The 137,493-nt window shown below is 46.4% G+C and overlaps 2 protein-coding genes and 1 long non-coding RNA gene across 9 annotated transcripts; all 3 read right to left on the bottom strand.

The window, feature by feature from the left end:
* Nucleotides 1-17,565: 17,565 nt before the first annotated feature.
* Nucleotides 17,566-35,117, bottom strand: ACVR1C (activin A receptor type 1C). 3 transcript variants are annotated; one of them, XM_075152615.1, is made up of 9 exons: nucleotides 34,895-35,117; nucleotides 24,010-24,016; nucleotides 23,074-23,319; nucleotides 20,578-20,808; nucleotides 20,181-20,348; nucleotides 19,223-19,379; nucleotides 18,652-18,776; nucleotides 18,261-18,391; nucleotides 17,566-17,938 (listed from the first exon to the last, which is right to left on the bottom strand). In XM_075152615.1, the coding sequence occupies exons 1-9, from the start codon at nucleotides 35,042-35,044 to the stop codon at nucleotides 17,813-17,815; spliced, it is 1,341 nt and encodes a 446-aa protein (XP_075008716.1). In that variant the 5' UTR covers nucleotides 35,045-35,117; the 3' UTR covers nucleotides 17,566-17,812. The 3 variants fall into 3 exon arrangements, with proteins under 3 accessions (XP_075008716.1, XP_075008715.1, XP_075008717.1); XM_075152614.1 differs by lacking the exons at nucleotides 23,074-23,319; nucleotides 24,010-24,016 and having other exon boundaries at nucleotides 34,891-35,117; XM_075152616.1 differs by lacking the exons at nucleotides 20,578-20,808; nucleotides 23,074-23,319; nucleotides 24,010-24,016 and having other exon boundaries at nucleotides 34,891-35,117.
* A 14,737-nt stretch (nucleotides 35,118-49,854) lies between these two features.
* LOC142083871 (uncharacterized) lies at nucleotides 49,855-56,571 on the bottom strand. The gene is made up of 3 exons (XR_012674180.1): nucleotides 56,522-56,571; nucleotides 53,704-53,794; nucleotides 49,855-49,915 (listed from the first exon to the last, which is right to left on the bottom strand). It is a non-coding gene; the product is annotated as an uncharacterized LOC142083871 (long non-coding RNA).
* Nucleotides 56,572-67,729: 11,158 nt separating this feature from the next.
* Nucleotides 67,730-135,708, bottom strand: ACVR1 (activin A receptor type 1). Of its 5 annotated transcripts, XR_012674021.1 has the most exons (12): nucleotides 135,607-135,704; nucleotides 101,862-101,935; nucleotides 91,860-92,126; nucleotides 91,154-91,371; nucleotides 85,273-85,372; nucleotides 82,921-83,067; nucleotides 80,182-80,457; nucleotides 76,552-76,749; nucleotides 75,840-75,922; nucleotides 73,391-73,464; nucleotides 69,968-70,098; nucleotides 67,730-68,997 (listed from the first exon to the last, which is right to left on the bottom strand). XR_012674021.1 is itself a non-coding variant. In XM_075152611.1 (10 exons), the coding sequence occupies exons 1-10, from the start codon at nucleotides 135,612-135,614 to the stop codon at nucleotides 68,863-68,865; spliced, it is 1,554 nt and encodes a 517-aa protein (XP_075008712.1). In that variant the 5' UTR covers nucleotides 135,615-135,708; the 3' UTR covers nucleotides 67,730-68,862. The 5 variants fall into 5 exon arrangements, 3 of the variants coding, with proteins under 3 accessions (XP_075008712.1, XP_075008713.1, XP_075008714.1); XR_012674022.1 differs by lacking the exon at nucleotides 73,391-73,464 and having other exon boundaries at nucleotides 75,844-75,922; XM_075152611.1 differs by lacking the exons at nucleotides 73,391-73,464; nucleotides 75,840-75,922 and having other exon boundaries at nucleotides 135,607-135,708.
* Nucleotides 135,709-137,493: the final 1,785 nt, after the last annotated feature.

Genomic DNA, 137,493 nt, shown 5'->3' with positions numbered 1-137,493 from the left:
TCGGCCGCAGGTAAGCGGTGCAAAAGGAGGACCGGTGAGCCACGGGCGAGCCCTCGGGCAGTGCTGCTTGCCAGCCCTGGCAGCCTCAGCCCCCCGCCCTGGCAAGTCGCAAACGCGTGGGGGCCAGGAGCCACCCCCACCGCCGCGCAGCTCTGCAGCCGATGGCCGGAGCCCCGTGTCCCCGGCAGCCGGCACTGCCAGCCGCCGGTGGCCAGGGGCAGCTGCTGGCAAGGCTGGACATCCCGAGGGGACTTGTCGAGATAGCTGGACAAATACTGGGGACTTTATAACTTTATGTGTGTATATATATATGTATGTATATATATATAAAAAACAAATAACTTTTTATATATATATAACTTTATATATATATATACAACAAATAACTTTTTATATATATATAAAAACTTTTTATATATATATTTATATATATATAAATTTACAAGTTACATTCATTTTTCTCAGTAGAGACGACTTTTGCACCTTCACAAAGTATTGCTACACGTGCCTTGGACACCCAGCTGCCAGCGAGAAGTCTGGCAGAGGTGCAGGCAGCACCGGGCACAGGCGCGCAGGCGGGGGGCAGCCAGCAGGGCAGGGCGCAGCACCTCGCCGTGGGGTGAGGGCTGTTCGGTTTTGTCTCTAACCTTGCGGGCGCTCAGTGCAGCCTGGTGTGTGCTGTCACAGAGTTTAACCAGAGCTGATCCGCCTTTTATAATGGCTCTGCCGCTATAAATGGTGGTGGAGGCGGCGCAGGGATGGGTCTCCGGCTGTGGCCGAGAGCACCCACCCCCAGAAAACGTAACAGCTTTTACGTGAGGGATTGCAAAAGAAGCAGAATGAGTTTTTTAAACTAGTATCATTTAAAAAAAGAAACCTGTGTCTCCTCTTACGCTGGAAACAAGCCCGGTTTTGGACTGCAGAGCACTATAGATCACATCACAATCTCAGCAGAAATTCAGGGTAAGTAAAACTGAGCATGGTGGGACGGGCCATTCAACTAAAAGGTAAGTGAAATTTAACTCCTAGCACAGGGTTTTCTTCTGTTTGCTTTTTTTGCATGGCTGATTTTAATCATGTTTCTGACACAGTTTATTTCCCTCCTCCTACTTGCCCAGCCCCTCTCCGCACCAACTCACCGGGCAGGAGCTGCCTGCCCTCTCGCTCCCTGCACTGCCAGCCAGCACGAGTCCGGTGACGGCACCGGCACAGGAGACCCACCGGCTGCTCCTCCCGCAGCGCCAGGAGCCACGTCCGTCCGTCCGTCCATCCCCCGTCCTTCCAGGTGCTCTGCCATGCCCCAAAGGACAACTGGCAGAACACGTTTTCACACATATTTCAACGTACCTGGACTGGTTGTTTTGTAAAGATATCACTCACATTTTATAATCTTGTGATGCCTTGTCTTGCCATCAAGCAAAATTACCAATAATTTTAGGAGCAAAGTGAAATATTCCATAAGAACGATAGCAAAGAGGATACTATGTGCTACTGAAAAATACCATATCCCTTCAGAAACAGTGGGTGCTGGAGAGGAAATCTGAAATGACTTGGAGAAGGCGCAGAGTCGCCCACATTTGCATGCCCCAGCAGAGATGCCTCATCTGGCCGCTGGCTGGAGTACTCCACCTTCCTTCACCAGTCCGCCCTGGCCGCTGGCTGGAGTACTCCACCTTCCTTCACCAGTCCGCCCTGGCCGCTGGCTGCAGTACTGCACCTTCCTTCACCAGTCCGCCCTGGCCGCTGGCTGCAGTACTGCCTTCACCCTCACCAGTCCGCCCTGGCAGGGCTTGCAAGTCCTGGGGGTTAGAAAACGTAGCGTGACCCCTCCCTGCGCCGGGCAGGGGCGAAGGGTCTCACAGGCAGGCCGAGATCTGAGCCGAAACCCGCCCCTCGAGAGCATCCCACCGCCGTGCCCAGCACGGAGCCACCTCATGGCGCGCGGCCGGGCTCTTCCCTGTGCAGGGGACGGTGCCCACCCGGACTGGGGCTTCCGACAGCGCCCGGGGTGCGCCCGGCCGCCCGCAGGGCTGGGAGCGCTGCTGGAGCCAGGGCAGCCGGCTCCTCGCCGGCGGCGACCAGGCAGGGCAGGCTGTCCAGCGGGGGGAGGCGAAAGGGAGGGAAAAGCAAGAGCCAGACTGGAAACAAGATGGGAACAATCAAGCCTGGAAAATGCCTTCCCTTGCAAAGCAGGCAGATAGTTATGCCCTGTGCAGGATGATTTTCCATCCGATGAGAATTAAAGAATTTTTCCACGCTGTTGTCATCTCACAAACAATTTTCAAAAAAAAAAGTAAATCACAAATTTTCACCAAAAATGAATTTTCACAGAATTGGGCTGGCAGCAATCGCCACTGGCACGCTGTCGGGGACCCCGCCTGGGTGCAGTTTCACCACTGCCGGGGAGACTGCCCACTCGCCGTCCAAAGCAGCCAAAGTACGGACCCAGAGGCTCCTGCAGCCTGACAGACCTGCAGCTGCATGAAGCACTGCATGAAAAAAATACTTAATTCAGATTTTTGGCACATGAGGAGGTTTCTAGCAGAGTCTCAGTCAAGCCATCCTAGTCCTAAGCCGTAACACAATGTGTGATTATAAAACCCCAAAACAATGACCCCGTGTGGTATAAGCAGAAACAGGAACCACCTCAGTGCCTGTACAGATCACAGTCCATTCTACCTCACTCATGACTTCAGCAAAGCTCATTGTAAGTAATATTTAAGTAGTGTTAGTTTATTTCAGATCTGCAAACTCTGCTGGTAGGCGGCATTCACCAGTCAGCCCGACCTGCAGCATGAAGCCTCTCCCCTCTGTGCTCAGATGACACGAAAAGAGGCAAGCGGGGTGCCAGCGTGTGCTGGCCCCGGAGCTGCGGCCGCCGGCCCCGGCCCAGCCCTCGCCTTCCCGGTCGCCTGCGTGGCTTCTGCAGCTGCATGGGCGCACGTCTCCTGGCTTTAGAAGTGGGGGTTTGTGTCGGCCCGGGAAGAGGCGGGGGCTGGCGCACCCACACTTCTGCTCCCTGACGCCAGCGTCTGCTCTGACAAATGCCAGAGAAATCCCAGGCTTTGCAGGAGATACCGGTGATACAGCAGGCAGGAAAACGGTGTTTTCCACTTTTGAAGAAGTACTGGCAATGCTTTGGGATATAACAGTGGAAGGGGTTTTGGTTTTATTCTTACTTCATAGCAGTCCCGATGCCTTGCCATGAACGGCCGTAACTCTGCCAGGGCGTGAGCCTTCAGACCTTGTGGAGTCTTTGAAGGACGCTGCCTGCCGGGGATGTTGGGGAACATCGTTTCTTTCTTCAGCCAAAGGCTGGGTTAGCATTGGCATATATTATTTAGTATAACCAATTTAAAATATGGCCACTGGAACATTTTTATATTTGGCAGATATGTGCAATGAAAAAAAAAATATATACCCTGGCCCAAGCTCATACTTATAGAATCATAGAATCATAGAATCATAGAATCATACAGGTTGGAAAAGACCTCTAAGATCATCGTGTCCAACCGTCAACCCAACACCACCATGCCCACTACACCATGTCCCTAAGGGCCTCATCTACACGTCTTTTAAATACCTCCAGGGATGGTGACTCCACCACTTCCCTGGGCAGCCTGTTCCAAGGCCTGACCACTCTTTCAGTAAAGAAATTTTTCCTAATGTTCAATCTAAACCTCCCTTGGCACAACTTGAGGCCATTTCCTCTTGTCCTATCGCTTGTTACTTGGGAGAAGAGACCAACACCCACCTCGCTACACCCTCCTTTCAGGTAGTTGTAGAGTGCGATGAGGTCTCCCCTCAGCCTCCTCTTCTCCAGGCTGAACAACCCCAGTTCCCTCAGCCGCTCCTCATAAGACTTGTGCTCCAGGCCCTTCACCAGCTTCGTTGCCCTCCTCTGGACGCGCTCCAGCACCTCCATGTCCTTCTTGTAGTGAGGGGCCCAAAACTGAACACAGGATTCGAGGTGCGGCCTCACCAGTGCCGAGTACAGGGGCACGATCACCTCCCTGCTCCTGCTGGCCACACCAGTTCTGAAACAGGCCAGGATGCCGTTGGCCTTCTTGGCCACCTGAGCACACTGCCGGCTCGTGTTCAGCCGGCTGTCAACCAGTACCCCCAGGTCCTTTTCCTCCGGGCAGCTTTCCAGCCACTCTTCCCCAAGCCTGTAGCGTTGCCTGGGGTTGTTGTGGCCGAAGTGCAGGACCCGGCACTTGGCTTTGTTGAATCTCATACAGTTGGCCTCGGCCCATCGATCCAGCCTGTCCAGGTCCCTCTGCAGAGCCTTCCTACCCTCCAGCAGATCAACACTCCCGCCCAACTTGGTGTCGTCTGCAAACTGACTGAGGGAGCACTCGATCCCCTCGTCCAGATCATTGATGAAGATATTGAACAGGACCGGCCCCAAAACTGAGCCCTGGGGAACACCGCTTGTGACCGGCCCCCAACTGGATTTAACTCCGTTCACCACAACTCTCTGGGCCCGGCCGTCCAGCCAGTTTTTTACCCAGCGAAGAGTGAACCTGTCTGAGCTGTGAGCCACCAGCTTCTCTAGGAGAATGCTGTGGGAGACAGTGTCAAAGGCTTCACTGAAGTCCAGGTAGACCACATCCACTGCCTTTCCCTCATCCACTAGGCGGGTCACCTGGTCATAGAAGGATACTTGAGCATATTTGAGTCTGTAAGTGCCACAGAAGTTCACGTTTCCAGTTAATATTCCCTCTTTACACTAAATTGCTGTTACTGTTACACCACACGCGAGCTGCCCCATGCTCTGCCCTCCTGGCCGGCTCGGCAAGGCGTTTGCCGGGGCGAAGGAGCTCCCGATGCCAGGAAAAGGGCAGCATGGGGCTCCCCCACTCCAGGGGATCCGCTCGTTCCCCTGGATTGCTGAAGTGTTGGTACATTCCCATCTTCAATGTTCATCCCTCAAGAAACCGGCATCTTGCAACAGAGAAACGCTCTGTCAGAAAACGTCTGGTCCACACACCTGGAGGAAGGTTCGTGGCTGACGTGTGGCAGGGCCCTCAGTCCCCGCGCCTCTCCGGGCAGACAGACGGGGACAGATACGTGTTGCATGTCACGGCAGCACGACGGGGATGATTTTAGATGTCCATCCTTTGCCTTTGAGAAGGGGACTGATCCAGGGGGAACCCCTCTGGGTTCAGGGGCAGCACTGACCCTGCTCACGGTTTATGTCTCTCTCACCTCCTCCGTGGTGCTCGTTCAGAAAAAAAAGGCTTAAAAAGTGATGTACGGCAGGGGAAAGCTCTCACCTTTTTCCCGAGAAAAGTAAGCTGTATCTCAGGGATCCATCTGCTTACTTGCTAAAGCACGCTGAGTAATGCGGGGACCGCGGTGACTCAAAGCCTCTTCCCCTTTTCCTGCTCACGATCACCCTGCTAAGTGCCTTTGAAAACAAAGTGCATTTCAGTTCCTCAGGCAACCCTCTTTTACGTTTCTGAAACCCAGTGACTCATCTCCAAACAAGCCGAGAAGAGAAACAAATAAAATCTCCCATCAGAACAAACAGCGGGACTTTGGTCCCAGCTGCCCAGCAGCCCCGTGCCACCCTCCGCACCGGCACCACGGGCCAGGCGCTGCCCCGGCCCCTGGGCGATGCCATGCGCCCTGCGCCCCCCCCAGCCGTGCGCCCCTCGCGTGCGCCCCGTCCATCGCAGACCGACTGCTGTCTTGCTGGCCAGACCCAAATCCGCACGAAGCCCAGCCGAAGGCAGAAGAGGAGCCTGAGTCAGACCCTGCTGCCCACGGCGGCCGCTCAGGCGTGTCTGGGGAGATCACAAAGGACGCTCGCTCCAGCCTCCTCCCCGGCTTGGCGCTGGCTCTGCCATCGGGGCCAGAGTGATGGGAACCTCCTGTCCTCTCCGGGAGCAGGCGGGAGTCCCGGGACGGTGCGGTGGAGAAGTTGTTCGCCACCCCTGGGAGCGGCAGAGCAGGAGCGTGCATCAGCACTGCTCTTAGGGCTGCCCACCACCCACGCAGAGCCTCTGCGGCTCTCCAGCCGAGTCCAGCTCAGCGCTAAACTCCCAAGCAAAGGACACGCAGCGACATACAGGTGCCAAGCAGCACTGGCAGATAATGTTTATCTTGCACTTTAAACCTCTCCAGCACACTTTACTGTTGGAGGACTAGCGATATGGCACTATGAACACACTGTCCTTTCATCCCTCCGGTCCTCTCCAACGTGTCCACAGTGCTGACGCATTCTGGGCAGACACCTGCCGCTGGTTCCTCCACGCTGATGGCTGCTGGCCCAGGGAGCACTGACGGGAAAGGGAAGAGCCGAGGAAACGCACTGACAGGGCCCTCCTTTTCTCCTACCAGTTTCTGTGGAGGGAAAGCAGAAAATCCTCGTCTTCCATCCTCAGACCCCAGAGAGCTGCTCCTTTGCTCCTCCATGGGGATCTAGCCCTTGGTCAATCCCCATCTCTTTACGGGCACCCCAGTCCCAAAAGTATCTCCAGCGCTGGTGTCCGCAGAGGGACTCCCTGCCACACATCAGAGCGGGTCCCGGCCTCTCCGGCACTTCCCAGGAGCAGCGCTGGTCCGAAACGGAGCTCGGGCACTGCTGGCTCTGCTCGTCCCCACCACCCTGCAACAGCTCCGACTCGTGCCCTCGGCCCTGCATTCAGGGCACAGCACCATCCTGAAGGACCACACCACTGAGACCTGGGACACCTTTGGGACAGCTTCATGATGAGCAGCTGCTGCTTGACTGCCACGTTATCTTGCTGCTTTCTTGGTGTCGTTGCCTCCACAGGTTGGGCGTGACCTTCCCATGCACATTCAGGCTCCGCTCTAACCATTTCTCCATTCTTTACACAGCTGCTTCGAACCACACATTTCTAGCTGTTTTGAAAGGAAACCAAAACTGTTGTGACATTAAGGGACTGGTTTTGCATTAAAATAATCGGATGGACAATCACAGACTTAGGAAGGATTTGTACGCATTTAATAGAAAGAGAACTGGGTTCTTAGGTGATCTGGCTGAGAAGGCAACATGAGGATGTTCCCGTGAGTTGGTCTAACCTGAATAACTTCGTATGTTGTGATACAGTCTCGTTTTATGAGAGTGCTCAAACCCTCCTCGAGGCTGTAATGAAATCTGCGTGATTTCAAACAAACAGTCTCTCTCCGTATTTTTCAAATAAGGTTTTGTATTGTCACACTTCAACATGTAGACAAACCACAGGAGCTATTTTAAGTAGCTAGTCCTTTGCGCTACCAACTGTTCCATTTGACAAGTAGCTGGTAAGCCATGCAATGACTCAGAATAACGGTTTGAGTACCCAAATGAGTAGCTGCGGATTTATCCCCTGTGCTCTTCTCTACTTTCCTAATCAAAACATAAATTTTTCAGAATACCAAGATATGAAGCATAGGGCTGATTTTGAAGAAGTCTTGAACAACAAGCCTCTTGCCGAGGGTTGGAATTGTACTGGAAGTTTAGATTCCTAACTTCTACATAACCTTAGTTTCTGTGATTTTATATGAGATTTTCAAACACTTGCAGAAGTGTGAGATAATGATCCCGAGCAATAATCTTGGTGACTCTTTTATAGCCAGTAAATTTGCAGCACGACTCATTTAACACCAATGAAAACAGAAAGGTGTTTTACAATGAATCAGACATGGGCAGCAATCCAGAAATACGCCAAGTATCTGTACAGTTTGTTTTTAAACTAATACATACCAAGGACTCAGTAGTACATTTAAGGAAAACAAATGTTGGAGGGGAAAAAAAAATCCGACAAATCCCTCAATTTTATCAATGCAGTATAGAGATGTGCATGTTTCCGTAGAATATAGCTGAACAGGTGTGTATGTGTATAAACACTTCTGGGGAGATTTATATACATAAAAGAATCATAGAATCATTAAGGTTGGAAAAGACCTCTAAGATCGAGTCCAACCGTCAGCCCAACCCCCCCATGCCCACTACACCATGTCCCTAAGGGCCTCATCTACACGTCTTTTAAATACCTCCAGGGACGGTGACTCCACCACTTCCCTGGGCAGCCTGTTCCAAGGCCTGACCACTCTTTCAGTAAAGAAATTTCTCCTCATGTCCAATCTAAACCTCCCCTGGCCCAACTTGAGGCCATTTCCTCTCGTCCTATCGCTGTCACTTGGGAGAAGAGACCAACCCCCACCTCGCTACAACCTCCTTTCAGGCAGTTGTAGAGCGCGATGAGGTCTCCCCTCAGCCTCCTCTTCTCCAGGCTGAACACCCCCGGTTCCCTCAGCCGCCCCTCCCAAGACCTGTGCTCCAGACCCCCCACCAAGAAGACACAAAGATAAGGGGTTTGCGTGCAGTTTCACACGGAGCTCGGTGTCCTCCCGGCGCGGGCAGAAGCGCTATGCCGATCGTGGGAGGGAGGGACGCTGACAGACACGCGGCCGACTGCTGGCGCGGCGGGGTGTGCGCCGGGGTGGTGGTGACCCTCCGCCACGCCAGCGTTTCACCACAGCCGAGTCCTGTGCCCCGCTGGGGCCGGTGCTTCAGAAAGAACCCCCGGGTTGTGATAGCGGGGACAAAACGTAGGCCGATACGTTTCACAGCAGAACGGTCACGTTAAAGGGGATTTCTGCTACCTGTTGCTGGAGTGGGTCTGGGGCGCACAGCTCGGCAGCTCTACCCCTCTCGGGAGCAGGCAGAGGGCAGTCCGCTGCAGGTACACACAGCAAATAACTGCTGAAGATCCTCGGACAACTGCAATACCGCCGTGTTGTAGCATCCCATTTATGTTGCTGTCTCATTAAAAGAGAATTTTCATCCGTGTCCACCTTATTTGTTCTTCATAATAATCTCAAAAGGTTTAAAAGAAAGTAGATTTTAGTATTACATTCCCCCCCTGAAAACTCAGCTGAGTATCAATTTCGTATTAAACTTTGCCATAATTTTGCCAGTGCTGAGCGAATCCCTCCAGCAGCACAGTTCTGTAAGTTATGGCTTCTCAGCTATCGCAGTCCACCCAGAGGAGAACCAGACAAATCACGGAGATCTCGCCGAACCCGAAGCCTGTTGCTGGTCTGTGCCCTCCCCACCACAAACCAGCACCGAGCGGCTTTACGGGGCCGTTTCCCCGCGCTCTGCTCCCACTGCAGTGGTCCCTTCATCCACGAGAGGGCCTGAAATGTCAGCACACCGACTTTCACCCCACTCCGGTTCGTTCCCCGTTTCACTGGAAATAAACTTCCAACAGCAAAGGCAGGTGCCACCGTTAGGGCAGCGCCGGGAAACAAGAGTGCTTCCCAGGAGGGGACTCCCCGGCTCCTGGAGGCATCTGGAGTTCTAGCAAACATCCCCAGCAGTGAGCAAGTTGAAGCAAATCTTTCAGCGAACCGATAACCATCACCTTTGGAGCGCAGAAAGCGCTCCTCCCTTCCCCTCAGATGCTTTTGAAAGGCTTAGCGTGAAATAGGAGAATAATGCATTTGTAGGACATATACAGGAACATGGGCTTATTAAAGTATTATAAACATGCTTAAACACAAATTCCATTGCCATGCCTTGGAAAGTCATTCGCAAAGAAAAAACTTTATAAAGATATTGCAAGGAAAAAAACTTTATAAAGATATTGCAAGGAAAAAAACTTTATAAAGATATTGCAAGGAACATATAGCCCAGGAACATGGGCTTATTGAAGTATTATAAACATACTTAAACACAAAGTCCATTGCAATGCTTTGGAAAGCCATTTGCAAAGAAAAAGCTTTATAAAGATATTGCAAGGAAAAATCCCAGCTTCTTTCGGTTTCCTTTAATTTACTTTGAGCCCAGACTCTAGTCTTGTGGCAGATCCTATGCTCATGCTGGTATTACGGAGAGCAATATCTAAAGTAAATTCTTTAATATTAAAGTGACAGAACCTTAAAATATAGTCCCTTGCTTCCAGCCTCCAAAGAAAGGCCAGTCCTCAAACTGTCAGGAACTGAACTACGAATTCAGCTCACAGCATGACAGAGACAGGAAACACCAGCTACAGAGCTCGGAGAGAGTCGCGTTCTTACGAATAAAAGCGCAGCGGTTCGTGTCCCAGCAAGGCTTTACACTTGAGTTCGCTGCTAACCATCTCTAAAATGCACAGAAAATGGTGGGAAGCTTTCCTAGGAGCAGAGCTCACGCAAAGCTGCCCGCTTCCGAAGCATCCGTCCTTCTAAGGCTGAGATGCCTGCAGGGTTTCTGCCCACGCTCACGTTACCTGGGCAGAAGGAATGAGCGAGGAGCCGCCCTCTGCGGGACACGAACCTTCAGGGACGCGTCAGCTGGCCCTTCTCCTTTGCTACCAGGTTTGTACCGGTGACTCCTGCGGACTCCTGTGGAGTTGCTCTACCTAGTAACAAGAAAATGAAGAATTAGCCCTTTCTCTTTTACACCCAAACCCTCCCCTGAGCAGTTTCTCATGAACACCTCTCCCCACGTGAAAGCCCTTGGCACTGTGCTGGTGTGCCAAGCGCCAAGCCTGCCGCCGAGCCGGGACGCAGCGGACAGGGCCAGCGCCCACGCAGGAAAGCGCCCACCTGGCTCACAGGGGCGAGCTGCTCCTCCTTCCACGCGTGCTGGAAACGGGGATCTCCGCGGAGGCAGGAATTTTGCTCTCCCAGGCGATGGACACCCGCCCGGCGCGGCGCCGGCCAGGGGATGGCAGCCGATGCTCGCGGACGAGCCACAGGCTGCTGCTGTTCGACTGGGGGCCCGCTCCAGAGCCACCGCTTGCCTTACAGCGGCCAGAACCTGCACTTCATAGCCAGCACCAGACCTGGCAATTAAAACTTTCTTGAAATGTCCAGTTAGCAAAAAGTGAGAGCGCACTTATGATCCCACTGTCTGTTGCAGAAGGACCAAACTTACACGTAATTGCCTGTAATACAGTGGTCATTTTAAGAAAAAAACAAAAGCCCACAGTATCCTTGAAAAGCCATGGAAGTCCCGATACTGTTGGGTGGATTTCATTCTGAAATGCCTTAAATTTGAATAAAGCCTGACTTAAATCCCTAGGTTCTGGTTATGTTAGGGGGATTTCCAAGCAAGCAAAGTCCTATATGTGAGCGGGTCTCACTTAGATTTACACCGCTGGAAACCTAAATAGCTGGAAGAGTGGGGACTTTTATGAAAGGGAGCTCAGCCAGAGCTCACATCAGCACGGGTGCAAGAACAACGTGCTAAGGCTGAGAGCAGGCTCTCCTCCCTACAGGCACGAGACGTCAACCCCTTATCTCAGGAAGGTTGCGCTCCAGCGTGGGAGAGAAGCTGCCGCTTCCCAGACAGGGAGGCACAAGGGTACAAGGAATGCTCCGGTTCTGGTGCTTGCTAGCTGTTTGTCTCTACCAGAATACGGGTTCGACATAGCTATAAGCAGAAGCTGGGTGTTTCATGCATCACCGTGTCCGCTATACACCAGGAAGAGCGCATGCAAGGAGGATCGGCGAGGCAGAGCCCGTGCGCCATGGCTGCAGGCCCCTCCAGACATGACTCACTCCCACTTGGCAGCACATCGGCCCGGAGCAGCAATGGGAAGCTGAGGAAGCGGTGGCCGGCAGGAGCTTGTCCTTAGCCCCGAGCTGAGCGGCGGCATCTCCTGCAGCACGCCGGCAGCCACAGCCGGGCCAGGGGCTGGGCGGCAGGCGCTGGCGGAAGAGCTTTGGTTCACGCTTGAAACCTCCAGTGCCTACAAGTTACCTGAAACAGCCCTTGACCCTTTTCCCCTCACAAAATGAATATTAAGAAAAATAGTTTTACACTTCACAGGAACACAATGGCAGTGTGTGCTTAATTTATTAAAATCGCCACGTCCTTCCGAAAGTATACCGGTATGTAAAATATGCATACAAAATACAACATTTAAACAAATTATTTACATCCAGGGCAGCTGCAATATCAAGCAATAACTTTAGCAATAGTTTTAAAAATAACTTGCTGCAGTGTACACTAGATTAGGTATTTCACAATATGAAGGTTGAATTTTAGCATTGTACTGCTATACTAAGTTCTAAAATATTACAGTACTTCCAGATAAAATATTAATGCTTCTTTAAAAAACAGACAACTCAGAAACTGGTTTGTAGATTGACAAAACACTACACATTTCTCTTTGGGGACTGAAAACCACAGCAGATTTAGACACAAATGTAATAGCTACATTCAAAATACATTCAGTCTATTTATGCCAAAAATACATTCAGAGCCTTTGGTTACAACTTATTGCACATTTCTTACATTCTGCAGAAATATATTGTACCTCTTAATGCTTATTTCCCGTGCATTCATAAATTGTGCTGCCTGTTAAAACAGCACACGGATGTCTTTCCCTCAGAGCTTCACATGGATTGGGGTACCACAGCACGGGGATGGTGCCTGCCACACCGCTCCGAACCACGGACACGCAGCTTGCCCAGCGGTCCGACTGACAGGAGGAGACCAACTCCCCTGCTGCTGCTGCAGCACCCACGCGCGGTGGCACGGGGCTCTGCACGGCGCCAAGGACAGCTTTACAAAACCGGTACTAAACCACAGCAGGAATTTTTGAGCCATAACCTTTATCAAGACGCAGCACTACGCAGAAATGCGCGCGTGCATCTGTATCTGCAGACCACAGGCAGCGCGACAGACGCTTCCCACCCGCCCTCACAATGAAACCTACCCCTCGGGTGGGAGCCCGGCAGAAGCACGACTGCCACAGACAGGAGCCCCGGTGCTAAACGTGCCCGTGCAGCGGTGAGGCAGCTCCTAAGATGCCGTTCTCAACAGCAACGAGGAACACAAAAACTTCCTCCCCATCAGCAAGGATGCGCTGGGGACATCCTTGAGCCCGTCAACGGCCACGGGAGATGCAGGCAGATAGCGACCGCGAGAAGATCTCGCTCTGTTCAATGTTAAGAGCTGTTGTAGGGACTAGACATGTTTCTAATCAAATTTATTTATAATTCCTGAATGTATTCCCGAAAAACCAGTGACATAACAATGACTAAAATATTATAGGATTCATTACAGGATTACTTGAGGGAATGATCGTGGTTAAGTGCAAATTACTATAAAAACAGCAAAGTGCAAAAGAGATTACAGTTTGAATTTCTCATGGGGTATTTGGGGGGAGCAGTTCAGGAAACAAAAAAAAATTAGGTGCTAGAGAAAATGTTAATTAACTTTCCCTTTCAGGTTGTTATTAGAAGTAAATTAAAAAAATTAGTAACCCCGCCTAAACTAGAAGCATCAATCAGGAGAGGTGACTGGTCTTGAGCATCCTTGAGCCTGAAAATTCCTATGAGCTTCAGAACTTGTGCTTTAAGTGAAGATTAGCAGGAATATTAGTAACCTCTCAAGAAACTTAAGCCTCCCTAAAACCGCAAAGAAGTGCCTCAGTATAACCTCTGTTCTTAAATTTGAACAGGACAAATCTGCATTGAGGGAAAAGGTCACTAAAACAAGGCAGTTTTTGGTTTGGGGGGGTTTTGTTTGTTTGTTTGTTGTTTTTTGTTGTGTTTTTTTTTTTTTAAAGCAGCGTACAGTTTACAAATATCTTAAAGCCCAACAACATCAGCCCCTCGGCTCAGCTATGTTTAACTCTAGTTTGCTAAAACATACATTTACCTCTCAACAACAAAAGAAAGAAGAAAACCAGTGCAAAAATATTGAACTAAGTGAAAAGCTAGGGCAAACAGACCATAACGTCTCATGCCATGAGACATGCACAGGAAAAGATTTAAAGTATTCCCGGGGCTGGAGCTGTGACCCCAGAGGTGCAGCCGAGTCAGCGCAGCGCCCGGCTGCGAGAGCACCCTCCCCTCGCACACCCCCAGCCGGGCGCCAGAAGGGTCTTTTTCAAATGCCAGGGATGTTCAACGATTTTCAGAGACTCCAGGAGGGAAACTGAAAAAACACAGCCTGAAAATCCACCACCACCACCACCGACCAAACGATAGGAAAAAGCAAGTGGCATTTACAACTAAGAAGTTACCGATGGTGGTTACACTGGCGTCCGCGGCAAGATTAAACCAAAAAGAGCAAGGGGAGCAGGCTGTACCCCAGGGCAGACCGCGGAGGAACGCAGGCTTGTGCCGGTGAGCTCGCCCTGCGCATCCTGCCCAATTCCTTACACCACGGTGTAAATAAAAACCGGGCGTGCCGGCATAAGGCCACTGTAACAGCCGCACCAGCCTCGCGAAGGCAGGGACCACATCTATTCCGGCGGACACAGCACACACGGACCGCAGCTCGGTCCCCGGAGCAGGGGAGGGCTTCAAGAAACAGGCGAGCAGCCGGCAGCAGCGCAGCGGCAGCAGTGCTGGATCCGCAGCCAGGAGCAGGCGGCACCGTCCCTGACGGCCGGTGCACTCCCTGTAACCCAGCCAACCCTCCTCTCAACGTCTCCCAGCTCTGCTCCGAGAGCGCGTCACCAACGTGCCTTACGCCAAAAAGCACATTTTTTTAATTTCACAGCGCGACGTTAGCCTGGCACGGTTCCTGACCCAGAGGAGCTTCTGCACAGACACCAAATTCCTCCACCAGGCAATCCAGTCACAGGGAAAGAATCCCCAGGAACACTTATCAGATAGACTTCAAGGGCATAGATACTTTCAAAGGACAATACAGATTAAAAGTGCACAGGAGTGAATTTAAAACAGAAGAAAAATCCCTAGAGACCATCCTGATCACTCTCCCCGTGAAGTTCAAAGAATGCCTCCATTTTAGGCAAAAAAATTAACATGTTTTAAAAGTAGTATAAGAGAAACTAATGGTGTCCTTTGGTCATCTTGCATTTTGTACGGCAACCGATCAAGTCTTCATTAATGAGTCTTAATGCATCAAGACTGCTGCAAACATCACACGCTGTTATCGAGATGGGTTCTTTGCACCGCTCAGCAAACACCGCTCTTGCCTCTGCTCCCCTCTGAACAACAGGGACCTGCTCAACCACGAACCGTCCTGCTAACAACAGAGACCGAACCTGCTGTCAGCGTAGGGGCCGGCGTGCTTGGGATGAAATGCATTCCGTTGCATTCTCCTTTCGAAACTACAGTAATTTTTGTTTTAAAATTATTTCCTTCAGTTATTTCAGTGTTATTTTAAACAACTATTTGTGTTCCGTGATTTACGACGCCAGCACGGGTAAGCAGTGCCGTGATTGTGCAACGGCATCACGCTGCGAGGAGCAGACGTTCAGAAATATGCTGAGCCATCTTCGGCGCTCCTCAGGCCAGTTGTTCACGGGTGCCCCGTACCAGCAGGTCCCCCTGTAAGACGGCTCTGTCACTTCAGTAGACTTCGCCCTTTCATACGTTCTCCTTGTCGTTAATTGTTCTGAAGCACGGGTTTAATGCATATTTTGACACACTACTCTGGTTGTTCACAAACATTTGATTCTTTTTTCTCGGAACAAGAGCTAACTGGGTCTGCAAGCGCCAGGAGCTCTGGGAAGACAGACCGTTTCCCTTTGGGCACCTTCCCCAGTGCTAAAGCAATTCTGAAAAGCTCATCTCACCTGCACAGTTTAAATACTTTTGAAGAAACAGGCCTAAAACAGCATACTATTTAAAATCACTTTTACTCCACTCCCACTGATTTCAGACACCTTATTCTGCAAATTCAGTAAGAGTTGATTTCAATGGATAAAACATTTCCTTTTCCCACTTGAAAAAAAAAAATCCTTCATTGCTCCTTTTTAACATAAGGATTTTTTTCAAGTTACGTTCTACACGGACAAATGCTGGATCTTCTGTTTGCAAATCTTTTGATACTCAAGACAGCATCACGCTTTGGATCATACAGTTGCAACAATTGCCCCTCAAACAGCTTAGAAAATACACACCTGCTGAGCTCCCTGGTGCAGTTCATGCAGCTGAAGCACACAAGAATTAAATCTATAAGACGACTTTGATTATACCTCAGAAACATACTGGGAAAAAACCTCCTAGCAATCTAGTAGAAATATTCTCCACCACTCAGCTACCAGACCATAAAATGAGGCAAAGACTTGCATTATTTAACACAAGCAGGAATGACTAAAAGTTATGCAAACAGGTAAACTGCATCAGAGCCTATTTATGGGGCAATTAACATCCATAAAGAGTCCATAATGTCCTTGACTGTGTGTGGCAGGATGAAACAGGGAGTACTGATACTACTGACTGTCCCACTCAGTAAAAGTTTAACCCATTCTTCCACGTAAGAGCCCCAATTCAAGAGGTTTCATCTGCAAGACGGATCTTAAATACCATAGTTAGCTAACAGTTTACTTGCACAGAGCTGCGTGTGCTACACTGCATTTTTGCAAAGCTTTGCTATTCTGGAAACATCTATGGGCTTAATTTCCATGGACCACCTGGATTTAGAAACATTTAAAGAACCATATTATTATGGTTTTGGCTATTAAAAATGTTAGAATACTATATTCAAGTATGTGGACCACAGAGTGGGGCAGAATTCACAAAACGTCAGAACATCAGTGAATTTTGAAAGAACACCCTGCTTTTTATAGCTTGCAGTATGATGGAAGTATGGTTAGAAATGTTAATACTTTTCACCAACCTGGTGCTATTACAGAAATCCACATGAAACCTCTGAACAGGCTGTATTGGCTTCGTGCAAGGACATCAGCGCTTTAAATTTACATTTTAGCAGTTCCCTAGTCCGTGACAGACAACAGCAAACAGCGATCCAGTCCAGAGTGCAGGTACATTTGAGACATTAATTTTAAGTGCCAAAACCTAGGGTGGTAGAAAGCACATTAATCTCCCGAAGCCACGGGCACTGCTCCGGCATACAGCCTGGAGCAGGAGCCCTGCCATTCCTGAACGCCACAGCGGCGTTCCCGGTCACGCGGGCGTCCCCAAATCCTCCGACACAGCGAGGTGGGCTGCGCGGTACGTCACTGCAACGAGAAACGAACCTTTCTGCCAGGTTTCAACTGTTTCCCAAGAATTAATTTTGTTAAAGCTTCCCCCTAAAACATCAAAAGGCACTAAAAAAATGTTACCAGAGACAGATTGGCAAGATGATGTTTAAAAATAAATAAATCTCAGTTTAGGTAGAATTTCTCCCATTCCACCCCTATGTATTTATCGGAAAAGGACTGCCTCTATTATTTTTCCTACTAACTTTTAAAAAGAAGAATTGTCCCTTGATCAATATGTTCAATGAACAAATGAATAGAGTAAAATAACTCCAAATCCTAACTATAATATTGTATAGGAAATCAAGACAATAAAAATAAAAGTTAATAAAAAACTAACTAGATGCTTTTGTTCACAATATACATGCTTAGTGGAATTTTCATCTTTTTTATTTGCTTAGGTAATGATAAATATAATATTTAAAAATGCATTTTACTGACAGCCCCTTTTCAGATTCCTGCGTAAAAATATATAAAAAGCTGGATTAAATTTGGTCTTTTACTTGGTTTGAGGATAAAACGTGTGGTTTCTCTTGCAAACAGGCATTAACCGATACCAGCTATTTCCAATACGTTTGGGGTTTGACTAGGATAAAAAGCGCAATAGTGAAAGGCAGTGTTACACTGTCGTGGTGTTTTAAGCTCCTTTTGCAATTAGCCTATGCCTAATTCACTTTAGAAAACCAAAGCAAGTCATTGACTTGCTGTATAAAACATGAACTACGAGTCAAAGCTGCCCCTTCCAGTGGCCAAATATGAAGCTAGATGTCAGTGCTCTGGTTTGGGCACTTAAATACTGAACCACGTTACGTGAGGTAGACCAAAAATAAAAATAGTATCACATGTTAAAAGATGAACAGAAGAATTCATTCCCCTCTCTTCTCCAGGGAGCTCCGTCAGGCTTTGGAGTCCTCCTGCACACAGAGCTGTGAAATCGTCTTCTTAATACGCAGCGCGGTCAGCCGCGCGGCGCCGTTGGCGTACCAGCATTCGCGCATTATCCTGCCCATCACTCGCAGCGCCTGCAAATCAGAAATTAAAAGAACAGGTCAAGAATAAAACCGTCACCTCCTGCTTTTAATTTTTTAAGTGCAATACTGGAAGAGAAAATATAGCGCTCTCAAGTGGTAATACAACAGCAATATCATAAATTAAGACTTATATTCCAGAGAGTTCAGCATTTAGTGCAAAGACAGTTTTCTCTGTATTGATCTGGGAGTTGAAGAAGAGCCAGACATCTGAAACACATTTAAATTCAGGAGAGGCTGGACATCATTTTGTCACACTGAAAAATTCTGTCTTAATTTAAATATGCTTTGTAATAAACTGGGAAACTGCTTTTACCTCACAGCTTTGCCACTGGTTTGGAATATTTGGTCTGAGCTTCTGCTCACAGACTACCCTTCTCATATCTTCTATCGAAGGATCAGAAGGCACAACGTCATAGTAAGGCAACTGGTATTCCTCAGTGATTCCTAGGAAAGATTTATTGTGTAGGTCACACAAAATCCAAAGTAGCTGCTCCAGAACAAACTCTAATGGTTTGCTTTTACAGGCAACGAGAGGGCACAGAGGAACGTCTGGGGGCACCTTGAACAACTGCTCCACAACAGACTTCTACCACCACGTACGGCCAAGATAACAGAGTGCAGGGGCAGGGACAGAGGTAACTGCTTCTGTTTTATTTAAAATAAAAGCGGCCTGGATTGCAAAATGCAAAGGCCAGAAACCTCACCTCCAACGGAGCACCTTCGGGCTATCTCCCAGTATACCAGCCCAAGAGAGTATATGTCTGCACGCTTGAAGGACTCGAAGATGTTCATGTTCATCACATCATCGAGTATCTCAGGAGCCATATACCTTTAAAGTACACAAAGGTCAGTTTGCTAGAGGGAGTCCGTAGAAAAGACTGCAGCTGCGCTGCTGCATGCCGGGGCCAGGGAGCAGCTGGTCCTGCTGGGAAAAAGGGAAACGGGAAACTCCTTTTGACAGCGATTCCGAGTGAAAGCAGGAGAGTTGGCCTGGTGATGAATTTAATGCTGCGGCTGCCTACACCCGCACACATCGCCGCGACTCCTCACGGCGCTGGGAGCGACGCCCTGACTACGCCCAGACACACGGGGTGACCGACACGCGACGTCCGCGCCGCAGAGCCACGCTCCAGCGGGGACAGAGGGCTGGGGCCTGTGGCCACCACTCGACGGACGCCAGAAGCAGAGGGGGAGGCCACCGACGGAGGAAAGGGGCGAGAGAAGCCATCCCCGCGGGGCGAGCCGGGCCGGCGTGGGCAGCCCGCCCTCACCCACCTCCTGGTCCCCACCCTGGGGTTCTGGGGAATGTCGATGGTGTTCAGCACCGAGTCGTGCTTCACCGCCAGGCCCAGGTCCGCGATGGCGCAGCTTTCGTTCCTCTTCACCAGGATGTTTTTAGATTTCAGATCCCGGTGTGCAATCGCTGGCTTGCCTGTTCACAGAAAGAGAAAGCGCTGTCAATTTTGGTAACAACAGTATGAATTTTAATATAACAAGCAAGGAAGCAAAACCAGTTTTATTCAACTTTGTTACCGTACCCTGTAAAAAAACATTGAGGCCTGTTTTGTATCAAGTAAAGCCCTGCTGAATGCCATCACATTAAAAAAAAACCTTGAGGGTGTTTTTGTTCCAATATCTGTATTTCAGGAATAAAACACAAAACCAGAAACTGTAAGTTCACCCTTCGAATTCATTCAGAAAATCCTTCGTTAGCGCGCCCCTTTAGCACAGCTGCTCCCAGACATCCACTTAAAGACGTGGAAGGAGGCACAGACAGCGAAAGGGGGGAGACTGTATTCCTATTCTCTGTTTATAGAATCATAGAATCACAGAATCATCAAGGTTGGAAAAGACCTCGAAGATCATCGAGTCCAACCGTCAACCCAACCCCCCCATGCCCACTACACCATGTCCCTAAGGGCCTCATCTGCACGTCTTTTAAATACCTCCAGGGATGGGGACTCCACCACTTCCCTGGGCAGCCTGTTCCAAGGCCTGACCGCTCTTTCAGTACAGAAATTTCTCCTCATGTCCAATCTAAACCTCCCTTGGCGTAACTTGAGGCCATTTCCTCTCCTCCTATATACTGTATCACATAGTGTTATGCCAATGCCGTTTGTTGCGGTATAAGAGTTTGTAAAATGCTTTACTACACCACGTCACCCACAAACATTTTTGCAAACACTGAAGTTCCTCAAAGTCCTGGAGAGCCGAGTGGAAGGGAAGCACTTGCCTTGCGTGCCGACGATCTCCATGTGGAGGTGCGCCAGGCCGCTGGCCACCGACAGCGCCAGCCTGGCCATGCCCTCCGCCGTCACCGTGCCTCTGTTCAGGTAGTCAAACAGGGACCCCTGCTCGTGGTACTCTGAGACAAGCCAGAGCTGAGTCCACGTCCCGTTATCTACCCGGAGGAAGCAAGATTATTCACATTTATGAAAAAGGTTAGCCAGGAAAAGCCTTCCCCGTTCCGTGGCCGGCTCAGGCATGCAAACGAAGGAGTTTGCCGGCCGCCGCGGCGGGAAGGCGCTCAGGACAGCTGCGAGGTTCAAAGGTACTGCAGATGGGAGCGGGGGCAGCGCAAGCAACTCGGAGACAGACACCCGGGGTTTCACACGCGACTCGCAGCGTACCCTTGTTATCGGCAGCAATAAAGCCCAGGATGTTTTCGTGTCTCAGCATAACCGTCTGATAAATTTCTGCCTCCCGAAACCAGGACCGTTCGTCTCTGGAGGAGAAGATTTTCACAGCTACATCTTCCCCGCACCATTTTCCACGCCAGACTTCGCCAAAGCGGCCTTTTCCTACAATTTCCTGCAGGACAATAGTCCTCGCGATTGTTCTTTGTACGAGCAGAGGTAAACCTAGTTTTAAAAGAAGAGACGGGTATTTGTGAAATAGTTCACCAGTCATTTTTAAATCACAAAGTCAGAGATTCTCCAGTGAGTTGTACTCGTGACTTTGCCCTCAAAGACTACCGAGGGAAAATCCCCTCCCAACCAAAATCTCCCACAACCATATATTTTAGTGTTCCTTGCCAGGTGAGCGCACGCCGCGTCTGTCGCTGGTACCACGGAGGACCTCAGTGCTGAAGCGCGTCGGGCGCCAGCTCTCCCTGCCACCAGCTCTGCGCAGACTGAGGACCGGCGCGCCGGGCTTTGGTGCGCGCCGGCGACAGCCTAGCATCTGTCAGTCTGCCGAGGGGCACCGGGACTCCCCCTCGCACCGGGACAAGCTCCACGGACTCCTTCGAGAGCCACAACAGGAATTACCTACCCTTCAGATAAGGGGGCGGGCAAAAGAAACAGAAAAGGTCTGAAAAACCGGCGCGTACGGCATGGCCTGCCTGGAACATAAGCCCAGCGTTGCTATTCTGTGGGCAAAGGAAGGAAGACTGGCTGCGGCCAACGCGTAAGAAGCCAGGACAGCCCGCAGTAGCCGTGCACTGGCAAATGCCGGGGCTGGACCTCAGCCCCGCCGGCCCCCACGCCGGGCGTCGCCTGCCGCGTCCCGGGCAGCCTTGAGGGGCTGCAGCCCCCAGCTCTGCCACGCCGCCCCGCCAGCCCTGCCCGAGGCCAGCGCGCTCCTCCCCTCCCGCCGTCCTCGGCAAACCACGGCACCGCTGTGCTTTCCAGCAAAGCCAGGAGACCCAGACGACACAGCTACCTTTCCTTCCCCAAACTCTACCTCCCTAATCCCAAACAAATTTAAAAACCATAAAAAAACCAATAAAAATTAAAAAGCAGGCCTGAACTACTTAATTTGGTTTGATATGGACTACAGTTTGCTTCGCAGTCAATTAGTTGATCTGTTCTGGCTGAAATTTTAAAAAGAAAAATAAATTATCATAGCAGTTTCATTTTGTTTTGCTAGCCATAATCCCCTGCCTCATTTGATTTGATACTGTATTTGTCTGGGACTTAAAACAAAGACCTTTTTTCTTTTTTTTATATCAAGACAACCTTGCTTTTAACAGAGCAAAATAATCGGCAGGAAAAATTATAGTTTGAAGGTCAGCTTATTCAAATTTATTCAAATTTTCCCTCCGGTTTCCGCCACAGAGCCCTCACACCCTGCAGCCGCCTCTGCCTCTACAGGGGCTCGTCCTGGCTGCCTGTGGCCAACCCCCGGGCCGCCTCCAGGCGGAGGGGAGCAAACTCGCCATTTGGCTGAAATCAGAACAAGCCCCACCGGTGCACAGGAGGCTCTGTGCCTCCACTGTGGGTCAGCCCAAATAAAGCCCTGTTACTAGCTCAGGGACGTCTATGAGCAGTTAAAACTTCAGGGTAAATAAAGCCAAAGTCCAGTCATTATAGCTGTGAAAAAACATTAGGGAAGTACAATAAATCAATCCTGAAGGGTAGGTAGTTCATGGAAAATAAAGTAAATTAAATTAAGCACCATTTATAAATTTTTCACTTATAAATAAAAGTAAGCACGAGTTACATATTTTTCAAGCGTATAAAAATTCTAGTTACAGAAAGCTGGGCTGTACACACCAGACACGCCACCAGCCTGATAAGCTGGAATTTTTGAATTCCCGCCTCATTTTTGCATTTCTTTGATTTAACAAGTTCTCAATAGCGATGGAGGCATCATAGTAAAAAGGATGTCAGAAATGGGAAAATATTAAAAAGGTTGGCGTTCTGCTCAAAACAAGAATTTGGAGTAACGTTATTTTGGCACCGCTATAAAGATTTTAGGAGCGGCATCCTGACTCATTCGGTTAAATTCAGTACCTTTTATTATCAGCTATGCCTCATCAGCCAGCAATGTTCTGTCTCACACCTGAAGCTGACTCCTGAATTAACTCTTTTAACTCTTCCATTCAAACAAAGAATCCAACTTTTGTAATTCCACAGAAAAAGAGCAAACAAAGCCCTATTGCTGCTGTAAGGTGTGGCCAAGCCTATCGCACAAAACCGCCCTTGACATAAAACATAGAGCCTCTGAGATAAGACCCCCACCTGCACCCTCTGCCCAGCAGGCGACGTTCTTCATTGCCCTACAAGCAAGGCGGCACGTTTGCCTTTGGTTTAAGCATCAAGAAAATTTGCTCCGAAAGTTGACAGCGAAGCAACGGCAGCCGCGCCGAGGCGAGGGCGGCGCGCAGGGCAGCCCCCACGTACCAGAGCCAGAGCCGGAGGTCGTCATGTCGTAGATGAGATCCTTCAGCGTCTTCCCGGAGTTCACCAGGTTGCACTCGGAGAGGGGCTCCTCCACGTTGGGCTGCTTCGCCCTGCCGCGGGTGCAGCGCCGGCCCTGGCAGGTGCATGCCACCAGCACCGCCGTGAGGGAGAGGACGCAGACCGGCACCGCCACCGTCACTGCCAGCACCACGGGTCCCACGCCGGCTCTGCCGGGAGACTCGGACGCTGTCGGAAGACACAAGGGAGAGCAGGGTGGAAGGAAAAAGACAGTAAGAGAAGGGCTGCGGGGCAACGACGTATTAACATTTACTGATTTCCCACAGTCATCCTGACCGGGACTGGCAGCAGCGAGACAGACCACATTTCTGTAAGCGACGGAGTCTTTTCCCCCACACCTTTTTTGCAGGCAGCTTGGGCTCAGGTTAGCCCTGTGACCACCACTGAACCCCACCATCTCGGACAGGTCGCTCCACCAGCAGTCCCTCAGGGAAACACCAGAGCAGAGGTTCAGCCACGCATGGCAGCGGCAGCACAGCGGGAGGTAAGGTGCCGTGCCGGGCACCGCCGCGCCTGCCCCCGCAACAGCCCCAGGAACGCGCTCAGACACGCCGACCCCTCCCCGCAGGGTACTGCCCCGCGGTGCCTCCACTTATCCGGTACCCAACCCACAGGGACTTCTCACAGCACAACGCGTCCTGGCCACCAGCTTCTCCAGCGAGCCCCACCCCGCCTCTCAGTACCATTCAAGACAGCAAACACCTGAAGAACATTTCCTTGCAAAACATTTCCTTCCAAAAATGCAGCAGGGACCCTACAGAGTACGCATTTTTAATCTGTTCGCATTGTCAAAATGCCATTTGTCTGCAGTTAGCTGGTCCCCCACCTCCCCCCCTGCAGAAGATCAAGGGGTAGGACCAGCAAGCTCCCTGCGGGAGCCTGACCGAGACGTCGGCGGGTGCACAGGGCTGCGCCAGCACGACCACCACCCCGACAGCCAGCAACTCGCGCTGCGCACACAGCAGCGCAGACGGCAGCTCCACACGCAGGTAATCTGCATTCAGCGAGAGACGCCTTACCGGCCTGACAACCAGCGGGCGCAGTGCCCTCCCCACACTTGAAAGTTTGTCTATAAATTTCTAAGCACACTGTCCCTGCTGAAAACAAATCCTTGGAAAAAACGACTTCCTAACACTTAATGCACACGGGAATACAAAGTTCTAGTAAATGAGGCACCAAAAGGATTTCTAAGACAGAACGCTTCCGGAACTTCTGTTCATGAAGCTGTATTTCACAAGGGTCAAGGAATGGGACTGTCCTAGATCATTTTCCATTTTAAAACTATAGGGGTAAAAAACGCATCAAGAATCTGTAAGAATACATTATTAAGATATTTACTTGCACGTGCACACACACACAAATCTCTTCATGCCCCCAAAATTGTAAATAAACTTAAAAAAAAAAACCAAAACAAAACAATCAACCAACACCCACCCACCCCACCCCCAAAAAAAACCAAACCCAAAACCAAAACAGAAACATGACGCAAAAAAAACCCTCAACACTCAGAATCACGAGTACCAAACAGTGGATCTCAAGCCTACAGAAGATTTAAGAATCATGAACTCCACACCATGCAAAGACACCCCTTAGCCATTCTAGAAAAGAAAAAGCCCCTCTCTCCATTTAGGCAAATGCTAAACAACGTGTATACTGTAATCTGAATTTTGAGAGGAATTGAGAAAGCAGCCTGATGGCCCTCAGCATTGACTGTTACTTTCCTCCAGTTAATATTACAAGAGAAGTACTTCTTCTTCAAAGGACTTGTCAAACCACGCACTCCATCATTCAGAAGTGCCAGGAGCAAAGCTGTGCAAAGTTAACTTGTTCCTTTTTCTTCTCTTCCTTACATTTTAGCACTATGCCCTTTAACTAAGTGAGAAAAGAAAATAAACTGTTAACAACAGAAGGCCCCATGTCTATTCACAGCGCACAATTCAAACCATTCTGAAAAGAAAGTTATTATGTCTTGCCCACGGGCTTTTCCTTTAACAGACTCAACAGTACCCTCAAGGGGTTATCCCGCAGGTTTGTAAGAGGATTGGCAAGCAGGATTCCTCCTTGCAACTGCTGCTTGCTAACCGATACACCGTGATTCCTAAGCTGGTTTTAATTATGTTTCCACATGGCAGAGATTTCCCCTGAAGCAGGTATGAAGCGCAGCAGGTACATATCCTCTATCGCATGAACTTTGGCACTGTTGCTGGGCACTGCGCCTTGCAGAGCTGCTCCTGCCGCGCAGGACGGCACGGCTGAGAGGCTGTCTACAGCTGCGAGGCGCCGGCTTTGTGCATGCCGAAGGCTGCAGAGGAGGACTGCCGCGCTACGCAGCGGGGTATGTAGCTGGTACGATGCGTCGCGGTGAGGAGTCGGTGTTTGGCATGCAAACCACAGCACTTCTAGCGCATCACCCAAATCAACGTCCTCACCCGCAGATCTAAGCGGATTCATTATCTATCGGCAGTTGCTGTTAAAGACAAACATGCACAAGATACTTACTATAAAATGTCAGTTCTTTCCACCAACGGCTGAAAAACAACATAACATGAAATAAACAAGATATAAAACTTTATTGTTTTTAGGCCAGTCCAAACAGTATCAAAGGAAAACGATCAGGAAGCTTTGAACAGCAACAAGCGAACCAGTGGGAAGACAGAGACTCAGAAGGGCGTCTTCGCAGACTGGCACACGAACTCCGTGCCCTGAACCGGAGCAGCAATTCTCCCTGCTGCAAGCAGCAGTGACAGGCACTCCTGCGGGGGAGCACTTGCTCCTAGCAGCGAGTGATCCTGAGCACCCGCAGAGCCCGTGGGTGCTGCACGGGTCGAACGCCAACAGGCAGCAGAGAGCAAGCAGTGGTCCCGTGGGACATCCTTCACCTGCGCCTCCTGCTCGTGCCCGAGCCCCACCGTACGCCCACATCGTCTTCTGTGGAGAGTCGTTTCACTTCACCATCACGCGGGCCACTTGCGGTCGCAGCAGTCCCTTCTCGCGGCGTACGCTCGCTGCCCTCCTGTATCCCCCTCCCAGTCCTTCCAGCTCCTTCCTTCTCTTCCTTCCTTTTTCGCAGCTTCCTCCATTCCAGAGCACCACTCCTTCCAGAAGCAACTTCCTAAAAATCTCCAGGTTTGTTCTCTTTTTCTTCACTTTCAAGCTGTTTCCTTGCAGTCTGGATGTTACAGGTGGCACACCTTTACAGGCAAAAAAAGAGTAACAGTTACTGTTGGCTTTCTTTTTATCTTAAAATTATATACATACCTACGTATATCATAAAACTTTCCAGGATCTCCTGAAACTGGGAAGCGTCTCTAGAGATACTTTGAATAGGAGAAAAGCCAAGTTCGCCAGGGGCACAATAAATTACTCCGCTAAAGCTTAGCTGTTCCTGAACCAGTTGCACATCACATTGCAACATCTCACCCTGCATTTAGGGAGACCGCACAGGCCATGATTTCAGACTGGCAGCTAATGGAGTAACTGGGTGATGACAAGCACGAAGCATTGAGGCATGGAGCAAAGCGAGGGGAGAAGTGTGCATTTCCACAAGCGCTCTTTTCATTGCAGGACATGCTCCCGACTCGCGATGAACCTAAAAGCAAGCACCCATTTTTGAAGGGTTGTTAATACTAAAGCCGTATTACTGTACTGGCTATGTCTACGCCACTTTGTCATACATTCTGCAAATCTAGGTTCGGCTCATAGATTTGCCAACAGAATTAAGTGAGACAACAAGGTGGTTTAGGCCTCTGGGACATGACAATTTGTAACTTGCAGTGCACTGTTTGTACACTGTAAACCGCCGAAACAGGTTTTACAGCAGAATTTTAAGGGGCTTATAAAAAATGCTCAGTACATCTTTAAAAAAAGCAACAAAACCATTTTTATCAGATAAAATGTCTTGAATTTTAACAGAAAAGTGATCTGACACATTTTTACTGAAAACATATATGAGCACAGTTTGTATCACTAAAGAACTGCAGTGCAGGCTTTGTGAGAGAACTGCATCAGAACTTAATCTTTAAGGATATTTCCCTCCCACATGGCATTCTGGGAGCCAGGCAAGCAGGGGGCAGGCAGGAGAAAGCGGCAGGTCTAGCAGGGACACGGTGAGCACAGCAGGCCAGCAAGCTCATTCTGACGCTCTGGGAAAAGGAGCAGGAGAAACCAGAGAAACCTTGGCTGACGCAGGAGGACGGAGGAGGGAGCACAGAGACAAAGACGCTCATGGACGTTCCAGGGCTGCAGAGCGAGATGCCAGAGCGAAGCAGAAGCAAAATTCAAAGACTGGCTCACATGCACTCAGGAGGGTCACATCCAGCATCAGGAATACAAACAGACGCCAGCTTTATGACTTATGCAGTGACAGTTGTTCAGAATAAAATCAAGTTCAGTGATGCTTACAGGTCTCCTCCAAGATGCTGCTAAGTTGAGAGCGCTCAAGTGCAGAAGGCAAGTTAGCAGTGAGACTGGAAGCTGAGGTGTTCGGGCCAGTTTGCAGGGGATTTCCACCGAGTTCCTGGGAAATGAAGAGATCCTGACTGTCTAGAGAAGTTTCTTGGAAGGAGTCAGACGGAAACCTTCTTTGTCATCCTTTAGTCTACTGGCTGTACCAAAGAAAGTGCGGATCAAGGCTGGTGGCAACTACTCCAACCCTTTCCAGTTCTTCACAGAGCACATGCGGGAGACTTGAGCAGTAACAGCACTGTGATTTCTGCTTTACACTTGGTTGTAGGCCATCTTCAATCCGACCCCTTGCAGCACGGTGTCCTGCAGCCAGCACCGCAGCCATGCCCATTTCTGGGCTTGCAGGCCATGACCCCTTGGCATCCCCGGGGCTTCCCACAGCACAAACACCACACAGAAGGAGTGACAAACAGCACAAGTGCAAAATACATGAGACGCAAGGTACAAACAGTAATTAAAGGCAACATCACCAAATAAGCCTGGTAATGTTTACAGCAGTTGTGCAATGTTAAGCTCTCTGGGAAATAAGAAAATCCCTCACGACTACCTAAAACCGTCAGACCAACACCATTAATCATAACATTTTGCAATCTGATTTCGAATGTACTATTCAATGACTTACTAATCGAGAATAGAAGCTGAAGACATGTTGCCATGTATGAAACAAAAATAGCACATCTGGCAATATTTAGCAATTTCACAATATGGTATAGTTATATTCCAAGTTCTGTAAACAAGAGAGTACTTTTAAGCAACAAAAAAAAGGAAGGATTTTTTTCCCTCCAATGGAAAAGACATTCGCACACACGTTTGCCTTGCTTTTGACATATAATGGACACCTTACAACTTCTAAGAGTCCTAAACTATGCATGTTTAAGTTCCTAAGCTGCTCAGAGAAAAAAATAATGTATTCGTTCCAACGTAGTAAGAAAATATATTGCATCTAATGGGGGGCTGTAGTCAGATATACAGAATACTTTTAAGCAATTTTAGAAGTACACAATTTGGACTAGAGTCTAAAATTAAGTTTCTCCAGCTTTCATCATGACTACAGACCCCATCACTCCTTTCAGGACATTCAGAAATCAGCTGCAAAAGGTCTGCAAGCACGCCCATCGGGGATACAGCTAGGAGATAAACGGATGCATTATCGGAATTGCTACTTCCCCCCTCCCCTGTCCCCAGCCCTGCCTTCTCTTCGCATGGCAGTATTCTTACCAATCCCTCCAGAGAACACGAATCTGGGATGGCCAAGATGGACAAAAGTATGTGAAATATTTGCAGAACGAGACATCCACAGAGCAGCTATGACAGGCTGGAGCTCTGCCCACAGGGTTTTTGTTGCAGAGAACCTCAGGAGATCGGTCCAGCTGGGGATCATCCCAGGAACTGCACCAGCGGTGCAGCACTGAACGGCACCGACGTGAAGAGGAAACTGGTTTAGTGCATCTCATGCAGCTCTTCCGGTCTCTGAGCAGCTCTGCACCACTACAACCCAAGCTGACAGCCCACGTTTTGGGTCACAGACAGCCAACCTCCTAACAGCCAGGAAGAGAACATCCGTAATTTAGAAGCTGATGTGTTCCGGCCAGCTGTTACTGGACCGAAGCACTGCTCACACTGCCCTACACAGGTCCGGCGATCACATCTTCTCCAGGGCCCCCTGGGCAGGCTCAGCCCACCCCAGGAAGGCTGGAAGGCACTAGATCCAGAGGGAAGTTGGTCACAAGCAGCTCTTCCTCCCCACTTTTTTTTTTTTTTTTTTTTTTGAGTCCTGACCATGCCACAGCAGGCAAGCTCATCATTTTCATTAAAAAACCAAAACAGAAAACAGTCAGCTAAATGAAGTTTCTGTTATTGTTTTGCAGCAGAGTAGTAACACGAACTGTTAATGTTGGCTGCTGGACTCTAGCAGTGGCTTTCAGAAACCATCAGTTAAGAGGAAACAAAGCAGCCACACAGAAGAGAAAAAAAAATCAAAATATTTCCCCTCCTCTTCTTTTTTTGCTCCATTCCCCATCCTCCCTGTTTTTATCTATCACAGACATTTTAGGAGAGTTACTGACAAGAACTGTGTTTTGTCCCTTCACTCATTGACCGGACCTTCCTTCTAACTCTATTCTCAGACAGAGTCCGTGCTGGGAACACAAAGTCAGACTTTTCACCCTGTTCAATAACAGACGAAGAACACCGAAAGCAAAGGAGAGGGAAAGCCAGAGCCTTGCCCTGAACCGCACCCTGCGGCACAGCCTGCGCACCTCTCTGCCCTCTGGGACCTGGGGAAGCTCTCAAGGTCCATAAACAATTAAAAGAGTTTCCTTACAATTTGTATTCAAACACTGGCTGTTATTCAGAAAGTTATTGGTTGAAGGCTGATTTTTCTCATTTTCTGGATTAATATGTACCTTACAAAACTTATGGTACAATAGTGTCTGACTTCTTTAATACTAACACATCTATGTATGCCATTCTCCTAACAGGACTTTAATGTCTTTAGGCATTTTCAGACAGGTAAAAGAACAGTAATTACTTGTTCGTGCAAAACCTATAGACAGTATTAAAAAAAAAAAACCCACAACCCACAAAATACGAGAATCTTGCCCAACAATTGGTCTAATCGGTACCACTCGTCTCTCTTGGCAATACGTATATACTCAAGGGATTTTTCTCTTAGGAATTCTATTGTATTTCCCTTTCTTTCATCCCAGTGTGTGTCACTGCAGGTGATATAAGGGCCATTTGTGTCTTTGCACAGTTTGGGCAATAGGAATAAAGAGAGCTGGAAGTTACTTATTATACAGTTTTTTAATCCCACTATTAGCTTAATCTGGTTCCATAAAGCCTCCTTTCTCCTCTGACTCATTTTCCATTATGCAAATACAGAACAGAAATTGTATGCTTTTTATCTCATGTTCTAGAGATGCTGCTGTGCCAGGTCACCCAAAACAGAGCAGAGAGGAGACCATTCTTGCTGTGTGATGCCTTTTGCTGGAATGACAGAGGTACTTTTGAAGGAAAAACCCTAAAACCAGAGAATTCTTTGTTGTGCGGAAGTTTCCCACCAACTCACGGACATGCGGCTGTACACACGGAACACACCCCCATGTTCTTCCTCAGAGAGGCTGACATTTTCTTTAGCCTGCCTCTGAAAGCAGCCCGGTCAGAAAGCCCAGAATCCTGCGACAAATTTGCAAACCCACCTGCACCCATCCAGCCCCAATTTTCAGCATCTGTAAAGATGGAGACTTAATACCCAGCATCAGTAGGTGCTTTGAGATCAAGATGTTAGCACGAGTAGCAACATGAACTTTTCTCCACACATCTATAGATACGCAGACAAAGCCACCAGAGCTCACGAAAGTCCTGTTAACTATATCTGGTAACATGTAAAGCGTCTGAGCCTTCACGCTCCGGTTCAACAGCTGCTGAGCCGCTGCCTCCACCTAAGGAGGTAACTGAAGCCAACATCAACATTGCTGCTTTGGAGAAGGGATGGGAAGCCAGTTCCCCAGCCTGTACTTACTCTTCCTGGGGCCAAACACCACTCTCCACCGTAACCAAATATAAGCATCGGTTATACGAAGCTCCAGTATTCTGCTCCAGGGCTGCAGTAAAGGTCTGTCATCTATGAACAGGCTTGCGAGTGGGGTAAATCCCGCTCACAAGTGGGGTGGGGGCAGAGATCACAAGCACTGTCTCCCGGGTCTGAAATATGGCCTGAAAATCCTGAGAGACACAAGTCTACAACTGGAAGAAGTCTTCTAGATCTTATTAGCAACTCCTCAAAATAGTCTGTTACATGCTGAGGTGCGCAGAGGCAATTTCTCAGAGAGAGAGATTCACAGAAAGGTCCGTCGAGGAAGCGGCATGCGGGTCGTTTTCCGCAGCCCTCTCAGGGCGCCCGCTGACAGGGGCAGGTCACCTCAAGTCACCCGCTGGAGCAGAAAGTATCCCAGTTAAAATAGTTGAAACCTGGAAATAAAGTCAGGGTAACACAGGTAATTACTGCGAACTAAACCCGCGCTTTGAAACTTAGCACCTGTTAATGCAAAATACTGTAATGAAATCCCTGCCAGCAACAATCAGTATATAAAAAGCAGATATCCAGGTTGAATCTGTCCTTAAAAATGTGTATTTTCACACATTGTAAAAAAAAAACAAAACAAACAAAAAAACCAAGCACAAAAAACCACCAACTCAAACCAAGAGCAACCTCCCCTCGTAACAAGAGCTCTGCTGCTGACTGAGGCCACCCACAGATTTACTACCGAAAGTCATGCACGGGCGATCAAACAAACAAACTGCTTCCCCTTCTCCAGTCCCTCTTCACACGTTTACACCGTAGGCCCGCGGTAACGAACAGACAGCCGCGCCGAAGCAGGCCGGCACGAAGAAGAGCCGAGGGACAGCGGGTGCTCCCGGCGGGCGGCCGCGGCAGGGAGAGGGGCGGCCGCGGCGGGGAGAGGGGCGGCTGCGGCGGGGAGAGGGGCGGCCGCGGCGGGGAGAGGCCTCGCCCGGCCTGGCCCGCACTCAGCGGTGGAAACCAAAACCTTCACACCGTCAGTGAGATAACAGGCTAATTACTGAACCTGGAACTGCTGCCGGGTTTTGTCAGACCAGCTGACAGTTCCATGCTGGTTACTTGCTGTGGTGCCTCCACTTTAAGCTTCTTGCCCTCAGCCAGAGAGGAACCCAAGATCCGGATCTGGATTTCTGAGTGCCATGTAAGACCAGAAGTGAAAGAAATAAAAACGCAAGCTGAGCAAGGAGTTGCCTAAACACTCGCTTTGGAAACAGCCGTGTCCCAAGCACAGGAACGCACCTAAAAGGCAGCCTAGGCAGTGGCATTCGAACCGCCTTTCCCCGCGGCAGAGCCCGCCGCCGGCACGGCAGGTACACCTCGGCCCGAAACCTGCCGACGCCAAGAGACGGGTGCTGCCGAGGGCCGGGACAGCCCAGGCTGGTGCAGCCCGGCTCCCTCACCTACGTGCTCAGCTGTACCCCTTGGGAAGTTTATTTTTACCGGGGCTGTCCTGGTTTCAGCTGGCATAGAGTTAATTTTCTTCCTAGCAACAGCTACTATAGGTGAGCGAGCGGTTGTGCAGTGCTTAGTTGCCGACTGGGGTTAAACCACGACAGGGGCCCAAATGAAGCTTTCTTATAATATGAATTATGTGAAGAAAGGCTGTCAGAAAAGACCAGCAAACAAATAACATTGGCACTGTTCAATTTTCGACCAACATGAATTCCCCCAAATGTTTAGAGCAAAGGGCTCAGGCTAAAAATTAAGTAATTAATTTTCTCTGGTATTGAAATATGAAACCAGAGGTTTTGCAACAACCAGTTCAAGCACTAGGACAACAGACATGCCTCCACCGCTCCTCTATAAATAGCAGTTTTCTCCCAAGATTCCAGCATCCCAACTTGAAAAAAAAAAGCATGGTATTTTATTTCTACATTTCTAGAGCATGACTACTGTTAGTATCTCCCTTCTGTTGTCAACTGAAAGAAAAATACTTAAATATCTTTATTCCTGCCCCAAGCAACAGGTGAGATTAGATAGCGGGGCACAGACCTCCCAGGGTACAGCCGCCTCAGACGTCCACCTAGGCTGGCTCCTCCAGAGAGGCTGGTGGGAACTCACCTTCCTCTGGCAGCATCCAGCATCTGCCTGTCCGCACCGGGAGACGACGGTCCCCAAGCTACCGCAGCAACTCACTCCCCCATGCTCTGCCCTCCTGTGTCTTATATGATATAGCAAGTGCGCTTCCATTAACAGCCTTTTAAATTCTGTTAAGTACTATACGATAGCAGCTTAAATGCAAGTTATAATCGTAAATTATGTATTAATTTGCATCTTTCTTACCTGTAACACCTCTCACTGGTATAAGTACATAAAAAGGTATCATCTGATAAAGTAGTATATTTTACAGCTTTTTCAAAAAAGCCTGGATTAAATACAAATCTTGGAAAGAGTCAAACAATAAAGCCTAAAAATAGTATAAATATTTATTTTTAAAAAGCACTGAATCAACTTCATTACACAATTTTGAGCCTGGCAGATTCAAGTATTGCACCAGCTGTGTAATACACAGAGCTCCTGGAAGTGCAAATCTTTTTCCTCCCTCTAATTGGGACCAGGAATCTTACACTTTCGCGTCCCTGCTGGGCAAGAATCAATGATACCGATCTAACACCGAAGAAAAGCTGCCTTACGAGCTGCTAAAATGAACTGCAGAACCCCAAAGTTCAGGTCAGACTAACAAGATTGCTGAAACGGCATCAGCCAAAGACGTCCCCCACCAATGACCTGGTGTCCTTTGCCCCTCTCGCCCCCCCGCAGAAGACCCTATGTGCCGTATGACCCGTACCAACAGAGAGGACACATCTGCCTCCCTGACCACAACAGAGCCACTGCAAACCCCTTGCTTCTAATGCACAGGCGCGCCAACATACGCTGCAGTAATTGCTCATCAATGCATATCACAAAGACATGGCGCTCGGTGACACAGACTGGCCAAGGACAACGAGGAGAGTGGCTCCTCAGGCGCTGGGGGACTGCCCCATCACGGGTCAAACCTCACCGCCAACCCAGACACTTGTCTGTCCGAAAACACGGGGGTGCATTTCCCATATATAATTCACAGTCAGCACCTACAACTAACCACCTTCTTTCCAAACCTCTCTAGTCTGAATTCTTACCCGAGCCATCTGAAGCAGGTCTTTCAAATTGTGTGCAGAGATGTCTGAGACTGTAAAACTTCAGGCAGTTCAAGGTCTTCATTACTTCCTTGTGATGCACCAGTTAACAGCTCTCAGCTCCTCACAATTGCTAATTCACAGCTGCTATACATTGCTGATCCATGCCCCATGGAAAGTCCCCAGTACATCAGATACCATCTTCCTAACATCTAGACTAACGCCAATTCAAATCACAAACTCCCTTAAGACATTCCAGCCCATAAAATCTGTGAGGTTACAAGTCTGTTTCCTGCAGACACTTCCTTTCATCTTCACAGCTAATGGCTCGTGGGATACCAAAGACAGTATTCGGAATATCTTTAGGAGATGCAAGAAATTCACTTTTCCCCAGAGTTGCAGTTTAGATTTTTCCTGTCTGCAACAAGTGGGGAAAAAAATAGCTACTGTTTTACAGACAGCCTTTAAAATCCCCATTAGCTGGCCCTCACGGTCACGTCCTCTGCACAGTACTTCTGCACTCTCAAGCTGTCACACAAGCGCTTGAACAGCGTTTTGCACTCGGACGGCACTTACCGACGGGCAGGCGGAGGGTGATGTTGTTGCAGAAGTCGGTGTAGCAGCACTCGGTCTTTGTGATGTTCTTGGAACTGTGGCAGAAGACCTGCGCGTTCAGCTCCGGCAGGGAGACGCAGGACTTGATCACCTCCTCCCGCCCGTTGGTCAGCATGACCGAAGCCCAGCAGGCACCCTCCGTCTGGCAGGTGAAGTTGGTGTGCTCGCACAGCTGGCACACGCACTTCAGACCTGAAAAAGAAGTTTCCAGCTTTCGTGAGAAGACCCCGGGAAGACAGACCCCCACGGCAACCGTGCCAGCTTGTCTTGCCAGTCGGCCAAGGCTAGCCGTTTCACCACGAGCGCGCCGCGGGAGCGCCAGCGCAGGTCCCATGCCAGGGCTGTCGGCTGTGCCGGTGATGGGGCTCCCGGGCTGCAGGAGGAAGCCAGTCCCGGGAGACCCCCGACAGCACAGGTCCCCCACACCCACAGATGACAAGTTTTTAAACCAGGTGGTCCTTGGTCACAGGAAAGTGTATAGCATCTGCCTCGCGTGGTGGAGAAGACTGACCACCCCAAGAAGTTGCTTCTGTGAAAGCTGCCTTTTGCCTAGGCGGGGAGACGGAGGTTCAAGTCTTCAGGTTTATGTTCTCCTACGGACTCAAGACACCACCTCAGACAAGGCTCAGGACACACACGTGGGCACGTGCTCCATTTCGAGATGTATATTTAGACAGAGCTACGTTCATTATGTGCTGCATTTTAAATAATGCCAACCAGCCGCTGTTTAGGTAGCTGTGCTGACTTCCCAAAACACGGCCACCCCTCACCTGTGCCAGCCCCCCCCCGCACTAGCAATACGCACGCCTTGCCAGAGCCGACTGGGTTAGAGCAACGAGTCTGAGGAACGGCCAAGATGGAAAGTCCCGGCACACGCCACCCAACGCCCTACAGACAGACACGGCCAGTAATGACGGACTCTTCCTCCCCGTGTCTTCTGAGACGATGCACCTTCTTCAGGCACACAAACCGCTGTCCAATTTCTTTTGGTGCAGAAGTCTGATGACTTCCAAGCTTTGCACGTTTTTAACATTATCTTCATGTTTTACCAAATCAAACAGAAACACATTTAATAACCACTACACTTTTCAGGCTTTATTGACTCTTCCTTGGAAGAAGAGGAGGAAGCCAAAGCCACGTCATCTCAGTGAAACACCAGATGCCAAGAATAAATTTTTTTGCCTTCCTTCTTTTCTTCACCTGCTTCATGGCAATTTTTGCTTGCTTCATGCCAAGTTTAGGAGCCCATGTTAGCAGTGATACAAGAACCAAGACATCTTAACCTTGGGCTGAACGCAATTTCCACAGGAAACACTTCCTTAACTGCACTTTATGATTGTTTCTCTAAAGAACACTTCATTTTAGAGTACAGAGACTTGATCTCTTCAACTTTTGACTTAAACAGGTCTTATCCCACCACAGGCTTTCCAAAAGGTGTGCATTCTGTACACCTTCCCAGGTCAGTTATAACTGCAAGATTGAACACTGCTCTACTTATGGGAGCTAGGGTATACAAAAAAAGAAGTAGTTTTGTCCATAAATCCATTTCTTTGCAATGGGGGGGTGTCCCACACCCACGGCTGAGGAGGAAGGTGCGATGACCGACGGCTGCGGCAGCGCTCGCCACGTGGCAGGAGTGGCAGGGACTCGTCTCAGTCTCCGGAGGAGACAGCCATCAGCGCGAGTCTGATTTCTGTTTCTGTGACACTATTTGTTTTCTTTACAACCGTCTTCATCCTGTGCTACCCGTCTGAAATAACAGCTTGTAGTGTTTATCTTCAGCTCAGGCCCGCAACAAACTTCCTCGGCACCATATGTTCGTGTTTATCTTGGATGCAGGGTACCCTAGGAACCATATCACTGTCTGTCTGCTTCGGCTTTCTCTCAGTATGGGGAGCGAGCACAATCAATCACCCAGCGACAGAACAGGTGAATCTCTTCCTTAAAGACATTACCGTAGTCCTAGAAGAGATGCCAGGAGCAAGACTCATCAGATCCAAATAAATAAGAGATCTAGCAGAAGAAAAACAGACACATCATCACCAATACTGCAAAATAAAAGCATTACTTGAGGAAATGAGTATGAGACTGTCGCAAGCGTCTTCAGTGTTTCAGACACGTCATCATGCTGTTTTTTCTCCCCCTTCTCATGGTCTAAAAATAAAATGGGACACGGTCTTTACGTCGTCATCCACAGTAGATAACTGACAGTTTTATCCGTATTCCGGTATTTTGCAGATTGCTCGAGAGAGGAGCTGATCAAAACTGTCACTGCAAGCCCTGAACAGCCCCAAGGGTATTCCTCTGAGCACCGTGAACGCAGGGTGAGAAAAGGATGACAGAGGAGCCTTAGGCTCTGTAACCGCACTTTGACCAAGCTAAGACAGTCACTTATTTCCAGAATGAAAGGGGTCTTGCACCACCTCGAGCCTACCTGTAACCAGAGCTGCTGGAAGCCACGCGGGCAGACAAGCCTGACGGGTGGCTCGCTTGGCAGGGAAGGCAAGGGGTGCCACCACTTGAAGAGCAGTATTTTCTACTGTTGTATTCAGAGACCATTCTACTTTGCTGGATGTCCTTTTTTCTTTCTACATCACCTATAGAAAGATTCTAACCCCATTTTTCCTCTTCTTTCTGAATATGTTGCTCGAAACGGACTTGTCTGATCTACTGCCCTCAACTGCAAGTTCACAGACCTATGGAAATCAGCCCTGTTCCCCGCAGAGCTGTTTCTGCGAGAAGCCGTTATGGAAACAAGAACAAAAAAAAATTTTGGGTCAAAATTCTCAATACAACCCAACCACATTATTATTGCTTCTGAAAGCAAAAGCATTTGGCCACCAGATGACAAGCTGGGAGGAGCAGGGAAAGCAGCATGTTGCACTCAATACTTCCAGAGAACTTTCATGCCCACTGGAGACTAGAAATTCCTGGAGACCAAGATGGCTCAACAAGCATTCCATCTTCTCCTTCGGAAATACCGAGCTCACAGAAGTCATGTGAGTCAGGCACACAAACTTCTGCCGGGAACACTACGTTCCGTTCGGAAGAGGTGGAAGAGCAGATGAAGAAAAACTTGTCCACACCCAAAAACATTACATCCTAAAAAACTTTCTAATGTATGTTTGCCATACCACGCTTGAACTGTTGCCTTTTTTAACCATTCCTTTAAAAAAAAAGCTGAGACCCACTGCCCCAGCGGGTACAAATCCTTCTCAACCCAGCTCCTGCCAACTGTCCTATTCCAGTCCCGACTCTCACCCTGTCCCAGCTCCCGTCCCCTCGTCGTCAGGCAGCTCCAGGCTCCCACTGCCACCTCATCCCAGGGGCTGTCCCCAGGAGTGCCCACAGCTCCCCTCCGCCGCACCCCCTGCCCACCTCTGCCCCTCCCCAGGGGCTCATGCTCACTGTTCACACCGTGCCAGTTCCCAAAGCCTCACTGACGCATCCTCCCCGTCCACACGTCTGCTCCTTCACCCCCTCCCAGTTCCTGCTTTACTGCCCTGCTCCCGGTCCCGCTTTCCTTCCTACGGGCTTGCCAGCTGCAGCATTGGCCCCCACAGCCTCTCAGTCCCGGCTCCATCAGACTCGTCCCCCACCTCTCGGCCAAGGCTTCGTCCTCCCCCTGCTCGGGGGCAGCGGTGCGAGCCGGGGCGGGGGAAGCACCGTGCTGGCAGCACCGCGCAGAGGTTTTTCTGCTCTCCGTTACTTCTGACAGCCCTGCGCTAGCCTGCATCCGAGATCAGCTGCTCCAGCCAAGTCTTCCGAAACCGAGACTCCCTGGGCTGGAACAAATTTGGGCTGTCGGGTGATGCGTGGCAGAAGTCAAACGGACAACACCGTGAGAGCTGGGAGTAACACACAGGTGGGCAAGAATGAAGACTTCACACGTCTCTGCTGCTGACAAGACTCAAAAGGGTCCTACCAAGAGGTGGAAACTGCACTCCCTCCCCCTTCAGCCTCATATTTCAGATCTTCCTGGCATTATCTGCTGCCATTGCTCACCCAAGGTTAAATGCTGCCAAATTTCAAGCCCTTACACAGGGAAAAAAAAAAAACAACCAGAAAAACAGTGCAGCTAAATCTGTTCAAAGACAAGATCAACGTTTGAGTTGTGGGCAAGACGAGTCTCTCTCTTCCCAGAAAATTTACATAGACCACTTTTAAATATAATTCTACAAAAATAGAAGCCTAAGGTTCCCCAGCTATCTGCCTGTGCCACTGGCTAATTTCTCACATATAAAAAAGGATAGAAACCTCAAAACAGATACAAATACTTGACCTTGTTTCCAAGAGCATTTATGTACATCAAGAATCCTTTGCAGAAAGATGATCTTAAAATACAACCATAAAAGTACAACTTTTCTGCACCCGTGCTATTTCAGCTGCCTCACCTCGGTGGAATCAGGAGAAAGGAGCCTGGGCCCTTCTGAACATGCCCTCGGGAAGTTCCTTGCTTTTCCTGCTCCCAGTCCCGCTGGACAGGGGTAGGTGACAAACCCCATCAGCTCTCGCATCACATCGCATCGCACGTAGCTCCTCTCAGACACTTGTACAACCACTCGAACTCTGTCGAGCCTCGATCACCATCCCCACTGACATCCTCCGGGACACGGGACTCACCAGAATTTGCGACTTATCCGTGTTGATCCACTAGACACATCCCAGTGCTGCTCCAGTTTATTAATGAGAACTTCCTCTGTTACCCTTTCCTTTTTATGGAAAAATTGTCCATACCCAGTTCTACAACCTAGCAATGTATTTCAAGCTTTCACGTTACACATCTGCACAATTTCTGCTCTAATTTGACTCCATTGCTGTCCCAGAGAAGCTGGCAAGATGCTCCCCCCAGTTTACAGACCAAAGGGATAACAGCACGATGACGAATGTCTCACAATGCTCAAGCCAACACCACCTTTAAACCATGCTTCCCCTCCCAAGTAGCCATTCTACAGCACGAAGGAAGAGGAAGAATTTGCAAATATTGACTGAAATTCTGCAAATTCCTACATGCAGCAAGAAATGCTCATTCTCTCCCTGGGGAAGGCGCCCCGCGCTGCTCCAGCTCTGTTCCCAGGGACGGTCCTGGCAACATTACCAGCGACGCACTGTCACGGGGGAAAGCCGGGACTTCCACCGCCGTGGAAACCAGAGAAGTGGAATAAGGTGATTGTGAAGGAGTTAAAGGGAAAAGGATCAAAGAGGCAGGAGGAAATGTGCTCCCAAAGTTTCAAAATAAGGCACTCTCTAATCCAGTAATGAACATGACTCCTTTATTTACTCAAGCACAACAATATTTCCCTTAAAACATTGCATTCTCTGGTTGAGAAATTAGGAGAAAGTGAACAACTGAAATATGCCATGGCCTCAGAGAGCTATGTGAGGCATCCAAACTTGGTTACCAATGGTTACAGATCTCCGAGCCTGCAATCCTCCAGCAGTCATTAACAAATTTGTCCTGAGTCTCCCCAAAGCACCGCACCCCCCGCAGAGGCTGCACCCCTGTAAGGACCACGAGCACGTTGTCCTGCCGTGAGGGCTGCACAGCCCAAGGCAGGGCCGGGGGCAGGAGAGGACACGCCGTGGGTTCCCTTCAGCGGGGACAGCGGTTACAAAGCCAGGCTGCACGACAGAGGTGTGCAGTCCCTCCTGTCTTCCAAGGAGAAGGGGAGCACGTGGCAAGACCCAAGTGAAGAACAGGCGGCACTAACAGCCAACCGAGGCGACTGGGAAGTTGGTTTGCAAATTGTCAGATACACGAGGAAAGCAACTTTTAGATATAGAGACCACAAGGAACAGGTGTTCCCGGGTTTTAGCATTTTTAAGTAGTTTTCAAGGATTTTTTTTCTGCTGTTATTGCAACAGGAGTTGAGACTATATAGCAATTTCTTGGATGAGACCCACTATGAATCAAGGACAGAATGGCCTGCTGTTCAGAGCAGAAAATAACTGACATGACTTACATAAAAAGCAACCTTTTTTTCTTTTTAGTTTTCAATGCAACTGTAAGAAAACGCACAGTACAAGCAAACATGCTGTGCAATTAACTCACATAGTAGGAGAACTGGGCCAGCATCTGATTCACAACAAATCAACACAAAGATGCACAACAGAAGTTTGGGTTTTTTTTAATACTTCCATCAGTTTTTCCTCAAGTGTCAGCTTCAAATACGTGAATCACTAGATTCACTAGGTAGCAATTTCTTCTTGTGACTACAGGGCAGTAGAGCATTTCAAAATTAAATTGGAAAGCAAATATCTAAGCAGCCTTATAGCAATTAATTGTCTTTAATCACGATGGGAAGGAAGGCTGACTATCCAGAATGTTTCCATCCTCGATCCGTAGTGTCATTCTGTCTTGTGCACTTCTAGATATTCTATTCATTCTATTCCCAAATTAAGAGACCTGGGGCTCACGCGCACGTGGGCTCTCCACGCTGCCTGGGTCCCCTGCCGCGGGCACAGCGCCCAGCGCGAGGACACGGCTGCCTCCACGCAGGAGACGTTACAGCACCGCAGGACGCACGCCCGGACCCGACCCACCGGCCGCCCTGTCCGCCTTGCTCCGGGAGGGTGCTGGGCGGCAAAAACGTCACTTGTAAAAAGGGGCTCAGAGGAGACCCTAAAAACTACAGACTTCAGTCCGTTGCTCCTGATGGAGCTAGAACAAAGACCGGCGCAGGTAAGGGTGCCGCAGGCTCAGTGCGGCTCTGGCACAGTCCCTCGGCAGGTGTTCTCTGACCGAGCCCGCACGACCGCTGGTAACGGACCACGGGCAAGGAAACTTCGTTGCCACGAGGCAGAGCTGTTTCAATCTCAACCAGAGGTCAGCCCGTTTGTCTGGCAGCAGCTGAGATAAAAGGTAGGGGGAAACCGTCAGCTGTCAGTGAGAGGCTGTTCTCTGCAGAGTCGCTCAGAAACGTGTGGTGTGTGCTCCAGTGATCTGGAAAGGGGAATCGATAATAAAGCAATAAGGTTTGCTGGGGATAGAAAAAGTAGAACTGACTTCAGAGCATCACAAAGGTATCTCACCGTGCTGCGGGATCAAAAGCTAGAGGAGAGTAAAATCATACAGGAGAAAACACAAGTTCAGCTGTGCAGTGCAGTAACCAGCCCAATGTTAGCTATCACCACGCGGAACAGAGACGGCCGTGCCTTTCTGGGGAGCTCTGGAGAACATCAGCTCAGCTCCCGGAGCGGGGCACAATCAGGAGAAACCAGGGGGAGATCCAGCCCCCCGTTCTGCCAGTTGGGATTGGTTCCCGCCACCCACTTCAGAAGGGCACAGGAGAGGCAGAAAAAGTTAGGGGACAGATAGCAAGGGGGACTGGACATAGATTAAGAAACTGGGCTCTTTCATGTCCAAGGCAATTTCGGGGAGATACAAAAGTTTTCTAAAGAAATCACAGATCATATTGAGGAGACGAATGGGATCAGCTACTCACCGTTTCCCATTAACTGGAAAGCTCTCGGGCAGCACAGATGTTATTGACAGCAAATTCACAATAAGCAAGAGGAAGCACTCTTTCTCACGCTGCCTTGCCACCTTCCCCAGCGTCACCTGTCGATATTGTTGCCACCGCTTCGGACAGAGCATTAGCGTATTCAAAAAGTCATTGGACAAATCCACCTTTATGTACTAGAGATTTATAGAAACAGCTATGCGTAACGACACAAATACATCTTCTGACTGAGAGCCCTTAACCTGCAAGGTGCCGAGAGCTGGGAGAGTTCGGAAAGGAGTTCAGAAAGCGCCTTCTGAACTCGCACTGTCTCCCACCCTCCTTCCTCGAGCATCTGCTGGAGAAGCAGCAGTGGCCAGGGCTGCTGAGACCCCGCTTCTGCCTCCCGCACACAGCCATGAGCGCGGCCAAGCCAGGAGGGGAGAAGAATTAACTTGCAAATGTCGACTGAAACTCTGCAAGTCTTTATGTAGGGCAGGAAACGCAGAGCACTGCGCCCATTCGCACGGGCAAAGAGGGATCCGTCTCCTACAGTCAGCCACATTTATGGAAGGGATAGCGCGTCGCTGTCAAACTTATTCTCTTGTAACACTTTTCTTGAGAAGAGGAAACCAGAATCTTGAGCAATGACAGGTCTTAAAAAAAATTATTTTTGGACTACTATGAAAACTACGGAGAAGTTCCCTCTCTGGAGAGGGCTCTGGAAAAAAAATAGTAGGAGTAATAGTAGATTAAAAGCTCGCTATATAGACATACTGCAAAAAGGACTGATACCAAACCAGGCAAAAAACTAGAAAGCTGTAGAGAAGAGAGGAAAAGTAATTTTTCCAGAACTGAAGAAAATGTCTTAGAGTGAGAGACATTAAAAAGTTCCAATCTTTAATTTCTTAAAAATACCTATGGAAGTGATTTTATTAACATGTATGACAAGTATCTTAATTTTGGAGGCAGGATACTCGGCACTCAAAATCCCTGTTCTAGAAAGCTCAGCAACCATGACAAAAAAACAGTAGACAAACTGAGGCCAGACATTTAACTTAACTGAGCAAGGAAAGGGCAACAAAAGCCGGTGAAATGATTTTTGTTGGAATAAGCTGTCAAAGGACATTTGCTAATTTCTCATTAGCTTCAAATAGGCAAGTCATCCTTTGAAAAGTTATGCTTTATGAAAGGTAAGCTATGCGGCAAAACACTATGTGTGCGAGAATTTTGTGAAACACAAACAAAGCTGAGGAAGAATCGGCTGGTCTCGGTCCATAAGGCGCCGACAGAGGATCCAGTGTAGGGATGAGGGTACAAATTCCACGGGGAGGCGGCTGCGGTAAGACGGTGCTGACAGCATTTACTGACTCCAAGTCTGAAATGGCTTGCATAAAAAAGAATCCCTAGCACTGAAAGCTGAATATAGTCAACACCTGCAAACAGTTTGACAAGGTATTTTACATCCAGGAAATCACACTGACTGTCTCTTCTATTGCCACGCAGTTCCCCTCCAGTTAAACATAGCCTTTTTCACAAGAAGTAGGTACTTCTGAGGGATGAAATTTGACTTTGAAGATGAAAATTTGAATGGTTTAGAATTACTGTATTAAAAAGAGCAAAGCATTTCAAAAAAACACTTGACAACCAAATGTCCCCTTTTACTTAACCATCGCTGGTTTTGCCCCATCATATGTCAGACTGAAAACATGAACTGCTGGAGAAGTGAGGGGGACGCGAGTTCTGCAAACACTGCTCTGATTACCTAGAATCAGCTTCCTAGTAAACATGGAATCAAGAAAACATTGACTTTTTAATGTACTTTATTTATTCTTGCCAGCACCAAACTTAAGATGGGCCAAGAACAGAAAGACAAAATGCCAACCGCACACTGGCAGTTGGACTAGGTGATCATTGTAGGTCCCGTCCAACGGAACTATTCTCTTCTGTAAAAAAAATTTAACTTGCAAAGACCATTTATTCTGGAAAAAAGCATTCCTGAGGCTACCCCAGCAGTGAAATGTAGCCGCCTCTGAACGAAGGCTGGCACAGGCAGCAGCACAGCCAGGGTTACATCCACCGCTCCAGCACTAAGGCAATGGAAGAATTCTCGCATCTTGGGGGATGCCGGGATTACAGCGTCACTGAAAGCGCCCACGACAGGACAGAACGTGTGCTAAAGCGACAAAACCTGCCAGCCTCATCAGAGCGACTTGCACATGCCCGGATTCATCTACACGTGCGCAAAGTTGGTGGGGGTATCCCCCCCTCAATAGGTATTCACAACATCTAAATTTAGGCATCCAACTTGGGCTGCAATTAGGACTTTGTTCTCTGCACGATAGCTAGAGACAATCCAGGATAATTCAGAGCCCGACAGTACTTGAGGTAAAGAGAGGAAATTGCAATTTTGAACTGGGATGGAGTTATTAGCTAAGTATCTCTTCCCTATCATCTGCTCACTGCTCAACACTTCCATGTCGCATGTTAATTACCAGGTTATCAGAACCTTCACAGCCAAGCAGAAGCTGAATTACTAGCCTACAAAAATAAGCATGGAAAAAAGCCCTGAGCCTCTCCCTCCCAGCACCTGATAGGGAGAAAAATGTGGTAATGCTCTACAGCTCTGAGGGGCTTCAGCACGATGTCTGGGATCCCTTTTTCCCGGGGATTTTTGCTGAAAGCTCTGACATCTCAATGCCGTAACCCAGAACTCAAGACAGACTTCGGCAGACACTCCAACCCAAATCCGGCTGAATCGACAGGCACGTCCGATAGCTCACTCCCGTCCCGAGAGAGGGACGGCTGCGCTGCATCACAGCACGCGTGCAGGACAACTGCACCGCTCTCGTTCCAGCAGTGCTCTTCAAAACTGACAAAATACCCTGGCCAGATTAAAGCCCAGAATAATCATCTGCAAGCAACTGGTAAGGATCTAGAGCCTAGTCCAAAAAAGCAGAATTAAATTACAGCCACTCACCCCACATACAGTCTTTTATCTGTGAGAATTATTGGCAGACACCCTGGTAGCTCACGGAGTCAGGCCATTAAGTGCTTATAGTTCTCATCCACGTTGTTTCATTAAAGTTTTTTTGTTATGAAAGCTTTTTACTAAAAGCTAGGAAAACGGAGCTTCAGTGACCCGTAGAAATGAGAAGATAGCATCATACTGATAATTTGTTACATAGCAGTGAATTAAATTGTTTTTACAATTTAAACAACTGCTTTGCTATTGCAGTACTTCTTTCCAAGGACATACTGGTTTTGGTGCGTGACAATATATAGGCTTTTCAATATTACCAGTTAATAAGGACTAAGCAAAGCAAATTATTAAGCTGGAACAAAGATGCTTTTTGCAGAATGCGGCTCTCTGGACCTGTCAGTGACACACACTTCGACGGATGTGCAGTGGCTGGTTCACAGCTTTGTGTGCAGGCAACAGCCATCGCCGTGTGTGTTATGTACCTGGGACTTATATTCCAAGTTCACATTCTATAGGGGACACTGGAATAAACGGAGTGTGCTAAAAATTCAGACTTAAGATTCACAGGGCGTTTTCAGTGACTGTTATAACTCAATACAAGGATATTTTACAGTATGGAAAAGACAAGACAGCAAAGTTGTTTGAATACAGTACTACTCATGTAGCAAGAGTTCAATGTTATGCTATTTTCATGCATTTATCCTTATGTAGCGGTTTTCAATAGCAATCTATTTTGCTTCTCGTTTTTAAACAGTAAGTTTGTATTATAGCTGGCTGTAAGCAGTAGTTGCTCGTGCACGTGCTCTCCACTCTGCTTTCAGCTACACAGACTAATGGCACTCCCACAGTTACGGTAAAGATCCATTTCACACCTACCTGTTTTACTGTACATACAGGCATCTTTGCCATGCATCAGGGATAGCTTACGGTTTTGGAGGCTTGCTTTCTGCAGGATTAAAATGCATTTAAGTGGGAAAGAAACTCTCACAAGCTTAGAATTTGTCTAAAGGCTCTCTTAAGAAATACAAAACAAGACAATTCAGTGCTGAGCACTACAAGAGGCTCACATGGCACCACCATGTACAGTAACACGTTTCCCTACCGCAATCCACACCCTCAACTCCTGTTTATTTAGAAATCCTACATCAGGCTAAGTACTCTCTACGTCCCCCGAAATAATGCTGTGAAGAGTTTAGAAGAGTACGCAAAGCATTTGATACAAGATGGAGGCGATGTAGAACAGAAGTAGTAGCAGCCGGGGGGGAAGCAATTTTGGGAAGCCCACAGGAGGTAAGCAGATAGGAAGCAGTAGGGCCATTCACCACGTCAGTAGCAAGATACTTTTCCTCTTAATCCTAGAAATATTCCTGAATACTGGGGCACAATGGAAGTTCCTCAGGAGAACTCCACTGCCCAGCACAGCATCTTCAAACTTGCACGAGAGAGAAAACGTTTACCAGAGCACGCTTAGTCGTGTACCTTGATCAGACAGGCGCGGTGGAGTATGAGCAGATGCACAGCTAAACACTTGACACGCAACAGCAACCGCTGCTCGAGACCTGAAGACCCTTTCTAGGTACGTGTAACTCCCTCTCTAAAGAGCTGCAAGGGTGAAGAGGATGTCTGCCTATCCTGGACCACATACCATACCACACCCGCATACCATACCCGGATCCAGACTCTGAAAAGATAACTAACAGGGTAGGAAAAACAGAGGACAATACTATTGCAACTTAAGAGAACAATGCAATGCAAGACTGTTTTATATAAGTGACTGTTTTATATAAGTGACAATCAAAGCCAATGAGATTTGTTAGTGTATTGGTCTCCAGAGGGAAGTGGTAATGGCCACAGCGTTGGCTACGCTTCAATTCAATTCAAGCATACCAGGGAAAAAAAAGAGCAGCACGGGGTTGTCTATTTCTGTGGTTCACTTCCAAACTTAAATAATAAAAAACTAGACAAACAAAGAGAAGAGCTCGGATAGATCAGGTTTTACGCCCCTTAAAGGTAACAAAGATTTACTAGATATATAATGCTATACAGAGCTACTTCAAACATCAACAGCTGAGCTTTGTTACTCCTCCTTTCCCAAAAGAAGGGATTTTGAGACTTTGGTGTGGGAGTGGGCACAGTCCTTCCTTTCAGATTGGGGCTGTGACCACCTCTCTCCACAGGAGTGTAATGAGCACCACACCAAGAAACTCCTGTGGTGAAAACATTGAGAGAAAAGTAAATTGGAGCAAACCTAATAGAAAAAATTTTACATGTTCTATTCTACACGACCTGACTTTACCTTAAAGATAACTGCTGGTTTACAGAGCATTATTTGAGAGCATAGGTTTAGTTTTTAAAGGAAAGACTGAGGAGAATGAGTATTTCCTACCACCTGCTGTGCAAGAGAAGAACCTGTATCAGAAGAACCTAGACACCGTGTGTTTGGCATCCCTGCCCAAAGCTCTCCAGTGGCTTCTGAGCTTCGTCCCATCCGCGGTGTGATGGGACAGGATGGGGTGCGCTGCCCGGGGCAGCTCCGCACGACACCCAGCGCGGGCAGACGCAGGGGCTTCCCGCCATGACTCACAGCGCTCAGTCCGAGAAGCTGCCTCCGGGCACCGAGGGAACGCCGAGCAGGCTTTGGGTGCGGGCTAAGCCATCCGTGGGGCAGGATGTGCCAGATACACTTGTTCAAACCCAACGGATGAAGAACTTGAGAGCGCGCAGTACCCAAACGGCGTGGGCTGGAACCAGCTTCGGGCAGGTTATTCCCCGTAAATCCCAGCTGACCTATTTCTTGTGTATACATGTTGATCATAATTAAATGCATTAAGCTCCTTAACCTCCCGAGGAACAACGCTGACCCCGGCCGGGCGGGGGCACAGCTGTCGGAGCGCCGGGCGCACGGCGGGTCCCGGCCGCGGGGTCCCGGGCACAGGGGGGGTCGCGGTGCCCGGCGCGGCGCCCCCACCCCCGCCCCGCGGCGATCGCGCACCCGGAGCCCGGCGGCGCGCTCCCGCTGCCGGGGCCGCTCCCGCCGCCCGCCCTACCTGCGCACAGCGAGACGGCGGCGCCCAGCAGCGGCAGGGCCACCCGCAGCGCGGGGCTGGGCGCCCGCCACATGGCCGCGCACCGGCGGCGGGGCCGGGGACGGATCCTGCTGCTGCCGGGCGCCGGCCCCGCCGGGTCCCCGCCGCCGCGCTCCCCCGCCGCCGCCCGCAGCTGCCCGCGCCGCGCCGCCGCCGGCAGCTATAGCGGTGCGGGGAGGGGCCCCGCCCGGCTCCGCCCGCCCGCACTCACCTTCCCCGCCCGGGCAGGGCCCGCGGGGCTGCGCTGCCGGCGGCCCGGGGGACGGGGCGGGGGACGGCGCCGGGGCCGCCCCGCCCGGGACCCCCGCAGCGCCCCGGCCCGCGGCTCCAGCGCGGCCGCTCCGCCCCTGCCCTACCCTCCGCGGGCCGGGGGCTGCCGGCCAGGGCTCTGCCGGCCCCCGGCGGCGGCCTCGGGACCGGGGTGCGCGGGGAGAGGCGGGCGGTGTCGGGGCGAGCCCCGGGGCTGCCCCGAGCCCGGCGCGGCGGCGGGGGAGGGAGGGGCGGCGCCGGGTTTTGCCCCCCGAGGCCTCAGGGAGGGGCGAGGGGGCGGCGGAGGTAGCGGAGCCCCTCGCGCCGCGCCGGGAGCCCCGCGCGCCTTCCGCCGCCTCCCGCCCGCGGGTCCCGGCGCCGGCAGCCGGGGCAGGTGGGGCTGGGGCGGCTCCGAGCTAGACACCATCTCGGAGCTCAGCTTACCGGGGTTTAGGTTCATCATGACGTCCCTCGGGAAGTTTTAACTGCAGATACACGTAAAACTAGCCCAAAATATGACTTCTCCTCCTCAGTTCCCCCCCCCCAATACCTACTAGTGGCTTTTGGCATCTTTCCCGTGGTTGTTTCATCAGGCTATGCCAAATTTTCCACATACAGCAAAATTCCGAACAGTTTTCAGCGTTTCTTCAGTATCTTGTTACGATCTATTCCCCATCGAGACCCTCAAAAACCCCACCATCTCCTCACAGCCTGGATAACACAAGCATTCCAAAAGCTCTCTTGTACACTACAAACCACCATGACATTTTTTAAAACCATCGTGCCACTATAACCCAGAAGCCTCAGTAGTACTTACGGGTATCGTCATAAAAATCAACTAAATCTGAATCAAGATATAATCAAGCCTATTCCAAAAGTGTTAGAGGAGCAGACTATGTAGTCTAAATTGTCTTTAGGAAGGTGTTGCACATGCTCCATTTCTCTGTATTTGTTTTAAAGTAAAAATACTAGCAAGAGCCCCGTTTCCCACACATTGTTAGATGCATCTCTAGATTTTTATTACTGCCGTGTAATACTTTCCTATATTATGACACCTCTATTAAGCCTTTTAGACTTCCCTAGACAGTCATTTCCTAGCAGTAATTTCCAGTTTTTTTGAATACTGAAGTTAGTGACATTTGTCAAATCAGCCTTTTGCAGCCTACCTTGTTCTACCTGGTATTTCCGAATGCGCTGGCAGAGGTTCCATAATTGTATTAAAATGCCTGGAGGGGAAAAAGAAAAAAAAAAGATATCATCACTGTCTGTTGATTTTATTCGTGTAATTTTCCTTAAGCGTTTATTCAGGGTTACAACATTGGCCATATTCACAAGGTCTTTACTAGCTCCTACCCCCAGGTGTTTCTCCGCTGTAGGATCACAGCAGAGCCTCCCCTCTGACTCGCTCACTAGCCTGCTTCCACGCACCGTTTGAGCTCGTGCTGTTCCGAATGCCTTTTCTGAGACAGTTATAGTTAAGGAGTTTCAGCAAGGTCCTGGGATTTGGGAATTCAATGCATTCCAATGCTTTGCTGCTAACATTAGAAAATTAATTTAGGACTCGATTCAGTTAAGAGTCTGATGCTGTGGAACAGAGAGCCAAATAACCTGAATGAAAACTTGCCGATAGTAAACACTAAGCATGGACATGCTGATGCTCCCGCTCCATCCCTCTGAGCTTAGGCACCACAGGGAGGCATCCCTTCTGACTTGGGATCCAGAGCCTTGGATCCTCCTTCATAACCTGCTTTTGAAAAACTAAGTAGATCTAACTGAATTTTTTAAAAATATCCCAGAGGAGGAGTGCCCAGCTGCGTAGAAATAAAATCAGCGATGGAAGCCTGCACCTGGGAAGTGAGCAAGCTGGGCTTGATTCCCTCTGCAACAGCAAATGCTATTCCGGCTCCCGGGGAAGAGCCTGGACCAGCTGCCCGCTGGCGCGGCTGAGGGCTCGCTGCACGCTCGTACGAAAGGTGCATCCAAGGGAGGTGCCTTCCAGGGAGCGAGAAAGGAAGAGAACAACACAACCTACATGCAGTAGAAGTAGGACTGCCTTCCTTACCGGCTACGTGTGCGCTCAGACATAGACCAAAGGGAAATTACCTGGGGTATAGGGACAAAAGCCCCTTGTCCCCCCAGGCTGAGAGACGTGTGGTCTTCTCTTCCCTTCCTCTCCTCTGAGAGCACTGTTCTCTGCTCAGTGTGCTGACCCGAAGGACAAGGGCTGCCAGCCCGGAAAGATCCAACTCACAATCCAGTCAAGCAGACCCAGCATAGTTTTTTGTTTGTTTCAGTGTTGTGGGTTTGTTCCATGAATTTTATTATGTGTTTGTCTGAACTAATGTGCTCAAATTAATATTACTCCATCTGTGTTTCTGCATTACTCTTTCACAAGCAAAAATCATTTGACTAAATGCTTTTAGAAAGAAAATGAATTAACCTATACCAAGATAACAAATACAGCAAAGATGAAATCCAAGTAGTCTAGGATTAAGTAGCCATTAAATAAGACCAAAAAAAGCTGCTCTAAAGAAAAAGGTTGTAGAAAAGTGTCATCCAAATATATCCAGGGAAGGTATTCCGGACTTCCAATGTCCCCCATCATCAGTTAAACGCGATAGGAATTACAACATCTTATTACAATTAAGTCCAACATGTTGACTATCTCATAGCAAACACTATAGGTATATGTAATATCATACTGAAATATAACATGGCAGCATATGATATACCTGCATATTATATACCAGCATATTATATATATGGAGAGTGATTAGAAAGTACATGCCAAGATCTAATAAAAAAATAAAATGCAGGTTTGGGTGTCAAAGCAATAAAATAATAGAGGAAAAATTTGCAAGTCCTTCCCCTCTGAAAGCATAGAGTTAGTAACCGCTTGCTGACTACAGTTTGCCAAATACCTGTTAAGCCATATATTACTTTCACGTAGATCCTAGCTTGCTTGTGGGAATGCTATGAGAGAATGTCAAAATCCTCACCAACATCTAGCTACTGCTCATCTTTCTGACAAAATTAAATAAACGTAACACTTCTTGGCAAAACCATGTTTTCTTTCTTTCCTATTGAAGTCTTACAAATAATTTACTTTATTTGCTCAGTGCTACTAGAATCATACAATCGTTTAGGTTGGAAAAGACCTCTAAGATCATCGAGCCCAACCATTAACCTAGCACTGCCAAGGCCACCACTAAACCATGTCCTTAAGCACTGCATCTACACGTCTTTTAAATACCTCCAGGGATGGTGACTCAACCACTTCCCTGGGCAGCCTGCTCCAACGCTGGACAACCCTTTTGGTGAAGAAATATTTCCTAATGTCCAATCTAAACCTCCCTTGGCGCAACTTGAGGCCGTTTCCTCTCATCCTATCACTTCTCGCTTGTTACTTGGGAGAAGAGACCAACCCCCACCTGGCTACAACCTCCTTTCAGGTAGTTGTAGAGTGTGATGAGGTCTCCCCTCAGCCTCCTCTTCTCCAGGCTGAACACCCCCAGTTCCCTCAGCCACTCCCCATCAGACTTGTGCTCCAGGCCCTTCACCAGCTTCGTTGCCCTCCTCTGGACACGCTCCAGCACCTCCATGTCCTTCTTGTAGTGAGGGGCCCAAAACTGAACACAGGATTCGAGGTGTGGCCTCACCAGTGCCCAGTACAGGGGCACGATCACCTCCCTGCTCCTGCTGGCCACACTATTGCTGATACAGGCCAGGATGCCGTTGGCCTTCTTGGCCACCTGGGCATGCTGCCGGCTCATGTTCAGCCGCTGTCGACCAGCACCCCCAGGTCCTTTTCCTCCGGGCACTTTCCAGCCACTCTTCCCCAAGCCTGCAGCGTTGCCTGGGGTTGTTGTGGCCGAAGTGCAGGACCCAGCACTTGGCCTTGTTGAACCTCATACATTGGCCTCAGCCCATCGATCCAGCCTGTCCAGGTCCCTCTGCAGAGCCTTCCCACCCTCCAGCAGATCAACACTCCCGCCCAACTTGGTGTCACCTGCAAACTGACTGAGGGAGCACTCGATCCCCTCGTCCAGATCGTTGATAAAGGGATTGAACAGGACCGGCCCCAGCACTGAGCCCTGGGGAACACCGCTCGTGACCGGCCACCAACTGGATTTAACTCCCTTCACCACAACTCTCTGGGCCCGGCCGTCCAGCCAGTTTTTTACCCAGCGAAGAGTGAACCTGTCTGAGCTGTGAGCCACCAGCTTCTCTAGGAGAATGCCGTGGGAGACAGTGTCAAAGGCTTCACTGAAGTCCAGGTAGACCACATCCACTGCCTTTCCCTCATCCACTGGCGGGTCACCTGCTCATAGAAGGAGATCAGGTTGGTCAAGCAGGACCTGCCTTCCATGAACCCGTGCTGGCTGGGTCTGATCCCCTGGTTGTCCTGTACGTGCCGCGTGATGGCACTCAGGATGATCTGCTCAAGTGTAGAAAGTGTAAATATACCTCATTCAGACTCATCTCTGGTTCATGGCATGTAATTATTACTTCTGCTTTTTTGTTTGAAGGAAGACATAGAATTATGAATTATGTAAATAAAGTAGTTAAGGTTATTCTTTAGTTTAAAAAAACCAACTATAGAACACATTTGCTCACATTTTACAGAAGTGATGAAGAAAACAGTATCTCCTGTACTTGTCAAGAACAAGAATCAAAGTTTATAGAAAGAAGTTTGCAGCACACTTGCAAAAAATAGTTCTTAAAAAAATGTCCATTCTGTTTTTAAATAAACATTTCTGATAAAAAAATGGTTAGCTGTTTATTTTAATAGCATCCCCAAATGTACTTTTTATCTCACTACATAAATAAAAGGGAAAGGCTTTTGTTCTAAAATTTTCCATTTTCATTACAAGCGTTAAAGGGGTCCAGCAGGAAGAATGTTCCATACTTTCTCCCTTCCAGTGCAATAATGGAGCAGAGCCTGGTGATTTACTGTGTATCCTTTCTCTACATCTCATAGCCTTTGGAAAACCTAGTGTGTAAACTTACTTACTCTCAAGCAGGAGAGAGAGCCAAACTCCTCTCTTCCCTGATGATGAGAACATTACCGTTGGTACCCGAATGCTGGAGAGGACTGATGAAACCTGCAAAAACACATATACTGAGCGTGACCAGGTGTAACGGCGACAATAATTTCAGCAACATATTTCAGCGTGAACCCGATACTGCCAGTGTACGAGTTCCCTGTCTATGGAAACCTGTCCGATCGCCCACTGACGTTCGCGTCCAGCGAGTGCTTTTACCAGACTTTCTCTTCTGGAGCAGCGAAGCTCAGCTCATCCGCGTGCTGGGTGCCCTGGAAGCAGGCGGCGCCGCCTGCACCCCTTATACAATTCCCAGGACAACGTTAGAGTAGGTGACACATCTGCAGCAGCACTAAAAGCCAAAGTCTCAACCAGAGACGGAGGAACACAGAGAGCAAACGGGCTTTGGCGGTGCAGGGATGGGTACATCAGGTTGTCCCTGAATTGTACGAGGTCCTCGGCACTGCTGGCTTCAGCCGGAATGGATTTGTCAAGCAACACTGGTGCACAAAGCCTGGGACCGCCTGGCTTTGCCCGGGGAAGAGCCGCAGCTCTGCCAGCCGGGGGGGTCCTGTGACCCGCGCCAGCGGGACCCTGCGCCTCCTGCACCCCCAGACCTCCCCTGGGAACTGGGACGGGCCAGCAGCCCCGCCGGCTCCCACAGCCTCTCCTGGCACAGCTAAACCACATCCACGTGTTCCTTCCCGTCCTAGGAGCATGGCCCTGGAAGGGAGAAAGGGAACGCTAATTATCAGCTCCTAATTACTGCTACCTCTTGTTTCTGTCCCGTTGTTAACAGCCTGGGTTGCTCGCTTTGGTAATTTCTCTGAAGCACAGCACACAATGGAAGAGCCGTGCTGCATGTTCTCATCAGCAATGCCGAAATCAGACTTCATTTGTCCTAATTAGTTTGTCCTTAGTGTACCATGGTTTTTATTAAGTGAAATTTGTAAATGTTAATGTTTTTTAGTTTGATTTTCAGAAAGGCAAAGTGCCTGACCTTGCTTTGAAGTCAATGGGAGCTCAGGTTATAAATAGCTAAAAACACTTGTCTTGTATGCACCACCTACAACAAATTACAGAGACTTGTATCGGGCGTACTTCTATCAGAGATTTGGTGTCATTAACCCTCGCACTTCCATCAACACCACTATAGAGCAGCTACTAAATCATCTAAGTAGGACAATGCAGAACCATAGTTTTCATTTAAAAGTTCATGAAGATGTCAGTCTAATTTTCTGTTCCTGCCCCCCCTTCCCCATTATAACAGCTTTTTAGCTGCATCTACATTATTCCTTGAATAATACAGATACTGAGGGTTTTTTCCAAGCATTATTTTGTTCTACATCCTGGCTTTTGGGTTGGGGTTTTTTTAGTATCTCCTTTCCCTCTCACATCCACTATCATATGCATTTTTTTCTTGAGAATCCAAAATATGTAAACATTGAGATGATGAAACTCTCCCACAATCAGTCTGCCATTTTAGTTATGTATTGTAGCAACCTTAATCCCTTCCTTCCTATTCCTCCCTTCCCCACCATCCCTAATAACGTATGCGCATGAGTTTTTCTTTACTCGTTGATACCAAAAGGCATCTTGAAGTTAAACAGATCTAGTCCAAGAAATGCTGCCTACAATTAATACGATATTAGATAGAAAAGTTTAATCAAATCTCTATTCCTTCCAAAAAATGAGGGCTGCTCTAGAATACATTTTCAAGCAGATGTATATATAATAAGCACCCTAGAAACTCAAAGAATAAAATTATTTTTTATATATATTATTATTATTATATATAAATCATTTGCAACGAGTCAGTGTTTTTGGTTGTGGCACTCTTAGTCGCAGAGATAAGGGTATGAAGTGGCTTATTACTACAGAGTTTTGTATGTTATTCAGCTGCCAAGTTCTACATGACTTCTCCTTTATAAATCTGATGGCAACCTCTATCAATAACTTTATTTCTTGTTTGGACCAAATCTAACCAAAACCACCAGGCTGAGGTGATGCACAAAGATGACAAGATTGTTTTCCAAATACGTCAATGAAACAGTACGGTTGCATAGTTTATCACTGATGAGGAACTACATGACTGGCTCGATACCACACTATTATAAACCCAAGAAGTCAGTTGAAAAGCCAGAACCTTCGTTCTCATAGAGTGCCTTGTTCCCGTGCGGAAGAAGGGTCTCTCAGGTTTGCTCAGGGATCTGGGGGTGCAGGGTGGTGTGAGTGATGCTCTACCTTTGCCTAGTGCCAGTTTTTAAATCCAGTCCACTTTTATCCTTCTTTGCAATATTCCCTTTGTACTTAGGCTGCAAGGAGTCCCTAAATTTGTAGCCTTGTACTCCTGCCATACAGAGACAGGAGGCTACACGGAAATCCCATGGGATTGTTTGCAGCCAGCAAAGTCACACTGGTGGGTGCTCACCAGGGGAACAGTAGCGGCTGCTGCTGCAATGAGGCAACCGAAGAGCAGCAGAGCTGAAGGAAAAACCGTCAATGCATGCAAGTGCAGTTGTTCTGACTTCAGAAGTCCTGTCCCTAACCAGGATAATCCTGTCCTCCCAGTTACTTCATGGAAGAGTGAACATCGGACACAATTCTTGAGCAGCGCGAGCTTGCCCGAAATCGAAGAGGAAGAATTGAACCCTTCCTGCCTCCAGGCTTCCTATTTTCTGTGACAGTTCTCATCTCAACTTTTTTTCCTTTTCCCCAGCAACCTCCTATCCCCAGTTCAATAAAACGTTTTTAGGGTGAGGAGACTCACAGAAAATTCTCTCTCACCTGAATAGACTCCATTTCAGAGCATTTTTATCTTCACGTCTTGATGAGACCTGGATGGGCAGGTTTGCATCAGGAGCAGCAGACACAAGTGGATGGTAACTAAAACTGAAATAATTTTGAAAAGGAAGTGCTTGCATAAGAAATCCTACTTTCAGTGAAACTGGAACTTTTTGGCCTGCAAACAGTATTTTTAAAAATAACACACGCATGAATAGCCCTGACATGCCCCACCAACGCACCGCAAAGGCATTCCACGAAACGCATCCCGCGATGCCGTCCGTTACGCGCTGCTCTGCAGCGGGTTTGGTGGAAGAGCGTGGGGGGTGTACCTGTTTGAGGAGAAGCCCCTTCCCCGGCCCCTCCTCTGCCCCTCGCCCCCAGCAGTGTTTCTCCTTGCTCAGAACGTTAAGTGAGCGCTGCATTTTCTCTCCAAGTGCCTCAGAGCTCAGAGAGCCCACGTAGTGGGGGGTATTGCTAACTACAATCAAGGATGCAAAGAGTTTAAAATTTTGCCAAGGAAAACTGTTCACTAGAAATTGTATTTCCCCTTCTATCACGATACCAACTTTGTTCCAAGGTATAACATCAGTGCCGTGGAACCCTGCAGAAGAGGCAGTAATTACCTTTAATACATTGCTGACAAATTACATGAAAAAACTTATTAAAACATTACACAGATATTTTTTTTTTTTTGGGCAAACCGACCAGTCCTTCTTTTTTCGGCTGGAGTTGCAATAGCTGACTGATGATGCATTAAGGCAAGAAAGTTTCAGTGAAATACATATACTTAAAATCTTGTTCCACTAAAGCGGAAGAGAATTTATCCATCCGAATGTAGCATCGACCAGTCTGAACAAGTAGGAACATATGTTGCATCTATCCAACCCCCACCAAGAGATTATAATGTATTATACATGTGATTTTTACACAATTTAGAGAGAGATATATAGTCTGAAAACTCTTGTTTTATTCGTATCATGAACATTGGGAGTGAAGAAATATCATGACAGAATTGATGCACCTGTTAATTAGTGCAGCTCACCCCAAGGGATTTCAAACCATTCAGTGAACAGTGACCCCCACCTTGTCAACGGCTGGATGCATCCAGCCAGCGTTTAGGGACTTAAGCAGAGATGGCTTCATTTTAGAAGAGATTTTTTGAGCTCAGGAAAAGATGCCAGACATCCAAAAACTGGAAAATAACTGGTACTTCTGGCCCAAGTAAGATACCTTGTCCGGGACAGGAGGCCTAACCCTCTGGCAGATACGACATGGAGGAGAACAGAGGGGTGAGAAAGTCCTCTCTAAAGCTGGCGACAGGCACGAGCCTGCCCCGCTGTTCCGGACAACGTTTGTTCTATGGTTTTGAACAAATGTTTCATCAATAAAAGACAAGTTTAAACACCAACTAATGACCAGTTTGGAGACACAAGCCCTATATATAAATATATGACTGAAAGTGTCTCCTCATCGTTTGGGATTACATATGGGATTTCAGCTCTTGAAAGCTTTAGAGAATCCTCGCAGGGTAATGGACTGACAGACTAAATAATTCAAGTGATTGAAGACTTGTTTATGGAAAGCAACGTTGTAGAAACTTGCCAAAGCTGGAGGCGTTTATTTGGGACCTCAATACACATCTATTAGAAAACAGAAATTTTAAGGCTTGTGGACACAGATCAATCCGTATCACTTAGAATATGGATATTGGCAGTATATCTAAATATCTGACAAGTTTTTCTGTCGTCCCCCCCCCCCCTTTTATATTTGTATTTATGAAAGAAAAGTAGCGTGTCAGAATACTGATCATGTTGCTCTATCAATCCTACCTGGTCAAACGCTCTATCCAGCTGTTTCATATCCAGCTGTTTCATACATCACACGGCAACGCTGTCAGTGTCACCTATTTTAAACGAGGCTGCATTCGCATGATTTGGTACTGATAACACTGTGTCTTCAAAACACACTTGAGACCTTTTGTTTCCACCTAGGCCATTAAAAACTAATTGTCTGGGCACTTCATATGCTATTATATTTTGTATTATATGATGTCTACGAAATGTGGAACAATGCATTTCAAATTGTCTGGTGGGGCTCAACCTCCTACTTCAATAGGTTTCATGTAAATAAACGTCATTATGAGTATAACTATTACTGACACAGAATTACAAGCTGCCTACATTTTTAAATTGTTTTGAAACTGAGTTTAAAACCAAAACACCCACCCCAAACCACAGAACCCACTCCTACTCTCTCAACCCTCTCCCCACTTCGTTCTCTTCTGGTTCGCCTCCAGCCCTCAACCTCAGCCACTGTTTAGGAAGTACCTAAGGTTACTACAATACGTAATAAAGCCCATTGCTAAAGCAACAACATATATGTTTAAAGGCCTTTTCACAAAGCTCATGCTCTGAACATTGGCCTTTTCTTGTTTTTCAAAGATTACCAGCGTTGCTTAACTCTACAGCCATGAATTTGGTGAACTGTTTGAGGTGCCATAAGAGTAGAAAATACAGTAACCTGAATTGAAATTGAACTTCTGTAATTTAAAAGCAGAATTCTCTCTGCTTGTGTTTATTAGTACAGAATAAGAATGAAAAGCAGCGAGTGCCCTCCCTCCCCCCGCCGCCTCCCAGTGCCACCGGTCAGGGTTCGCTCGTGCAGGTGCTAGAAGCAGCTCCTGCTGGAAACATCTGAGCTGAGGCAGAAGTCTGGATTAACGGGCCACGCGTTGAAACTGCCCAGCACGTCGGGAACCACTAAGAAGCACACGTCAGGGCAGAGAGGGGGAGGAGAGCCGGTTACTCGCATCTTACTGTGTCTCTAGAGCATTCAGCGATGTGCACTTGGGGTCCCAGTTATCCATCATCGCTGATCTTTCACCCTTTGTCTCTAATCTTCATCAGGCCTTTGACACACCAGACGCCAGTGAAAAACAAAAGAGCAACAAAACAAGGGATGGAGGAAAAAACCCGCCACACTTTGAGGCTATTGTGAGGCAAATGTGCTCCCAAGTTAGATGTTTGCATGGCATGGTTCATAGTAGGACAGAAATAGTGTATCCTGGGGATTTAAGAGTCTTTGGAAATGGGTAACACCATAAAAATGGTTGCCAACTGGAAGTACTTCTAGGGTTGGCTGGAAAACAAGAATTTTGTTTTGTAATTTGTTTTGCTCCGCATCAGGACAGAACTAAGACCTATTGAAATTTTGTGCAAGCAAAACAAACGAAGTACGTAGACATCCCAGAATGGCCAGCAGGTCAGTAGTTACCACTTACCTTGGTCCTCTACATCCCAGTTCAGTGTCCTAACTACGGGGCTGTCTTGCAGTCTGTCTCCCCCTCTGTTCATCCAGAAATGCTATGAAACCTTCCAAAAATTGCCATCAGAATGATACATTTCTGCCAAAACATTATATCGTTGACCATGGCAATTAGAGTCAAAAAATTCCCGAACTGTCCCAAGAACCATTTTACAATTCTTTAGTCACACCTCCCCAAATGCTGCTTTCTACAGCTCTGAAATCTGTTAAACAGTAGCCCATAAATCTATTGAAAAGTTCATATTAATCTGAGTGGGTGCCTTTTTGATGAGGAAGGCAATAATGGAACTTCTCGGAACATTTTAGCGTCATTCGGACGTTAAGAAGTGTCCGAAGAGTGAGCATTAGTGTAATTCCAAAGTTAGTTCTCTAATGTGACTGCCCCTCCACTCCTTACCTCTCTTCTTGGGATGACTGGCAGTGTCCTCCTCTCTCGCCATCCCAGCGCTGACGGTGCCACCTTCTCCTCACCCGCTCTTTCCTCCTCCTCCTCGCGTTGCTGCCAGCGCCAAGACAGTGGCCGCTGCAGGGGAGACAGCAGCAGAGCCCGAGCCCCGCAGAGCCGCCGACTCGGGTGCTTGGTCCTGGCTCCTCTTCGTTGCCTTCTGCAGCGTTAAGTGTGAAGCATAAACTACGCCCAGGCCAGCTTTGTAGCTTGTGCTCGGCTTCGTGCCTGACCCAACGCGGTAAGGACTTGACCTTCCGTCCATCAATCACAGTGGAAAGCACAAGCAGAGAGACCGCTGCTCAGAGGAGGACAGTTGCTGGAGATCTGCATGAAATGGTGTCCTCACCAGTCATTTCCGTACTGGTGTGGACAAGAACGCACAGTTTCAGTCTTCCCATCCCCCTGTAACAATAGCCCCGGGCTTTGGATCCGGTCGGGGGTACTGGCCATCAGGGCTTACTCGGGGTATTTCCTATGGGGGGTTCCTGGTGGCCCCTTTCGGAACCACCTCCTGGGGGAGCGAGATGAGAGGAGATTTGCCAGGAACTGCAAAAGGAAAACTGAACCATCCGCTGGTAACGGCTGGAAAGGGCCGAAGGAACAAAGGGCAGGAGTAAAGGAAAGGGGCAGAGCCCTTGCCCCAAAGGCTGCCATTGTCATTTGAGATCCTTATAAAACAGAGCAGAAGACGCAAAGAATATTTCTCAGGCAATTTTTTAAAAAGGTGCTTGCAGAGGAAACACAGTTTAAGATTATCTCATTTCAGTGAGCAATTAGAACAATTAGAAACAGTAAAATACCTTTTTTTTTTACTGTTATCAGTGTTCTTTCTCCTCATGAAGGTGGGTAGTCATGTATTTAAATTCAAACAGAATCTCATTACAAGAGACTTGACATAGTAAATTTGTCACAGTTCTCAGCTTGTTTTCAATGCAAGCTGAAATACAATCATTTGAACTCTAGCCACGGTATCGATCGGTTGCTGTACAGTTTAGGCACGACGTTGTCTGAAGCCTGCGTTCAGCGCCTGAACTCCTGACAGAGAACACTATTGCTTCTGTTCCACATTTCTTCAACAGCTCAAGGGTGTAACAACTATTAAGCTATTTTTAACTCCATGCATTAAAGACCGCAAGATCGACATACAGTAAATAATCAAACAAGAATAAATGGGTAGACAAAAGGCATTATTTTTCCCTCCTTATTTTGCAACTTCTTTGTATGCTGAGTTGTGGTAAGCTTTTCTTCGCTAGCAGTTCCGCTGTTCTATCAACTGCCTTTTAGACCTTTCAGTTTCCTCCTTTTGTTAAAGAGATGTTCTCTTTATTGGAGGTAGACAACGTAACTATAGGGATAGCTACTTTTGCAAATTTTTAGAATAAAATTCCTGGCTAGCATCCAACAGTTCACTATCCCCTCACCTCCTTTGGTAGGTATCGTATTTTAAGGCTCCAGGTTTTCCAGGAGAACATTCCGAGAATGAAAAGAGATCTATGCCATGAATCCGAAATACTTACGATATTTGGGGTTTTTCTGGGTGGTGAAAAATGGAGAAGATGCTGCAGAGACCTATGGGGGAAGAGGTTGGTGTGACACAAAGTCCTTAAATCTAGTCAGCAAAAGCCATGGAGCTTCAGTCAAGCGCCTCGTGATCTTTTAAGATCAAAAGAACAAGTTGACTGCAGGTTTTAACGTCTTCTAACAAAAAAGTCCCTGGCCTAGCCAAGTCTGACGTCCTTCTGGCGCAGCTCTCCGTAGCTGGCGCACGGCGTTTCTCTGAGCCCGAGAGGAAAACGAGCGGTTCACGGAGGCGAGAGGGAGGCGGCACGGCCAGAGGGGCTGCCCTGGAGGAGAAGCTGTCCCTCCGCAGGGACAACTCCCCGGACAAGCGAGGGAGGAACGGGCACTGGGGGGGAGTTTGGGAATGGGGAGATGGGAACGGCGGCAGACGGGGCTCCGGCACACCCGCGGCCGGCCCAGAGGAGGGATGGAGGGAGCGGGAAGGGCTGCGGAGGGGCGCGAGGCGCCCGCCCCAGCAGTTCATCCACAGAAGGGTCACAGCCCTCGGCTCCGCACACGCGTCCCAGCGAAACCGCTGGGCGGGGAAGGAGCGGGCACGCTTCCAGCGGCGGCACGCCCCAGCGCCCACCCCACAGGCTGGCCCCGCACTCTCCCCGGGGCCCGGCGGCAGCTCAGCGCTCCAGGACATCGTCCCGGCTTACTCCAGCAACAGTGCAACTCCTGGCAAGACCACGCGGCTGCCGCTGCGGCTACGAACAAGCAGAGCGCTCGGCAACACCTCCCGGTAATCATTTCCACCCAGAAAACCTGTAACCTGCGACAGTCACCCCACTTCCAACAACAGCAATGAAGCTCCCGGGGTTGCGTACACAACCACCCGGACCAAAGGCACGTCGGCACGCCGAGCCCGACCAGCAGCGCAGCCGTCAGAGGCCCCACACCCCGGCGAGTTGGCACAGCACGTTTAGAACTCTTGCTGGAGTTGAGCGATTAGAAAATCATGGAAACCAGGTAAAATCCTCAAGCAACTCCCAGGGTTAGGTCTTGATTTTTCACTTCTAGACTGACGAGACAAAAACTGCAGCCTTACTTCACTAAGGCACTCCGATACCTTCAAACTGGTAGAAAGAAGCAACCATAAAGTGCAGCATTAACTCAGGAGCCGACCTGGCAGCAGTGCAGCACTGTAACAGAGCACTTCGCCTCTTCCTCTCTTTCCTAAAGTACTGCCTCACCGCAGTTCATCAGGTCAGAGCGTGCCGGCTGCTGCTATAGGCTGTGAAAGCCACCAAAAAAAAAAAATTTCCAAGATGCCTACAGGAAGAAGAAAAATACAGGTGTTGAAGCTGAACACAGCATCAGCTTTTCATTTTTTGAAAGGAACAGACTTTAGCATAGAAAAACACCTGGAGTTGCTAAAACTGATGCTAGTGTCCGAATGTTGTTGATTTTAGGAGTTCGGGGCTTCTGTGACAGTGAAACCCTCAGTCGCTGCACTTCAAAAGGTGGTCAGCGTTTTGGTGGGGACTGCAGTTGGAAAGACAAATTAGGAATTATTGATATTAGGCAATTTTTGAAATCCACCTCACATCATCTGCGCATCAGCTGCCTCATCACTCACGCAGTTCACGAAGATGAAAACCCCGGCACAAAACCCCCAGCTTTGAAGCGTGCGCTGAAGCCCCACCAACAGGCGACCGCCCGGCAGGGAGGAGCACGGAGCGGCTCCCTGCCTCAGCGGCCGCGGCGGGATGCTTCCCCGCTCTCCGTCCGGGGGCTCCGCTCGTCCCACACCCCGCGCTCGGCCGCGTCCCCTCCAGCAGAGCAGCGGCCTCCATCTGCCTCCCCGTCTGGCGTAACCTGCCTCGCGCCAGGGGGGAAAGCACAGCCCACAGGGGCTGCACATCCACCGGGCATGGATATAAGGTAGGAACGTTTTGGTCGAGGACAAGCCAAGGTATTTATTAGATCTGTAAGTATAAAGAGAGTCCCGAGGAGCTACACCAGACTGGGGGACAGGACGTGTAACCAGCTCTCGTGCTGCTCTGCCAGGGCTACACCCCCGGCTTTGGACATGTTGCTGGGAGAAATCCCACTACACAGAGCCACACACGGCAACGACGGTGGTGGAAAGGGGGACACAGCCGAAAACTAAGTCTGCCAAGTCTGACATCTGGCAGGCACTTTGGTGTATTGTGTTGCAGGCCACCATCCCCAAGAGGATCATGTTCCGGGCTGGTTCAGAACAGGTTGAGCCAGCGAGTCCCAAGCCCCTTGGAAGATCCCTTTTGCAGACTTCACACGGCTCCCCACCACACGGGATCTGGAGGTAGTGAAACGAGTCCGTAACCAGCGAGAACCTGCACTTGCCACGAGCAGGTCCCAGCTTCTCCCCCACGAGCACCAGAGGTCCCTCTTGCAATCTCTCTTCACCACAACAGGCCGAGACTGACGTAAACCACGTACGGCTGCGCTTTGCTTTTCCTGGCTCGCTTTGGCTTGTGTCTTGGCACAGTTTCTTGGTTCAGGCACTAGAAGGGTGGCGGGTTTTCTCCTTCCACCTGGGGATAAAGCAAATGTGCTATTCCCAGGTGAGAGCATCTGTCACAGTACATCATTACGTCTACATTTGATAAAATGCTTACTTTTCCCCACACAAATCTCAACTTTAAAATGTAAAAGTGTATTCTGTGTTTGAGACAGACTTAACTTCTCTCTGTATAGGAACAGCACCTGTAACGCCTTTGTTTCCCTTCTCCAATGCCAACCACTACGGCAAGGCAGATCTTTTCGCACAGAGGACATTTTGCCCTGCAGGGAAGAGAATTCCTCGTTGTCCCTCCCTATCAAAATAGTTTAATCCAGGTAAATAAAAAAATTCTAGAAGGCTTGACATGGACTTTTCATGGAAAATTCCAGCTCAGAAGGCCCACAAGGAAAGTTACAGACAAGTGGGAGGAAGCCTTCAGTGACTTCTCTACAGCAACACTAACAACGAGTCGCTGGCCACAGGCTGCTCTAGGCAGCTGGCCCCCCGACAGCCGTCAAAGCGCAACATATTCCTCACCAAGAATAAACGAGCTTTCTGCATAGGAAAAAAGAGAAATCCGAACACAAAGCAACAACCTCACCCCCCCAAGTCTAAATACGTCTGGTTTTTGCCTAGCCTTCCTCCTGCAACTGGCAGTGGTCACAGCTATCAACAGGATAGCTGAATCGGACAGACAGTGCTACTCGCGCTGGTGCGGCATTTTATTTATTTTTTACATGCAGGGCCTCCTCTTACTAGGGCTCTGATATACGGCCAGGCCCCGTCAAATGACAACACCCCAGATCCACATTGGCTGTCTACAGTGCAAATCCACCAGACATGAATAATTCAACTTCAGCTATGGAACGGCTTGTGCCATCTCCATAGCAATAAATGCAGCGACGCCCTTAATGCAGCAGATTATATATAAGCATTCCAAATCTCTTTAGAAGATTAGATTTTATGGGGATACCAGAGCAACATCGATTAATAAACACGCTGGAAAAATAGCATAGGAGGTTATCTTCACATACATTGCTTGGAAACTCTCCCCCACTGCCCAAGCCTGGACACCTTGAGGGGAAAAGCAGCAACAAATTTGGACTGCCCAGACACTTGAAAATGAGGTTAAATAACACAGACCGCAGATAATCCTTCACTGGCTGTCACTGAGTTTTTCCTTCCCTGCTCCCAGGTACACCACCCTCTGGTTCCCAAGGGGACTGTTCAGAACACTGCTATTTCTGCTATTTTTTGAAAGCATGAACCCTGACCATCCTCAGTAGCAATATACATTAGAAAAACACAGTGCTGAATGACTTATCCCAAAGTCAAGGGATAAGAAATTGCTAAGAAATTACTTCTCATGATTATTTTCCACTCAATTTTCTTGATTTGATATAGTCACCTAATTAAAAAAAAATTAGTTAACATTTCAAATAGTTCAGTCAAAGCCTGGACCAAAAATACTTCATTAGCGGGGCATGAATGTGAATTTTGTTTAAAATAATCCCTGGATGTTCTGCAACAGGAAGCTACTAGCAGTAGCACCAATTAAAATGACCTTGTCTAGCACATCGATGAGTGCCTAGGAGTCCTAGCATTGGACAGATTTTTTTACCCTGCCAGTAGCTTGCTTAGATAATCTTCTTTATCTAACACAGGATAAACGGGATATTACTGGGCTGTTTTTATGTTTTGTGTTTTTATCCTTTAGGTGGTTATCCCTGCTTTATAGACAGGGAGAGCCAAGACTCCAGTTTTAATTCATGCTAAAGATCCTCAGTCAAGTCTGTATCCAAACTCGGAAGAGGCCAGCGGTTCCCGGAGCCCAGCCCTGGAAGAGCCCCCGGAGAACTGCACGCTTCCTTGCTGCAGGCCCCGCATCCTGCGGGATCCCACCTAGTCCTAGCACAGACTGGTACCCAATGCTGCGGTTAGAAGATTCAGATCTCCAGAGGCAGCAGAGTAAAACCACTATAGAGCATACGGAGCTGCTTCCAACCTGAAGTCATGTTGTTCTTCTACGTACACAGTACTTTTCAGAAGATGCTACAGCGCAAAGAAGAGATGGATCAAGTATTTAACACGACCATCTTCCCTAATATCTAGTAAGATTCCGTGACTCAGTATGTTAGCATTTGAGAAAGGCACCGCAAATTCAGCCGACGTGGCCAGAATTGTTATTAATCATCAGCAAACTTCCCATTTGTTTTAAATACTGATGCCTGTTCCATCATATAAAGACATGTGAAAGAAATGTATGTGTGTGCGCACCAGGCACCTAGAACTAAAGTACTTCAGGCAATACTCTATATTGGAAAATTATCGCTAACACAACTACTCATTTTGCAGTTGTAACTGTCACCAGTTACTTCCGCTGATATAGCACCTTCAGTCCAACAGACTGATTCGCTCGAGTCACTGCTGAAATACTGTCCCTCCTGGGCTGCAATTATTTAACAGTTAGCCCAGCACGCATGACATACACAAACCAGTTTAAAGCAAACCGGAATGCATTCAGGCAACTGAGCTTTTGACTTCCTATTAAAAACAAACAATAAAAACTAACCAGATCCCGCTTTTCCTATGTTTTTTGCAGCACTGGATCTGCTCAGATTCTCATCAAGTATAATTAAGAGACCTAGCAACTGGAATCAATTCAGTCTGCTCTGCAGAGCTATTGTACCATGCATTCTCTTAGCCCATACAGTACCTACCCTGCAAACTTGGCTGTTATTCCTACACTAGAAATGTAGAAGAAGAAAGGCACGCCACTTGGCTGGAGTAGGACAAGAAAGACTGGGGCTGAGAAGGAAAAGTCACAGAGAAACAGCAGAGCAGAATCTGGCAGGCTCAAAGCACAGAAGGGAACCTCAGAGAATTTTTTTAACCCAGGGAGGAAACATGTCCTAACAGCTAATTACTGTCCAGGTCCTTAGATTACCTGGAGGACTTCAAGCCCATGAATAAAGGAGTTCTTTTCCAAGGATGAAAGGGCACTGTCACTTCCTAGTTACTCCCCCACTTGGCATAAGAAATAAGATGAGAGGATCAAGAAGTACAGGCAGAGAACACAGTTCTCTGGGTACAAAGCTGAATCCTTCCCCGTAAGGCTGGGGGATGACATACCTCCTTCTGCAAGACATGCTCCAGGAGGTTGATGTCACGTCCAAAGAGAGTACACCAGTTCCCTGCTCTTCTATTTTGGGATCCAGTTCAGTACAGGAAAAACACACCCAGACAAACAGCCTCAGTGCCTTGGTGTTCCACCCAGTATTGACCTGGACCAGCTCTATCCACCTGCGAGCATGTGACTGGAGATACCCACTGCTGCATTAGTATACCTTTGTTACTAACAGGCAGTAAGAGAACTAAAACACTCTTTTGTTTGACTTGAAAACATTCTATTTAATTTATACAAATAACTACTAAATAGAAAAAGTAGATTAAAACAAAATAGTTATTTTTCTGGCAGAGTTTAAATGCATATTATATAGCTTAGAAGAAATAAAATGCATTTTCCCCACAGCATTCATGACCTAAAATTCTAGTTAATTCCTCCATCGCTTTCCTTTTCTAGATCAGTAAGATACTAGACACAATGTCATGTGGGTAATGGCTATATATATGTTCCGTATTTGAACTGAAAATATGTTACAGACCACACACCTACAAATGTGAAGCACTTAAAATGTGACTATCGAGTTGTAACATGATAATACAGAAAACAATTTATGTTTCAGGTTATATTGTGTTACAAAAACATCTGTGTAAGAAATCATGAAAGAGGCCACATAAAAATAAGCTTTAACTTTATGCACTTATTTTACAGTTTAAAAAACTGGCAAGTGCACTAGTAATAAATAATTTGCAAGTTTTGTATAAACGAGAAATTCCTAGTGTTCAGCATTATTGTAAACATCAGTACACATGTAAAATGCAGCTAAAATCTGACAGTTACATTTTCAGTTTACCGAATTCATTTCCTATTATTCAGGCATAGATCAATGTAGTATACAGCCAATCATATTTTTGGCAAGTCATGTCATTAAAATTAACAGTGACAGTGCAAGTAAGGAATGCAAAGAATTCCTAGTGCAATAAAGAAGAGAAGCACAGGCAATATTGCTGATTAAAATTTACCACTTCCATGTGTTCACCCTGGGAGTGATTAGGAGAATTAAAAAAACAACAAAAAAAAAAAAAGAAAAAAGCTGTTCAAAGCCATTATTTAATGCCCTGATCTTGTCTTAGGATTTCTCTGTCTTCCTTCAGGCCACTACCTTTGCAACAGTACATCCAGCGTGAGTCCTTATAGCTTGACCATTTGTGAAATGCCCATTGTAGTCACTGAGCAAAGTCCATATGGTTCCGATGTCTCCCAAACAGATGGCTTGATAAGAACTTCTGCCTCTATAAGTAGCCACATGGGGACCAATCGTATAAACTGTCTGGCCAGACTACTTCTGAACCAGACAAATGCCTTCCTATCAGGAGAGCACCACGAGAAGAAGGTCAACAGTCAGCTTTCAGTTTATCTAAGGAATTGTCAATTTTGGTCAAAGTCTTTTTGATTCGCAGGGCTGTTAGTCTCGCTGATGGATTTTGATACCAGCATTCTTTCATCAACTTGGCAAGAGATGTTAATGTCTGGGAAAAGAATAAAAAACAAAACACGCATGTGAGTACACAAATCACAAGCCAAGAAAGCACTAGATTGGGTTAAGCACTAATACAGTAAGGTTTTATTGCCTTATTAATACCCCATTTTCAGAGTCTACAGAGAGTTTACTGCTATCTATCAAATATACAGTTTTCACTTGTTGAAAAAAAAAAGAAGTTTGATAAACCAGTTAAACCAAGAGAATAACTAGACAATGGGCTGACTGGAGTGACCAGCTAGCGTAATTTTAAACAATGGAGTTTTGTTTTTTTTCTAATTAAGAAATCACTCTACAGCAGCTTTAAATGGCTGGGATTCACAGCTGGCTGGTGCAGCAGCACGGGTCACGGCTCTACAACCAAAAGCTTATATATGGGACCTCTCGTCCTTGCTGGCCCTAGCCAGCCATACAGATTCAAACCGACCTCCACAGCTTCAGTAATAAGGAACAAAACAGCTGGTCAACCTGGGAAGTCCAGACTGATTCTGATGAAGAAAAATAAACTTCAGCACTAGCCTTTCAAAAAGAACAACAGTCCCTTATCCTCCAGGCAGGGCAGGAGAGAGACCAAAATTCTGTTCCAAATCTGCGTGCTTATAAGCCACAGAAAGGCCTACACAGGCTACCTTGCCCTTAAAGAAATTTCCCCTTGGAGAGAGAATAATATAGGAAGAGCAGCTTTAAAATAGTTATTGTCAGATCATGCTACTAAAAGGCTAATGTGTGAATAGCTCAGACTTAACAGTCCTGAGTTTGCTCATTGCGTTTTCTTCCTGCTCCAAGGTAAAGGTCCGCGCCAGCATGCTTCTGAAATCTGTACAGGTAATGCTCCTGACGAGTAGCACTGAGATCATTTCAATCTCAAGTGATAACTGAAAATAACTTTCGTGACTATTTCAAAAGAGGAAAGGTCAGCTCGTATCTTCTGCAAACCACCCACCGGCACACCCACTTACAGGGTCTGAGAACCATCTGTTGGGAATGTTCGGCCTTTGCTGATCTACGCAGACCACTTTTCTCATGTCTTCAAAACTGGGATCGTTTGGAACCAAGTCATAAAATGGTGGTTTATAGTCTTCCACAATACCTAGTGAGACACAAACAAGAGGCATTATTTAATGACTGTGTCAGTGAAACAGCATTTCTGGACAGAAGAACAGATGACCTAGCCATCTAAGAAGCACAAAAATCTTTTAAGAGTTAACACCGCCGTGTCAAGCAGCCATTAAACAACAGAATAGCATTTCCCATCATAGGAACAGCTTTTTCTACCCAAAATGTTAATTAATTGGCTCATGTTACAATTCCACAAAGTAAGAACTATATCCGTTTTGCAGATGCTTGAGCTGAAATGGCGAGAAATAAATTCACAAAAAGACCATCTTTTATAATGCATGGAGGTTTACTGACTACCACAAAACTGGTAGTCGGTACAATTTACTGACTACCACGAAACTGGGATTTCTACTAACAAAAAATGTAAGGTCTGCGTTGTGGTTTTTAACAAGCTTACCACACACTTTGCATGGTTTTATGATTCCTGAAAGAGTCCAATAAGCATGTCAGCATCTACAGACCCTCACGCTGGTGCTTCAAGTAATTTTATTTCTTGTTATTAAAATAGTAAAATACCTAGGGTAATTGGCACCACATGCCATCACAAAGCCAAACACCTGAGAGCCTGCGGCACCAGCGTCTGAACACATTTCCTAGGATTCTGCGTTGCAAAATGAGTTTATGTGTGTGCTCTCACAACTTGTCACCCAGCTTACATAAAACTGGCAGGCTGAAAAGCCTTTTGCCTACTCTCTAAGGCATGCGTGCAGCACTACTGTTTCGTCAGTGGATTAAATTCACAAATGATCTATAGGGAACTCAACTTTCTTAGGAAGCCAATTTAAAAACCGGTGTTCAAAAGACAGGCATTTGGGTCAGCAGCTTGGAAAAACACCGAGTGAATGAGGCCCTCTATGTACAGCAGAAACACGGGCAGAGCAATCGTAAAACTGCTTTTTAGCAGACTGGCAGCTGTCCCAAAGTCAGATGTACATGAAATCCAGGAGAATTTCTGTTGCTTTGGATATCCTGAAGTTGAAAAGAGGTTCTCAAACTTTGCTACAGTGGTTGGGATTTAGTTTTCTTGTTCTATTGGAGATGAAGATCAAAATCCCATAGATTCTCTGTAAAAATCTGTAAATCCCTATCTTTGATGACTAGTTGAAAAGGGAAACGGTCTTCAGGAAATTACAGCTCCCTTAGAAAATGGCAGGACAGTTCAAAGATCTGGCTACCCAAGCGAGTTCCCCTAACAAAGTAACTAGCAGGCTGCAGGGTTTGCCCTATGACATTCTGCCATGGGTGCAGAAGGACAGACTATATTACGTGCTGCATAAAGAAGCATCGCCCACCCTCCTCCTTCGAGCGATTCACAATTGCATGTACCAAACATCACCTACAGGGCTGAACTCTTACTTTTACACTCCTCCTGCTTCCCCCCAGAACACAGAATAAACTTTATTATGAGAACTCAAGAATACAAAAAACCTCTTGTGTACCCACATTGTCTCTACTTCCATTTCAGATAAAGTAGTGGCTTTATACGAGTCAAATGCAGAACTTCAGAGCTACGTCATATAGCTCTGAAAATGTTTCCAGGGTCATTAGGATATTACAGATGAACTTCATCACTAAAAGAGACTCTGGCTCTAATTTACTATTTTCATATGATCTTTCCAATATAGGGTATATAGCTGGCTATTTCAGATAAGACATGGTAATAGATACGAAACGAAGTGGGTCTAGCCTTTACTCCAATAGAGCGATTCTAGAGTACTCTGATCTACCACAGCCAAACGTCACAGATCCCACGGGACCACCCCTGGCTCCGCAGCAGCCCGTCCGCAGCGCCAGCGAGCCACTGCAACCTCTAGCCCACACCGCTCCGCTCGCAGAACTGTCACTGAACTGTGACACGCTTCCCTCGCCCACTGCCCCGGGAAAGCGAGCCAGCCGCTCGCGACGAGGGAGACCCGGGAGTCGGTCAGCACGACCTTCAGCGTGCCGCTTTCTGGACGGTTTTAAGGTGACTTCTGTAATTTACAATATATTGTGTTTTTTTCCCCTGGGGCTGCTGGCTTTTTGCTACTCAAATCAACTAGAACTCACACACAGCAGCGTTTTCTTCACCTTTATTCCTCGTTACTCTAACGTCAGCTTGTCCTATGCATGCACGAATCTAACTGCTGGAGCAAAGCAGGATCTACACAAACACCGAAGCAACAGACACAGCCTCGCAGAGACAATGACGATCACGCACCAGGGGTGGCTTTGAGCAGTAACCACCTCTCAGCTCCTGGTGTTGCTATTAAAACTGAACAAGATCACAGTGCTGGGAACGACAGTGAAGATTCACGGGGAACAGAACTGTAAGTGCCAGGTACCGGGTAAGGAAAGATGCAAGGCACTGTACTCTAGGAAGGGAGCACATTCAAAAGCAGCGAACAACCGCTCTACAAGGAAGAAGCGCTGGTCTATTTAAAGAGAGTAAAATACTGATCTGGGGGCTTAAATCGCACTTTTCAAGTACAGAGAGAAATGCCGAGTGGCTCCTGCTACAGCACAAAGGCGATACACAAGTACTCTTGGTTGTGGCGAGGGAGTTTCCTACCACATTTTCCTCCTTATACTGAGCCACACAGAAAAGTACTGAGAATCACTGTGTCACCTTGAGGACCATTAGATAAGTTAAAAAAAAAAATTTAAAAAAAAGTAAAAATAAACATTAAAAATACAAAAATTTAAAAATAAAATTTTAAAATTTTTAAAAGTATCAGACTTCTTAGTCAGATTACAACAACTTCAGAGTCTGCACAAACTGAAGTACTAAACCAGGCTGACCCACTGGAATAGATTCTGCATTTCCACCCAGCAGATGAGAGATGACAAGTGTCCATCAGCATGGGATAGCAGCAAAAATTTCTAGCACACGTAACTGACAAGTGCCCCTCGCCCACCTAGGATACACCATCACCCAGTTCACACCAGCGTGCTACCTTGACCTCAGCACGCTCACTCCCAGAGTCTTACTACAAATCAAACGGGGCTATCTGAGTGACCACCTGATGAAGTAATGATTTCCACGCAGCTAAACACTTGGATTTGAGAGAAGATGTTTACTCCATTTCAAACCAGTACAAGGAAATGTAATTACTTATGGCAACAGCCAGAAATACTGAGCAACTGGAAATAAGTACTGTGGAATTAGTATCACCGTTGTCTTAAACTTAAGACTTTATTGACACAACCCATGTCATGACGTATCTCTGTTACTGGGAAAAGTGCTTCCACGGAGGCACTGAGCTCGGCCTGAATCAAATTACCTATCGTCTTTGGTAGGTCTGCAGTCCACGCTGAGTTCCATACCATCTTGGTGAAGCTGCCAGCACAATCTAAGCTCACTCGTATAGAAGTAGCTCAGGTAAGTTGTCTGTGAACTGCAGTTACTGCAGCAATACATACATACAAAAACTTCAACACGGGAATATTTAAATAATAGGTACTATTTCATGGAATTTTCATTGCAAGAGGTAACTAGGTAAGACTCTGTGTATTCTTATGTATATTATGTACAGTATACACGCGCATATATAAGTATAAACATATATTCATATACAAAGAGAGCAAGACATCTAATGTTCCACGAAGGATTACCAGCCTCCAAACAGCACTGTGGCAAGAGAGATTCCAGATGAACTACTCAAAATTCAAGACTGGCGATAAAAACAAACTTATCAAAAGCTTACACGTGAAGTTGCGTCATCACACAGGCCAAATGCTACGTTCAAACAGACAATACTCTACACGCTGCCTAGGTGTACGCACGCACCCCTGTAAGCGCTGCTGGTCCCGCCACCCACAGCTACGAGCACGGTCCCTCCGCAGCCAGCGCAGAGGAAGACCGACTGCCTCCTCTCATGCGCTGGCTTCCCTTCCCATCGCAGCAAGCATCACCTATTGCACAGTGAATTAATCAACCCCTGCCCAGCAAGCCCATCATATTATGGCAACTGGTAAACTACCGTTCTCACAGATTGCTGAGACAGACAAAGTGCAGAATATAAAACTGAACTGAAAACAATGAAGTTACAGCTCAAATTCTCAAGGCACTCACACTGACGTGAACTGCAACCCAGAGGTCTCCAAATATTGGGAAATGCAATGAGCAAGTCTTCATAACTGCCTACAACATACATTTGCCAATAAACAGAGTACATCATAAGAAAAATTAACACCATGCATTCACAAGACATTCCTCCTTTCTCTAATTAACCACATACACTTTCACCTGAGACCATCATCACACTTTGTGATCACAAATATGTTCAGCTGACATATGTTCTTGTATCAGAACAATAACTATTCCTTTTGCTGCATACGTCTTCAAGTAACTCCTCTGACAGTGAAGGGAGAAGGCAGGCGAGGTCATGAGCTCAGCTCTGGCCACCCTGCAGAACGCCTATGGAAGTTCCCTTCCGCTCCTGCAGTCGGTCCCGTGACTGCCACCAGCTTCCAGCAAGACAGGAGCTGCTCACTATGGACCCTGCAAGTTAAATTGCACCACAACAGCTGCCCACCCGCACAGATTACCCTGCTCTCTTGATCACAGAGAAATGCCCATTTTGGTTCTCTTCAAAGATAGCAAAGCAAGCTCTCAGGCTTACAAGGAGGCTTAAATTAGCCACCTGAGCTACCTGATGCATTTTGCTACCTCCAAGTCAGCTTTGTTTAAGCACCCTGTAAGTATCCTAGAGAAGACAGGGGCTTTGGGCAGTGCTCGAGGCCCCCCTCACAGAAAGCTTGGAAGGTCTGCAAATCTTCTCAGAAATGCCACCTTCCAGCAGCCTTCTCCTAGCAAGCCTCACTGCAGTGTTTCTGGAGACAACTAGCTGCCTGTGGCTGCTGTGCTGAGAATTACCCGAACAAGGGAACAATACCTTTTTTTTTTCCCTCACAGTTAAATTATTTTGGCCACCAACAGATAACAGATGAAGTAAAAGGTTCATATTTAGAAGAAGTCCTGTACTTTAATAGAATAACAATATTTGTTTGCTTCTAGAGCTGCTGCATGTTCGCCTGTCCTCTCTCCCCACTTCCCGTAGTCCAGTATAACACCATTTGGACAGGTCAGGGAATGGAGGGGAGAGAATGCATGAGAAACATGCATGAGTACCTTAACTTCCACTAAAATTTGAGCCAGGCTTTTTTACCCTGTACTAGCTACCACAAGCCTTCACTATCATACCCTGCTGCAGCCTACCTCTGTGCACTCACTGCTCCTCTCCCCACAAAACCACTCATACTCCCTCCTTTGGCTCTCAACAGCTGCTTTTTGAGAAGATCTCTAAAGCTATCTTAATCCTTTCCTCCAAAGACTTCCCTCACATTCTGACTTGCGATAGTTCCCACCAAAAAAACCCCCTCAATTCTTCAGTTCGAGCCACTCTGACTACTGCCTATCGTTCTGACCGTGCCTCCTTCCAACAAGTTCATGCTTGGATCCTAAGCCGGCAGGCACCCCGGCTGGCACCAGCCCTGCGGGGTTCCAGCCTGCCATCAGGGCTCCGAGGCACTGCAGCAAACAAACGACTAGTCGTCTTCTCCTGAAGAAGATAAACCTGTTGCGTGATGTCAGTTACCGAACCCCAGGTTTGGATTTAGTGGGAATAGATAAGACAGACGCAGAGCAAATAAACGCGTACGACGATTCAGAATTCCCTCAGATTTAAACATGTCGCCGTTAACAATCCATCATTGCCAGTGTCTGCAAACGTGCCTGAAGGGCATCTTCTGCGTTCTCCCGTCCGCTTGGGTCCAGAGAGCACAGTCTGAGGTCCACAGGTCAGAGAGGACTTCTGAATTGACAAGCACAAGAAATCACACCAACAGATACCCAGCTTAAAGGTTCTTAAATTCAGACTCCCTTGCCAAGGAAACACGAAGCAACACTGTGCGCTACAAAACAGGATTGCAGTGGCACTTCTCCCAAGCAGAACTGTACTTTGACCAACTCCTGCTTTCTGAGTGCATTTAACTTGGTAAAGCAAGAGCATGCCTGAACTCTGATCACTTCACTACTTCACTTCCTACACGTTTTCCTTTTGTTCCTTAGGTTTTGTCACAAGAAACAGCCACCTAAATGTATTCACTATGGTTTAATGACACTCGGAAAAAGTTTAGAGACTTTATGATCTAAAATTTTAACTTAACTGACTATTTGGTATGAATTATTTCTCAACACAGTTTAGGATGTAGCAGGGGACCCTTTTTCTTCTCAACCTGAACAGAAATGACAACAATACTCAGCCATTGTACCCAATGTACCAACAACTTCAACACAGGCAGCAGTGTGTCAGGAATCAAAACACTTTGGAGGTCCAGTATTTTACTGTGCATCCTATGCATTTTGGTAGCAGATGCTTTGCCATGAATTACCATTTGTTAACCCCTTCTACAAACAAGTAAAGGAGTCCCAAATACTTACCATTGCTAACCATGCGTCTAGCTACTTCCCAAAGGACCAGCCCAAAAGCCCAGATATCGACCCTTTTATACGAGTCAAAGCAGTCTGCCTGGATAGTTTCGTCCAAGACTTCTGGAGCCATGTAGCGTTTGGTACCCACGCGGGGATTGTTCCCCACATCCAACTGATTCGTGCTTTGGGAGTGCATTACTGCAAGGCCTGAAGGACAGAAACAAAAATCACTTTTAAGTCCTCTTTAAAACTACACCAGCATACGTTTAAAATTACATGTGAGCAGTGACACCCATCAGACAGTTTCTTAAAAAGAAGGAGCTGAGAGTCCAACTGTCCAAAGACCAACTGGGTCAGCTCCAAACTAGCTATCAAAAACAGCCACTGTGTCCATAGACTTAGACCAGCTATCTCCTCAGGGATTACCATTAAGCATGTTATTGCACTGTTGCAAAATGTTGTCATTGAGTGTTTTGCAGCCACTGGATGTCACCAGCGCTCTAGGCACGTATACACAGAAGGCCAAGCATCTGTTACTTAGAAGAAAACAATTTTACACAGCATTCAAATTTATTTATAGAACTTTTGGGTAGGTGGATATATCCGAACTGTGGGGAAGAGAGAAGAAAAACACTGCAGGATGGATATACACAAGTTAAAAAAATAAAGCTGGAAAATAAAAAACACCATATCTGCAGTAGCTTGAAAAATAAACATCCTCAAGTTGATCTAAAATGAGTCAGTCAAAACCACTCTACCTGGTTTCTACTAATTACTAAACATTTAAGCAAAGAACATTATGTGAGGGACTAAATTACTGTAAATTTGGAAACACACAGAGTACTCATTTTGCCATGGTAAACAGAGAGCACTGCAAATTGAACAGCAACAGGCGCATGACATAACTAAGCAATAGAAAAGATGACACAAACTCTCCCTAATTTCCTCAACAACTCCTGCAAGAATAACATATACTATTTATATTTAACATCAGTTTATTTTAGATGAAACTTAAAAAGCTTTTTAACTCAGTCCCACAAAAAATTAACCTATCACCACATCATTAATTTTTTTTTTCGTTCCAAAAAAGAGGCTGTACTTTACCACCACAAAAATTTGGAAAACGCTTTCCTACAATTTAGATGCACTTCAAGTAATTTCAAGCTGCTAAGAAAATGCTTATGGCACCTCTAGAAAGATATCATCTACTAACCCCATGACTGCTGAGAAGATAACTTGAAAAGCCTGCTCTCCAGATAAAAATATTTTTTGTCACATATATATATACACACACACACAGAAGACATATATTTACACACACACTTATACATTTATGTGTTTGTTTATATTTATATTAATTTATACTATACAATATGTATGCATTATAATATTAAAAAAAACTTGCACACTGGAAACAAAGGTTAGAAAACAAATTTCCTGGCAAACTGAAGACGTCAAGACTTTGGAGAACACTTTGATAAAAATCGTAATACTCCATCCAAATTGGGCAAAACAGATTCAATAGACAGGTCAAAGGTTTAAGGCTGAGGGATGCAAGTCAGCATCCCGCACACTACAAACTAAGAAAGTGTTGCAATAAGGTCAGGGGACAACAATGTTGTAATCAGGTTCTCATCATGGTGGCATCTGTGCTGTTTATGAGAGTTAGGAAGCAGATATTGCACTGCTTTGGTTGCTTTTCACCTCAGGAGATCTCAATGCACATTTAACTTACGGGCGCTTGTCAGAGCAGCTCTTACTGTAAGATACTAATTCTTTAAAAAAACAAAAAAAAAGCTTGACAGGAATACAAATTGATGAAACACATTGGTTTTCAAGACACCAAAAAATCCTCTTCAGTATACTGGTGTATCTGCTAGAAATAAAAATTGAGCAAATATGTTTTGTTAGCATTCTTTGTACCTTCCTTACAAATACCAGCGTTTGTTTCAAACGGACATTCACCACTCTATATGGACAGGCAAGGGGAAGGAGGGAGTAAGAGGAGGGTTGGGCTTTTTCTTCTTTTTGTATAAGCATTATTCTGCTGTTCTATGAAGTTGCTCAACTAAGACCTATTACCATGCACGTGAATTGCTTCAGAAATAGAAGGGCAGAACTCTTCCACAGTGCTGACAGATTGCAGCGAGATTCACATCCATCCTTGGACTTTATCACACAGTTTCTGCTTAGCTAGAACTTTGAAACAGCCAGTTTTGTAACTGCAACTCTGGATGTTTGGGTTGCTGTTCAAGATACCAGTTTCCAGCATGCTTGCTGAAGAACAAGCAGCCAATTCACAAAGCTCTTTTTCCTCTCTGTTTTTATTCCTCTGTTTTTAGAGCTGACACCTATTAATGGTGTCATTGCAAGTCCAGAACCTGGTGTGACCGACAGAACCCAAGTCCAGCTCAGCTCTGGGCAACTGTAGTGAATCTTTCCATCTGCTCATACTTACCAGTCTCTAAGTGCCATTTTTCTTGTATGGTGCATGTGTTGAAACAGAGAAGGAGACCAGAGGAGGAAAAAAAAGACAAAGCTACACAGAAAAAAAGGGCATAAATATATGGCAGAAGCCACAAATTCTTTGGTAACTCTCCTTTATAGGTAAGGAACAAACAAAGAACTTGTCAGATACACGCCTGAGGATTTCACTTTTTAAAAAATAGCTATAAAAACTAATTGGGAAATGTTTATTGCTGTGCCCTCTCGGAAAAATTTCTCAAATATCTGAAGCCTCTAGATAAATAATGTAGTAGATTTCACTTTATTAGTGTGATGTCAATCAATGCCACTATGTGCTGCCCCCTCCTCAGCGTGAACTACAAATGTATTTGAAAGCCAATCTCCGAAGTTTTGTATTTTCAACTTACTGCTTGCTTACTATTCCCTCTGCAAATTTAGATAGGCCCAGGTGTGTAGCTTTCATGTTTTCCCTGTGTGTATTTCATGTCTCTCAGGCAAAAGTGATAGGAACTATGCAGTGGAATTATTATTGAAAAAAACAAATCCCATCTCCCAATACACTTTTTGTCTAGCCAATGACTCCCCAATACTATTGCTCTACCACTATTTTCTCCCTTGTCTTCAGAGAAAAGAAAAAAACCAATATTGTCAGGCATACCCCCGAGGTATGAACGAGCCATACTGCTGCAACTGTGTCTCAGCGTCCTAGCGGCTTAAAGTCTAAAGCCAGTTGGTCACAGAGAATCCGATTTCGGGCTCACTGAATTATCTGGCAAAAGACTCAAGCCGGATGGACCTATGGAGCCTGGGACAGTGAGCGCATAGTTCTTAGACTGTAAGTGGAAGGACATTCATTAGTTCAGAAATGAGCTGAAGCCTAATAACTGCTGCCATCTGGGATCCATGAACGGAATTTAACAACGGAAACCCAAGAAAAAGTCCAAAATGTCAGATCTGCTCCTGAACTCAGAGGCTACATTGGGCCTCCTCAGCAGCGGAGTGGTATTTTTAAGTTGTAAGTGCCATCTAGTGGTTGTCGTAAACCTTCAGGGTAATATCAGATCACAGTAAGGTTATTTTAAGGTTACCTTAAGACTTCTACTGTTGGAGTTACCCAACATATTTGATTTCTGCAGGAATGCACTGAGTATATTAGCATCGAAATGAACTCACCTAAATCCGCTATGCAGCACTGTCCATTTTTCTTAACGAGGATATTTTTGCTCTTCAAGTCCCGATGAGAAATGGCAGGCTTCCCCTGGGTTCCAAATATCTCTATGTGCAAATGTGCAAGACCACTAGCTATGGACAGTACTATGCGTAGGCAGCTGACAGTGTCCAGGGTAGTGAGCTGTAGATAGTCATACAGAGACCCCATTTCATGGTAGTGGGTAATTAACCACAACTGGGTGCTAGAGTTTCTGGAAGTCATATCAGATGCAATAAAACCTAGAGAGAGAGGAAGAAAAAAGGAGAAACAACAAAATAAAGTGACAGACCTCCTTCAAGACCCCTCCAAGACTGTACTGCACTGGAAACAGAGTGCAGGTATTACCATAATGAAAAAAGACCTGACGTATTCTGGAACTCTAACTCAAATCTACTCACAAGATTGTATTTATGTATCTTGTCAGTCACACCAAACACAACTACTTGGTTAGGACTACTTTCCTTCTTTTTGAGGGACTTGTGGGTGGGGAAGTTTCCAGTTAAACAAGACGACCACCAGGTTGTAGCACATCTGCTGCTGTCCACTCAAGAGTATTACACTGGAGAGAAGCAACGCCTCAAATAGACAAGTCACAAGTAATCATTTCCATTTTTAAGGACAACAAGCAGGCAGTGCAGGCTGCTGAGAAAAGGGTTAATCGTGTTTCACACACAAATCACATCCCGACAAACAGACCCTGTATGTTGTGCCAGCTTCACATTTACATCCAAGGTAAGTCTATCTGGAGCACTTCAACAATCACCCTTGACATGTCAAAAGCTTGCTGTCCCCACAGGAAACGTCACACCCCTCTGACCAAACATGGATTGAAAAAAGCACATCTCACCACAGCAACAACTTGCTCTCCAATGATCTCCAATTGCTTAAAAGGCTGCAGGGAATTGCTGCAGCCTGATAAATTACCAGATCTCTGGGACTGCTCTGAACTGCTGTAGGCTCCAAATGCCTGATGTTCTTAACTGTACACCAGCTCACAACGGAGCCACGGGATATAGAAAGTGGCAGGTGGCTAAGGAGAGTGCGGCAGCACCAGAAGATTAGCATACCAAAAACTAAAGAATGGTAATTCTTCTACTTTAAATACTAGACAGTTCAAATGGTGTGCAACTTGCTTCCATGGTGAAGTAAGGCAGAGCACCTTTATGCATCATAGCTGTATTTCACAATGATTTTCTACAAAGGAACAGAGAAAAATTTCTCTTCAAAACTCATGAACCTCAAGAACTGCTTTCAAAAATGTTGTATCTTAAAACTGACCCCAAAATTCAGGAGTAGCTTCCTTCCTGTTACCTCTGAATTTATTGTGTATCAGCACACTGTTGACCTCAACAGCTTTAGCTGGGAAGCAACAAAAGCTTTATTTCCAAGTTATAGGAACAAATCATGTTTATTGAAAGCCCACATATGACATTTGTGAGAAAGAACACCCGCTACTTTCTCTCCTGAAGTCAGATTTCTGCACAATGTGACACTTCTGTAATCTGTGATATTGCTTAATATCGCATTTAAAAAAATTCTATAAAATAGCCAACAAATTTGACAGTTATCAAGAAAGACTAAACAGAGAGAGGAACATGGGAAATGTGTAATGTAATTTCAGCCAAGTCACTTGCTCTCTCGGGAAGGAAAGTTCAATAATTCACGTTTCAGGAGGCCACCGAATTCTTTTTGTAGTAACAAAGGAACTGCTTCAGGGAACATTAGACAAACATCTAGCAGGGTGAGCTATAGAGTCAAGGAATATTCTCTGACAGGAAACAAGAATAAGGAGCCCAAGTAAAACTGATTGAAGACAGACAGATTGTGGGTGAGGTAACGTCAGCACACAGGAAACATGCTGCTGCTTTTACTTGTAAAGGTGGCACACCAGTGAAAGAAGGCCATGTCTACTAGGAATCAAAAGGGCTGCTTAAACTTCAGCCATGGCTCACAACACAAAAAAGCCATTTTCTAAGCTCTCAGAACTGAGCACACAAGGTACAAGGGATGCAGAAGATTCAAAATCATCGTACTTCCATGTTCGCAGGGAAATGAGATACATCACAAAGGGGCAACTATAGTTGAAGTTTAAACACCAAAGGAGCTTAGTTTGACCCTGAGCAGAACAGTTAAACAGAAGAAAATAATGGATTCATACTGCAGTTTATTCCAGCACAAGGAAAAGTGTTCAAATATTTAAACTTCATTACAAACTCCTCCCCACTTTGTCACCCCTTATTTCTCCCAGGTAAACTGAAGTTATAAAAAAACCTCTAGATCCACTAGAACTTCTCCACCTAACACACTGCGCAATACTCTCTTGCCATTTGGCTGCCCTGCAACATGAGCTGCAAGGCCGAATTCTTAGCATGCAGGTCTGTGGCACCTCCGTTCTTCTCTACACGCTGTGCTGCCAACAATTGATTAATCTGGTTGACTGCTTCTTGCTAGAATATTTCTGCAGGAGGACAATGATTCATGGTTGCTACGACAATTTCTCCAGTTGAGACTCAGACTTCAGCACCCTCCTGCAAGTCTCCCCCTTAAAATTTCCTTTCAACTATTTATCACAAACACAAGAACCTAATCTCAAAGATTGCAAGATATCCAGCAAACCTGCAGTGCTTTGCAAGTGAACTGTTCAGTTAACTCACCTTTACACCAGTTACGCTAGGAAATATGAACATGGTTGTTCTACTTACCTAAAATATTTTCATGCCGCAGCAATACAGTGTTGTACAATTCAGTTTCCCTGAACCAGGATTTTTCATCCCTAGAAGAGAAGATCTTCACAGCAACATTTTCTCCTTGCCACTGACCCCTCCAAACTTCTCCATAACGGCCCTTTCCTGGTGGGGGAAAAAGCACAGTAAAAGTTGTCAGCTACAATCTTCATAGGGCAGAAGGACAGGAGTAGCTAATAGGATGGAAACTCAACAGTTATGGCCCAAATATCACACTGATGTAGTTTGATCACACCTGCATACACTTTTTACCACGTTTACAGTCACGCTGTGCTCCACTGTTCCTTAATTTTTCCTGTTTGTTTCAACTGCAAGCTCTGAGAGTATGGATCTCTCCTCCGTGCACATTGGTGCAGTATACAGAGTGTTTGTACCGGGCAGGTGTAATTATTCAACTACCAATGCTTTTGCAGCTTAAGCAACTTAGGCAACATACTACAAGGTCAGTGTACACAATACAAATAAATCTATGAATTCTGAAGTTAGGAGGACAGGAAGGATATATAATGCTGGGGATACAGCCCTTACATTTCTATTAGATCATCAGCCCTGGCAAAAAAACAATCAGCACAGCCAGACACACAAAATGCAGAATGACAACACAAAAAAACCCCACCAAAAAACCCACCCACAAACAAAAAAGGATAAAGAAAAACACACGAAAAAACAAATCCCCAAAAACCCAGCTCTGTTCTGTGGAGATCAGGGCACACTTGTCTGCATGCCAAGCTTTTTACCCAAATAGCTTACAAGCACGTATGAAATTACCAAGTGCCCAACGGCAAAGCAACACCCTGGACAAGGCACACTGGAAAAGTTCTGATCATTGCCATTTTCATTGCAGCCTGAATACGATGGCCTCGGGCTTGTGCAATGAATTGTGCTAGACCTGCAACCATGGATATCCAAATTCTGGCCTTCGTTGCTCTGCCGTTCGGTGTCCTTTAGAGGCACGTATGAATCAGCAGCAGGTATAGCCCAACACCGATGCCTCAATGCTGTCACCCAGAAGAGACTTCCTGCACAAGCACTTTCACCTGGTTCTGCTACACAGGCTTAAAGACGTGGTCTCTGGAAATAGTGCCAGCCGGAGTTAACTTGGGAGCAGGCACAAATCCAGAGACACACTTACTCACACGTATACACGTGCACAAGAAGATACGTCTATATTGCAGGCAAAATCATCGTGCATATCGTATTCTACAGTTTCTGATGAAGAGAAATTGCAGAGCATCAGTGGACGTACACTTGGATTTAATACAAATGTGAACATTTGTGCCTGCTCAATATACATACTATCAGCCAGAAGCAAAGAAACACTGGTAAAACGTAGGCCCAGTCCCTACAGATTCAGATTCACCTGTTTTAGTCTTAACACCCTGATGAGTTAAAACTTCTCGAAGGTGTTAACCCGATCCGAATTTACATCACTGAAGCAGCAGCATAAAACATATTTTTAAAAGTCTTTTTTTCCTAATAGAATCAATCATCATGCCTTCCTCACCTCTTTAGTGCCAGTATCTGTCTCTGCCTCAGGATAACTTTGACCCAAATGCTTCCTAAAATTACTAAATTCAAAATTAACACTATTCAATTAATAATATATATACATGCTGAAGAAAAATTTAATGGATCCTTAAAATTAACGCTAAAGTCCTGAAAAAAAACTAGAGACCCAGAAGAGTTTTAGGGAAGAATTACTAAAAAGATTCTCTCTTTTAGGGGAAAAAGAACAGCAACAGTATCTCATTGCCTGCACAGTCCCAAAGCAACCGTGCAGAGCAAGTAAGCTACAAAACATTGATGTTACCATTCTAATGGCACAGAATCACATTTTTTTCATGCCACTTTAGCCACTTTGCTTGATGTTTCAACTCCAGATCTCAATTCCAGATGATCCTTTTCTAATTCTAAAGCTCTCTAATTGAACACCATTTAATGAACAAATGTTTGTTTCACAGTTTGACTGTTTCAACTTCAAATTGAGCTTGCTTTTCTAAAAACATAATTTATTTCACTTACAAAGTACCAAAGAATTGTATTTTCTAACATCACCTTACTAAACAGAGCTTAAATTTTTTCAATCATAAAGCATAGACGATATTTGCCCCTTTCTTCTGCATAGATCTGAAAGGAATTTTTTCACTTCACTTTCCAAAACCAAGTATGTTTTGTAAGCTGAAACCTGAAAAGTTTCATATATTATATAAGCAACTGAGGAAAAACAGATAATTAAGATGGAAGATAAAGCCTTCTCTCTGCATTTGTTACCAAGACTTGGCACTAGATGTGAACAAGATTTATACTAACCTACACACTCTACAAGTGTGATCTGGCGAGCCACCGTTCTTTGCACCAAGAAAGGAAGTCCAGAACCACTTCCAGATGTGCAGGAATGATCCAATAAATCCTGTTCAAAAGGAAAAGCAGAAGTTTATAACCTATGAGAAACTACACTTTTTCCCCCTGTTTAAACACACAAAGGTACACCGCTTCACAGGATAGGTTAAGTTAAAGCTCATTGGTATCTCAATGGCTCTGGTAATGCCATTTGATCCCTCAGGATCAAGACATACTGTTGCCATCACTGTACAGATGGACAGAGAATGCTCTTCGCAAGATTTTACCACTTCAAAGGACGTCCCATGCATAGAAGAGACTGGTAGGGGAGCCATAACTTATGCATAAGGTGTTTGGTTTTTTTTTTTAAACACACAACACAACAACAGACAGCAAACAAATCAAGCATCATTTCATTCTCAGATTTCTTATTCTGCCTCTACCTTTTATTTGGCATTACGTTATCATTCTGTTTAATAAATAAATCATTTTGCTTAATACATAAGAGACAATACATCTACTGCCTATGAACATGGAAGCTCACTCGTAGCCTACGAGTTGTCCTCTGCAGTGAAGTTCCACCCTTTTTCAGCACTTTGTTGTCCTCTACTTAGTTTATGCTCTCTCAATTCTGTATATATCACCTATTTCAAAAAGGTTAATATCAACTTTTTTTTTCCCCAAATTTTCTATGTCTTGCAATAATTTGAGCCACCTCAGTAAGAAATAAACTTACTTTCTCTGATTTCTCCTATACCCAAGGCCTTCATCTCTATACAGTTAGCAAAAAGAAAAACAGCATTTACTTTTGCATGTTCACACAGGCTTTTCCCATTCTTCCAGTTACCGGGGGTTTCTTCCTAGTAAAGATGACTAGAAGGACACAGCAACACAAATGTGTTTTCACTAATGAAAGCTAAGGTCATGTCCCAGCCCCACCGATCTGTGGTATCAGATACTCTCAAAATCTATTTTACAACTCCCTATGAATAAATGTGCATTAGAAAGAGACATTCAGAACTTTGAACTTTTTTTATTAATATAAACAGCCTCTAGAAACAGCCACACATGACAGTTTCTAATTCAAATGTTAAGACAGATAAAACCAACACATCCCTGTGACACAACTTTCTTTTTCAACACCTTTTTAATCAGCGGCTTGCACACAGTTTGTGCTCAGCTGACCATTTTGACTGAGGCAATATGGGGAGGGGTGTCAGTTTGGCTGAAAAAACCCTATAGGCGGGTGTCTTTTGGGTCCATGTGAGCCGACTGGAGAGGCTGCAGCCCACACCTCGCGGCACGGGGCTCGCAACCAGGGATGCCTCAGGGGCACCCGGACCGAAGAGGCGCCTGCCTGCGGGGACGAGCCGGCTGCCGACACCGCTGCCCGCCAGCACAAGCGCCTGCCCCCGCACAGCCTGACGGCACGGCCGCCTAGGACACCCGCGCCGTCCTGCGCCTGCAAGTTCTGCCGTTTGGAGCCGCAGGAGCAACGTCATCTGCCAGAAAGGGAAACGCATCACTTGCTTGTCAAATGTTTTCCTCCAACTTTTCATCACACGTTTAAGGCCACTGACTTCACCGGGGCTGGAGACTTGCTTTGCTGCTCTGCTCTCCCGCTGAGCCCCCCCATGAAGGTGGGCAGGTGGAGCAGGCGAGCACCCCAAACCCGAACCCTTCTGGAAGGGCTGAACCCGCGGGTGGGTTTGCACAACAGCCCAGGCCCCCCATCACGCACACACCATACTCCCCACTTTTGAGTCCGAGCATGAATTTATGAAACTACGCACCCCTGCAAAGCAGAGCTTCAGCTGTAACGGAGCAAGAGGAAGGTTGCAGCAGCAATCTTCACTGCCTTGCTCCTCTGTGCCCCACTTTGCTTTTGACACAGTGGGAACCACTGGCGAACTGCTGGTTAACCACACCCAGGGCTATTTGGGATGTCCTAGTCTATCTCACTGACCTGCAGATACCACCCCAGAGAAGAACAGGTATCCAACAGGTCCTGTACCGTACCTGTCAGACTTGCACAGATGCCCTAGAAACCACATGGCACCTTAATGTCACCAGACACCTCTGTTTTAGCAATGAAATCCCAAAAATAAGTGCTAAAAATTAATTTAGTAACAGTGAAGAGAAACCAAATCATGCAATACTTTGCTGTTAAGCAGGTAATCTGCCAGATAAGATTTGTAGATACATCCTCTGCAGTATGGCAACAACTGCAAGCTGTGGAAGCCCGTTACCTTCGGCAGGGAAGAGAAGGGGAGAGAACCATGCTTTGGTTAGAGTTTATTTCACATCTGAGATAATTTGGGAGTAACAGTTCTCCAGTTCAGGCTCTTTGCTCATCCCTCATTCTGCCCCCCATCTAGTTTTCTGTCCTTTTCCATTACATTTTCATCTCTTCCCTCCATGTTAATCCCAACCTTCCCTCCATTTCTCCTTTGCCATACACACCTTGCCCGTTTCCCACCCCAGCTCCCGTTTCTGCCCTTGCTGTCATTATTCCCATGGCCCTGTACAGTCAGTGACTGCCTCCTCCACTGCTGCCCACTCCCAAGAGGCCCGCACTAGTTCAAAGCATTAAGAACTGTATTACTGAACTTTTTTTTTCTTTACAAAGGAAAATAGGATGAAAAAGCATAAGCATAATCAACTTCCTAATATTTCCAGCAAACTGCACTACTGGGCTTTAACCAGATCCGATGAAATCTCATTTCTCCCAACAATTTTTCTAACGAGTGCTCAAGAAAAAGATAATCTAAGAATGACAGGAGACTGCTATTTTGCTTTTTAATACAAATTGAGAGCTCATTTTCCTTCCTGCTTGTATCAGAGGCAAAAAACCCAAAACTTATCTGCAGCAACTGTAAAAACAAGATTTGAAGAGGCCACATCTCTTTCCATTCCCTATTAGGAAGCTTAGGGCTTTAAACATTTGCTACACTATGGAGACTAATCCTAAATGTGAACTAATCTAATGTGTAACAAAACCAGCGACTTAAAACACACAATGATTTAAAACACACAATGGAGAAGAAAAATCTGGAATTTAAAAAAGACTTACTGTTTAGATGAAGATTTAGAAACAAGGAACTATCAATTTTTTTTTTTTTTTTTACATCACCAACACTCAAGAGGCACACCAGAGGCACTGCAATCATAAAGCTAAGCGGGTCTGACAGCTGAGAACAAAACAGCTCCATTAGACCAAGCCTTTACAGTTAGCAAGTTCTCCAATTCCTTTTAAAAAGAATTTTGATTTCTTCTTCTCCGGTTTTATCACTGTTTCTAAGTAACATTAAATGACTTGAAGTGCAAAAGGTTTGCAAATGGAATGGAAATGGTCTTGCACTGATAAGAGATAAGAGCTGGTAAAAGCTGGAAGTCAGTGCTTAAAGACAGATAACCAGTTGCACACGTGCCTAGTTCATGGTGAACGTATCAAAACTGGCTGTTTTAAAACAGTAACACAGAATCGAGCCTTGTGGGCTAATTAAAGAGAGCCAAAGGCATTAAGAAAAAAGATTACCAATATGGTTTATATAGGACCAAGCTCAAGCAAAATAGCAGGGCAGTAGTAGAAAGTAGAAAGCCGCTGCAGTTTGCACCACACTTGGTCCTGCAGTTACATGAAGCAAGCTCTTCTTTTCAAGCTGGACTTTTCAAGCTCTAAGAGGAAGGCAATTTCCATCGGAAAGGAAGCTAGCATTTAAAAGCCAAAACTCTGTTATCAGAGTGGGCACCCTAAAGTCCCTCTAGATCGGTATCTTGTCTCTGACAGTACCCAAAAGCAATGCCCTTTATTAGGGTATTACAAGTGGAGTGAATTGGGGTAGCAGACATATAGGAGTATTACACATATGGAAGTATATAAGGGCATTGGAGTTTTAGAATATTGGGATACCAGAAGTAGAGTGAATTAGAAGCGAATATAGGAATACTTTAACATACATGATACTTTCCTCTAATGCTCTCCCAGCTTCCAAGCACATTCAGCTCAGGGACTTCCTTAGCTGAATTTTTTTTTTTTTTTAAATGTGCTTAACAACATACAGTCTTCTCACCCTGTTGCTCTTTGAATGTATACAAACCTGTAGCATCTAGAAAAATCATCAGGCAAAGAGTTCCACTGGTTCAATTACCACTGTGTTAAGAACCTTCCTTATTTTTATCCTTGCTTCTACTTGCTAATTTTGATGCCTCCCCGTTACTGTACTGCAGAAGGCGAACAATGGATTCCTATCCATCCTCTCCTTACCCCTTGCCATGGGGTGTTTCTCCATCATACCCTGCAACCCTTAAGACAACCAGGCTCTTCTTCCTGCCTGAAGCATTGGTTTACTTACTTGTTCCCCACATAGGGGAACATTTTCAAAAATGCATATTGGAGCATCCAGATGACCAGGAGTCTGTTTACTCAGTTTTAACCTATTCTTCCTTAAAGAAGAATCTTCCTTGTTCCAATGGTATCCCTTACTGGCCATCTCAAACCCTGAAAACTTACTTTTCAGGACATACTGTCTTGTGAATGAAAGGGTTTTCCACGTGACTCTTCCAGCACTTATTCACAGCAGTATTTTATAGAAACATCTCTGCCTCAAAACAAAGAGATGCAACAAATAGTTTCCAGCTCCCCAAAATAGTTCCATTTTTTTGAGCAGTCCCACGAATCTTTCTTTTAATAAATTCCCATAGCTGGGCCTGCAAAGCGGTTGTCAACTTTCAGGTGAGGAGGTGCAATTGTTCTCTGGTGTATTTTTTTGGACATAGTCAAAACTGCTTCCCTAGTTGGTGGTAACCAACACTTTCTAAGGAAGATATCGAAGGTTATTCCTCACTTAAAGAAATACTCATTTCAGTTTCTCTCTCCTACAGAGAGAAACACAGTCCAAAACACAGAAGAAAATATCCAGTGAATGCATTTAGTAGCATATTATTAAAAATATTTGTGTTTTGGACCACTTTTCAACACTGCAGTGAAAGCACATTATGGCGGGAAAGCACCAAAATGGAAAATGTTTTCCAAACTCTTAATGTTGAAGAGATTTTATCTTAGAAATGCAAGGAGGAGAAAACTTCTCCTTTGCATTGGTTTCGGAAACAAACACTCAAGCTGCCTCTGAAGCCTTACTTGCTCAGTTTCGATACAGCATGGGAAAGCTCCTGGTTACACTTTTTTCCCGACCTCAAGTGAAAGGGTAAGACGCATTAAGCCTTTAAAAAGGAAACACTTTCCCATGTCATTTTATTTTCCAGAGACTGTGTGAACAAGAACATATTTTAAAAACTGAGTTTTGAGTAAGCGGTTCTCATTTCTTAAAATTCCTACTGCTCTTCTATCAACAAAATTTCACTACTTTCCTAGTCATCCAAGAGCCCTTCTACTAAGATCAGGTTTGAAGTTTTTAAAAGTTAAAAATATCTGTATTTTCTTCTTCCCCTAGAATCACATCTTTTCTGACCTTTCAGGCTGTCTTCCATGTATCAAAGATGCAGTACACTTTTACACCTTTGATATCACTTCAGGCTACCCAACAATCAGGCATACTCTGTTTTTCTGTTTAGACATTGCTTCTAGGAACATAAACAGTTTGACTACAGTTTATAGCGATTCTCCAGGTCAAAGGAGCTATACTTGCAAAAGCTACCTTTTGGATAAATTTCATTTAAACTACAGCTTTGCGAGCATAGGAATGTCACCACAGAAGTCCTGACACTAAGTGGCATCCCCTGGCAGCAAAAGGTCCTGTTATTGATGTGGCCATGTCTGGAGGGTACGAGAGGGGAGTTTGGAAGTGAAGGAAGCTCACACAAATTTTCACCATGCACACAGGTTACTTACTGCCAACGTGCTGTCTCCAACATTTGATGCAATGAGTCCCTCAATTGTGCCATATTCTGCATCTCTAGAATTGAGCCTCTCCATGTGGTTTTTCTGTATTCTCCGGATGATCAGCACAGCTACTGCAGAAAAAACTATCAAGACTATCACAGGAGCCAGTATAACAATGATTAGTGTTTCCACGCTGTAACCTGCCGCTTCTCCTTGAAAGGTTTGCCCTTGGAAAGGAAAGGGGGAGGGGGGGAAAGAGAAAAAGAAAAGAGAAAAAAAAAATTTGTAAATTCCCAGAGAAAGTCTTTAAAACCAGTAGCACTGACACCAACATTTAACTTGGTAGCCACGCAGTCTAAAAGAGAGGCCAGACACAGCCGGAGCTGCGAGTGTGCACTTACACAAAGGATGCTACCGCAGCGACCCCGGCAGAGCTGTCGGAACAAACCCCACCTGTGACTGTGCAATTCTCTCACAGGCAGTAACGCAATCCTGACCCTCGCTGCGCGCTTTAACCCTATCATTCATCCGGCAATACAGATCATTCAACCTGTGGACATCAGATGTGTGCCAGTGGGCCCCAGGGTGAGGAACAAAGTAGAAAGGGCCTTACCGTGTTCATTAAACCCTTACTTTCGCTAGCACTGCAGCCATCTCACTCCCATCACATCAGGTGAATTTCTCAAAATTCACTATTTATTAATTAACCTCTCACCTTTAGAAGAGGGCAACTGTGCCGTGATATTCATGTTGCACAGGTATCCCTGGCAGCACTCGACAGCTTGGTCAGGAGAGGGAGGTGTTTTGCACGTCATTTTCCCTTGTTCGTAGACTTGGAAGCAGCCTTTCTGGTAAACCTTAGCACCGTCATTAATGCTCAAAGAAGCAAAACATTGCTGGCCTTGGCAACGATCTCCATTCCCACAGGACATGCCTTCACACACACATTCGTAGTGGACCATATTTAGCTTCAGCTCATCATCTGTAAAAGGGGAGAGTTGAGGGAAAAAACCCATCATATTCTTAATAGCTTCAGTTACAGAGAGATAACGAAATCATTAGACAATAAAACCTTCTGTTTAAGGGAAGAAATATTACTTGCAGCTAGTGCTGAAGAACCACCAAGTAGGAGCTAACGATGCTAATTTAGTCGTTTCAGCAAGACAAAGATAAGAGCTTGTACCATCAAAGAAATACCAGTCATATCTGCCCACTCCAAGTACTCAAATTTCGAGGGTTCAGTGACATTTTACGTCACCTCTCGCACATACACTATTGCGGGTATACAACATGGAAGGATCACCTACACAGAGACTCGGCAGAGGAAAAAACCTAACAAAGTGTAAATTTAAAACAGATTTGCTAAACCACATTATATTTCTATACAGAAATAGTTATTCTCAAGCATTCCAGAAATGACTTTAACTAAATCAAATCAGGGCGATTTAAATTTGCAGTGGACACAGCTACACAGGATTTAGCAGGTTTAACTAGCTTGCTTGAAAAGTAAATCTGGACTGACTTTCCCAGGAAGACAAGCCTTTGAGTCGTCCCTGGCGAGTCTGAGTAACCGTGGAGATAAAAAGTAAAGCGAGCCGCAGCACACGCTGTCAGCAGGTACACCACCTCCCTTCCAACTCCAGAGGCTTCGCCTAAGTGAGAGGAAGAACTTTTAGGAGAACGTATAGAGTAGGAAACTAAACTTCTAAGTATCCTCAGCAAAGTGTCCGGAGATCCCTAGCTGGGACAAACCCACTCCCTCTGCGCAGAACCGCACACGCTGCCGCTTTCAGGAACGGCACGTGCCTTTAAACACGCAGCGCTGGGTCACGCCGGTCTCTGCAGGAGAGGACACCACTCCCCACCAGCTAGTGGAGAACACTGGAAGCTCCTCAGTTTCCTGGAAGACGCAGGTGCCCGTGGCAGTAAACAGCCATGTGCACTCACAGATGGCTGAGAGAAGAGGCACAGCTGTGAAGGACAGAACAAGTCGCTGCTCTCCGTTACACACATCCCGTGCACACAGACGTTTATGGCAACTTAACTCATATTTACATTCTCTTTTTCAGTTCTAACACACAAGAAAAATATCCAGCCACAAATACAGTGGATGCTCCTAAAATAGCAGCTGAGCATACCATGTGTTGGACTTTTTCAAGCCTATCATTAGAGTCTGCCCACTGGGAACATCACTCAGTTTGTTTTCCGCTTTGTTTTCCTCCCCTCCTCCCACAATGAACAAATACACAAATACAATTTTCTATTTTTGAACCACTAACAAAAACTAAATTAGGGAAAGAATCCTGAAATCAGACAGCATCTGTCACATTGATTTCAAGTACTGGTACACACAATCCCAGTCGTACACATACCAAGTAATAACTTCGCTGATTTTGTGGAACTTTTTTTAAAAAGAAAAAAAAAAATTATGCCAAACATTCCTATAATCAAAGTTCTGTTCCTTCTCCTCCCACAACAGCAACAGTAAAACACAACTGGTATTGTAACTCACAAGCCCTTAATCTCAGTTCACCTGGCTGGAACTGCCAAAGGCATTCAAAGCCAGAGACCTACAAGGGACTTCCCCGAGGCATGGTCACAACCTGCCCAGAAGAGTACAAGATCCGTACCTTTGGTAAGGACAGCCTTCCCCAGAACGCCCTTTAGCAGCAAGGACTTCAGCACCTCCCAGTGGGCGAGACATTTCTGTTGTCATTGGCAAACACTGGCCTGGGAGGACAGAGCTGAGGAGGTTTGCAGGCTGCAGTAACAGCCACTTCAGCTGTTAAGCAACAGCAGAAATAACTGCTCTACGGAGTAGGACAACTAACCTACCATCTGAGAGCCATACCAAGTCCACAAGGAAAATTCATCTGGCTTGCAGCCTGATCCAGCCTAATGCGTCCCTCTTCTCTTGACCCAAGGACCCTTCAAGACTGAGCAAACCTCACACAAGCCAGAGGAGCAGTTCTGGCAGAAAACCACCGCCCCTCAGGTGCCACCTCTTGGGGGGGCTCTGCAATCCCAAAACGGGCCAGGAACGACTGCGCAGCCACAGGGCAGTTAATCAGCCCACGCAGAGCATCCCCTGACATCCCTTACAAGCAGAGAACTAAGGCATGGCGACCCCAAACACGCTACCTGTCTTTTGAAAAGACTGCTCTAGTCTGAAGGCAGGGTGAGCGATCTAACATGACACACAGGCTGTGGGGCCATTTAATAGAGCATGAAGACGCAGTAACACTGACTACATACACATGAACTGCTGCAGATCCTGATGTGTCCGCGGACCAATACAGATCAATTATCTGCTGTAAAAATGAAACATCTCCGGTAAAGAACTCCTGGGTTGGAAACGGAGACACTCTCCTTCATGACTGTTACTATTCCTTATGCCCAAACTGCTCCTTTCTTAGTTGGTTTTCCAACTCCATGGTATACTACCATGTACCAGCCAGCCCTTCCCTCATTAATGCTCCTGCAGTGCCACACTCACTCCAAAAATAGGTTAAGCTTCACCCAAACAGGAAGGCTTGTTGAGGCTGCAGAACCAGCCAAAGCACTGTCCCTGTCCTCCCATTCCTGCCCCTGCAGGCCCCCAGCTAAGGCAGAGCTGCAGGTCAGAAGCCGGAGAGCAGACAGACGGGGCGACGCTTCAGTGAACACGTACAAGCTAAACGCTGTACCATACCCACAAAGCCAGCTACGAAGGGCTGGATGTTCTAGCCGTGTTTCCCCAAAGTGAAACCAGCTGCACTTGCAAAGCACAGTTTTGTTGGCATACGGTGAACCCGCAGCAGCAGCAGAGCTGGACTGGGTGATACTTCTCCATAGCTCTCATGAGCATGGCTGTGTGAGCAAGTCTGCGGGACAGACGTGACCAGCAAACGCCACAGGCCAGCTGCAATCAAGAGGTTATGGCCGAAGCAGATCAGCTCCCCCAAACACACGCACTCAGAGCTAAGCATCTACTCAACAACAGGTCCAGGCGTGGAAGGCTGTCAGGCCAACTACATATGTAGCAGTCAGGCAACACACAGGCAAGAAGCCAAGCTTAAAAATACTTCCATTACCTAAACACGTTCACTGAATATATTTTTGTTTCGTAATAGAGAGACTCATTGCTACACTTCTGTGGCTCATATATATTGTGCACACACACACAAATCTGACTTGCCACACAAAGATACAGAGATTTGCATTAACTTCTCATTAACTAGTTTATTAGTTGATTGTTATGAAAGTGTCGAAATTGAAGCTCCTTTATTTTGTTTGCTTATTCACTCTGTGAGAGTCAACAATTAAGAGTGCTAACTCTAATTGCCTAGGTATTCCCACAGAATAAGAACCATTCTAGTCAGTAAACTGGAAGGTCCAGCGTTTAACCCTCTTGGCGACTGCCCGTGCACGTTACGCTGCGTGCAGTGCTCGCGTGCAGGCACGCAGCCCCAGCCGTCCCAACCCGCATCCACAGGACACCGAACCGCAGACGCTGAGAACGCAGGCTAACGGTGGAAACGTACAGATGCAAGGAAACCAAGACGAGTTATTTACTGCTATGTGAAGTTTGTTTCGCGCAACCAGTTACCAATCTAGACAGTTTTATTTCATATTTTATATCCAATTCCTGGACTGTAAACATCGTTAACTGTTTGGGAAAATACCAAACAACTTCTCTCAAAGGAAAAATACACTATGTATGTTTCTGGTAACACACCGTAATTTTGAGGTGATCTCTTCACATTTAGAAGAGTGATTCATTTTCCATCGAAACAGCTAGTACAATAGGCACTTGGCCACTTTTTCTTATTGGCACTACAGCAGCACAGTTTCTTCAGCTACTTTTGACTTGAAAAAATGCTTAACTATGTGACATGGTCAGCAAATATTGGATTGAAATAATTTTTAAAAGCATAAAAAAGTAAAAACATATATATACACACACCATAAAAGTCTCAACTTTCTTTCTAAATACACAGACTGTTAATTATATTACGTGTACCTTTTAAAGAAGGGCTTTAACGATATCAAATAATTTCCTTCCAGCGAGGCACCACCACTGCATATCCTCCCTTTCAAAATTTCACCTTGCAGATAAAAGCTAGTACATCTTATTACACAGCTATAATATATATTTAGCACATGCATGCGAGCAAGTGTTCAGAGGGGTAACCTACATGACACAAGACCTCTTAATATGTGGCTGGAAAGCAAAAAAAAACCACAACAGGTGGCCAAGGATGGACGGAGGTAAACAAGCCTTAAACAACCTAGTCCTTTGCTCACCAGGACAGGACTTTATAAGGCACAATTCCATCTAATTGATTCCTCTTTACCGAAGAGCGAGGCAAAGCAAAAAGGAGCGACGCCCTCAGCCACAAGCGAGAGGGCAGAGGAGACCCGCCGGGAGCTCTCCTCCAGCCCGGCCCACAGCTGTGCAGCAGGAAGGCGCCGTGCCTCCGCGGCCGCATTCTGAACATGCACAGACACTGCAGTCATCGGCTAACCTCGGGCACGCGCGGCCGATCCCAGCCCTCGGAGCCACCGGGCTCCGGCTTTCCACCCCGAGCCCCCTCGGAGCTGTACTGTGGTTGTTATCCCCTTTGCAGGCTTGCTGCTTGGCTTCGAGTGGGAGCACCTGCTGAGCGGGATCACTCTTCAAGGGGAAAACCTTGAAATCAAACCAGAAAGGTTACAAGTCACAGGCAAAGCTTATTTCGGAGTTCCTGGAAGCCACGGAGTTGCTGAAATGTCTAGCAGGATGAAAGGGACTTCAGGCCCAGGATGAAAGGCCAAAATATTTAAAAGCAGCAATATTCTTTTTCTTTTTAAATTACTAGGATTGGGGGAAGAGGTGGGATCTGCTAGGGCTTCATATCATAATGAATTGAAGATGAAGGAAAGCAGACTTGGAAAAATTAAAATCTCTTTAGAGTCCATTTAATCGTACGTTAGACAGCTCTTTTTTGGTGGTTAGCTTCCCTTTATGATTCTTAGCCATTTCAGGGAAACAGAAAATAATAAGCTTGTAGAGATGACTACTCCATTCAGAGTTTTATTTTCTCTTTCTCAATGCATACAGTAACAAACATTTTACAACAGCCATAATAATAATCACAGAATCATTTAGGTTGGAAAAGACCCTTAAGATCATCAAGTCCAACCGTAAACCTAACACTGCCAAGTCCACCACTAAACCGTGTCCCTAAGCACCACGTCCACACGTAAACACCTCCAGGGATGGTGACTCCACCACTTCCCTGGGCAGCCTATAATGATTTATTTTATATAGGATTTATTAATTTTACAAAAGCCTTTGAATTTTCCAGCACTAAGAAACAGCTGTTTAGCCTTCTTATTGTTCTCCACATTACAAAAAACCCTAAACCAGAAAAAGCACAGGCGCTAGGGATACTGACAGTCAGTCGCAGAGCTCCAAGGCCGGGCAGAGGTGCCCGGCTCCGCAGAAGGGCAGCCCCCCCAGCCCAGCTGCCGGAGAGGGGGTTCGGCTGTTCAGAGGTTACCCCTCTGAACACTTGCTCACATGCATGTGCTAAATATATATTATAGCTGTGTAATAAGATGTACTAGTTTTTATCTGCAAGGTGAAATTTTGAAAGGGAGGATATGCAGTGGTGGTGCCTCGCTGGAAGGAAATTATTTGATATTGTTAAAGCCCTTCTTTAAAAGGTACACGTAATATAATTAACAGTCTGTGTATTTAGAAAGAAAGAGCCAGCTTCCAGCGGGCCGGACAGTAGTTTCTGGAGCTCCAGTAGCTCCCAAACGCTTCCTGGCCATGGTGTGACACAAGACCCCTTCCAGCTCCCTCGGCCAGGGCAGAGGCTGCCCTTGGCAGGGAAGCCGCAGCAGCCAGAGCGGTCAGACACGGCCCGGACGGCCTCCCCCGGGCACAGGGAGGGCAGAGCACCGGCAGCACTGCACGCGCCGTGCTCCTAACACTGCCATCGGGATCAGGAAACGGCGCCTGTGCACGGTCGCCAGTAGGTGAAAGACCTCACGCTCTCAAGCCCAGGCATTACATTATTTAGTCAGGGTTTAGCTTCTTGGGAAATGAAGAAAAGCCTCTTTCCCCTCTTTACAGGGCTAATAAAGAAGTAACACAGAAGTAAGCGCTGTAATAACCCTTTAGAATAAAAGGATTTTCTGGACACTCAAGTAGGGAAGAGACGTGTAGAATTCTAAGTGCAGAAACTCCAGTTTGATTTTTTTGGGTTGGGTTGTGGGGTTGCTTTTTTTTAAAAAAAAAGAAAATCATGTTTAATCTCATCTTCTGAAGCTTAGTAGCAATGCAGAAATAGTCAGAGTCTGCCCCTGCATGCTACCCGAAGATATGCCTGGACATTTTTCGCTCATCAAAAATGCAAAAAAACCAAACTTGGTACAAATCCCAGTGGAAGGAAATGGACTGATCTGCGATAAAACACGTGGGGGGTGGGGGGGTAGGGGATCAGAAAGCTTTGTGCCTTTTTTTTTTTTAACTGTTCTCCCCCAAAACATCAACTTTTTAAAAAATTCAGAAAAAGCACATGGGAATGTTAGCAGGCGGCAGAGGATCAACTTTCATCCCTCAAAGGATCTCCAAAGGTGCACTCCTCCTTGAGAAACACTCCAAACACAAGTCTGTGCTTCTGGTCTTACCACCTTAGCCCTAGCATAGGCTGCTGGCTCGTAAGCTCCGAGCGGCACTTAGACGCTCAAGGAACAAAGTGGTGAGTTCTTCCATTGCTACTACATGTCCAGTTGGTGAAGAAGCCAAAACCTAGATGAAGAGATGTAATGAAAATTTGCTGAGGGGTCCACTAGGTCTTTCTGCCTCCCCAAACACTCCTCTACAACCAGCTTGGAAGTAGGAAACTATTTCCAAAGGAAACAGAACAGCATTACTACTAGCAAATATAAAAAGAGGGAAAAGCAGCATTATTTAAGTACATTAGACATGTAGTTGCTCACAGAAAAAGAAAGTATGTGGGGAGGAGAAGGGAAGGAATAAAGCAAGAAAGCAAAGCAAGATTGTCACGTCTTTTCTACAAAGTCTTTCATGGGAACTCTATCACCGTGGGAGAGAAATGCAAGCCCAAACACAGAGTTCTTTAAAAAGTATTATTGGACAAGCTCTCCCTCAGCACAGCAGCTCCACATCGTGAACAGGAAACTCTGTTCTTCATAGATGTCCAGTTGGCACAGGCGGATGGACAGGAAGAACACAACATCTGCACGTCTCTGCTCGCACGCTCCTGCCCCCACACAAACTCTGTCCAAAGCCCATTCCAGCAGCACATCGGGTCCAGCTCTGCCTGTGCTCCCAGACAAGGCACGATCCTGTACCTCCAGCCTTAGTACCACAGGCAGCCAGGGAAAGAAAGAAAAGGTCTTGGCATGGATTTAGTAACTCTTCTCTTGCTGGTTACTTATTGGTATCTTTTCGACAAAAAGATACCGTTCTAAGCCCTAGAACGTACTTTCCTTTTCTAAGCACAGTCAGGTCAAATAACCAAGATTTGAACACCTGCAGTGTAGCTTTGGAAGGGTAGGGTAGGTTGACAATACTGCTCTATAGGTTGCACTCTGCAGGCAGTGCAAGTGTCTGAGTCCACACGTTGTAAAAGAGAAATTAAGCAGAACCTCAGACTTTAACATGCATCCTTCCCACGTGTTTCTCTTCTCCATCTACTGCTCCTCATGTTAAGGATGTGAAAGGCGGGTGGTTGAACTTTAAGATTTTTAACATAAGCAGCTCTGAAAGCTGAAAAAACCTTTGAGAAGCAGTCAGCTGCACTTCAAGAGTGATAAGAACGTACAGTGTGATAACTGGATACAGGCTGGATCGATGGGCCAAGGCCAACTGTATGAGGTTCAACAAGGCCAAGTGCCAGGTCCTGCACTTCGGCCACAACAACCCCAGGCAACACTGCAGGCTTGGGGAAGAGTGGCTGGAAAGTGCCCAGAGGAAAAGGACCTGGGGGTGCTGGTTGACAGCGGCTGAACACGAGCCGGCAGTGTGCCCAGGTGGCCAAGAAGGCCAACGGCATCCTGGCCTGTATCAGAACTAGTGTGGCCAGCAGGAGCAGGGAGGTGATCGTGCCCCTGTACTGGGCACTGGTGAGGCCGCACCTCAAATCCTGTGTTCAGTTTTGGGCCCCTCACTCCAAGAAGGACATGGAGGTGCTGGAGCGTGTCCAGAGGAGGGCAACGAAGCTGGTGAAGGGCCTGGAGCACAAGTCTGATGGGGAGCGGCTGAGGGACCTGGGGTGGTTTAGCCTGGAGAAGAGGAGGCTGAGGGGAGACCTCATCGCGCTCTACAACTCCCTGAAAGGAGGTTGTAGCGAGGTGGGGGTTGGTCTCTTCTCCCAAGTAACAGCGACAGGACGAGAGGAAACGGCCTCAAGTTGCACCAGGGGAGGTTTAGATTGGATATTAGCAAAAATTTCTTTACTGAAAGAGTGGTCAGGCCTTGGAACAGGCTGCCCAGGGAAGTGGTTGAGTCACCATCCCTGAGGTATTTAAAAGACGTGTAGATGAGGTGCTTAGGGACATGGTGTAGTGGGCATGGGAGGGTTGGGTTGACGGTTGGACTCGATCTCAGAGGTCTTTTCCAACCTTAATGATTCTAAGATTCTATGATTTAACTGCTACCAAACCTTATTTCAAAATAATATTGTATCAATGACATTAGCAGTTTAATGTATTTCCACTAACATTCGTCCAGCGTTCCTCCCTTTTAAAATTTTGTCTCAATTTCCTATTCATAGATATGACTAAAGTCAACCACTAGACCTCTGTGCAGTTTTAATATTCGCCTTCCACCATCCATTATAACATTCCATTTAATATACCCTGACTTTTACTATTTGCATCAACATTTGAAAATAAACGCATTTCAGCAGAGTATTTCAGAAAGAGATTTCACAAGGTAAACGCAAAAGGACATAGATATGCCATAACAAAGACTCAATACACCTCTCAAGTCACTTAAAATTTAAAACTGAGAAAACCAAGTTACTCACACAAAACCTTTATTTAACATTTTTAAAAGGCTGTTTGCAGAGTAGCAAATATGCATCTTCAGGAGGTCATCTCCCAAAGCATCCAGAAGACCTTCAAATGAACCACTCCTGCCTCTCCATGGCAGTGGAAATACCCTTCTCCAATTTTGCTTCGGCAAATCTTAAACGCACAGCATGTCATAAAACCTTTATGTGCACACAACTGCATACACCATTTACAGAAAAGTCACTTGCCATATCCAAAGACCTTACTGGAGCAATCATGGAAAAGTTATCTAACACCATACTAAATACTCCAAAGAGCTTTCCCAGAGAAAAAAACTTGGCTTTTAAGAACGCAAGCAACAACTGCACCTCAGCCATGGGCTAGAAAGGCCTACTCGTTACGTAGCTCAATAATTTGCCATTCAAACATGGTTTCCCGTTTCCCTCCCCAGGCCCTGGCAAGACCTATGCCAATCACACATGCTATAGATTTTACACATAAACGGGTAACGAATATCCTTTGAAGCAACTTGAAATGGAAAAGCAAACATCTGATTCCTGAGAGGGACATGCCCGTGCTGCCAGCTCGTGGAGCGAGCAGGGTGCCGTGGAGCAGCGCCAGGCAGCTCCAACAGCTGAGCCGGCGTTCGGACCCGGCTCCTCCCGCAGCAGGCAGCTACCGCACCCCCACGCAGGTCGCTCACCTTGCCAGCTCGGGGAGGGCAACGCCATCATCATCAGCACAGGAAGAATCATAACTCCATCCACCATTGTAGAGCTGCAGAAAGAGAAGAGACATGAGAGCTCGTACACTTTCACTGTTGTCTCAAAACGTAACCACCCTGAAATCAGTCTTTAGCAACGTCTTTCATCAATTCCTTATACAAAACGCAGAACAACCAAGGTTGATCGGTCTCCTTTTTACTGTGTCTTGATTCCTAAGTCGTTTCCTTCATTTATAAAATTTGTAATTTACTGCAATTTCTTAAATCTGTTTTTTTTTTTAGAGTCACAGAAACATCACGTGCAAGTACAGTGCATATTTAGAAGCATGCTAGTAGGAAAACATGAACCCTTTCAGTACCAAGCAGGCATGTAAAATAGAAGATATGCTCTTTCAACCAGGTATTAAAAAGTTAAATTACTGGGAACTGAAAAGAAGGCCCATAAAACTGTGTATTATTTGGGCTTTGAGAAAAGATCTCAGCCAGAAAACTCTGAATAACTTTCTTTAACAAGCAGAAACCATTGCTAGATGGCAAGAAAAACAGCAAGATGTATTTAAGGGAGACACCACTCTCAGAAGAGTAATTTCCCAGTGTAAGCTGCTTTTCCAAGAGTTTTCCTTTCAATGGCCCAGCTTCATTTCCCTGCTGTTGAAGACAGGTAACACATCTTGTGTGAAAACTCAGGCTGTTTCCAGCATACCAGTAGAGGCACATGCTCCCTCTAACACAGTAAATAAAGGAGTGAATTCTCTTGTGTATTTCACATCTTTTCCAGGATACTTGGTCTTTACAGGAAAATAAAGGCTCCACTTTTTACAATGAAATAAGAATTAGTTAACAGGCTTCTGAAAGGAACTTTTCTGCGGTTTCTTAAACTCTGCATTTAAATGATCGCTATTACCAAGGAATAGAGATTAACTACAATCAGTCTTCATTGGGTTTTAACCCAATAAGCAGGGCTGGATGACTCAGAAGGGCTCGTCTGTCCTGTGCTACTTGGTTCCTCCAGAGACCCTCTAGCCTAATCATACGCCATAAAATTTCAGTCAAAAGCAGTGGCAAGTAGCATGTGCAAAACAAAGTTAGTCTCCTTGACCAAGGCACTGAGTCACCATTCTTCTTATGTGTAAGAATTAAATCTGAAAAATGAAGACAAATACTAGTGAGGCAGATGAGACTTGAAAATAAATTTGATGTTGCCATTTTTCTTTCAGATATCTTCTGTTGCTGCCTTTTCAGATCATAAGCAGGCTGCTTAAGTGCTTGGTGACAAAAGGCAAGCCATTTACTTCCATATTTATTTCCTGACATAGATTTGTTTTGCAGAATATGAGAAACATTTCGGTAATTGCTTCATCATCAGTTAAGATGATTACATATTTCTGAACCCAAGGATTCAGAGTTTTTGTCCTTACAGAAGGGATCAGGCAGCGCTCACCACTTAACCTCCAGGAGTAGAACTCTCACTTTCAAACATCCATTCACCAAGTAACTTTGCCGTCCTCGTTCTTGATACACGTCAATGCATTCTCAACACGTGCCAATATTTAACCTTTAACAATTATGCTGGAAACACGATGAAATAAAGTTATACATGGCACGATCATTGAACAATCCAATATAGGAAATTTAAAGCAGAAGAAAGCTATGCCAGGGAACGATTAGTTGCTTAATGCTCCGGATCAGCTCAAAGGGGTCCATAGCTCCAACGGAGGGGGCGGCTGCAGGACACGAGGGCGACAGCGTCCCCCTTAGCCACCACGCGCGCTTCCTTCGGCTGAACAGCTTACACCAGCGTTTTCCTCGGCGTTGCACCCGGATAACTCTCTGCAAGTCTAGGCAAAGGTGGCTCATGAGACATGCCTTCTTTCTTTCAACACGCCAATGGTTCAAAGAGCAGAGGCAGAAAACTTTGATTTTAATGATGCGGGCCCGCAGCGCAGCGGAGCTGGGCGAGCCAGCCGCCCCGGAGGCTGAGGGAGGGGAGCGCTCAGGGTGACCCGGCAGGGACAGGCAGCCCGCCCGCCCAGAGAGCCCCTCAGCAGGGGACACCGAGCACGGGGGAAAAGGGCTTTACAAGAGACAAAAATGAATTTAACGGCATAGAGTGGTTAAGACATTAAACATCAGCATGCTGCCAACACGCAGAGCGGTTGCCAGGTTTTCTACAGATCTGTAATTCACAGCTGCATCTTCCATGCCCAATTAAAAAAGCGACAATGGTTGTTTTCTGCTGGTGGGGAGCCACCACACCGGCTCTGAGGCTGCGGGTCGGCTCAGAGACCCACACACACCGCAGCCTCCCCTCAGCAGGGCTCCCTCCCTCCTCCCAGCCATCCTGCAAGTCCCCCTACCCTGGGCCGTGCCAGCCCTTCCTCCTGTCAAACCTGGCTGAAGCAGGGAGAGCAGGAGAGGAACCTGCAGCGAGTTCAGTTCAGTGCTGCCAGGAAAGCAGGTTGAACACAAGAAGCGCGAGCTGGCTAGAGGAAAGGAATTTAAGATACAGGAAGCAGACCACAGTACGGAAACCAGGAAAACTCTGCAAGTCGCATGTACCTATTTGTTTTCTTTTCAAACAGTTTATTTCAATTCCCTAACAAACATATATATATACACACACACACAAGCCCCTGCCCTGTATTTCTCAGAGGGAGGAGGAGGACGAGGAAAGAAATCCAAACTGCATCCCCCCAAAGAGGCAAACAACCTCCCATGGGAGCTGGCCCACGGTGACTACTTCCCATCTCAAGAAGGGGAATTGTAACACACTCGGGGTGCTAAAATCAGCTCCCCATCCTCTGATTCCACATGCGCCCCTGTCCCCAGCCCACATCTGCGCTTCAGGACGAAGCCAGCACAGGTTGAAACAAGACAGCGATTCATCAACAAGTATAAGGATTTTTACCAGTCCTCACCATAGGGATGAAATAAGGAGAAAAAGCCATGAAACCACAGTAACAGTCATTCTTGATCCCTCATCCAAAACACTGTCTGAGGTTCCTCTTCAACACAGCCCAAGGATGACTTCATTGAGTAACGCACCCAAAATTACACCAAATTTTTTTGTTAAATGCGTTTAAGTGCCTAACACAAAAAAGGCTGGCATCCTTCCCCTGCTTCACAGCTGCAGGAGAGGTGCGCGCACCGAAGAGGAGCCACCTGCGGTGACTCAGCAGGCGAGTGCCGGCGGGGACGGGCGGCAGCTGGGCCAGAGGCTGCTCCGTCCTGGACCCTGGTCCCGCGGGCCAGAAACGGCTTGCCCAGTGCCTATAGAAAAGGCCTGCTGAATGACCCGCATTCAGCCCTGCATCAGCAAACAACTATTTGTGCAAGCCTCTGGTCGGGTTACACTTACGAATAGACTTTTTCTATTATAAATGCAAACAACAACAGAAATCAGACTATTAACAGACTTTATGCACTTCACAGCATGCATGGTCCTCTCAAAGAAAAAAGCCAAATACTAAGAATTTAAGTCCTGCTTCTATGAAACTTGGTTCCTATAGACATTCATCTTCCCCAGAAGCAGACAAAATATTCTTTGAGGCTTTTGCTGAGAAGTGCTGTGCATACTTACAACAGCCTATAAAAAACCCACCCTGCATGTACTTATCGCCAATTAAAATCCTGTGCGGTGTATGTGCAGACTCGGTACAGCTCTCGGTCTTTTGGCAAGCTGCCCGCACAGCCCTCAGCACGGCACAGCCCAGTTACACCACCTCAACTGGGTCTGCTGGGGTTGGGAGACCAGAGGAGGGAAGGAGTTGGGAGAGAGCCTCTGACCTTTGCAAAATACTGATTTTCCTTTAAAAATTACTTGAGACCAAGTGCATCCACTCTAAAAATTAAAAGTGACAAATCAAACTCTTCACTATATTAAAACCATGTCAGGTCCTTAATCCCTGCTCTAAGACAAGAGAACATTTCAGGTGGGATCAGGCGAGGTCTGCTCTCAGCCCACGCCGTTACCCAGCGCCGGCCGACGCACTGTTTAGACAGCTGAAATCCTGCCAGAGCCTCAGAAGAGGTGTCACGATCCCTTGCTGGTTGCCATTTTGCCCAGGGTATGCTGTAGCTGCCGCGCGCCTGTTAAATCAGCAGTTAAAAATAAGTCTGGAGAGCACGCTGCTTGCAAGGCAGCTGTGGGACGTGGGGCCGGGAAGCCCCTCTCCGGGGGTCCCACCAGGCACCGGCCCCGCTCAGAGCCACCGCAGGTGCTGGGACAGGGATGGAGCCGCGGCATCCTGCAGCTCCGAAACGCTGCTCTGGTTTTTACAGCCATCTGCATTCCCACAGTACCCTTTTAAGTGAAGGCACAAAAACCACATGCAACACTGCAGCCAGGCTTTTGCTCCATTTCACTTTCAGGTTATCCCAGTTGCAAACTGCAGACACAGCAGGGGACGAGTTTAAAAGTCCTGTTTCCATTGCTTTAAAAGTGACTTTTTTTTTTAAAAAAAAGCAATTAATAATACACATACTTAAGAACCAAAATCTGGTTCTAGTGACACCAGCAAGCACGTCTCTTCACTTACTACTTGTTTAGAGAGAAAGAAAATATAAGTTTTAATGTAAAGAACAAAACATTATTTAATAAAACTCCATAGCAAGTTGCTATGGATCTAGAGATCCATAATATATCCAGTTACTCTCTGGTGTTTGAATTCACAAGAACTTTTCCCAAAGGGGAGGACTGGGATTTAACCCAAATAAAGAAAGAGGAACTAGAAAGCAACCAGCAAATAATGCACAAAACTTATTTTCCTTTCTAGACATATCAATCTTTGCTATCATTGGGCTGCAACTCCTCCACGTGTCCTGCGGGAGAACGGTTACAGCCGCAGTAGCCACCAGAGGGCATTCAGGACATCAGCACCTGGGACGGACGCACTCCACGCCTGCTTCATGCGCACCGCTGCTGGACGCTGTATGGCGGAGCTGGGGACGGGATGCGGTGTCTGTGAACTTCATCCACGTACAGTGAGAAGACGATCATTTGGTTTTAATTTTTTCCTACAAAAGCATATAATCAGAAAACCTGAAACTTGCTCCAGGTCACGATGGAAAAGTCTCTTTTAACATGGCAGCCGGCAGATTTCCAAACAAAGCTGTTGCGAAGCGCAGACAACAAAGTGAACCTAGCTACAGAGCAGGCCGGTATCTACTCTGAAGCCAGCTTTGGATTCCAAAGGAGGAATCAATTAAACTGTTTTCAGAAGCCTAAATGAACAATAACAAGCATAACATATGGCAGACATAATACTTGGTTAGTATACCCAACTTAACATACAGATGCACAACTAATTGTTTTAGATAAAAGAATTCTTATGGTTTGTATTCATAAAGTCCCAACGCTTTAAAGAATCTATCCTGAAAACCCCAATACCTTTTCCACTTTCACAGCAAATATAAATTGCTTTCTCTCTTCTTCCTAAGAAAACTATTTTGTCTCCTGCCAAATCATTCCTTCACGGACTGACAGCAACATGGGGTGAGGGAGACCTCGGATCCATAGCTGGGACTGTCGAGATCTCTGCTGCAGCAAGCCGCAGGGGAGAGAAGAACCAGGAGTTAAGACGACTTGAAACACCACGCCGTCACCAGCACAGGCTGTTGGAAAACCGTGTCTCTGATGCCACTACCCCGATACAGAGCAAAGACCGCGCCAGACAAAAGAGCAGTCCAATTAGTGAAGAATTTTAAGATTACATTTCATCTCAATATGACGCAGACATGGGAACACGAACCATTAGAGGAGTTCAGACTTTTCTGATGAGATCAGAAGCACCCACACTATCACTGACAGTCCTGGTGGCAACCCGCCAAGAGCCCAAGGGCTGTACATATTTTGCATGTACCTCACCAGATTTGTATCAAAAGAAAACATCCATAATACTGGATTGTAACGCTACCATCCACAATAGCCACACACAAGCTAAATTCACCAACAGCTGTGTCTTTAGAAGGAAAGGTGTGCTTTTAAAAGCAATAATTCACAGCTTGGTTGGTTTTTTTTTTTAAATTGAAACTCACACAAACTAACAACCTCAGAACAGCGCACACAAAGGCATTCCTAATACCAGAGAACAGCGACCTTGGGTATTCCTTTCTCAAAGCCTAAACTTTGTTGCCAGAATTCAGCAAGATGGAAGCCAGCCACAAACTCCATTTGGCATCCACCTGCAAGTGCACAAGGCACACATCAATACACTTCAGCTCAAGAAAATCTGCAAAAGATTGCCACCTTGAAAGGCTGAATGTCTCAGATTCAAATGACCACAAAAACAGAGAGAGTGAAGTGTGCAAGATACTGGTTCTCCTATACTCCTCATATACAAAGTAAAATCACGACACTGCTGAGTAAGAATAAAAACCACCAGGAGGAAAACAACCTATACAATGTAAAATGCCATGAAAGTTACTCCTTATGACATTAGTAGTTCTGAATATGCTCATGAAGAGCTGCTCCCTAGGTTCTTGAAAGAAAAGGAAGAGGTAACAAAGCACAAGCATCACTTATAGAAATAAAATCCTGTTTGGATTCCCTCCAGCATATGCAAGTAAGAATCCGTTTATTGCCTATGCTGTCACCCAAAGGCTCCAGCTGACACACCAGCTGCAGAAAAGCATAGTGTGGGACAAGTGAGATACGCAACGTCAGGGTGAGGGGACAGACACACGATGACGCAGAGGAACAACACAACCACTTATCCAAGAGAGGAAAAATATCTCACCTAGGCAAAGAAGTGAACCAGAAGCAGCACCAGCTCCTTCCTGAGCGGGATGGGGAAGGCACGGGTCACACATACAGCCTCTCCTTCAATGGAGGGGAAGGCAGGGCTCTCTTGTGCCCAGAGCAAGGGTAATCCCCGGAGAACACGCAGAGCGGCGGAAGGCCCAGGATGCACAAGGGGCACAGAAGAGACCAAAACCAATGCTAGCTTCCCCATGTAGGTCAGCTGGTGAGCAGGTGGACTCACGACCTTGTATGTGGGCAGCAGAACTTCTCTGTGGGGTTGAAGGAGACAGAAGACACAAGTGGCTTATTGTTAGAAAGCCCAAGTGTAAAAGTTCGGGTTGTGTGTAAGTATTGCATCAATACGGGTGTCTTAGGCAACCCGACGGTGGATGGCTTACTCAAATGATGAAGTAAGCACAGACGTTTTTAAATTGATCTGAAAACCCCAATATATATTGCAACCTCCTGGTGCCTTTGAAGCCACAAGCAAATCTTTCCGTATCATTTATTGCCTTGCAGGGTAAATAAATTCACCAGGAGGCAGCTATCAAGGATTAACATTGCACCATGGAACAGCTTTCCTCTGCAGAGCCTGCACACAGCAACATCCCTTAAAAGCGCTCATTCACTAAGTCACTGCGTATGGTTCACTGATCATGTCATCACTGCGAGCATCTTGAAAGTTAGGTATGCAATTCCACATGTGCAAAGAACCAACTACACATGGTTTCATTTGTATGGCAAATTAACAGATACGAATTTGCAAGCAGTTTCATGAGACAGTCAGGTGAATAGTCAAGCATGTAGTAGCTTCACCTTACAATATACGTGCCTGTGGCATCAAGTAGGTATCAGTTCAAGACACGGAGATATACATGAATTATTGTGGTTTCTCATGTATTTCACATATAAACAAAGATGTTATTTTCTTATACTACATACATTTTATTGCTACATAGGTATTATTACATGGCACACAGACAGTTCTTACCAGAGGGGAACACTGCGTTCTGTAATTGCCATGAAAAAGGCTCCATTGCACAGCTGCAACAAAGTTTCTTGGACATTTTCCTTATTAGAAACAATCCAGAGTTGTAGACAACCTTGGGTACCACTCGCTTTGCTAAGGCCATTCCAAGTGCCCACACAAAGTGGAGACAATTTCCACTAACAGCTGTCAACTTAATTTGTACTGAGGCCTTGGCGTAAGAGGCAAGCAAAACACCCTTTCAAAGCCTGCTGCAAGACATGGTACTTTTTCCCCTAGAATTGTTTTCTCTCAGAAGCCAGTATCTGCTGTCAGATCTTGGCACAGAACTTCCAATGAAGATATGAACTCCCTCTAATCTTAACAGAAAACCTGGATTTATCCACCAGCTGTGAATAAGATCTGAACACAAATATTTTCATCTGACAAATTATCAGAAATTGCCTGTAAAAGCTGTTTCTGCATTCTTTAGGAAAAAGAAAATAACCACACACACCCAAAATGCACCCAGTAACAGCTACTTACTTTTAACTTACTGAAAGTCTACCTCTTTGAGACTTGGCCTGCTTTCATCCAGCTAGCAAGACTTTATTTATTAAAGATTTTATCTGTGCAGCATGTGACAAAGGAGTTCAGGGAGGAATACACTTTCACAGCTTGCAGGCGTTTCAAAATTGCCTATCAAACACTGCTTATATCACATCCTGGGCCCGTCTGCCTTGACAGGTGACGAAAACAAGACGTATGGGCAGAAACACTGAGCTTAATTTGTATCTCACAAAGGGCATATAGTCTGACACAGGATCAGAGTCAAGTTTTATTAGGGTATGGTTTCACAACCAGTTTGGACCAATCTAAGACACAGCAGTGCCAAAACTGGCTGTCCAACCGTGTCCTCAGCCACTGCCATCACTGTAAGCAGGCTCTCACCCCCCTCGGCTGCGGTGATCGCGAGGCCACGGGGTAAGCTGGGTCAGGCCACCGATCAGACCACACCAGACCACACACTGTTTAGTCTTCACTGTGAGTGAACGTGCGAGGCTCAGCCCAGCGGTGCGACGCGGCCAGTGCTAGCACGGGAGAGGTGGTGGGAGCACAGCTGATCTCGGAGACGGGCATCCCTTCAGTAGCAGCCCAATCTTAGGTTGATTAAAAAAAAAAAACCAAACACAAAACAAAAACCCCAAACAAACAACAACAACAAAAAAATCACTGTGAAAACACACCTTCAGTCCCTACAAGAGATTTAGCAAGACAGACAGCAGGGTCTTAACAATCGCCCCCGTAGCTCTCCAAATAAAATATACTTCTTAAAGCAAAATCCTAACAACCTGCCAAGTAAAGAAATATTCTCATCAGAACATTCCTCTAGGTTTTTCTGTTTTGTTTTAGTCTAAAACAAAGCTCTCATTTTTATTACTCACTTTCACTTTCCTTTCATCAATTTCCAGCTCCCCCTCCTGATACGGGCTTGGTTCAGCAAAGGGCCTCCTGGCAGGCTGGTCCTCACCATTTCGTGAGACCACTTAAGAGAAACTGCTGGGATGTCCCCAAATGGTATTTTCCTCTTGAAAATCTAAACACCACAAAAACCTCGGGAAAGTTTCAGAAGAAGGCCTGCAAGACCGGGTGACAGAAGATCTCCCTAGTCTGCAATTTTACCAGATGGTCAAATACGTTACATCATCACATTGGACTGAAACCAGGTATCAAAACCGCTGCACCCATGTCAAGCCCTGCAGAAGTCCAAGGTTGTGTCACGGCTTGTGCACACTACTGAGATACCGAATATCCCCACACAGCCCTGTCCTACAGTTTGTTTTAACTCTTCCCAAAAAATGAGAATGTTGAAGTTACGGACTAAAGGACTATTAATCTAAGATCAGGATTTTTAAATGCTTTTTATTAACTATTTAAATATTACATAGATTACCTATTAAAAGTTTCTCGCAGAACACTTCAGTCAAAACAAAACAAACGTTTCTGAAAACAAATCTTTAGCTTCAGCCTCACCAACAGAAGTCCTAATTTTTCCTCAAAAAAGTTCAATTTTTTTCTGGTTTTCCCCTCTTTTTTCTTTACACAAATTTTAAATACTCATTTATTCACCTTGGGTTGTTTTTGTGGGTTTTGGTTTTTTCTTTTAGTTGAGAAGCTAGGGTCTGATTATATGATATGAACAGCATTTAAAAACCTTCTCTCACTCTGGCAAGCCCTGCTGAAAGATAAAAATGTAGTCTAGTTCCTACAAATGTATTAAGCAGTGTCTCACTGCAATCTTGCTCTGTGTTTTCACATATGCAGGGACCTCAAGAGGTGCAAATGCTTTTTATTTTCAGCCTCTGATGTTATCAGGCCGGATCATTCAGAGCCAAACTCCGTGAGCGAATTGAAGAAGTTGCTGGAAGCTCCCTCACTGCCGCAGGACTCCGGGTGACCCCTATCTGTGTCGGCATTTCACCACCAGTGAAGACTCTCATTTGCACATCAAGAATCCCAGCGGGATTTTGCCTGCCCAGGTAAATCTGAACCTCTACAATTATTTTCACAGCGTCGTTACCACACGAATACTCTACTTATATCCCTTAGCCCAAGCATCCTAACCAGAATGCAACTCGTCGCATTTTGATAAAAACTAGGTAAAAAAAAATATTTTTTAATCCATTTCATTGCATTGGCAGAATAACATAACTGCAGCATGACACAGCAAACACGCAGCCGTTGGTTAAAATAAAGCCACCACGTCTGTAACGACGAGCGGGACAGGAGAGCGAGGCGTGCAGAGGAACACCGCGCGGCAGCTGCCGGGCGGAGGAGAGCTGCTGCGGCGCAGGGCTGCCGGCACCGCGGGAGCAGCCCCAGCACGCCCGACCACCGCTCGGCGGCGAGGGGCACGGAGGAGAGACGGGGCTCTGGGAGAGCCGGGCTTTACACCTCCGGGTCATTGCTCACGGATTACGCTGGGATTAGAACAGCATTCTTCAGGAGTGATGGGTTGCTACAAAGTAGGAAAGGTTAAGGGACACGAAAAAGTCAGGTATTCGTTTTGCGTGCCACTTAAAGCTTAACTGCTCCCAAACGTCAGCCAGCCAAAGGAAGCCAAATACAAATTAACAAAATATTTTTAGAACAAATCAGACTGAGAACAGAAGTTCCTAACGCTCCAGAGGCACGTGTCGCTGAACAGCCTTTCATCTCATCAGATTCTTTCATTAACTATTACTTTAGAGTCCAAAAAGCTGAATGCAATTAGCAATCCAGAAAAGAAGGAAACACCCTGCTGCACGAGAAAGTAAAATTCTTCAGAGATTATATTACACCACCACAGAATTTTAACAATATTGTTCTACAATTTGGTCTTGCCTGTTTGGACAGGCCAGAGCCGTATTATTCTGTTCTTAAATACAAAGCACAGACAAAACCAAGTTATATTACAGGTACGGTGGTCCGCAACCTTTCTTCTTCCGCTGACATTACGCAAATTGGACACTCCCATGCAGAGGCATACAGAACCTCATTAAATCTAGAAACATAACATCAGAAGGTCAGTCATCGCTTTAAGATGAATGTAACTCAAAGCTGAGTTGAAGGAGCTAATAAGGTAAAGAACAGTTGGGGTTTTTCTCCATCCTAGAACTCCCCGACAATATTTCTGTGTCTCTCCCCCCCTTGGGAACATTAACCTCAAAGTTACTTGTGCTGCTGTTCACACCACAGCTCTACCCTCTGTTCTCACTCTCCACCGTGATCCCTTCCCCTTGCTCTGCTCCAACTCCCTCAATGCATCCTGCAAGCTGTCCGCCCTTCTCAGCCGAGGCTTCGTAAGGCTCTGCAACCTCTGCCACAGGTCTCTGCTCCGCTCATGTCTTACCTGTGGCAGCCTCACCTGCCAACACTAATCCAGCTAACATTCAAACCTGTATGCTAAAACAGCTTGAGATCTTCCTTTCCCAATTACTCTGTCCTGACACTCCTTAGTTGCTGTTTTAGCCATGTCTATCTTGATCTCACAGGCAAACATCTGTGTCCCTCCTGGTAACGGAATTACCCTTTCATAGTCACAACCGACGTTCATCATTGCCATACTATGCAACCCTCAGTCTAATAATCGGGCATCTCGTCACCTCTCCCTACATCAAATTCACTCCAAATATATACAATTCTGACACTTCTTTCCAGAGCTGTTATAAGTGGTCCCTTTCCACCTATTTAGCTGTAAGTTTTCAAATTCACACATCTCACATGGCCTTGCCAAACCTGACTGTACTTGTATATCTTCAGAAAACCGTTCCATATATTTACCCAGACTTCTGTTTTAATTGCTGCTACAGATGCCAAAAGCAATCAATCAAATTACTATTTAACAGCTAAATTACCGTGCTGACCTCGCACATACTCCTAGCTGCAAACGTGAAGTAAAATGCAAGCTAAAATTCTCTTTGCAGACAAGTCTAGCTTTGGATCTCTGAATGAAGGACTGCCTAAGAGCAACTCATCCATGATCAAGTAGAAACGAAGCCATACTCTCTTGATTAAAGTGAGCTTATGACATATATCCACTGGTGATTTCCAAGGTTCAACATCTCCACAGAGAGGATCCAGCCATGATTGTTAATATAACAAGTCAAAGATAACCTTCACCAATCGCTTCTGAAAAAGGAAGCGCCCAAATACGCTTTGGGTCAAAAGCCCTGCTCGCTAATGGGAAGTGATGGAGTAAGAGACCATTCTGAATAGGATACAAGAAAAGACAGCACTTGTTCATACAGAGTATGTGACCACACCGCTTTTTTTCGATGTCAGGAAGTATTTGGCATAAAGTCATTTTCCTCTGAGATGAGGGTGCACAAGTTAAAGGAGTGAATATACTTCCCACAAATAACCTTTTATGGAAATGGTTCCTACAAAAGGGGTAAAGAGCATTGTCAAAGGCACAAGGAACTAAGTTTTGGATGCCCTGGATAGTTATTGTCACCAACCTGTCAGCACAGATGATAATACTGATTAAGAGGTCCAACAGTCAGTATGAAAAGGTTTCCATTCCTTATTGCTGCTCAGTGGAAATGGAAAGCCAGATCGGTCAGCAAGGCCAGATCTACCTCCACAGGGATCTGTGGAGTTTTCACCTATCTCCTGGCCACGAGACAGACTCTTCTGAGTTTCAGGCTGCAAAACTTTCCACTCAAAGAAAAACAGCAACAAAAACCAACCTCAGGTTCTCACCAGTGTGGATCTAATTCTGAGTGCTCTGAAGTTAGCAGGAACACGGTTGCAGAGATAAAGCAGTAGCTGCCATGTCTGCCTATGAGCATTCAATTAGACCAGGAATCATCTTAGCTTCAGCTGGACTAGACGCTAAGGAAACCACAATAAAATGGACTGAGGCATCCAAAATTATTCTCAGAAAATAGGCCAGACTGGGCATGAAAACATCTGGGCTTGGCTTGAATCATGAACCACATGAGCAAGACACCCCACTGCTGCCTCCGGGCAGCCGAGCAAAGGAATGCAGAGCAGCACAAAGGTAGGCAGCAGGAGTCTCCTACACCCAGATTTTCTTTCTGTATCTTCCTCCAGCAAACATGTGCAACAGCCCATTTACCGTGAAGCTTTTCCTACAGCCCAGTCCTGTAGGATTTCTAAGGATGGTGTTTCTGGGGCATCAGGCAATGCTTACACAACCACAGCTGGTCAGCCAACCAGCTCCACACACGTACTCCCACCTCTGTGGCAAAAACAAGGCAAAAAGGGTTAAATCATTACAATCCTAGCCTATGTTAACATGCACGTCCAACTGGCTAAGACTGTACATGCTCCAAGTATCTCTTACTCTGTTATACCAACATCCACCAGTTCCCTCCCACCCATCCAAAACACAAAGCCAAACCCTTGTTTCAATAAATTACAAACTGTGATGTGGACAAGTTTATCCCAATTCCAAGCAGCAAACAGACAAGACTTCAGATACCAGAAGAGCTAGGCTCTAAGTCTGTAAGTTAGATGAGTCAGTGTCAGCACTATTAACTTTTAGCTTTATAGTATTAAGGCGAGTGAACCGAGCATTCTTACAAGAACTGCTCATCGAGGTCAAAATACCCTGAAGGGCAACTACACCACACTGGAGGGGATGGGGGAAGCAGGCCACTGACCAGAAACTGCCATTTCCTAGTCTCAACAATGGAAAAAGAAAAAAGAAAAGATTAAGGAGAAAATAAGCAGAACTGCAGCATTCATTTAAAAATGAACTGCTCATACATTTTAGAAATAAGCATGACAGGAGGAACAGGTCAGAAAGAGACACGGGACACAGCATATTTACGTATTTAATATAATATAACATGGAAAATGGACAGACTATTATATACATAACCTATAGACTAGTACAGGAAATTGCATGCCTGGCCACTATACGTACTCCTAACAAGCATTTCGCAGTTTTACATCAGAGTGGATTTAGCCTGGTCCCTTTACTGGAAGTTGCCACTATCACACGTGGCTCAGATCTGTCCAGAAGAGGCTGAGACCTTTACGCCCACATTTTGGGATGGAGCACATTTGGTACACAGCAGAAACAGAGCTTGCAGCTTGGTTTCCTCCAGAAGGAATCCAGCACATGCATGCCCAAACCACTCTGCAACTCGCAATAAATGGAGCTCATCAGGGGGATGAGCTTCAAAAACCACACTGGTGCTCCAAGACAAAACTCTGATGCAGTTAAGAGCCATAAAGCCATCTGACCCTGAAAGCACGTTTTACTGACACCCCTCCACCCCAGCTTTGCACCCCCACCCAACATCCACGTCAGCTACTGAAGGTAAGCAAGCAGGACTCTAAGATGGGGGGGGGGGGGGGGGGGGGGGAGAAGAACGGGGGCTAAGAATCAACTTTTAACTGAAAAAAAGGGGGGGATTTGCACACGCGAACAAAACCCCACTGCTATCCAAGTGAGTTAATGTTTAGTTTTACTTTAATACTTCTCAGCCTCTGCAGCTGTCCCCTCTTGCAGTTGGCACTGATCATTGCCAATCTGGGACTTATTTCCAGTGAAGACGGCATTGTTTTATTGGCTACTTAGGCAGCGCACGCACCATTAGCGGAGGTTTTATCTCTCCATTTTCCTGTCAGTACACAACCAGCCAGTCTGACTCTGTTAGCATTAAGAATGCTTATTTTTCCCCTATTCACTATCTCCAAGCCAAAACAACATCTGGAACTTCAGCTTGCCGTACAAAGGAGAGAGACAGATTAAAACTGGAAAAAGCTACACATCAGCTTCCAGAGCGTCATACATTTCTGCTTTTATCCGAATTTCCCACACGTACCAGCTCTACTGGGAGGAAAAAAACGAGTCCCTCATACAGATTCCCAAACACAATGTAAAGCCCTTTCCACTTCAAAATAACCTCAAAAAGGATTATCAGAAAAATAACAGGAACAAAACCAATACGAAAGTTTAGAGTAAGAATTTACCATAGCTCTTTAAAAAAACAAAGGTGACAAACCAGTGACCTAGAAAAGGAAATTAAACAAAGAAATATTAATGGTGTGTGTTACTTGACAAAGTAATGGAAAAAAACCTGGCGCCATGTCAGCACACATAAGTGTCCCACTTTAACAGACAGCTGTCTCCAGTGTCATTTAAGTATGCTTTTTGCTTAGATCATGTTCAATGAATCATGAAAATCAATACAGAGAAAAAACATAAAACCACGCTGTAGACATGCACAGAAATCGAGCATGTACCAACTAGCACCAGCCTTTTCTGGAGAAAGACGTGCCAAATAAACACAGACTAGTTTTTCCAACAACATTTATTTAACTCTTAGTAGTTAATTAACAGAAGTCATGACTACTGGTTATTTTCTAACCAGCTATCACACTGAAGAGAATTACAAACTTAAGGCTTACCACCAAAGAAATACTCTCCCACTTGCTTGCCTGCCTTCTCCCCCCAACAGACAGCACACCTAACCTTGACGAAGACCTGGCTTCCAGCCCAACACACAGCTCCCCGCCACGGGCACGCGTTCAGCATAACTGGGCGCTCTGGGAAAGCGGAGCCGGGCGACTGTGGCAGAGATGTTTTCCACCCGCCGCTCACCGGCAGCACCCACCGCCCGAGCCCGGGGCTCCCGGAGCGCGGTGCTGCCTGCCGCTGCGGACCGGCTGCGAAACCCATCCTCGGTCCTCGCAGCAGCGGGCGCGCTGAGCCAGCGCTGCCTCCCGTCCCTCCCCACGGTGCCAGCTGTTTCCGACAGCCACGCTGCTGTGTGCTAAGCAATGAACGCTGTGAGAGAAGGAATTCTCATTTCTGTAACGCACAGCCCCCCCCCCGGACAAATTATACCGTTTATAGTCCTGGGCCACAGGAAGCTGCTTTGCTGCTGAAGTGCTGCCAAATACAGCATTTTTTTCAGCTGAAAATCACGTAAAACGAATTTGAATGACCAAAGCAGAATAAAGTGTATGTTTTCAGGAACAAACAAAACATGTGTCACGGGTTTCTACATCTAGCAGCAGAGTTTTAACATAACACAGAGTGGAAATCAATTAAAATAGTTCCTGTTGAACACAATCCATTGTGTTGCAAGTGGAAGGACAGAGTGCCAACCCCTACATTGTACAACCACTTTAACAAAGTCTCATAGCAATGACTATCACCTTCAAATAGATGTCTCATGCCAACTTCAGCCAACTTCGGGGAAGCGACAACAGCATACACTCAAATGGTAATCTGCTACTGAATACATACAAAAAACCCTCTACGCAACACTTCAGAAATTACTACTGTTTTAGCAGATTTTTGCTTTATACCCATGCCTATTCCCAAGGCATCTACTAACTTATTAGGTACTTCCTTTCTGAAAAGAAGGATTAACTAAAAGCCATAGTACTCAGAAGCACTGACATCGCAACAGCTTCCCCGCACACCAGCTCAGCTAACAGCAGGACTGTGCCATCGCCCAACGCCCGCTGCCACTGCAGGTCTCCAATCCACATCGCAGGCAGCCCGGCACTCTAAATAAAGCTAAGCACCAGCGAGCAAACAAGCAGATCAGATAAACACAGAAATCACTAAAACACCTCCCAAATTCCCAGAATTAACTAAACAACATGAACTTACTTGACAATTTGAGCTAATAAAAATAAAAGCAATCCCTACTGATTTGTGCAACGGTCATTTGCCTTTTGTTTGTGTAACTTTCACCATGGACATGGGTAAGACTGCATTCATTTGTACTAGAGTTTGGGCTTGAACTGTTGTCTGATGGAAGGGACCTCCTTCTTGTCCTGCTCACAGTTGTCAGAAAAGATCATCTTAATATTCCTCACAGATTCCCAGAGCAAAGATAATCAAGACCGGGGCTAGCAGAGTTTGAAACTCTTGAGTTCATAGTGAACCGCTACTGCATGAAGTTGTTTGTTGGTCAGGTTTGTTTTTCATGAAGAGCCATTTATACAATCAAACAAAATCTTCTCTCTGCCTAGAATTTTCCTGAATTAGAAAAGCAATGCCGCATTTTCTTAATATCTAGTTCACAACAATGCATTAAACTGAAATGTAGCTACCTACAAAAATTACATGGCATAAATCATTTAACTAAGAAAAGCACTTTGATTTCTCTTCTTTTGCTGTTCCCTTACTAACACCATGATCATTTTCACTCACTCCAAGTCCTTCAAAACGATCATTTTCACTCCATTTTCTGGAGCCTCCCCTATCCTTCACCTTCACATCTGCCTTCTAGTCCATGCACTCTCCTTTTGGCCACCTTCTCTTCGGCTATCTTCTGCACTAGAAGAACTTCACATACACCACATAGCAGATAATTTTCAAACATTGTCGCCTTACTTACGAAAGGATTAGATTGAACTTGTGCTAATGTCAAAGAAAGAAGTTAAGGGAGGCAATAATGAACAGTGCCTGAAATATTTCCTCCTTCAGCCATGTAGCTGACAGGAATGTGGAGCCCGGGGTCGATCTCATTCAGGGCACCTCAGCAGCAGGAGGCTAAGAAGAGAGAGGCGACTGACTGCCTCTTCCATCCTCACACTTTTTTGTTTTGTTGCTTAAAGGAGCTTTTGTAACTGAATGCAGTGCATGATCTCAAAGGACTTTTTTCTAGCTGGGACCAACACCTTTTTTGTTCCTTTTTTTCCTGTCAGGTTCTGAAGGGCATAGCCAGGGTGCCAGTCAGCTGTGATCTTTAGCAATGACACTAAACACTCAACAACACAGGATCTGGGTTTTGGTGAAGACGAGTTAACACCGATCCACTGCTATAAAAACACTGCTGCAAGAAACATAATTACTAACAACAGATCTTTAAACAACAGTTTAAACATCTCTTTGTAAGAGATGACTTCTTACCTGCAGCTCTTTAGAGGGCCATTTATTTCTGGACCTGCAAGTGTACATTACCTTCCAGTTCTCCTCAAGCAGCGACTAAACTATACATCTCACTGCTGCACTCATCAGCCTGTTTTCTTTCTTTAAAGTCCTGCAACTGTTACGCCTCTATATGACCAGTGGTAGACAATCTCATATTAGCACCACATGCAAGCCAGAGAGCTTTTGGCAGTTCTTGTCTACAAGCTGCTGGGAACGTGAATTCTGAGCAAAGGCCCTGCTCGATGGTCTGTATTTGATCATACCAATGCAGCCTTAGCTCACCTGTCACCAGCTGGGGAGGAAAGGGTAAGAGATGTTTGAACAGCTCTGTCATCGCCCGTGCAACAGCCTGCACTGCCATCGCACCACAACACAGGCGCCAGCAGCAACGCACCAGCAGCAACGCCAGCTCAGTGCAGGCAGACTGAGCCACGGCGCAAAGCCCAAAAACACTGAGGTTCCCACAAGCTGGACTGCAAAGAAATCAAACGGCTTCAAAATAATTTTGTGGTAAACTTCCTAGGGGCAGAGTTGCCAAACTAGCAATTCTGGGGAGGGTTGTACGAGCTAGGGATCTCTGCAGGTCTGCACTGCTCCCCAGGAGAAAACAATCCCTGCCCACCTGAAAATCCAGCCAGTCTGCACAAGCTGCTTCAGGCAAGTAACACTGCACAGAATTATTTTAGCACTATATAGAGTGTTTTCATCCTTCCTAGACTGCTCCAGTTCTCTGCACCACAGCTCTAGGGGCTGTGTTATGCCACACTGGCATTAGAGAAATTTTCTTATAGAAGGGTAAAAGGTTTCTTTGGACCTTCCACACTGCTTTAAGACTTCACTCCATCTTCATCCCCTTCCTCCTGTCTCCTCCCTCAAATTCAAAGTCTTATTCTTAGAAATGCATAAAATGACAGTGACATTATTTCAAAGCACTTCATACCTTCAACCCTTTTCAGCTCACGTTGCATAAATCCACAGAACGAATATTCAACACCCCTGAATACAGCCACGCTCCCCCTTTTGCTGTAGCCACTTTACTTGAACAGGGAATTCTGTACTCAGGATGGATGCACTGGATTGAAGTTTCTCTGGACTACTACCAGGAAAAAAATAGCTACAGAAATGCAAAATAAACCCTACTGAGTAATTGTTTAAGCATAATGATCAAAGAAAAGCTAAGCAAAATTAAAGGTTTTAAAAAAACAAACCAACAACCTACAAAAAAACTCCTTGGAATTTTACCTGGTTTTCTGAAATTTTCAAAACAGCATTTTACATTTGCACAGGCGGAATATTCATTTCAGGTTTTGGATATGTATTTAAATACTTCCAAGTTGATCAAGGTGATTTAAATTACCAAGTTGAGTCACAATTTAAATAACCAATTTTACATCTGATTTTGCACTTATTTTTTGTTCTTTTCTAAAGAAAGGTTAATTATTGTCCAACACAAATGAACATATTGTTAAGACTAACTAAATACGGACTTACAGACCATTTCCAGGGAAAAAGGCAGTCTTGTTATGAATAACAGGGGATGGAAGGGAAGGTGATGACTTTTAACTGTTATTGAGAGCATGCTGCGCTGGCTTGCAGTTCTGGGGAAGGACGGCCCCCAAAGTTACTGCTGCGAATCTTTGCTTACCCCAACCAAGAATTCAGGCAAGAGAGATGCAAAAAGTGCGTGGAGTAATAGCCAGCAAGAGAGAGAAACAGGGCAAGCGTGCTGTGAGGGAAGCATACAGCAAAGGAAGGAGGGGGGGACAAACGGCAGTTCACATGAAAGGGCAGCCCACGTCACAGCCGTGTAGGAAGGTCTGCTTTCCACTGCATTTGGCCTATTTCATTAACCGAGCCGTAACCAAAGCAGCTCATGCCTCTACTTTAACACCCAGGAACCCAGGTCCCTAGTTTTTATAGTTCACATTTTACCGTAATAGAAAGCGATACATTTATTTTGATTATTCACTTTCTTACAAATAGAATATTTCAAAAGTTTACTTTTAATTGGAAAACAGGCTTAGAACAGATAGACTGTGCTAACTATGCAAGAAAAATTATCAAAACATTTTGCTATTAAAGCCCGCTTATTACTGTACTAAATTAACCACAACCAGCCAGTTGATCTTGTTGTCTGGGTGACCAGGGGATGTGGGGGGGATAAGATCGCCCTGTTTCTCAGTTCATAGATCAGATGCAAACATGCTTTTCTGCTTTCAGCAGTCCCAGCCGACTTCCCAGCCCCGAGCCCACCCGCCCAGCGGGGCACAGGCGGCGGTGCCACCCGCCCGGCCAGGCGCAGGACCCGCGCCCGCGCAGCTGGCCTGTGCCGTACCCAGCTGTGGGCGCTCGGCCGCCTGCCCGCTGCGATCCCCTTCGGCAGCAAGCACCCATCAGCCTGCGCACCATCTTGAAGTGAAAGGTTTGAAGAACTTTTCGGGAATCTCTGAAATGTCTTAGATTGGGAGGGAGTGTTTAATCACCTTTAAATCATCTTCATTAGGCAGCTGGGGCAGGCGTTTAATAAACTTTATTTAGCATTTACTGTGTTGTTTTATGAAAAACAAGAAAACAAAAATACAAATTAAATTAAACTAAACCCAAAACAGTTCAACCATTTAGGTTAATTTTAAACTTTTATACTTTACACGCATAACAGCAAACGTGAAGTCTTATTTCTTCAGGACCTCAGCATCGCTTCAGGGGCTGGTCAGCTCAGGGGTTAAAATCTCATTATTTCCTCAAATTCTTCCACGGAGTTCTAAGTTTTAGCTTTCTAGTTTTTAACTCAATTCAGAGTAAAATCAAATGCTAATTTTTTTTTTTGCACGTTTTTTTTTTATGTGAAAATCTTTACTATGTTCATTTATTTTATTTAAACATTTTAAATTACTTGCAACAGAGAAGACATGTTTTTGCAGGTTGTTTTGTTTGTTTGGTAACAAAAGTGGCCTTTCAAGACCAGAGAATCAACAGAATCTCCTTTTAACATTTAGATACTTAAGTATTTCCTCGGTGTCTCAAGAAACTGATCGAATACTACATCAGAAAACCCACTGTACTGTTTTCTTATTATGTGAGAAAACCCAATTTAATACTAAGCTATAATTCATGGTTAGCCATAGAAGACCGATTTCTTTCCTTTGATGTTTGTTTGTTCGTTCTTGACACAGTAGCTACTATAGCCTTCTTGACCAGCAATTACTACCCAAAAAGAAGATAACATATTAAGCATACTTTTTTCTTCAGTTGTTAGAACCAAAGATGATCGCCTATCGGCTGTAATCCTAAGAACAATCTGGGTAAAAACTATAGCTGCATCAAGTTGTCAACGAACACATTTAACAGACACCTTCTTCATACGATTGTGATACGCAAATTGAGAGTGTTAAATGAGACATTTTTGGCTTGTCCAACATCCATTTTTTAATTACTATGCCATTACGAACTGAATCTGGGACATTCTTCATCCTCCTGGGATGTTTAGCAGTGCCAACAGAGGGCACGCAAGCCACCCTAAGGCACTTCCACATCTCTGTGTGGAGCCACCTCGAGCACAACACAAAGGACAAGGAAAACTTCAGTATAAAGCAAAGACAAACATTAAACTAAAAAATGAAACGTTATTTATGCACTTGTTACAGGAAGGCTGTAACTCCAAAAGATGAGCTATGGAGAAACTGGAAGAACTGCTTTCAAAGCACCTTCAAGAGATAAGGATAAGCAGGCACATTTTCAGTACACTACATGTTTATGCACCAACTTTTACAACTGCAACGTGTTCATTTTCAGAAGAATCCCTCACTTCACATACAACCAAACACACCTGTGGGATTGAAATAAGATCAATCGTGTCAAAAAAGCCTTAACGTTTTTGGAAGAATATTTGAGAACTTTGAGGGAAAAAAATAAGATTTCATATCCTTTCACACTACTGGCACACCAAACCCTCAGAGATTTCTTTTTACAGCTAATTGTTCACTTCTCTTTGCGGTTTTGTTTTGGTTTGGTTTTTTTTTTCTGTTCACATTGGTTAGCATTTTAGAAAGAAACCTTTTTATGCACACTTTACAGCCATGCAAGAATTTAGCAGATGCTCACCGAATCCTACTCCTTTGAGGGTCCTTGAACTTCAACCTGCAGAGGGTCATTGCCAGTGCAATCCGCACAAGGGAGACTGCAAGGCCTCCAGCCTTTGCACCATGCAGAACAGTTCCCTCGCACCTCCCACCGCCAAAACCCTGTTAAAAACCACAGTCCTCACCCTGTGAGATGTTGCATGTGCTACTACGAACTGGTCAGGTAAGACAATCCTGAGTCAAACATGCAATTCGACGCCATCACACTTCTGACTTGCCACCAAGAACCTCATCATGGTGCCATGGCACTACAGCGTACCAGTTAGTGCATCCACTGGGACATAGAAACTGCAGGGTAAACACCAAGACACACCCCCTGAAATCTCAGTGAAATGTTTTCAGCTACTGTTTTACCCATATTCATGAAACACTATGTGTACGCACAGAGCTGAACAGCACCAATTAACAGCTGATAAGCAATAACTTACTTTTTTATGGCTATTCAGCCACATGCCTGGGCTTTTGCCATTAACCCCTCTCACAGTGACACCTAAGAGTCCCACAAAGCCTGCCCGAGTGTCCCTCTTCCACCTCTACCCCCACCAACTACTTGTATCTGTAAAGAGAGACAAACTCCATCTCAGTTCTCCAGAACTCTCCTTTAAGAGGCCTGACAGAAGAGGAGACCTTCACTCCCAGCACATGGGTTCTCCACGCTGTAAACCTTGTGACCCCAGTGCCAAGGCCACTTCAGTTCACACATGTTGGAATTCCAAGCTGAAGACCCTACACAAAGCAGGTTGCGTTGGTTCTCCAAGTTCCAGGCTGGTTCCAGTCTCACTTCTACAGGCAGCTACCTACACCCAAATTCTGTGGTCCCCTTTGCCTAATATTCCCTCAGGTCTCCTCCAAAGCTTGTTGAAGGAGGCTCCTTTGCCCTCCCAGATTCTCCACAAAGTCCTCCAATTTCCCCAACTGCTGTGAAGTCCCACAATCACATAATCCTAGAAAGAAGTCCATCCTGTTATGAATCTTTCAGGAGCAAAAAGAACACAGAGAGTACTCGTTAGGGAAAGGACCATGTGCTACTCTTAGCTAGGTAGCACCAAGGGTGGGGGGGGGGGGAGGGAGCCTTCTCCACTCACCCTGAACTACCAAACCCCAGCATTCCTTCCAGAAGGCAGTTGAAAGCTATGAGTTAGGCTCCCTCCCTCCCCAGAAATAGGGGGGTTTGCCAAATTGTTTTGGTTTTGGTCATCCTGTGGCGCACACATGCCTGAAGAAGCGCAGTTGCTTCTCTTTCCAGATTTTCATCACATTCAGGAAAAACTGTAAATCTCCCTCTTCAAAGAGGGAACTTGTTGATTTCTTCAACCAGGTCTCAAAAGAACCATCAAGTACCATGAAACAAGTCTTTCAAAAGCTGCAAGTTAAAGGCTTCCCTAGATCAGAAAACAGCCAGGAATATTCCTTGCGGGAGTAGCGCAGGAGCTCGCAGGAAACTTGCTTAGGCTGTACAAAGACTGATGCTGCAGAGTAAGAATGACAACAAGAGGACTCTGTGCAGCCTCTGAATTGTGTCTACTTCACTTCTGAATAGCCTCAAAATATAAACAAGCTCTCAAAATCCTTTTCATTTGTCTTCATCTGCCACTGTGTTGATGTGCTGTGGCTCTATTAACCCAGCCTTGCAGAACAACTTCAAGCTAATTCACCTTTTTCATTTGCTTTAGTCCACTCCCCAGAGCTCTATATCCAGTAGATACTTATTTTAAAGCTAAGCCAAAACCATTCAAATGCTAACATTTCAGGGCCTTCAATACTCTTGTTTGCATGCAATAAGGCCTCTTTTAGAATAAAGAGCATCCACTTTGGGAACTAAACCAACATAATTATAACTGGTCTACATGTCAAAGTTTTACAAATCCCCGGACTGGGAATAAAGCAAGTTTTACTGCTAGCAGACCCTTTGTTAAAAGGAAGGCATAAAACTGCATTGCAGACTCAAAAACACCGATTTCTCACCAGAGACTCCAGTAACGGCATACAAAAACTGACAGCTTCTAAAAGTGAGTTTGGTCTTCTGGCTCATAACTGCGTGTCTTTTTGGCCTTCCTAATGGAGAAACAAGATAAAGTTCCCTCAAAATCCTGGATGTTGTTGTACATTAGAGTCCAATAAATGTTTTATTTGAATGTCTAACCAACATCCAGGATCAAATCCCAACTAAAAAGATGAAGTCAAAGACTTTTCCATTCACTAAAAAAAATGCCACTTTTGCACAAGTCATGGAAATACCGTATTTCTTTCAAACAGTATTTTAATGGTGCTTAGGTTTTTATTTCCATAACTTAGGAACAGTCATATTGATGCACTCATTCTTCAAAATATTATTTGTGTCGTAAGAAACGTGTATGGAGGGAAGGGTCTAAACAGCTTCAGATTTTAGAACAGGTTTTGCAGAACAATTATGCACAAGTTTGCTTCAGAGGTATGGACATGAGTCTTACAGATGTGTAAAATGCCTACACAAAGACAGAAAATACACCCTATTGTTCAGGCAAGTTGGAACACGTTACTCACTTAGATTACTCTCTACTAAAGGCTGATGCAAACATGCCGGGTCCACAAACACACACAAAAATGTCTACGTGGCATTTCTGGCACATTTGTAAAGGCCTAATTGACAATCAACTAATATGAGGTTAAGAGAGACAGCAAAAGCAAAGCCAAAGAGTTGTTCAAGAGTTTTTGAGAAGTGCACAGTCCCGACAACAAAAGCCGAGGGGCAGGATCCATGAGAACAGACATGGAGGAAAGACCAAGTTATGACACATTTGAAAAATAGGAAGCCACCAGCCGTACTCCAAGCTGCGCCTTTATTGGTGCTGCACGTGCACGACGCGGGAATTTGCAGGTAGGGGCAACATATCCCAGGTTTCTTCACAATCTTTTAGGTGGAGCTTTTTCTTCTATCCCAGTGACTTGAAATAACTTGCATGTTTCTTTCTGGACAAAGAAGGGTTCAAATTATGCAAAGATGTTGGAGGATAGCCAATACTCAAATGATTTAACCTTCATCATAACCACAAAGTAAAGACGTACCTCTGCTCTTACACAGACTTGGGTTTGGTTAGCTAGTCTGGACAGAAAGGGCTTCTGAACTGCAGCAAAAGGATTCTGCCCCAGAGAGAGGAGAACTACATCAAAGACCCTATGCTACCTCTTCAGAGAAGACAGCTCCTGAATCAAGATAAGCAGAGATGGTTCCACACCACATTTACGCCTAGTTACCCTTGAGATGAAAAGCGGGCAGAGTGAAAATTGCCTTGCAAGCATCTTTTTATCATCATTTCGTTTAGACTCACACAGGTTGAGTCGTATGCACACAGGTTTTACAATTCAGTCCAAAAATACAGGTCAAGTGGAATAAAAATTACTTAGATCAATTCCCAATAAGTAAGAATGAATGGCCGCAAAAGAATTTCAGCCTAAGTTTTCCAAATATTTACTTTATTTTTCTATTGTAATCACAATCACCAAAAGCACATCCCCCGTTTTTTTTTAATTCACAAGCATCAGCAGTTTTTTCCATGAGCTAAGAGTACATCTAAAATACTTTTTATTATCATTAAACTTGAGCCAGTATTTAAAAGTCAAATTGAAGACAGTTTTTTTTAAAATACACAACTTATTTTAATTCCACTCCTAAGTAGATATGAATTAGCTAATTTAACACTCAGACTAGTGCCCTACAAGTCATGTATCTTTTCATTCTGACAACAGAAAACAAGGAGTCACACACATTATAATACTACAAGATTGACTGCCACATAAAATCCATTGCCAAATCATCCTACAGTCTAGAATTTGTCCAGCCCATGCAATCAAAATCGATGTTTTAGCAGGCTGCTACACAGAACTGCAGCTTCAGCAGGCAGTTACACTCAAGCATCAGTAAAGAGTTTAATTTAATGGATAAAAAAACCCCAAAAGTATTACTCCTGAAGAAGTCAAGAAAAGTTTCAACATGGACATGATTTTTACCAATAATAAACAACCTGCAGGGTACCATCTATCTTTTCTCTAACATAACATGATACAATTAATTTATTCTCTTAAACCAAATGATTATCTTTTAATTTTTATTTTCTCTTTTAAGATTCAGCCTTAAAATGACTTAATTGTTGCAGTCCACCCACACAAACACAAGAAACAACTTTATTGCAGTGGAGAGCCCTAAATAGCACAGTCTGTTTAGGTTGACTAATACAAATGTGCATTTTGTTTAATTTTGCATTTGTTCCTAAGGAGATGTAGATCTCATCTCTTCTACCTCCAACTCAATACTAACTGACATCGCAGGAAGTTATCCACCCCTAAAGGGATGGGTAACGCAGGCGCCTCACAGAGGACAGGCTGGCCGCCATGCTGGTCACAATCCTTACAAGACGGAAGGACAGGCAGGTGTTAGAGCCGTGGCACAAGAGCCATGGCATGCGGAACTTCCAAAATTGAGTGTTTGAGCACACCCTGGTGTAACAACTGGGACCAAGAGCAAGCAGGCAGCAAAGAAACCTGCAGGAACTCTTCCAGGGGAGTGGACCACACCAGGTCCACTCTGGCACTGACAAACCGGGCCAAGGTACTCTGCAAGCAGCCTTGGTCACAGCCAGCAAACTCGGCACACCCACGACGCACTCAAGTAAGGCAAGGTTTTCACAAACACGTCGAGGTAGCACACAGTCCCTCCTTAGCACCAGCACGAAAAAACAAACCAGTTTACCCAGGTTAGAACTAATCTGGCAAAGACAGGCTAAGTTTTAACCAAATTAATGCCTTATCCAGTTCACCACATGGCCACAGAGATGCCAGAACAGGAGAAAGAACAGCACATGCAGAGGGACAAGCACGACTACTTACTCCCCTGGCATTAGTAGCCAGCAAAAAGGCTTGCACAACCACAGCACCAACTGCCTAAAACTGCTCAGCCAGGAACCCCAGGCCATTCAGAGAGGAAGGTTGGAGGGGCCTGCTGAGGCACACAGACTCATGAACGCAGAGATCAGCAGCTTGCAGGACTTCAAAAGGAAGCCACTTCTAGCCTCCAAGCTATCCGCCCAGCCAAAGGCAGCTGTCGAAAAGCTGCCAACCTGCTCCTACTGTTACAGGATACTTGCCAGACAAACAGCAGACCTGCAATTAGAAGAGGTGTTTGTTGGCCTCTCTTCTGCAGCTTATTAGCAGAGAGGTAAGGTTTGGAGTCAGAACAAGAAATGCCTGACCTCCAGTGAGCACAACTAGTTACAACTGCTCTGTAAGACGAGGAAGAGGTCCTCCTACCAGTTTCCATTCAACTGAGGATCATCTGTGGCTTCAGCATGCTGAGAAGGAATGTTCCAGGTACTTAGAAGGTTAAGAGTTGCAGCATCATCTCCTCTTCTGTAAAAAGGCCTAGATAATAGCCGCTGGTGTTCCTCTCCACCATCTCCTACCTCCATTTTTGTTCATTTCGGACAAGGCAAATGAAGAGTCCAAAGTCTGCCTTGGACAATCGCCAGACTGGAGGTCTTCTGTTTTAATAATCTTTTCCTAATCAAGCCATAGTCTTCCTTTTCCTAAAGCAGACTTGAGTTAATTTACAACAAGCTACAGACACTTTCATATACATCTTTTCAGAAGTACTACGGGTAGCGAACAGTAACATGGTTTGACATGGCCAGGGGCATTTCAAAAGGGGGAGATGCACTGACAAAAATAACTTCTGGGATGAGCAACCATTTAGCTGCCTTTTCAGGTCAGCGGGAGAAACAGAAGAACAAAACAAATGTAAACCTAACTCAACAGTAATCTGCTGACTCCAGAAGAGGCTAGTAGCAGATGCTTAGGAAGAAGCGTAAGGACATAGCATCAAAGGTCATTCTTCCACCCTCCTCTGACCCCTGACCCCATGCTTCCCAGTCAGAGGTAAATTCCCAAGCCCAAAACTGCATCTGGACCACTGCATTTAATGGTCCACCCACAGACCTACGAATATATCCCATTCCTTTCTTAAAAACAAACCTCTCTTAAATCTCCCACTGCAATCACTCTATAACTTAAACAGGCACCACACAAAAACTACATTTTTTCAATTTTAAAACTGCTGACGATTGACTACACATGGTATTCCCTATTTCTTACATCATAAGAAATAATGTAAAATCATCACTTCCCATTTACTCACATTTCAATCGTGACTTTAAGACCTCTATAATATTTCCTTTCAAACACTTCTCTCTTCAGCAAGAGAGTCAGCATCTACACCGTCTCACAAAGCTTTGTAGACCAAGACTGAGCCAACCCCATGTGAAACTAAAATGACAGGTCCTGAGCATAAAGAAACTGTCGATCTGAAGGACAATGAGTTATCCTAACTGCTTAGAGGCTTATGTTGCCTTTGTACTTAAACAGAACAGAGCACAATCATTTGAGATGAGGGACATTGATCTTGGGGGCTTTAGAGGTGTTTAAGAGCTGGTGGCACACTAATTTGCAGGCACAAAGAATGCAAAACGTGTTCTAAGCAGAACTGGGCAGAATCCTCCATCCAACAGGCCCTGGGATCCAACACAGTGCCTGGCCTACCAGGCCACCGTGCCACAGAGCAATATTCAGGGCCAGTACTGGTTCAGCAAACAAGATAGAGCACTGACAACCAGGATGAATTCAGCATGAAATGAAAGAGCAGATCAAAAGAACCCTGTTTAAAGAAAGGATCGTATAATAACTGGCAGACTGTGATGCAGCACCTGATGTTGACTATTCATCGGCAGATGAATCATAGGTCAGTGCTGGCCTTCCAGGGGAAAGTCAGCATCTGAACTGCTAGCAAAGAACACCATCACATTTCTAAAATACATTACTACTTTCTTTCACATAAAGTAGTAGTAATGTACTTATTTCACGAGGAATATCAGCACAGTCTTGATGTTCCTTCTAGAAAACGGTTAGCATTCCATGGAATTAACGTCAAAGGCTAGATTCAATGCTACTTTAGAATCATAGTTCACTGGAGATCTTGTTATGAGGGTAGAATTTTGAGACCATGTACTGAATACCAGTAAATGCAAATCACACCGAAACAGGAACCTGTCTGTGAACACTGAGCTGTACACACGTAACTGCAAAAGACCACACTCTAAGGAAGGGATTACCCATCAGCTGAAACAGGGTGCATACTCATGGTCCAATATAACAAAGAAAACTATTTCATTAGAGCTACTTATTGCTATTTGACTACACTTTTATGCTTTTGAAATCATTAGTCTAAAACTGTGTTTTGGCTGCAAACATAGCAAAGAAAAAAGGAATTTCTTGAAAGCATTTCCATGGAATTCCATACATTTCATAGTCAATAGCATTTTCTAAATTCATGATCCCAAAACACTTTGTAAACTTATGTGAATTCAGCTTTCCAACACTATCATTCCTTATTCTACAGATATGTAAAAGATGTAAATTACCTATGTGCTTAATGTGTAGTAATGTGTAGTCGCTGAACTTGTCTACAGCAGGATTTAAAAAGTGCGTTTTTTGACAGTGTTGGATACCTTTGTAACTAACATGCTTTTAAACTGTCTCAGTCTTGACTACCCTCAGGTCTCAAAGCAAATAAACTATCTCCCAACACTCGTGCATACCCTCATCAAGGCCAACCTGCAATCCACCCCAACAGATCTCCATGAATTCTCATACACAGAGAGGCTGTAAGAGAGCAGTTATCACTCAGAAATCTACTGCATTCAACACCACCCTGTAATCTTCTATATAGCTGCATAGGTGAGAGGGCTATGTTTTTAACCTGTTTATACACAGTAGAACAGATAAAAGATAGAAGAGCAGATACTGAGATGCCCATTTGAGAGTTCAAATTCCTAAGAATGCAAGTGAATTCAAGCAGCTTTTTTTTTTTGGCAGGGATGAGGGGGCTAAGAGGGTGCCTAATTATTTTACAACGGCTGTCCCTAGATCCTATTTTAGCATCAGGCTTTCATTAAATTTAAGCATGACTTCAGTATACCAGCTGGCCAAAAGAAAAAAAAAAAACCAAAAAAACAACAAAAAACACAAACACAACCCACCCACAGCACCCCACTGGTGTTCTTTTCCCCGCCTATGTTCTCTTCCTACCCCAAGAGCTTCTTTGCTGCTCAAGAGCCCCCTGCTTTCTCCCTTCCCAAGCAGCATGCAGCACGTGAAAGAGCAACGCAAGGTCAGAGCAGGGGTTGAGATAGAGATGGTGTTTCTCTAAATGATTTTTATCCCTCTCCCAGACTCATTTGCATCTCTCCCAAATAAGCTATTTGATGCCTGCGCTGTTGCTGTGTCTGGCAGTTTTGGCAAGATGAGGCAAGTCTCCATTCCTTCCCTGCTGGACACAGACTGAAGACAAGCAAACGACACCATGTCAAGTTACATTGCACAGGCCTTCCCCTCTCCCCCAGCCCTGGCCACCCATCCCTTTGTTTTCCCTTACATCTGCACTGGGACTTACCCACCACAGTCAGGCTGCAGACAACTACAACGTTATCTGTGAAGAGTAAAACAGGAAAAAAATCCCTCTCTGTAGGCTTGGGAAGACGTACATTTCATTTGGAGAGCTAGCCTCAAAAATAGGTAAGTTTTGCAGGAAATGGCTATATTTAGCCCTCCCCTTTTGCCTCAGCTCCTTAACACATTCACATTCTCCTGCAGAAGAATCTTTCTAAATGGCGTTAGAGGTGAGCTTTAGCAGGTCACCTCAACAGAAAAAATGCAACCAACTTAATATATGTTAATATAGAAGAGTGTAAACAATCATCAGAATATCAAATTCCAGCTACTAAGGCATAAAAAAAAAATTCTCATGTCTCAAAGTATGTTAAATCGCAAGCTCCAAGAACATAATACGGCCAGAGTTACTTTATGAGTTAAGTCCATGGAGGGTGAGGCTGAACTGCTGCACGCACCATTCAGGTCTTCACAAATACTTTTGTAAGTAACTAACACAGCCATAGTATTCTCTACAGAGAGTATAAACATTAAGTAACAACCTCAACAGCTACGCAACCAAAATATTTCCAGTTTCCTAATGTACGTATAAAAATAAGTCATGAGAAAACATGCTAGCAACAGTTACTGTGCAGTGGAACTTATGCAGAGACTGTCCACATCTCTGGAAACATCATCAGTACCAGGCCAGTAGGATTTCCCTTTCTCAGTTTGCAACTTTGAAACTAAAAATATATAACACAGTTTTCTTCCCTCAGGCTGTTTCATTTAAATAACAGCCTCACCTTCCACAGTTTTGGCCTAACTACGATTTAGGCCTGTAAGAGCTGATTATTTACCGACTGAAATGGTTGAGGGGTGATCTAAGTCACCGAACAGACCTTAAAGTTTGTCCTGAAATGGAGACAGAAGCAGACAAAATGAAACACACCTGTCATTACAGCATGAGAAGACAAATAAGCAGACATTTGCAATCAGCAGCTACTCCCAAGTCCTGTGCCATTGGGCAAGGAGCAGCACCCCCGCCGCCCGAAACGAAGCGGAGGAATGCAGGTCTTATCCCAGCAAACAAAATACTGAGATTGAAGGCAAACCTCTCAAAACATGGCACACACTTAACACCTCCGAGGGAGAGCACAGTGCACACAGGAACTTTTTGTTCCCCTAAAATAGATCTGTAACACCTCCTCCAAAAAAAAGTTACAGTCATCAAAGGAACCAGACGTGCACTTGAGAGCTTTCCACATCCAGGATTTCAGCTCTTGCCGATTTCAATTTCAAGGCAACCCAGTACTCTTCAAACAGCACTAGACCTTCAAGGACAGAACTTGGAGAGTATTTACAAAGTGTCTGCTGCATTCCAGGGCACTACTGTTTCTCTGAAGATTAAGTATAAGGATCATACTAAAGATCAGATTACAGGAAACAAAAGAAAACTGAAGATTTAAAAATAGACCTGTCACTGCCCACAGCAAACTGCTACAATCACAGGAGTTTTCTTAATTCAAAGGCTGAGATCAATGAGATGAGCTTCAATGCATACCATCAAAACACGTGAGATTTGCGAAAAGAACCCGTTCTCTTCTGAAAGCTCAATGCGTCATTTCTAAAAAGTGTTTTTATACAAAAGTGCCAGTTCTGCATCTCAGTCCAGAATCTGAAAGTTTCCACCTCATGATGCCACCAGTAACAACACAGTCTGATGAATTAGTCCCTCCAAGCACGCCTACATAAACCCCTACTCTTTCAACACCTGCTGAAGATGAGTTTTTCTCTCAATTTTGGGAAAATAAAGAGGTTTAGTCCCAGTTTACTGCAAAAGTACTGCTGGAAAGAAGTTATTTTAACACGGTTTTATAGACTAACAGAGTTGGAAAGACTGCCCAGGCAGCTTCCCCTACTATATTCATGCCCCAGATTTCACAGACCAGCATGTGGTTTTAAAAGCCTCGAGGTTAACACGCCGAGCTGAGCAGGCTGAAATGACTGCCTGCTTCTAGCGACTCGTCCTCCATCACCAGCAAAAGTCCTGACGGGAGTGCAGGCAACAGTCCTGCCACCCCCTTTGTTTCCTCCCGAAACTCAGAGCTGCATGACTGTACATAAGCAGGACGATTTAGACCCCTGCTGACTCGCTGTGCAAAACGCCATCCCATTTGGCAGCGGAAGAAGTGCCTTTAACAGATTAATATGCACAAGGGACTGTGGCCTGTAACTTTCTTTCTCCTGTCAAACCTTCAGCATATTGATATTAGTGACCAGCACAGTCACACTTAAAGAGCTCATTCTGACGTAGCACAACTCTACACCTCCAATTTCGTTAAGTTTATGTAGTTTAAAACAAAGAAGACACCCGCGTCACGGCCCCTCTCTGCAGGCACGGCAGCCTCGCTTACCGGAGAACACAGCAATACTGTTAACCACGATACGCGTGTTTTGCAACAGCCACAGGGAACCGAAACCCTTTGTGCCTCTGCCTGCAGTTAAGACACAGCTCCGCGCGCTGAAGGAGCGAAGCCCGGCTGCTGAGGAGCGCGGCACCCTCAGCTTCTCTTTCCGCGAGAAAAGCCGCTGATTAGTTAAACCTTCCCAGTGCCGCGGGCATCCGGCCGCCAGCCCGCAGGACTCTTCCCTCCTGGATTTCACGACGCTCCCTCCTCCGCGCCCCCGGGCAGGGTCCGCGGCGGGGGCAGCCGCCGGGCCGGCGGAGCGCGGGCAGGGCCTGCCGCCGGAGGGGGCCGGGCAGAGCCCCTCACGCCCGCCCGGAGCGCCCGTCCCGGCTGGCGGCACGCCCCGCCGCGCCGCGGGGACCCGGCTCCGCCGTCTGGACCCGGCCCCGCTCCCGCGCCTCCCCCCCCCGCGGCCGGGCACCGGCGCCGCCGGCGGGCCGCGGCCCAAGGCGGCTCCTCCCGCAGCGCCGCGCCACCCGCCCCGGGCCCGCTCGGCTCGGCCCGCCGCGGCCCCCGCCCCAGCCGGGCGGCCGCACTCACCTCCTCATCGCGGCGGCGGTCGCGCTAGGGCCGCGCCGGGCTGGCCATGGGCGGCGGGGGCGGCGCGGCCGCCGCGCTCTAGGCCCGGCGCTCGCCCTGCCCGCGGCCCGCCCGCACGCCCGCGGCGGCGCCGAGCGGCGGCGGAGCGCTGACAAAGGGGACGGCGCGGCGGGCGGGGCGGCGCGAGCGGCGGCGGCGGCGGCGGCAGCGCCCCGCCCCGCCAATGGCCGGCGGCACCCGTCACTCCCGGCCCTCGCGTCACTTCCGCCCGCCGCGCCGCGCCGCGCCCCCTGGCGGCGTCCCACGGTCCCGTCCGGCCCCGGCACCAGCGTGGGCGGGCGGGCGGGCCGGGGCCGGGGCCGGGGCAGCGCGGCGGGGGCTCGCCCCGAGGGCCGCGCTCCGGGGGCCGCGCTGGCTCCGGGGGCCGCTTGGCTGTTGCCCCTCAATTGCCGTTGACCGGTGCAGTGGCCAGAGAAGAACCTCACCAGCCGCCACCACAGACACCAGCCCTGCCGAGCCGCGACCCGCGCGAGCGATGGGCGGCAGAAAGGCGTTGTCCTTGCCAGAGGCAGGGCGGCCTCCGCGCTGCGGCCCCTGAACAGGGAGCGCCCCGCCGCCTTCACCCGGAGCAGGGTCCGGTGGCTGCCGCCCTGAGCAACGGGGCCCCTCCGAGCCGGGCCGCAGGGGCTGGGCTTCCGCACCTCGTTCCAGGCCCCGGAGCAGGACGTCTCCAGCCGTCCGGGGCCCGGGAGGCCCGCGCTGTCAGGAGGAACGTGGAGGACGTGGCTAACGAGGGCCACCGGGCGCAGGGCAGCCAGCGTCCCTGGCGCTGGGGCGGCAGAGGCGCCCGCGTCCGGGCGGGGAGGAGCACCCCTGCGCCCCGTGGGGCGGCACGGCCTGGGGCGGGGGGCACGGGGGAAGCACGGCGGGTGAAGTCGCCAGGCGAGCGCTTACACACCGTCCTCGGAGATCTCTAAAGAACGTGAAACCTGAAGGAAGAGAAAAGCATGCAACAGCGAGAATTGGACTATGGGCAACTTTTGCACCGCTTTAGGGTACATTAAGGCTACCATGATGTGAACACCCTTGTTTTGATTGTTTTGGGTTGAGGCACGGTCACTGCCAGTTGCGCTGAGTAAACGTCACTGGAAGTTCCTGAAAAGGCACAGGTTTCTTTCTCAGGGGGGTAATGAAGCCGATTTCCAGAATAGTTGCATCTAAGTACTATCAATGGAGCACTTAAATTACCGTGTGATGAATCAAGGACATGAAAACCGACGTTGTAAACAAGCCTGAAAAATCCTGAGCAGACCAACTACATCAGAAATTCCCAAATAATATTGACCACCTGATGCTCCACATACCTTCCTGACTTCAGTCCTGTGATGCAGGGCTTCCCTGTGACGCTCCGTGTTTCCTCAAGACAGTGATACGATGGCAGAGCGCTCAGTAGGCAGTGAGGAAGGCGAGTCCCGTGACACCAGCAGCTCAGGCTGTGTGAAACCATTCTGTCAGGTCTCGTTTGTCAAACCCTGTCTGAAACATTAACTTTGTTCCCAAAGACTTCAGACTTTGTCAGCTATTACATGTCCCTCTGCGATCAACATGGGGCTGCCATCACCCGCCCGGGAGCCTTGTCCTGCGCTTGCGGCTGAGCTAGACCGTGTTTGTTTTCCCAGGCAGCCCCGCCGTGCGCAGCTCTGCTGCTGAGGGACATGGAGCCCAGCAGGCTCTAACAACCCACAGCACATACCAGTAGGCGAGCCGCAGAGGTTTCCTTCCTGATCCAGGCGAGGCAGACACTGAAGGTCTGCGGAAAGAATAATGGCAAACCATGTTGTTGTGATGGTAACGAGACCCTGAGGCTGGCTGAACCGCCGCCTGCAG

This window comes from Calonectris borealis, chromosome 6, assembly GCF_964195595.1.
Source record: "Calonectris borealis chromosome 6, bCalBor7.hap1.2, whole genome shotgun sequence".
In the NCBI taxonomy this organism is placed as follows: Eukaryota; Metazoa; Chordata; class Aves; order Procellariiformes; family Procellariidae; genus Calonectris; species Calonectris borealis.
This window is presented reverse-complemented; position numbering and strand designations above follow the sequence as displayed.

Bases quoted from the DNA above. Each gene is read 5' to 3' on its own strand.
- ACVR1C (XM_075152615.1), bottom strand. From the start codon at position 35,044: ATGCTGACCAACGGGCGGGAGGAGGTGATCAAGTCCTGCGTCTCCCTG. The intron at 20,349-20,577 runs GTACGCTGCGAG...TCCTCCGGGTAG, and splicing joins TATTGCTGCCGATAACAAGG to ATAACGGGACGTGGACTCAG. The intron at 18,392-18,651 runs GTGAGGTTTCTG...AATCTTTCCTAG, and splicing joins CCGAAGGTGCTCCGTTGGAG to GAATCACTGAGGAATACCAG.
- ACVR1 (XM_075152611.1), bottom strand. The intron at 92,127-101,861 runs GTGAGCGACCTG...CCCCTTTTACAG, and splicing joins GCCCTCCCCGAGCTGGCAAG to ATGATGAGCTGAAGCTAAAT. The intron at 76,750-80,181 runs GTGAGTTCATTT...TCTGTCCTTCAG, and splicing joins GTGCTGCATAGCGGATTTAG to GCCTTGCAGTAATGCACTCC.